Below are 138657 nucleotides of genomic sequence, written 5' to 3' on the forward strand. Positions count from 1 at the left end.
CAGATGACCTTTCTCCAGGACCCTTCTTTACTGTTTTCAGTTTTGTTAGGCTTTGCTGTTGATTTAAAGACAGAGTCTCATGTAACCCAGGCTGGCCTACACTCAAGATATACCAAGAATAGCCTCCATTTCAGTGGTTCTCAAGCTTCTTAATGCTGTGACATTTCCTCATGTTGAGATAACTGCAAACATAAAGGTATTTTGTTCATATTTCATGACTCTAATTTTGCTTCAGTTATGATCATAGTATAAACATCTGATATTCAGAATATTTGAAATGTTACTTCTGTGAAAAAGTCCTTCTAACTTCAAAGAGGTGGTGATCCACAGGTTGAGAACCAGTGCTCCAATTGACAATCTTCCCATCACTACCTGTCAATAGTTGGGTTGACAGGCATGTTATGATGCCCGATTTCTTCTGGCATTTTTTCTTATTGACCAGTTCTGTCTACAGAACACAAATTCCAAACACTAGTTGCCAGGGCAGAAGCCAGTGTCTGCTCTACACTTGGATCATAATGTTCCCTATTAGTAGATCAATGACAGTCTCTTAATTCTGTCCAACCATGTTTAAGCACTTATATGATGTAGAAAGCATAGGCTCTTTGTGAGTTTTTGCTGTGGGCCAAATATGCTTCTCCCCTTTTGAGAAACTGTATTCAGGCCTCTTCTCTTTTTTTATCATTTTTTTTTATTAACTTGAGTATTTCTTATATACATTTCGAGTGTGATTCCCTTTCCCGGTTTCCGGGCAAACATCCCCCTCCCCCCTCCCCTTCCTTATGGGTGTTCCCCTCCCAACCCTCCCCCCATTGCCACCCTCCCCCCATAGACTAGTTCACTGGGGGTTCAGTCTTAGCAGGACCCAGGGCTTCCCTTTCCACTGGTGCTCTTACTAGGATATTCATTGCTACCTATGGGGTCAGAGTCCAGGGTCAGTCCATGTATAGTCTTTAGGTAGTGCCTTAGTCCCTGGAAGCTCTGGTTGCTTGGCATTGTTGTACTTTTGGGGTCTCGAGCCCCTTCAAGTTCTTCCAGTTCTTTCTCTGATTCCTTCAATAGGGGACCTATTCTCAGTTCAGTGGTTTGCTGCTGGCATTCGCCTCTGTATTTGCTGTATTCTGGCTGTGTCTCTCAGGAGCGATCTACATCCGGCTCCTGTCGGTCTGCACTTCTTTGCTTCATCCATCTTGTCTAATTGGGTGGCTGTATATGTATGGGCCACATGTGGGGCAGGCTCTGAATGGGTGTTCCTTCAGTCTCTGTTTTAATCTTTGCCTCTCCCTTCCCTGCCAAGGGTATTCTTTTTCCTCATTTAAAGAAGGAGTGAAGCATTCACATTTTGATCATCCGTCTTGAGTTTCGTTTGTTCTAGGGATCTAGGGTAATTCAAGCTTTTGGGCTAATAGCCACTTATCAATGAGTGCATACCATGTATGTCTTTCTGTGATTGGGTTAGCTCACTCAGGATGATATTTTCCAGTTCCAACCATTTGCCTACGAGTTTCATAAACTCGTTGTTTTTGATAGCTGAGTAATATTCCATTGTGTAGATGTACCACATTTTCTGTATCCATTCCTCTGTTGAAGGGCATCTGGGTTCTTTCCATTTTCTGGCTATTATAAATAAGGCTGCGATGAACATACTGGAGCACGTGTCTCTTTTATATGTTGAGGCATCTTTTGGGTATATGCCCAAGAGAGGTACAGCTGGATCCTCAGGCAGTTCAATGTCCAATTTTCTGAGGAACCTCCAGACTGATTTCCAGAATGGTTTTACCAGTCTGCAATCCCACCAATAATGGAGGCGTGTTCCTCTTTCTCCACATCCTTGCCAGCATCTGCTGTCACCTGAGTTTTTGATCTTAGCCAATCGCACTGGTGTGAGGTGAAATCTCAGGGTTGTTTGGATTTGCATTTCCCTTATGACTAAAGATGTTGAACATTTCTTTAGGTGTTTCTCAGCCATTCGGCATTCCTCAGCTGTGAATTCTCTGTTTAGCTCTGAACCCCATTTTTAATAGGGTTATTTGTTTCCCTGCAGTCTAACTTCTTGAGTTCTTTGTATATTTTGGATATAAGGCCTCTATCTGTTGTAGGATTGGTAAAGATCTTTTCCCAATCTGTTGGTTGCTGTTTTGTCCTAACCACAGTGTCCTTTGCCTTACAGAAGCTTTGCAGTTTTATGAGATCCCATTTGTCGATTCTTGATCTTAGAGCATAAGCCATTGGTGTTTTGTTCAGGAAATTTTTTCCAGTGCCCATGTGTTCCAGATGCTTCCCTAGTTTTTCTTCTATTAGTTTGAGTGTGTCTGGTTTGATGTGGAGGTCCTTGATCCACTTGGACTTAAGCTTTGTACAGGGTGATAAGCATGGATCGATCTGCATTCTTCTACATGTTGCCCTCCAGTTGAACCAGCACCATTTGCTGAAAATGCTATCTTTTTTCCATTGGATGGTTTTGGCTCCTTTGTCAAAAATCAAGTGACCATAGGTGTGTGGGTTCATTTCTGGGTCTTCAATTCTATTCCATTGGTCTATCTGTCTGTCTCTGTACCAATACCATGCAGTTTTTATCACTATTGCTCTGTAATACTGCTTGAGTTCAGGGATAGTGATTCCCCCTGAAGTCCTTTTATTGTTGAGGATAGCTTTAGCTATCCTGGGTTTTTTGTTATTCCAGATGAATTTGCAAATTGTTCTGTCTAACTCTTTGAAGAATTGGATTGGTATTTTGATGGGGATTGCATTGAATCTGTAGATCAGTTTTGGTAAAATGGCCATTTTTACTATATTAATCCTGCCAATCCATGAGCATGGGAGATCTTTCCATCTTCTGAGGTCTTCTTCAATTTCTTTCCTCAGTGTCTTGAAGTTCTTATTGTACAGATCTTTTACTTGCTTGGTTAAAGTCACACCGAGGTACTTTACATTATTTGGGTCTATTATGAAGGGTGTCGTTTCCCTAATTTCTTTCTCGGCTTGTTTCTCTTTTGTATAGAGGAAAGCAACTGATTTATTTGAGTTAATTTTATACCCAGCCACTTTGCTGAAGTTGTTTATCAGCTTTAGTAGTTCTCTGGTGGAACTTTTGGGATCACTTAAATATACTATCATGTCATCTGCAAATAGTGATATTTTGACCTCTTCTTTTCCGATCTGTATCCCTTTGATCTCCTTTTGTTGTCTGATTGCTCTGGCTAGAACTTCAAGAACTATATTGAATAAGTAGGGAGAGAGTGGGCAGCCTTGTCTAGTCCCTGATTTTAGTGGCATTGCTTCAAGTTTCTCTCCATTTAGTTTAATGTTAGCAACTGGTTTGCTGTATATGGCTTTTACTATGTTTAGGTATGGGCCTTGAATTCCTATTCTTTCCAGGACTTTTATCATGAAGGGGTGTTGAATTTTGTCAAATGCTTTCTCAGCATCTAATGAAATGATCATGTGGTTCTGTTCTTTCAGTTTGTTTATATAATGGATCACGTTGATGGTTTTCCGTATATTAAACCATCCCTGCATGCCTGGGATGAAGCCTACTTGATCATGGTGGATGATTGTTTTGATGTGCTCTTGAATTCGGTTTGCCAGAATTTTATTGAGTATTTTTGCGTCGATATTCATAAGGGAAATTGGTCTGAAGTTCTCTTTCTTTGTTCTGTCTTTGTGTGGTTTAGGTATAAGAGTAATTGTGGTTTCATAGAAGGAATTCGGTAGGGCTCCATCTGTTTCAATTTTGTGGAATAGTTTGGATAATATTGGTATGAGGTCTTCTATGAAGGTTTGATAGAATTCTGCACTAAACCCGTCTGGACCTGGACTCTTTTTGGTTGGGAGACCTTTAATGACTGCTTCTATTTCCTTAGGAGTTATGGGGTTGTTTAACTGGTTTATCTGTTCCTGATTTAACTTCGATACCTGGTATCTGTCTAGGAAATTGTCCATTTCCTGAAGATTTTCAAATTTTGTTGAATATAGGTTTTTATAGTAAGATCTGATGATTTTTTGAATTTCCTCTGAATCTGTAGTTATGTCTCCCTTTTCATTTCTGATTTTGTTAATTTAGACGCACTCTCTGTGGCCTCTCGTTAGTCTGGCTAAGGGTTTATCTATCTTGTTGATTTTCTCAAAGAACCAACTTTTGGTTCTGTTGATTCTTTCTATGGTCCTTTTTGTTTCTACTTGGTTGATTTCAGCTCTGAGTTTGATTATTTCCTGCCTTCTGCTCCTCCTGGGTGTATTTGCTTCTTTTTGTTCTAGAGCTTTTAGGTGTGCTGTCAAGCTGCTGACATATGCTCTTTCCTGTTTCTTTCTGCAGGCACTCAGCACTATGAGTTTTCCTCTTAGCACAGCTTTCATTGTGTCCCATAAGTTTGAGTATGTTGTATCTTCATTTTCATTAAATTCTAAAAAGTTTTTAATTTCTTTCTTTATTTCTTCCTTGACCAGGTTATCATTGAGTAGAGCATTGTTCAATTTCCACGTATATGTGGGCATTCTTCCCTTATTGTTATTGAAGACCAGTTTTAGGCCGTGGTGGTCCGATAGCACGCATGGGATTATTTCTGTCTTTCTGTACCTGTTGAGGCCCGTTTTTTGACCAATTATATGGTCAATTTTGGAGCTTGAGGAGCTGAGAAGAAGGTATATCCTTTTACTTTAGGATAGAATGTTCTATAAATATCCGTTAAGTCCATTTTGCTCATGACTTCTCTTAGTCTGTCGACAACACTGTTTAATTTCTGTTTCCATGATCTGTCCATTGATGAGAGTGGGGTGTTGAAATCTCCCACTATTATTGTGTGAGGTGCAATGTGTGTTTTGAGCTTTAGTAAGGTTTCTTTTTACGTATGTAGGTGCCCTTGTATTTGGGGCATAGATATTGAGGATTGAGAGTTCATCTTGGTGGATTTTTCCTTTGATGAATATGAAGTGTCCTTCCTTATCTTTTTTGATGACTTTTAGTTGGAAATTGATTTTATTTGATATTAGAATGGCTACTCCAGCTTGCTTCTTCTGACCATTTGCTTGGAAAGTTGTTTTCCAGCCTTTCACTCTGAGGTAGTGTCTGTCTTTGTCTCTGAGGTGTGTTTCCTGTAGGCAGCAGAATGCAGTGTCCTCGTTGCGTATCCAGTTTGTTAATCTATGTCTTTTTATTGGGGAGTTGAGGCCATTGATATTGAGAGATATTAAGGAATAGTGATTATTGTTTCCCTTTATATTCATATTTGGATGTGAGGTTATGTTTGTGTGCTTTCATTCTCTTTGTTTTGTTGCCAAGACGATTAGTTTCTTGCTTCTTCTAGGGTATAGCTTGCCTCCTTATGTTGGGCTTTACCATTTATTATCCTTTGTAGTGCTGGATTTGTAGAAAGATATTGTGTAAATTTGGTTTTGTCATGGAATATCTTGGTTTCTCCATCAATGTTAATTGAGAGTTTTGCTGGATACAGTAACCTGGGCTGGCATTTGTGTTCTCTTAGGGTCTGTATGACATCAGTCCAGGATCTTCTGGCCTTCATAGTTTCTGGCGAGAAGTCTGGTGTGATTCTGATAGGTCTGCCTTTATATGTTACTTGACCTTTTTCCCTTACTGCGTTTAATATTCTTTCTTTATTTTGTGCGTTTGGTGTTTTGACAATTATGTGACGGGAGGTGTTTCTTTTCTGGTCCAATCTATTTGGAGTTCTGTAGGCTTCTTGTATGTCTATGGGTATCTCTTTTTTTAGGTTAGGGAAGTTTTCTTCTATGATTTTGTTGAAGATATTTACTGGTCCTTTGAGCTGGGAGTCTTCACTCTCTTCTATACCTATTATCCTTAGGTTTGATCTTCTCATTGAGTCCTGGATTTCCTGTATGTTTTGGACCAGTAGCTTTTTCCGCTTTACATTATCTTTGACAGTTGAGTCAATGATTTCTATGGAATCTTCTGCTCCTGAGATTCTCTCTTCCATCTCTTGTATTCTGTTGGTGAAGCTTGTATCTACAGCTCCTTGTCTCTTCTTTTGGTTTTCTATATCCAGGGTTGTTTCCATGTGTTCTTTCTTGATTGCTTCTATTTCCATTTTTAATTCCTTCAACTGTTTGATTGTGTTTTCCTGGAATTCTTTCAGGGATTTTTGCCATTCCTCTCTGTAGGCTTCTACTTGTTTATTAATGTTTTCCTGTGTTTCCCTAAGTGTGTTCATGTCTTTCTTGAAGTCCTCCAGCATCATGATCAAATATGATTTTGAAACTAGATCTTGCTTTTCTGGTGTGTTTGGATATTCCATGTTTGTTTTGGTGGGAGAATTGGGCTCCGATGATGGCATGTAGTCTTGGTTTCTGTTGCTTGGGTTCCTGCACTTGCCTCTCGCCATCAGATTATCTCTAGTGTTACTTTGTTCTGCTATTTCTGACAGTGGCTTGACTGTCCTATAAGCCTGTGTGTCAGGAGTGCTGTAGACCTGTTTTCCTCTCTTTCAGCCAGTTATGGGGACAGAGTGTTCTGCTTTCGGGCGTGTAGTTTTTCCTCTCTACAGGTCTTCAGCTGTTCCTGTGGGCCTGTGTCTTGAGTTCACCAGGCAGCTTTCTTGCAGCAGAAAATTTGTTCTTACCTGTGGTCCTGAGGCTCAAGTTCGCTCGTGGGGTGCTGCCCAGGGGCTCTCTGCAGCGGCAGCAACCAGGAAGACCTGTGCCGCCCCTTCCGGGAGCTTCAGTGCACCAGGGTTCCAGATGGTCTTTGGCTTTTTCCTCTGGCGTCCGAGATGTGTGTGCAGGGAGCAGTCTCTTCTGGTTTCCCAGGCTTGTCTGCCTCTCTGAAGGTTTAGCTCTCCCTCCCACGGGATTTGGGTGCAGAGAACTGTTTATCCGGTCTGTTTCTTTCAGATTCCGGCGGTGTCTCAGGCAGGTGTCCTGCCGCTCCTGGGCCCTCCCCCACGGGAGCCCAGAGGCCTTATACAGTTTCCTCTTGGGCCAGGGATGTGGGCAGGGGTGAGCAGTGTTGGTGGTCTCTTCTGCTCTGCAGCCTCAGGAGTGCCCACCTGACCAGGCAGTTGGGTCTCTCTCTCACCGGGTCTGGGAGCAGAGAGCTGCTGCGGGCCGGGATCCGCGGGTGTGGGACTTCCCCAGGCCTCTTCTTTTTGTGCAGCTGCTTCTGTTGTGGACCTGACAAATGGACTCATTTAGATAACTGGAGAGGCCGCCATTGTGGCATCCTGCTTTGTGATCACTTTAGGGATGCTCAGAGTAAGCAATACCCAAAGTCCCAAGATCATTGTGCTAGGAGGCTTGAATGCAGTCGTCACCACTGCAGACACATCACAGCTGCTCTGGGACAGTTCGCTTTAGTCACAAAAAAGCCTTAGTGACCACTGCACAACAAACATCCCCATTTTGACTCATGGGACTGGAGATAGTTTTCTCAATGCTTCAGTAAAGTCCCATGAATAGTATTCATTTGAGGCTTGTGATTGGTGCACTGGAGCTCTATCTGTGATGCACTGTAATTGGTAGGTCTCTATCAAGCAAGGGCATGAATCTCTTGAGCTATAATAGAAACCTGATTTCACTCTTGCTCGGTCAATCTGCATGGTTTCCTGTCACCCCAGCCCCATCTCTAGGCTTTTTGTTAGAAGCTGACCTGCCGATTATCAAAAGTTAAGACAGACTTGACTTGCAACAATAGTCTCCTGTCCTAAAAGAGAACCCAGAGTTCAGATTGTCAACATGGCAGGAAATGAGAAATTGAGTGCATATAGTTGGGCTTGTGGGGAACAGAAGCCCAAGATGGGATTAAGCAAGCCATGGTCTGTCACTGGATGTGAAGCATGAAGAGAGGGGTCAGGGTTCTGAATGAGAAAGCAGTGTCCAGGGAGTAAGGTCCAGGAAAACCCCAAATCTCATGCTGTGGTTCTCATAGGCCTTGCCCCTCTCCTGCTGACTTGTATCCTGGACATTGTCTGAAACTCTCTTATAGGTCTCATATGGAAGGGTCATGAGGAACTCTGAAATAGATTGCTGGCAGTAATATATTTATTTGCTGGCCTGGGTGTTCTTCTTCTTCAAGGTATGCAGGTAAATTGAGCTCAGGGATGGAAAAATATGGTGAGTTCACAGGATCTCTTCTAGATTGAGTCCGGTGAAGAAGTAGGCTTCTCTGAGATGTTTTCAGCGAAACAGCTGTCTTTCACTGGGAGTTAGGAGGCAGTGTTACAGGGCTGTATGAACCCTCCTGAGTGATTATTAGTTACAGAGGGGAGTATACAGTATTGGCTGGTACTGAGGTTCTGGTAAAACTTCATTTGCGAAAAGAGAAATTCCAGGTGCTTGCTTGGCATGTCCTAAGGGGAAGAAAGGAAGTTAGACCTATAATTTGGCCATTTTGTTGTGACTACTTCAAGGCTAGTGTTGATGGGGTCATACAGTCTCCTTACTCCTGAGCATGCTGACCCAGAGCAAGAAGAAAACACTCCTAACTCTGTTGGTCTCAGAATGTTCTTTTCAGGGTTTGAACACAATTCGATTCTCTCCTTGCCCTGAAATGTCTCCCCGAGTTGCACAACATTCTCTCCCACACTTATTAAAAAGTATCATTAACTCCATGATGAAACAGGGAACAGTAAGTCAGGCTCTCAGGACCAGAGACACATAGGAGGACATGGGTCCCTGAGGACTGGACATCAGAGCCCACATGGCAGAAGTGGGGTTATCTTCCTATCCCTGCCAGAGAACAGGGATGTTTCACAGAACAATGCTGCAGTTATGCATGGATTCTGTGATTCTCAAAATAACAGAAACATTTGTAAATTGAAATACTGATGTGTGGTCACCAATAACTACACTGATATAAACCCTCTTTCCTGGTGAGATAACCAGGCACCTGGTGGTCTGTTAGCTGGGAAGAAACAAAGTCTGTATCTCCAGGAGCTTATGGGTGACCCTGAGAGGCAGAGGACAATTGTCCAGAGTCAGTTTTCCCTGTTATCCATTTGGATACACAGGAATCACACCCAGGGCTAGGTAGCAGGCTGTTTTTACCACTGAGATATCTCACTGACACATACTGTTGTTTTTCCAATAATACATAATTTGAAATAATTTCCTTCAAATAAATTTAGAAAATGTTATGACCATGATTTGTCACCTTGAAAAATCCCCCTTGATTTTTTGTTTGCTTGTTTGTTTGTTTAATTTTATTGGATTCCTTTTATTTACATTTCAAATGTTATCTCCTTTCAGTTTTCCTGTCTATAAACACCCCTAGCCCATGCCCTTACACTTCTTGTGTAAGATTGTTCTCCCCTCTCCAACCACCTCCCATTCCTGCCTCTCTGCCCTGACATTTTCCTACACTGGGGTTCTAGCCTTGGCAGGAACAAGGGCTTCCCCTCCCATTGATGCCCAAAAGGGCCAGCCTCTGCTACTTATGCAGCTGTAGCCACGTGTCGGTTCATGTGTAATCTTTGGGTAGTGGCTGAGTCCCTGGGAACTCTGGTTGGTTGCTATTACAGTTCTTATGGTGTTTCAAGTCTCTTCAGCTCTTTCAATCCTTTCTCTAATTTCTCTATTGTGGACCCCATTCTCAGTTCAATTGTTTGCTGTGAGCATTTGCCTCTATATTTGTCATGTTATTGCCGAGCCTCTCAAGAGACCACTATATCAGCCTCCTGTCAGCATGCACTTCTTGGCTTCATCAATATTGTCTAATTTTGGTACCTGTATATATATATGGGCTGGATCCCCAGGTGTGGCAGCTCTGAATGGCTATTCATTCAGTCTCTGCTCCAAACTTTGTCTCCATATCCCCTCCTCTGACTACTTTTGTTAACACTTTTAAGAAGGAGTAACGCATCTGCAATTTGGTCTTCTGTCTACTTGAGCGTCACCTGGTCTGTGGATTGCAAATTGGGTATTCTGAGCTTTTGGCCTAATATCTACTTATCAGTGAGACCATACCATGTGGTTTTTTTTGTGATTGGATTACCTCACTCAGGATGGTGTTTTCTAGTTCCATCTACTTGCCTATAAATTTTAAGAAGACATTGATTTTATTAACTGAGTAATAGTCCATTGTATAGATGTACCACATTTCCTGTGTCCATTCCTCTGTTGAAGTGTATCTAGGTTCATTCCAGCTTCTGCCTATTATAAATAAGGCTGCTATGAACATAGTGGAGCATGTGTCTTTGTTGTATGTTGGAGCATAACTTAGGTATATTCCCAGGATTGGTATAGGTGGATCCTCAGGTAGTGCTATATCCAAATTTCTGAAGAATCTCCAGACTGATTTCCAGAGTGGTTGTACCAGTTTGAAATACCACCAAAAATGGAGGAGTGTTCCTCTTGATCTTAGAGTATAAGTCATTGGTGTTTTGTTCAAGATAATTTCTCTAGTAGCCTTTTCTTTGAGGTTGTTCCCCACTTTTCTTTCTACAGGTTTAATGTGGAGGTCATTGATCCACTTGGACAGGGTGATAATAATGGGCCAATTGGCATTCTTCTACATGCTGACCTCCAGTTGAACCAGCAACATTTTTAAAAAATGCTACCCAGTTTTCACTGGATGGTTTTAACTCCTTTGTTAAAGATCAGGTGCTGACAGGTGTGTGGGTTCATTCCTCGGTCTTCATTTTATTCCATTGTTCTACCTGCCTGTCCCTATACCAATACCATGCAGTTTTTATAACTTTTGCTATATAATACTGCTTGAGGTAAGGAATGGTGACTCCCCCAGAAGTTCTTTTGTTGTTGAAGATAGTTTTTGCAATCCTGGGGTTTTTTTTGTTATTTGAAATAAATTTGCAAATTTCTCTTTCTAAGTCTACAGAGAACTAAGTTGAAATTTTGATGGGGATTGCACCGACGCTGTAGATTGCTTTTGACAAAATGGTCACTTAACTATTATACTATATCATTTAACATTACACACATAATTTTATTAGTCAGGTAATTCCAAATCTCAAAATAGGAGACTATATGTCACAATGGAAAGTTCATGTCTCCAAGAGTCTGAAGAAGATGGTTAAGTTATATCTAATTTAGAAAAGAGTTTCCTGAATGTTGGTGCTTAAGTTATTTTCTCTTTATAGTCACCACTGAAATCTTGTCCACGGGATGTAGTTCCAAGCATTGAGATGGAGCCTTCCTATTAGGTTAGTATTCTCTATCAATACTATCATACACATTCCAGAAATGTGATTTTATTGTGATGTTACGTTCTAGCAAAATTAACAAAATGATGTAGTCATAACTTCTGATGTTGTAATTCATATGACTGGAATGGAAAATGTACTTAGCATTGCAAAGTTACTGAAGTTGCAAATAATCAAACATGCAAAGAAATTTTACCTCAAATATTGTAAGGAAAATTTTATACTAACAACAAATACCAGTGACCATAGCCTGAGAATACAAGTTACCTCAAATACTGTGTTCAGATATAATGGTACCGTTCTCCTGTCCTTTTATAGTAACAGAATGCATTTATATACAAATAAAAACTGTTTAAAATTATATTGAGTTATAGCTATCTGATTAAATGTCTAAAATAACTCAAGATAATTTAGTACTTGACATAAAACCACAGAATAGCTAGTCACTCACTCAATCTTCTGGCAAGAGTCCAAGATATACAAGTCTTTAAGCTGACAAACTTTATTTAGAGTACTCAAATCTCTAAAACTAATGTGACGTATTCTAAAACCAGCTTATTTCCACTGAACTCTATTTCTTCTGGATTTCGATGAGTTCATGTCAGGTCTTGCAAGAATAATATAACATTTGGGGATAAAGATACAACCTAGAAGACCTGTGCTGGAGGCCAAGATGGAGAAGACTTGCACAGCCACCATGATCTTTCCTTTAGTACTGTGGTAGACAGGGAGAAATGTGATCCAAACACTGAGGAACACCAGCATGCTGAAGGTCAAGAACTTGGCTTCGTTGAAGGTGTCAGGCAGGTTCCTGGCCATAAAAGCTACTGTGAAGCTCACTAGGGACAGAGCTCCAAGGTATCCCAGCACACAGTAGAAGGCTGTTACTGAGCCCTTGTTGCACATAATAATGATATGTCCATGTTCAGAGTGTGCATCTGTGTCCACAAATGGAGGAGATATTCCTAGCCAGAATCCACAGAGGACAGTTTGTATTAGTGTACAGATGGGAATGATGAATTTCGGTGCTCCTGATATAAGCAACCATCTCAACCTTCTTCCTGGTGCTGTGCTCTTGAAGGCCAGGATGACTGTAATGGTTTTTGCCAAGACAGTAGAAACAGCCACTGTGAAAACAACTCCAAATGTGGTCTGCTGCAGGATGCAGGTGCTTGTGTTGGGCTGACCAATGAATATAAATGAGCAAAGAAAGCAGAAAGTGAAGGAGAAGAGCAAGATGTAGCTGAGAGTACTGTTATTTGCCTTCACCACAGGAGTGTTTTGGTGCTTTACAAAAATCCCCAGGACAAATGAGGTGAGGATAGGAAAGCATAGGGCCATGCTGGCCAGTGTCATCCCCAAGGGGTTTTCCAAAGCCAGAAATGTCACAGGTTTTTGGATGCAGACAGTCCGATCTGTGTTGGCATACTGGTCCTCTGTACATTTCACACACTGATCAATATCCGGGAGGAAATGCAATGTGACATGACACTACAACCTCAACATCTTTCGTATTTGTACACTACCATGCCTGAATGTTGCTCAGTCTGAAATGTAAGCCCAGTATTTTTGTGCACAGTTGGAAAGTACTAACATGTTTCTTCTTTCAAGATTATATCCAGTTAATAAAAAATCATGTAAAAAAGCAAATGTGCTTTCTCTTTCCTTTCTAATGTGTATTCATGGCACTTCTTTCTTGTCTCCAAATTAAAGAACTATATTAATTCTTATACTATATACGGAATGCTATGGTAATTTCTACTGACGAATCCATGAAGGGAAATGTTATTTACTGTTACATCTAGAACATTGAACTTATGTTCTCTGCAGCATGAAAAAACCTGGTGGACACTATTACTCTTTTGGTCTCCTGTGAGAGAAACATGCTGAGGTCTTTGGGAATCCCATTTATTAGTATGAATGCATCATCAGCTAGCAACCATGAAGCTTATATTTCCAAGATCTCATCTTTGGTGCTGGTTATAGTTTTCCTAACATAGAACAAAATGAAGGCACGTTTGAAATGGGAATATCAAATGAGAAAATGCCTCCATCTGGTTGGCCATAGGCAAGTCTGTGAGGTACTGTCTTTTTAATTGTAGTTGGTGGTTCTCCCCATTTGTGGCCTTTGCCAACCTTGGAGATTCATCCTCAGTTATTTTAACAAATACATTAAATGGGCTATGGGGAGCAAGGCAGTAAGCAGCTCCATGGTTTCTCTTTTAGTTTCTGCATCCAGATTCCTGCCTTAACTTTATTCCATAACTTCCCTTCATGATAAACTGAGCTGGAAGTGAAGTAAATTCTTTATTTTTGAAGTTAATTTGGTGAAAGACATAACCAAATGTGAATATTGGAACAGTACAAAACACATTTTTCTTGCACTAAGTTAGATTCCTAAAACCTAGACCCTGTTGGTTTAACTGAGGTACTAGGTAGTCATCTAAGTACCCCTAGGAAGATGATTTGCAGACTACCTAGGAAATGAAAGGAAAATACACTATGATAAAATGGGGAGTGTGACATTTCTTTATATTATTTTTAATTCCTACCACATAATGTTAATTTATTTTTAATTCATAGAGATTATTGATGGAGTGTGTTTATTATTTCAGCTTCCCCATTTCCATTTTATAAGTTGGCAAGTTATCAACAGTATTTTGTGTAGTACTGAGACCAATGTGGTGTCTTCTGTCCACTTTAAAATAGCTATTTTACATGTAAAGTGTTTCAGTTTACATTTGGGTACACATATTGATTAGCCTTTATGTACAGATTTTGAAATTTCAGGCAGATATATCTTGTACTAAACTTGTTGGCGCTATGGCTGTTAAAATATTTCTTCCCCCTCTTTATCAATGTTTTAGAAACCTTACATGTATGATTTCATGTGTTTTGTAGATATCTCTACTATTGGGACTGTGTCTACAACTCTAAATTTTGAGTGGTTGTGGTATTCTGTAATGAACTCTATTGGTTGGAAAGTGATCTTCTTGATGATAGGTGGAGACTAAGCTTAGTTGTGGATATTACTATAACTCAGTTTCAAATAAAGATATACTATCTATCTTCACAAGCTCAAGTTATGTCCAGATACGGAAATGATGATCTCTATCAAGGTATGTGTAGTGACACAGAACCGACGGGATCATCTTGGCATGCTACTTGTTACAATGGTTAATAGGTGTCATAAGTGGGTAGGTCTGGTTGTTGCTCCTCTTCTTCAGAAGCTTGCATGATGCCTTCTGTTATGAAAGCTACTACACAGGATAAATCAGTTATGTCAGTCCTAGCTCAGGAGACTCTGGACTCTTCATGAAGTGCTATGTATATTCAGCAATAGGAGCTTACCTTGCACCTCTTGGCCAGAACCCAGGTCAACAGAAGAGGCTATATACATTGGTAGACTTTTGGATACCCTTCAGCAACTAGTCAAAAGAAGGCTTTTGTGACCTAATATTGGGGTATTGATTAGGTGGTCTTTGACTCGATCATGGACCATGGAGCAACATGTAGAATGTGCTACTTACACTACAAGTCATACCATTAAAAATTGACTTTGCTTTTAATAGTTAGTTGAAAATACTAATAGCTTCTCAGATAATGGGGGCTCTATATCTTAACCATACCATTGCCTTCATTTCTGTTCTTGTTGTCTCGCTATGTGTCTCTGTATGCCTCTGTTTCTACCTTCTCCACCTCTCTCTCTCTCTCTCTCTCTCTCTCTCTCTCTCTCTCTCTCTCTCTCTCTTCCTTTTTCTTCATCTTTCCTGTGATGCCTCTGGATCAGAAGTAGTTTTGAGTGACAGGTAGAACATTGTAGTTTACAATATACTTCCTTGCTCACCATGATTTATTGAAGGGAATCTACTATGCTATGAAACCATGAGCCCCTAATTAATTTCTTTTATATGCTGTCTTGGAAATCATTTTTTGTCACACTACTAGACAAGTATTTGAGACATAATTCAAAACCCTCAAATATCACAAGCTCACCTCAAAAGAGGTGATAAAGAAACCTAGAAACTTGGAGTTCATAGCACAGCTTCCCGACAACATCACAGGGTGCATAGTGTCTCCAGGAACCTCACATGTTTCTTGTTTTCTCAGGGATCTGGGCTTATCTCTTTTTCTTCAGTGAGGTTTTATTTCAAAACAATCTAACTTTAACCCTTCCTGCTTCTATAGATGTTGGAAGTGAGTGTTCTAATGTATCTGGACATTTTCACAGAGTCTCTGAAGGCGATAAAAATCTTACATACTGAGATTAAGGATATTCACTGTGACATTTGTTACTTAAGATGCTTTAGAGCTTCCTGTGTCTTAATGAGATTCCCTCCATATTAGGTTATTTCTCTCTGAAATTCTCTCTATACCACAGTAAGATTCTTGATACATATCCAAAGTGTTGTGCTTAGGCACCTTCTAATCCTCTGTCCACTAATCAGCAGGAAGAAAACCTCTAGCTCAGTTTCTGTGTGCTTTCTCCTTGTTTGTGTCTCAGATATGTGATTTCTACAACAGCAATGGGATAATAAGATTAAGTTGTGAAGAATTACCAAGTATTTGGGGTTGTCTCTATTACTTTATTGACTAACCCATTGAAAGATTGCAGCACATATGTGTCATGTGGCTTTTTACTTGATAGCCAGTGGTGAATATGCCATGCACTGTCTCTCCATATAGGATTACTCCAGTGAAATTCTTTGTCTGCAAAGTACAGATTCTGAAGCTTCAGCAGGTGTGGGTTGATTTATGACATTCTGAAAAGATTTTAGTATTAGTTATGTTCCCCCATTCTTCCTCTTCTCTTCTTCTATTCAATTACAGACCACAGTCTCCAAGTCCTTGGTTTTTCATTATTACATTTTTTAAATCATGTGTTCTCAGCACTATGAACCATTTGTAGTTTCCTGACTTCTATACATACTCAATTTAAAACCATGTCCTAAGTTTTAAAGGATATATATACATATATAGATATAGATATGTAGATACATACACACATATATATGATTGTTGGTGGCAGTGATATTTCTTTGTCTGCATTACCTCACTCAATTTTATTTGAATTAATATTCATTTTCCTGGGAGTGTAGTATTTTCATATTCATAGATAAATTATTCTTTTATGTGTATATGTATATAGTTTAATTATTCATTCATTAGTTGATGAATTTTGAGGCTATTTCATTGTCTTGATTCTTGTAAGTAAAAGAGCTATGATCCTGGATGAGCATGTGTACATAGAGCAGGCAATAGATTATTCCTATTGGGTGGCTTTTGGAGATGATACATGTGCTTGTTGGTTTCTGACACCCTGACACAATGTATAAACATCTGGAAAAAATAGTCTTGCAAGAGGAAAAGCAACCATAAGGTTGATCTGTGGACAACGTTTTGGTGTATTTTCTTGATTGATTGATGTGGGATAGGACAGCTCAGTGAGGGTGTGGCTACTACTGGACAACTGATATAACATTTCTACAGAAAGCATCCTGGCCAAACATGCAAAGCAAGCATGTAAGTTCCATTACCCCCTCGGTTCTTTGTAATTTTCTGCCCTCAACTTTCTGCTTTCTATTTTTAGCCTGATTCCTTAAGTTGTTAAATTTATGCTCAGGGTAAAACATGAAACAAAGGATTTCTTCCCTTAACTAAAATTTTAACGTTTTATCAGAGCAATGCAGCCCCAAAAAAGACATTATTCATTTACACAATGTGGAAGGGAGTTATTTTACCTTCCAGGACGTTTTCCAATTACTTTCTTCAGTGTTTAAATCTTTCAGTGTACTGATGTTTCCACTCCATAGTTTTAATTATTATAAGGTATATTTAGTTCCCATTATTTACTTCCTGTGGAGTTTGTTTTTATTTAAGAAGCATTTTTCTCAGTTAATATTGTGTCTTGTTTCTTTGCTGAATGTGTGCATCAGCTGTAGAATATTTCTGGTAAAGTTTTGTGTCTACTAGGCATATATCCTGTCTGTTTAAGTACAGGTACTTTGAGTTTCTCTTTTCTATTCTGCACCTCCTTTGTCTATTTCATTGCCCCACTTCTCAAGATAAGATTTCAAAAAATTTAGATCAAAAGTAGATATTGAATAATATTTTCCTGTGCCTGATTTAGTAGAACTAGTTACAGTCTCTTCTCTGTGAATATTATGTTAGCAGTAGGATTTATTTGCATTTATCATGTTTATAAATACCTACATTTCAAGGATGGAGCCAACATTATATGATTGTCATCACATGTCCATTGCATATAATGCACCATTATATTATGTGCATAATTGCATGCATGCATTGCATGTGTGATTTATAATGTATATATAATAATTATAATGTATATATAATAATATACATGATTGAATTAGACATGGTTTTTATTCCTGCACAAACAGCAGCAAAAAGAATCAAGTTGGGGAGAAAAGGGTTTATTGGGCTTACACTTCCACACTGTTCATCACCGAAGGAAGTCAGGACTAAAACTCAAGAAGGTCATGAAGTAGGAGTTGATGCAAAGGCCATGGAGGGATGTTTCTTACTGGCTTGCTACCCTGGATTCCTCAAATTGCTTTATTGTAGAACCCAAGACTTCCAGTCCTGGGATGCTATCACCCACAAGGGGCCCTCCCTCCTTGATCACTAATTAAGAAAATACCTTACAGCTGGATCTGTGGAGACATTTCTCCAACTGAGGCTCCTTTCTCTGTGTTAACTCCAGCTTGTGTCAAGTTGACCACAAAACCAGCCAGTACAATGATATTCAAGAAGACTGACCTATTAATTTTTGGCGGTAGGTTTTATTCAACTAATTCAATATTTACTGATTATTACATGATGTATTTTTTCATACTCAGTCATACCTGACAATACTAAGAAACATTTATGATGTCCTTTAGTCATCTTATATCCTGGTTCAAACATTTTTAAAAAGTCATGATGAATTCTCACATGTGTGTAGCATCACTTACTTCTTTCTGCAGGAATTTGCACATAACCCTAATTGTGCATCTCCATAGATTTTATTACCTACTTATTTGAACTACCGATATCAGGAAACAGATTTTTACATTGGAAGGATTTTATGCCATGTATTGTTATATATGAGACCTATGAATCTATTAGTACCCATGGTGTTTGGATTATTTTTAATATATGTTGGTCTGTGACAGAAATGAATATGCTATCAAGATTGGTCAAAATGTGGTGTCAGATCATTGGGCCTGGAATTACAAAGAGTTTCATGCCAACATATAACTAGTTGGGTTCACACCCATTTCCACTAAAAGGGAAGATGCTTCTATTAACTACTAAGCCATCTCTCGAATGCCGGAATTAATTAAGACAAATCTATTGTCTATTAATATCATATCTATTTCAGGATTTGTTCTGGGAATTTTAAAGTTGACCTTGTGACAGATTAATGGTTTTTTATGGTTTTAATATGGTGCTAATATAGGTCAAAAAGACTGGACAAAACTAGACATAATTATTTATATTTAAAATCCGCTTGTTAAATTCTATGGAAAAAATTTATTATTAGCATCATTTCACATTCTCAACAAGTATTAACTGAATTAAATATGGCTTGTAATCCTATAAATCCCTAAATGTAGACTATAACAAGGAGCTATATTGTTCAATATAACTATTAATTATGAGGACAATACCTTAAGAATGTAATCTGTGTACATCTCTTGTGCATGATTTCACCTTCAGTATGTGGATTAAAAACAGTGGTGAGAACCTCATCGTTAATGCACACACTTGCCTGTTCCATTGGAAATTTCATTTTCTGGACATGGGACACAATCAAAACAGCAAGCGGCTTTCCCTTCCTGAAGAGATTTTCTGAATCCAGGACCACAACTTTCACTGCATACAGAGACAGGAATCTGAGGATATTAGAGAAATGAGGACCTAAAGAATTCTCCTGGTAATTACAGGATTGGGTATATTACAGGATTGGGTAATAATGAATTTAATATTGTGCATGCTCATTCTAGTTATTTATGTTAATTTATGTTACTAAAATACACATTATTTATATAATACTTATATAATTATCAACAGAATAAAGATATATATATATAATTAGAATTATGCATAACCCTGGTAAGAATGTGCTAATTCTCGTCAAAGGTAAACACATTAAGAAACACTTGAACATGGAAAGTAAGTTTGTAACTTTATCATTAGATTCATCTTTTAATTTATGAGGAGGCATCAGTCTCCCCAAGGCATTTTTCATGATTTTTACCTGTGTTCTCTACAGAATAGTGTAAGATTCCACCCACCTGTTGCTCCACTCCTATGCTCCACTCTATCTTATCCTCAGAAATCGACAATTGTTGACCAGGTGGAAAATATGGAGAAAATGTTCCTACTTTCACTTTATATGTAAGACCTTGTGGAAAATCCCAGAAGTTCAGAATGTCATAATCTATGTGCAAGCTCTCTGAAGGATTTAAAGATATCGGATCTCCACCAGGATTCATGAATTTAATGTTCTTCAGCAGGGAGTTCAGCTGAGGAAGATTTATGATTCATAATGGTAATTTTATAAGAGTCTGAATTATGTCACATTCACATATTCATTGATCCCAATTAAAAATGAAATAACATTAGGCGTATATGATTGGGAAATGTGTATACTTACATTTAGTTGACATCATAAATACCATAATAGTATTTTAACAGGATAGTTAGATAAATCTACTGTTCCTTATGCATCCTAATGATTTTCAGCACTGGTGAGCAAAGTTTGTGATACATGGACATTTTGCATATGAAACTGATAGTCTACAGGCAACTGGTTTTGTGTTATCAGTGTAAAATTGTCTCAGATATTTTGTATTCTGATTATGTCTATGTGAGTTTCTGTCATTTGGGTTAAGTGAGGTGTGAATACCCATCCTTAATTAAAGCAGGTTCATTTCATAATCTGTGGCTGAACTGAATATACTGAAGGAAGCCAGCTGTGCAACAGCATACTCATAGCTTATTGGTCTTGATTATGGAAATTTAGGTGTCAAGCTTCATTAAAATTCTGTCAAATTGAGCCCATCCTGATGCTGGTCTATAATGTCTTAGTTGAAGTTAATGAAATCATTTCTCATATATGGCCTTTGTCCACATATTTTATCAGAGCAAATGTAACAAATTTAAGAAATAATCTATAGTTGATTAGTTGATACAATTTAATGAGAAATTTTAAGAATATTTCACTTGCTGGTACTGTACAATTTTTAGGACCTTAAATATGATGTCACTCCTTTTCACATATAAGAACAAGGTGGGAAAAGATTCAGATTTTACTGTTCAGAACCTTAGAAGGGTATGAGACTGACAGCACTTTTAACAGAAACATTTTTTATCTTGGTTTTTATTTCTATATGATTGGGAAATTGACTCTCAATTTCACCCAGGTATAGATTTTTCTTCCAGTCAGTTAAATAGTCTAGAAAACGTGTCTTCTAGAAAGATCCCCATTGTATTTGTTTAGAGTATGTGTGGGCCAATTTCAAAAAGTTACATTTGTGACAGTCTAGAGAATCAAAAGTAAAACCATTACCTTCAAGGGGGGAAAATCCATGCTTCCTCCGTTTTTCATTCCTTGTAGATCTACTTTTTGAGTAAGCATCTTGTGCATGGTGTGGGCCACAGCATATACAGCATTGTATACATGGTAACTGCCAGTACTTACAGCTATGTCAAAGTGGTACCAAGGTAACAATCCCAAGTTACCTCTAGATGAACAATTTTCTAATGATTTACATTGCATTAGATATTGCACAATCAAAGTAAATCTCCCACAGTCTGGCAAGAAAAATGTCATCTGGGTATTTGGAAGGTCTCACTGTCTTTACAAACTCTTTAAAAGTAGAAATATCACCCTGGCGTTGTGAAAAGATGAGAGTCCCATTAAATGTCTCATAGAAGTGATGACTTCCCACTGTGAAGTGGTCACCCAGATTCTCCATGGAAGTATATATTCCCATCTTCTAAACAGCACACCTAAGGAAGAGTCAGTGTTAGGGTAAACGATAACAACTTTGGCTGGGTATCTCACAATCCGAATAGGGTATTCATAAGCGTTATCCAGGTCCATTATGTGAGTAACTGGGATGAATTCCATGAAGGCTACACAGACTGTGTTTCTTTCCATTTGTGGAATCAAGTCTGTGACAAAGTTAACACCATTCTCATCCTGTGAGATGACCAGCCCCACCCAATTCCATTTGAAATGGACAAACAATGAGACCATGCCTAAGGCCAAAGAAGATTCTTTGGCAGCCATCTGATACAAAAAAGGAAACTTCTCAGAGTTATTCATACTTGGTTCAAAAGGTCCAATGCTCAGCTGTAAAAATGGAAGCAGGGATAGCCATTAACGAAGAGGTTCTGGAAATCACAGAAACATTGCTCATAACACAGTGACTTAAAGTTTAGAAATCCAAATTTTTATTTAAAGTCAAGTCTAGTACTGGGATATGATTCTGGAAAATGAGTTGAAGTACTCCCATTTATTGTAGACACGTGTATATCTTAAGGCCTGTATGTACATTTCAAGCAGAAGAAATGTGAATATAGTCTAGTATCTCAAAGTATGTAGCTTTAAAGCTATGTATTTTAAAGGAATGTTTGGACAGTTGGTTCATTGACTCCCTCTCTCTCTTTCTCTCTCTTTTTCTCTCTCTCTCTTTCTCTCTCTCTCTCTCTCTCTCTCTGTGTGTGCGTGTGTGTATGTGTGTATGTTCACGTGCATAAAATTGTGTGTACACAGGTTTCTACAGTTCACACAGCATATGTGTGAACGCCCACATATACATGGATGTTGAACAATGCTCTACTCAATGATAACCTGGTCAAGGAAGAAATGAAGAAAGAAATTAAAGACTTCTTAGAATTTAATGAAAATGCAGGTACAACGTAACCAAACTTATGGGACACAATAAAAGCTGTGCTAAGAGCTAAACTCATAGATCTGAGTACCTGCAGAAAGAAACAGGAGAGAGCATATATCAGCAGCTTGACAGCACACCTAAAAGCTCTAGAACAAAAAGAAGCAAATACACCCAGGAGGAGTAGAAGGCAGGAAATAATCAAACTCAGAACTGAAGTCAACCAAGTAGAAACAAAAACGAGTATAGAAAGAATCAACAGAAACAAAAGTTGGTACTTTGAAAAAAATCAACAAGACAGATAAACCCTTAGCCAGACTAATGAGAGGACAAAGGGAGTGTGTACAAATTAACAAAATCAGAAATGAAAAGGAAGACAGAACTACAGAATCAGAGAAAATTCAGAAAAATCATCAGATCTTACTACAAAAGCCTATATTCAAGAAAACTTGAAAATCTGCAGGAAATATACAATTTCCTAGACGGATACCAGGGACCAAAGTTAAGTCAGGAATAGATAAACCATTTAAACAACCTCATAACTCCTAAAGAAATAGAAGCAGTCATTAAAGGTCTCCCAACCGGGGCTGGGGATTTAGCTCAGTGGTAGAGCGCTTGCCTAGGAAGCGCAAAGCCCTGGGTTCGTTCCCCAGCTCCGAAAAAAAGAACCAAAAATAAATAAATAAATAAAGGTCTCCCAACCAAATAGAGCCCAGGTCCAGACAGGTTCAGTGCAGAATTCTATCAGACCTTCATAGAAGACCTCATACCAATACTATCCAAACTATTCCACAAAATTGAAACAGACGGAGCGCTACCGAATTCCTTCAATGAGGCCACAATTATTCTTAAACCTAAACCACACAAAGACCTAACAAAGAAAGAAAACTTCAGACCAATTTCCCTTATGAATATCGACGCAAATATACTCAATAAAATTCTTGCAAACCGAATCCAAGAGCACATCAAAACAATCATCCATCATGATCAAGTAGGCTTCATCACAGGCATGCAGGGATGGTTTAATATATGAAAAACCATCAACGTAATCCACTATATAAACAAACTAAAAGATAAAAACCACATGATCATTTCATTAGATGCTGAGAAAGCATTCGACAAAATTCAACACCCCTTCATTATAAAAGTCCTGGAAAGAATAGGAATTCAAGTCCCATACCTAAACATACTAAAAGCCATATACAGCAAACCAGTAGCTAACATTAAACTAAATGGAGAGAAACTTGAAGCAATCCCACTAAAATCAGAGACTACAGAAGACTCCCCACTCTCTCCCTACTTATTCTATATAGTTCTTGAAGTTCTAGCCAGAGCAATCAGACAACAAAAGGAGATCAAATGGATACAGATTGGAAAAGAGGAAGTCAAAATATCACTATTTTCAGATGATATGATAGTATATTTAAGTGATCCCAAAGTTCCACCAGATAACTACTAAACCTGACAAACACCTTCAGCAAAGTGGCTGGGTATAAAATTAACTCAAATAAATCAGTAGCCTTCCTCTACACAAAAGAGAAAGAAGCCGAGAAAGAAATTAGGGAAATGACACCCTTCAAAATAGTCCCAAATAATATAAAATACCTCGGTGTGACTTTAACCCAGCAAGTGAAAGATCTCTATGATAAAAACTTCAAGCCTCTGGAGAAAGAAATTGAAGAAGATCTCAGAAGATGGAAAGATCTCCAATGCTCATGGATTGGCAGGATGAATATAGTAAAAATGGCCATTTTACCAAAAGTGATCTACAGATTCAAAGCAATCCCCATCAAAATACCAATCCAATTCTTCAGAGAGTTAGACAGAATAATTTACAAATTTGTCTGGAATAAAAAAACCGAGGATAGCTAAAACTATCCTCAGCAATAATGTGACTTCCAGGGGAATCACTATCCCACAGAGCAATAGTGATAAAACCTTCATGGTATTGGTACAGAGACAGACAGATAGACCAGAGGAATAGAGTTGAAAACCCAGAAATGAACAAACACATGTCTATGGTCACTTGATTTTGGACAAAGAGCCAAAATCATCTAATGGACAAAAGGTAACATTTTCAGCAAATGGTGTTGGTTCAACTGGAGGTCAGCATGTAGAAGAATTCAGATATATCCATGCTTATCACCCTGTACAAACGTTAAGTCCTAGTGGATCAAGGACCTCACATCAAACCAGATACACTCAAACTAATAGAAGAAAATGTGGGGAAGAATCTCAAACACATGGGCAATGGAGAAAATTCCCTGAACAAAACACCAATGGTTTATGCTCTAAGACCAAGAATCGACAAGTGGGATCTCATAAAACTGTAAAGCTTCTGTAAGGCGAAGGACACTGTTGTTAAGACAGAATGGCAACCAGCAGATTGGGAAAATATCTTTACCAATCCTACAACTGATAGAGGGCTTATATCCAAAATATACAAAGAACTCAAGAAGTTAGACTGCAGGGAGACATATAACCCTATTAAAAGATGGGGCTTAGAGCTAAACAAAGAATTCACAGCTGAGGAATGCTGAATTGCTGAGAAACACCTAAAGAAATGTTCAACATCTTTAGTGATAAGGGAAATGCAAATCAAAACAACCCTGAGATTTCACCTCATACCAGTGAGAATGGTTAAGATCCAAAACTCAGGCATCAGGAAATGTTGGCAAGGATATGCAGAAAGAGGAAACTCCTCCATTGTTGGTGGGACTGCAGACTGGTACAACAATTCTGTAAATTAGTCTGTAGGTTCATCAGAAAATTAGACATTGCATTACCTGAGGACCCAGCTATACTTCTCTTGGACATATACCTAAAAGATGCTCCAATATACAACAAAGACACATGCTCCACTATGTTCATAGCAGCCATATTTATAACAGCCAGAAGCTGAAAAGAACCCAGATGCCCTTCAACAGAGGAATGGATACAGAAAATATGGTACATCTACACAATGGAATATTACACAGCTATCAAAAACAATGACTTTATGAAATTCATAGGCAAAGGATGGAACCGGAAAATATCATCCTGAGTGAGGTAATCCAATCACAGATAAACAGACAAGGTATGCACTCATTGATAAGTGGCTATTAGCCCAAATGCTCAAATTACTCTAGATACACAGAAAACATGAAACTCAAAAAGGATGACCAAAATCGTGTGCTTCATTCCTTCTTTAAGAGGAGAACCAGGATTTGCTTGGGAGGGAATAGGGTGGCAAATTTTAGAACAGAGGCTGAAGGAATGCCCATTCAGAGCCTGCCCCACATGTGGCCCATACATATACAGCCACCAAACTAGATAAGATGGATGAAGCAAAGAAGTGCAAGCTGACAGGAACTGGATGTGGATTTCTCCTGAGAGACACAGCCAGAATATGGCAAATATATAGGCGAATGCCAGCAGCAAACCAGTGAACTGTGAATGGGACCCCCGTTGAAGGAATCAGAGAAGAGACTGAAAGAGCTGAAGGGGCTTGAGACCACATATGAACAACAATGCCAACCAAGCTCTGCTTCCAAGGACTAAGGCACTACTCAAAGACTATACAAGGACTGATCCTGGGCTTCAACTGCATAGGTAGCAATGAATAGCCTAGTAAGGGCACCAGTGGAAGGGGAAGCACTTGGTCCTCTCAAGACTGATCCACCAGTGAACTGGATTGTTGGGGGGAGGGAGGTAATGGGGAGAGGATGGGGAGGGGAACACCAATATAGAAGGGAGGGGGATGGGTTAGGGGGATGTTTCCCTGGAAACCAGGAAAGTTAATAACAATTGAAATGTAAATAAGAAATACCCAATTTAATAAAGATAGGAAATAAAATTGAAAAATTATTTAGAAAAGTGACAAACACATGTTGAAAAAACATAGCTGAGATTCATCTCATGCCCTGGTAGTATTCTGTAGTATTCTTATGCCATCCAAGTCCAAAAATAAAAAAGAAGTCATCACGAGAATAAAATAAGAATGCAATACAAATGGGGAAGATTGTCGGTAAGCTACTGGCATGAACACTATTTGATAAAAGGAAATTAGTATATACCTGAAGATTCAAAGTTAGATGTGTGAAGAAAGGATCCATCTGGGAAGGGTCTCTCTCCATAAATAGGGAACAGTTCCCCACTCTTTGTTCCAGAGAAAGAGGGTCCTGTATAAAATCTTTAGTGGGGATATCCTGCTTTCACCAGGATTTCCAGTATCTTCACAGATTTCACATCGGAAGATCCTCATTGCCTGACGAATATGCATATATACATTATATATATATATATATATATATGCTATATATACATTTACATCTGTGTGTACATCTACATAGTGTCACCATTTTCGATTAAATACTAAGGCAAGCTGAAACCAGTGTAGTTGTTTATTACTTTGTGATACCTGAGAATGTTTTTTAGGTTAGAAATTGTTGTGGAAGGATTTTGTAGTCCAAACATTTGTTTTCCATCTGATATATGCTATTGTCTAAACAGTGAATGACATAGTATGTTACCTAACTTTGATACTAGTATGCTATTTTTAAAAATTCTTCTGTGGATCCTGTATAGCACATAGAAATTTCCTCTGAAGTTGTCCTCTGAGCTAAGAACCATATATTCAATTTTTTCCCACATAACATTTTAATAGATTCTCTTTGAGTTTTCCATGATCAACTCCTATCATCATCCCTTTTCAGTCCTTCCACTTTTTTTCTCTTCCTTGTGACTCACCCTCCCCAAAACCAGCAGGTCCACTGATGTTATCTGTATCTTCACTGGAGCATGATCAAACACTCAGTAACCTGACTGTTTAAATAGGACTGTGTCCTTCCCCTTCCAGAACTCTACCAGAAGCCATCAGTTGATGAGAGCCACTTCTCATTAGTTCCATCACCATCACACTTTTAATAATTATCTTCTGTAGATTCTTGCCTAGTCTCCTATATCTTACAGGTTTTATTTAATGTATTTTACTTTAAAAATTCACTTTACATCATCATCACAGCCCCTTTTCCTTCCTCACTTCTCAGTCCCATACGTACAAAAATGTCCCCAATTGCCCCTTCTCTAGTTCTCAGAGGTGTCACTCCATCTTATGCCATATGGCCTCACCAGAAGTAGCCACATTCACTCCCACTCAGCCCCAATTAAGCAGTTCAAGTTGGGAGAAGGAGATCCAATGGCAGAGAAGAGAGACAGAGACAGCCTATGCACTATTTGTTAGGGGACCCACATGACTACCAAGCTTCACATTTGCTACAAATGTGTAGAGGGTATAGGTTCAAGTACTGTATGCCTCCCAGTGGGTGGCCAAGGCACAGTGGGCACCCATGGCCCCAAGCTAATTGACTAGGTGAACAGTGTTGGCCTCACTGATATATTGACTTCTAGGCCCCAAGCTTAGCAAAGAGTCTCCAGACTCTGTCTGTTCTTTGATTTTGGGTTCCTGTATCTGCCTCCTTGGATATATTGTGGGTGATGGATTGATGTTCTTCTCCCTCCTCTGATCCGTAGTCAGACGCGTTATCCATTGCGCCACTGGCCCAGTGCTATTCTCCCTCCTCTAAATTCCTTCCTAACTACAGGAGGTTCCCAGTTCAGTCTCTATATCTCTTTCTGGTAACAATCTAAGATAAAGTCATCCACAAGATTCCCAATATCCTATTCCATCTGAGGCCTTCATAAAGTCACTAGAGATCACCCCAGTTTCTCTTCTTGGACTGATGCTTTGAGGTGTAGGAATTGTTATTAATGTCTTCCGTATTTCTTCCTTTTAACTCATCTGTGTCTCATCAATATCACTTCAAAAGTATCCTCCTTGTTACTCAAAATCAGCAACAGCTCTAATCATGCATCTCCATAGGGATTCTCATGGGAGTAGAGATCATGACCATGACACCTGCTGCAGCAGGATCCCCAACACAGACAAGACCCAGAACCCTGGAAATCAATATGGTCTTAGATAGCAGTGAAGTCTGCCCACATCAATGTGGCACCATGCAGTAGAACTGATTTCGGTGCAGCTTCAGGCAGAATCATACTTTAGGAACATCTGCACAGCTATTAGTAGTAAGATGGGACATAAGAGAACAACACACAACCTGGTTGAAATAACATCATAGACCAAGAAATGACCTTGGAAACACTGGCTTGAATATAACCAAGACATGGCTTCAGGTGCAGCACTACTACTCTGCTCAGAATGTCCCCTGGTGGCAGCAGGATTTACATACCTTGGAAAACCTTTAAGTGACAACTTAGGCGAGAGGATCCTGAATATCCTCTGGTGAGAATTCACACCTTGGCCATCAACAAAGATCCAGCTACTGTAGGTCCTTTAGCCCAGACATGGTACTTCCTGGCAGTAAGTAATCAGACATCACCATAAACTCTGGTGGCAGCAGAGGGCACTCACATCAATATGGCCCTTGATGTCTGGAGGACAGTATGGCCTATGAATGTGCCTTTGGCTGAAGAGCAGACCACATATGTCTACATGACCTATTGTGGAATCATTTTCCATGCATACATGCCAATTCCCAGCAGAGTTTGACTGATTGAGTTCTTGGCAAGCTCTGGCCTGACTGTTTGGCCCAGGTGTCCCTGCTTATACCAGGGCCTTCAGCGTTTTCTTGGTAGGAGCACAGAGACACAGAAAGGCTAACAGATTCAGTAGGAAAACTGAAGATTTTAATGTATGCTCATGTTACATAGGGTAAAGGAAAGATTTTTCACCCGGAAGGATGACCCAAAACACAAATATAAATTCAATGATACTTACATTGATCAAAACATAGGGCAATGATGAAAAAAAGAAAAGGTGACATTGATTCCATCTGGGCTTATTCTTTGGATACACACCTCTACCTGCAATCTCAGATCTATGCTCTACTCTCCAGGCCATAGCTCAGCCTGCGTCCTGGGAGGCCTGTTGTCAATGAGGTCAACCAGAGAAGATACCCAAGCTCCAATCCCATGCTAGATGGTTCCAAGGCAAGCCCAGCAGGCTGTAAGAATGCTCCCTCTGCTCTGTGCTCCATCTTCTTGTCCACACCTCCACTTGTTATTGAGGATCTCCATTTCTTATCCAAGAATGACCTTGAAGTCCTACATATCCCCTTCAGTTCTTTGAATGCCAGGCAAGTGAGCATTCAAGAACAGGAACCACATCTTTAGCCTCAGTGATGGCCATGAGGATGCTCTCCTCCAGATTTCCTTTACTGTCTGCCATCTCTAGGTAAAGGTCACCTGCTTGTTAACCTACCTAAGAAGGGGCTGAGACTGACAATATTGTAATATGTCAGATGCTGGATCTAAGCATTTTTACACAATAGGCTCTGGTGAATTCACCAGGATCCTACTTGCCCCTTGTGGCCTTCCACACTGCTGCTATCTGCTGGCTCCTTAGTCCCATGTCATGGTCTCTGTCGTAGTGTCTGAACTCAGTAGAATCTTTTTGGGACCCTGCTCTTGGATATGATTCTGCCCAGTGTTGTTTAATCAGTTTCTGTGACTGCCATCCTGTTTTACCAATAGCAGTGACTCTGCCATGTAGCCATGTTGCTTTCTCAGGGGCAGGGCACTTTCTGTGGAAGTACAGCCTGTGGTTTTACATGCACACAGGGAGCTTTTGTGAACCATGTGACCATGGGGTATGTCCAATTGGAATGTGGGAACCCAGACACATGGGTGCCCTGCCTTGCACAGAAGAAATATTAAATGAAATGTAAACAGTTAAACCTATATTGGACTAGGCATGTTCATGCATGCCCTCAATGGTCATATATGGGAGACAGAGACAAAGGATAGTAGATCCTTGTAAGTTTGATGATAGCCTGGTCTGCAAGGGCTATACAGTGAGATCTTTTCCCCAAAAACCAAAATAAAATTGAAAAGCAAAACAAGCAAACAGAAAAACCCAACCAAACAACAAAAGCTACTAACAAAAATCCAAGATGTCTATTCATGTTCGATGGTGTCCTGAGTAGTAATGCCTGAGGTTGCCCTCTGTCCTCCATATACATGAACACACTCTTGCACATACATGCATCTTCATGCTGACAAGAATCATGCAAGGACCCTTTCACAGCTCTTATGCCACCAAATGTCAACCAGTTTCCATCCTGAGTAACTACGGCCCCTCCCAGGCCAGGATCAGTGATTGTTCAGACTCCAGTGTTCACAGCATTCAGACTATCTGATTTTATACCCAACTTGGTTGTACTATGATAGCAGTGGGATAGAAGAGGCTGAACACTTCCTTTTTGTCTGTAAACCCTCCCATTCCAGAGACATCCCTCAAATACCACACACTGCAGTCTCTGTGGGACCTAACTCAGCAGATATCCTCATTAAGCACCCCGACCATTTTCTATTCTTGTCATCACCTCCATACCCACATGATCAATGATCTCATTTGCTTAGGGACAACACATAGACACAAAGTGGGTTTTTAAATTAAGCTCCCCAGATTGGGGCATGGGGAAAGTAGTGGAGATGCTAGAGAAGGTGGTGGAAGGAGGTAGCTGGTGGTGCAGACAGGAGGCTCAGGCTGAAGTTGAAGCTTTACAATTGCATAGTTGCCCTGCTGCCATCTGACTTCATGTTTCTCCCCTAGGATGATATCATCATCTTCATCTTCCTCATAACCTGCCCACCTCAGCATTAGTACCTGTCTGTACCTCTGTCCAGGGTAGTCCCCAAGAAGGGACTCTACACTGTGTGCTAAAACCCCAGTGAGTGCAAATGTTTCCAGCTCTGTCTCCTCTGGAATGAGGTCTCCCAACTTCTGCTGATTGCCAAGGACATTTACATGAATCATTGTGTTTGTGGTCACAGAAATAAAAAACTCCCCCTCCATCCTCATTGTTATGCACGTAGTTTAAAGAGCCAAACTAACACGAAAGAAATGAACAAAAAACAAAGCATATTAATAACCAGGCATGGCTGTCAGGACTTCATCTCATTCTGTCAGATGCAGCAGCAGGGATTCTCTGAATTCCAGGGCCACCTTAGAGACCCCATTCTCACAAACAAAACAAAACAAAACGAATCAAAAAACCAAAAAACAACTAAGAAAAACTAAGATATTGACAGTCACCAACATTCTTTTTGTAAATCTGGAGAGATAAGTGTTAGGATCCTCGGTGTCTCCACCTCCAACCAAAAGGGAAATAACAGATGACCATACTCCATGACCTTTTTGATGATTTAGAGATTTGGTTTACTTTGTTGTTGGTTTCATGATGAGGTTTCATGTAATCCAGGCTGGCCTCAAAGAGGTGCTAAGAATAGCCTTCAATTCAGTAATTCTCTGCCTTCCCAATGTAGTGACAACTTTTCCCCATTTGGCTGACTACAATGATAAAATTAATTCATTGTTATTACATAACTGTCATCCATCTACTGTTGTGATCATAGTAGAAACATCTTGCATGCAGGATATCTGATATGCCACTCCTGTTAAAGGGCAGTTCTACCCTGTAAGAGGTTGTAACACACAAGTTGAGAAGCAGTGCTCAACTGATAATCTTCCCATCACTATCTGTCAATAGTTGGGATGGCGGGCATGTTATGATGCCCAATTTCCGCTGGTACCTTTTTCTACTGACTACCTCAGGCCAGGGAACACACATCGTAAACACTGTTTGCCAGTGCAGAAGCCAATAATTTTTCCCAGTTGGACCATAATGTTCACTTGTGGCAGATCAGAGATGCAGTCTCCTTAAGTGTCTTCAATAGGGGTTTAAGTATCTACGTGATTTAAGAATGTTGACTCTGTGTAAGTCTTCACTGTGAGCATTTCTGTGTTTTTCCATTTGAACAATGGGAAAGAACCTGGGAATCTATAAAACCATTTGAGCAATTTCTTTAAGGCACCTTGTTGGTGTGTGCAGATGCCTGTGGCATGGACCTAAAATATGGACTCCTGTAGATGACTGGACAGACCATGATCATGACATCCTGCCTGTGCATTTCATCTGTGCCTGCTGCATTTCCCACTGAGATATCTCACTAGCACATACTATTGTTTTTACAATAATATGTAATTTGAAATACTTCCCTTCAAATAAATTTAGAAAATATTATGGCCATGATTTATCACCTTGAGTAATCCCCCTTGGTTTTTTTCTTTGCTTTTTGGTTTTTGTTTCATTGGATACTTTTGATTTGCATTTCAAATGTTATCCCCTTTCCTGGTTTCCTGTCCATAAGCCCACTAGCCCATCCCTCTACCCTTCTTCTATAAGATTGTGCTCCCTCCCCAAACACCTCCCATTCCTGCCACTCTGCCCTGACTTTTTTCTACACTGGGGTCTAGCCTTGGCAGGAGCAAGGGCTTCCCTTCCCACTGATGCCCCAAAATGCAAATGCTTCACTCCTTCTTTAAAAGGTGATCAAAAATACAAATGGGAGGGGATGTACAGGCTAAGCGTAGAACAGAAACTGAAGGAACGGCCATTCAGAGCCTGCACCACATGTGGCCCATACATATACAGCCACCAAAACTAAATAAGATGGATGAAGCTAAGAAGTGCAGGCTGAGAGGAAACTGATGCAGATCTCTCCTGAGAGACACAGCCAGAATATGTCAAATTTAGAGGTGAACGCCAGCAGCAAATTACTGACCCAAGAACAGGAGCCCATTGGAGGAATCAGAGAAAGGACTGAAAGAGCTGAAGGGGCTTGAGACCCCATAAGAACAACAATATCAACCAACTAGAGGTTCCTGGGACTAAGCCACTAACCAAAGATTATACATGGACTCACCCTGGGCTCCAAATTCTTATAACAATGAATTGCCTTGTAAGGGAACCAGTTGAAGGGGAAGCCCTTGGTCTAGCAAAGTCTGTACCCCCCATTGTACATGATTGATGTGAGGGGCCAGTAAGTGGGGGTGGGTTGGGAGGGGAAAACCCATATAAAGAGTAAGGGGAGGACTTAGGAGGCTGATGGACTGGAAACCAGGAAATGTAATAATATTTGAAATGTAAATAAGAAATATTCAATTTAATGAAAATGGGAGAAAAAAGAAGGAATTGATTTTATTAAATGATCAGTACTCCATTGTGTAGATGTACTACATTTTCTGTATCTATTCCTCTGTTGAAGGGCATCTAAGTTCTTTCCAGCTTCTGGCTATTAAAAATAAGCCTGCTATGAACATAGTGGAGCATGTGTCTTTGTTGTATGCCAGAGCATCACTTAGGTATATGCCCATGGTTCGTATAGCTGGGTCCTCAAATAGTTCTACATTGAAACTTCTGAAGAATCTCTACACTGATTTCCAGAGTGCTTGTAACAGTTTGAGATCCCACCAAAAAAGGAGGACTGTTCCTCTTTCTTCATATCCTTGCCAGCATCTGCTGTCACCTGAGCTTTTGATCTTAGCAATTTTGACTGGTTTGAGGTAGAATCTCAGGGTTGTTTTGATTTGCATTTCCCTTATGACTAAAGATGTTTAACATTTCTTTAGGTGTTTCTCAGCCATTCGATATTCATCAGTTGAAAATTCTTTGTTTATCTGTGTACCCCATTTTTCTCCATCTTTATTAAATTGGGAATTTCTCATTTACATTTTAATTGTTAATACCTTTCCTGGTTTCCAGGACAACATCCCCCTAAACCCTCCCCCTCTTACCATTACCGTCCTCACCCCAACAATCCTGTTCACTGGGGGTTCAATCTTGGCAGGAACAAGGGCTTTCCCTTTCACTAGTGCCCTTACTAGATTATTAATTGCTACCTATGAGGTTGGAGCCCAGGGTCAGTCCATGTATAGTCTTTGGGTAGTGGCTTACTCCCTGGCAGCTCTGATTGGCTGCTATTGTGGTTCATATGGGGTCTCAAGCCTCTTCAAGCTCTTTCAGTCCTTTCTCTGATTCCTTCAACGGGGTTCCCATCCTCAGTTCACTGGTTTGCTGCTGGCATTCGCCTATGAATTTACCATATTCTAGCTGTGTTTCTCAGGACAGATCTACATCCAGTTCCTATCAGCCTGTACTTCTTTGCTTCATCCATCTTATCTAGTTTGGTGGGTGTATATGTATGGGACACATGAGGGGCAGGCTCTGAATAGGCATTCCGTCAGCCTCTGTTCTAAACTTTGCCTCCCTATTCCCTCCCAAGTGTATTCTTGTTCGCCATTTAAAGAAGGAGTGAAGCATTTGCATTTTGGTCATCTTGAGTTTCATGTGTTCTGTGCATCTACGGTAATTTGAGCATTTGGACTAATATCTACTTATCAATGAGTGCATACCATGTCTGTTTTTTTGTGATTGGGTTACCACACTCAGGATATTTTCCAGTCCCATCCATTTGCCTATGAATTTCATAAAGTCATTGTTTTTGATAGCAGAATAACATTCCATTGTATAGATGTACCACATAACATAATGCATTTATATACAAATAAAAACTGTTTAAAATTATATTGAGTTATAGCTGTCTGATTAAATGTCTAAAACAGCTCAAGATAATGTAGTCCTTGACATAAAACCACTGGATAGCTAATCACTCACTCAATCTTCTGGCATGTGTCCAAGATATGCAAGTCTGTAACCTGACAAACTTTATTTAGAGTACTCAAAACTCTAAAACTAATCTGAGGTATTCTAAAACCAGCTTACTTCCAATGAACTCTATTTCGTTGGCATTTCGATGAGTTCATGTCAGGTCTTGCAAGAATAATATAACATTTGGGGATAAAGATACAACCTAGAAGACCTGTGCTGGAGGCCAACATGGAAAACATTTCCACAGCTACCATGCTCTTTCCTTTAGTACTGTGGTAGACAGGGAGAAATGTGATCCAAACACTGAGGAACACCAGCATGCTGAAGGTCAAGAACTTGGCTTCGTTGAAGGTGTCAGGCAGGTTCCTGGCCATAAAAGCTACTGTGAAGCTCACTAGAGACAGAGCTCCAAGGTATCCCAGCACACAGTAGAAGGCTGTTACTGAGCCCTTGTTGCACATAATAATGATATAACCATGTTCAGAGTGTGCATCTCTGTCCACAAATGGAGGAGATATTCCCAGCCTGATTCCGCAGAGGACAATTTGTATTAGTGTACAGATGGGAATGATGAATTTCGATGCTCCTGATATAAGCAACCCCCTCAACCTTCTTCCTGGTGCTGTGCTCTTGAAGGCCAGGATGACTGTAGTGGTTTTTCCCAAGACAGTAGAAACAGCCACTGTGAAAACAACTCCAAATGTGGTCTGCTGCAGGATGCAGGTGACTGCGTTGGGCTGACCAATGAATAGAAATGAGCAAAGAAAGCAGAAGATGAGGGAGATGAGCAAGATGTAGCTGAGAGTACTGTTATTTGCCTTCACCACAGGAGTGTTTTGATGCTTTACAAAAATCCCCAGGACAAATGAGGTGAGGATAGAAAAGCATAGGGCCATGCTGGCGAGTGTCATCCCCAAGGGGTTTTCATAAGCAAGAAATGTTACAGGTTTTTGGATGCAGAGAGTCCGAACTGTGTTGGCATACTGGTCCTCTGTACATTTCACACACTGTTCAATATCTGGCAAGAAATGTATTGTGACATGATACTACAACCTCGACATCTTTCCTCTTTGTACACTACCACGCCTGAATGTTTCTCATTCTGAAATGTAAGCCAAGTACGTTTTTGTGCATAGAAGGAAAGTAGTAACATGTTTCTTCTTTCAAGACTATATCCAATTAATTAAAATCATGTAAAAAAAAAGCAAATGTGCTTTCTTTTTCATTTCTAATGTGTATTCATGGCACTTTTTTCTTATCTCCTAATTAAAGCACTATATTTATTCTTATATATGGTATGATATAGTAATTTGTGCTGAGGAATCCATGAAGGGAAATATTATTTACTGTTGCATCTAGAGCATTGAATCTTATGTTCTCTGCAGCATGAAGACACCTGTTGGACAGTATTACTATATTTGTCTCATGTGGGAGAAAGTTAAAGACACAAAAACATGCTGAGGTCTTTGGGAATCCCATTAATTGGTATGAAGCCATAATGAACTAGCAACCATCCAAATTTGTATTTCCAAAATATCATCTCTGGTGCTGGTTATTGTTTTCTTAACTTAGAACAAAACGAAGGCACATTTGAAATGGGAATATCAAATGAGAAAATGCCTCCATCTGGTTGGCCATAGGCAAGTCTGTGAGGTATTTTCTTAATGATTGTAGTTGGTGGTTCTCCCCACTTGTGGCCTTTGCCAACCTTGGAGATTCATCCTCAGTTATTTTAACAAATACATTAAATGGGCTATGGGGAGAAAGGTAGTAAGCAGGTCCATGGGCTCTCCTTTAGTTTCTACATCCAGATTCCTGCCTTGATTTTATTCTATACCTTCCCTTTATGATAAATTGTGAGCTGGAAGGTGAAGTAAATTCTTTTTTTTAAGTTGATTTGGTGAAAGACATAATCAAATGTGAATATTGGAACAGTACAAAACACATTTTTTCTTGCACTAAGTTAGATTCCTAAAACCTAGACCCTGTTGGTTTAACTGAGGTACTAGGTAGTCATCTAAGTACCCCTCAGAAAACGATTTTCAGACTACCCGGAAATGAAAGGAAAATACACTATGATAAAATGGGGAGCGTGACTTTCCTTTACATGATTTTTAATTTCTACCACATAATGTTAATTTATTTTTAATTCATAGAAATTATTAATGGAGTGTGTTCATTATTCGAGCTTCCCCATTCCCATTTTCTAATTTGGCAAGTTATCAACAGTATTTTGTGTAGTACTGAGACCAATGTGGTGTCTTCTGTCCACTTTAAAATAGCTATTTTACATGTAAAGTGTTTCAGCTTACCTTTGGGTACACATATTGATTAGCCCTTATGTACAGTTTTTGATATTACAGACAGATATATGTTGTACTAAACTTTTTGGTACTATGGCTGTTAAAATATTCCTTCCTCCTCTTTCACAATGTTTTAGAAACCTTAGGTGTATGATTTCATGTGTGTTTTGTAGATATCTCTACTATTGGGATTGTCTACAGCTCTATATTCTGAGTGGTTGTGGTATTCTGTAATTCTATGGGTTGGAAAGTGATCTTCTTGATGATAAAGGGAGACTAAACTTAGGTGCGGGTATGACAATAATTCAATTTCAAATAAAGATATACTATCTATCTTCACAAGCCTATGTTATGTCCAGATATGGAAATTATGGACTCTATCAAGGTATGTGTAGTGACACAGAACCGACGGGGTCATCCTGGCATGCCAGTTGTTACAATGGTTCATAGGTATCATAGGTAGGTGCGGTTGTTGCTTCTCTTCTTCAGAAGCTTGCATGATGCCTTCTGTTATGAAAGCTGCTACTCAGGAGAAGACATTTATGTCAGTCCTAGCTCAGGAGACTCTGGACTGTTCATGAAGTACTATGTATATTCAGCAATAGGAGCTTACCTTGCACCTCTTGGCCAGAACCCAGGTCAACAGAAGAGGCTATATACATTGGTAGACTTTTGGATACCCTTCAGCAAATAGTCAAAAGAAGGCTTTTGTGACCTAATATTGGAGTATTGATTAGGTGGTCTTTGACTTGATCATGGACCATGGAGCAATATGTAGAATGTGCTACTTACACTACAAGTCATTCCATTAAAAATTGACTTTACTTTTAATAGTTAATTGAAAATACTAATAGCTTCTCAGATAATGGGGGCTCTATATCTTAACCGTACCATTGACTTCATTTCTGTTCTTGGTGTCTTGCTATTTGTCTCTGTATGCCTCTGTTTCTACCTTCTCCACCTCTCTCTCTCTCTCTCTCTCTCTCTCTCTCTTCCTTTTTCTTCATCTTTCCTGTGTTGCCTCTGGATCAGAAGTAGTTTTGAGTGACAGCTAGAACATTGTAGTTTACAATATACTTCCTAGCTCAGCATGATTTTTTGAAGGGAATCTACTATGCTATGAAACTATGAGATGCTAAATAATTTCTTTTATATGCTGTCTTGGAAATCATTTTTTGTCACACTACTAGACAAGTATTTGAGACATAATTCATAAACATCCAAAATCACAAGCTCATCTCAAAAGAGGTGATTAAAAAAAAACCTAGAAACTTGGAGATCATAGCACAGCTTCCTGACAACATCACAGGGTGCATAGTGTCTCCAGAAACCTCACATGTTTCTTGTTGTCTCATGGATCTGGGCTTATCTCTTTTTGCTTCACTGAGCTTTTATTTTAAAACTTTCTAACTTTAACCCTTCCTGCTTCTATTCATGTTGGGAGTGAGTGTTTTAATGGATCTGGACATTTTCACAGAGTCTCTGAAGGCATTAAAAGTGTTACATACTGAGATTAAGGATATTCACTGTGACATTTGTTACTTAAGCTGCTTTAGAGCTTCCTGTATCTTAATGACCTTCCCTCCATATTAGAGTTTTCTCTCTGAAATTCCCTCTATACCACAATAAGCTTCTTCATATATATTATCCAAAATGTTGTGCTTCGACACCTTCTAATCTTCTGTCCACTAATCAGCAGGAAGAAAACCTTTAACTCAGTTTCTGCATGCTTTCTCGTTCTTTATGTCTCAGATATGTGATTTCTACAACAGCAATAGGAACTTAAGATTAAGTTGTGAGGAATTACCAAATATTTGGGGTTGTCTCTATTACTTCATTGACTAACCCATTGAAAGATTATAGCATATATGTGGCTTGTGGCTTTTTAGTTGAAAGCTAGTGGTGAATCGGCCATGCATTGTCTCTCCATATAGGATTACTCCAGTGAAATTCTGTGTCTGCAAAGTACAGGTTCTGAAGCTTCAGCAGGTGGGTTTATTTAGGACATTGTGAAAAGATATTCGTATTAGTTATGTTCTCCCATTCTTCCTCCTCTACTCTTCTAATCAATTACAGACACGCACTCTCCAAGTCCTTGTTTTTTCATTATTATATTTTTAATCATCTTTTCTCAGCATTATGAACCATTTGTAGTTTCATGATTTCTATACATACTCAATTTAAAACCATATCTTAAGTTTTAAAGGGTACATATACATATATAGATATAGATATATAGATAGATATACACACATATATATGATTGTTTATGGCACTGTTATGTCTTTGTCTGCATTACCTCACGCAATTTTATTTGCATTAACATTCATTTTCCTGGGAGTGTAGTATTTTCATATTCATAGATAAAATATTCTTTTATGTGGATATGTATATAGTTTAATTATCCATTCATTAGTTGATGAATTTGGAAGATATTTCATTTTCTTGGCTCTTGTAAGTAAAAGAGCTATGATCCTGGATGAGCAGGTGTACATAGAATAGGTTATAGATTATGTGTATTGGGTTGCTTTTGGAGAAGATGCATGTGCTTGTTGATTTCTGACAACCTGACACAAATGTATAAACATCTGGAAAAAATAGTCTTACAAAAGGAAAAGCAATCATAAGGTTGACCTGTGGACAACGTTTTGGTGTATTTTCTTGATTGATGATTGATGTGGGATGGGACAGCTCAGTGTGGGTGTGGCTACTACTGGACAATTGATATAACACTGTTTCAGAAAGCATTCTGGCCAAACATGTGAAGCAAGCATGTAAGTTCCATTATCCCATGGGTTCTTTGTAATTTTCTGCCCCCAACTTTCTGCTCTCTATTTTTAGCCTGATTTCCTTAAGTGGTGGAGATTAAGCTCAGAGCTAAAACATGAAACAAAGAATTTCTTCCCTTAACTACAATTTTAATGTTTTATCAGAGCAATACAGCCCCAACCAAGACACTATTTATTTGGAAGGGAGTTATTTTTACCTTCCAACAGGTTTTTCAATTACTTACTTCAGTGTTGAAATCTTTCCGTGTACTCCAGTTCCACTCCATAGTTTTAATTATTATAAGGTGTATTCAGTTCCCATTATTTACTTCCTGAGGAGTTTGTTTTTATTTAAGAAGCATTTTTCTCAGTTAATATTGTGTCTTGTTACTTTCCTGGATGTGTGCATCAGCTGTAGGATATTTCTGGTAAAGACTTTAAGGTCTATTAGGCATATATCCTGTCTGTTTAATTACAGATACTTTGAGTTTGTCTTTCTATTCTGCACCTCTTTTGTCTATTTCATTGCCCTACTTCTCAAGATAAAATTTCAAAAAATTTAGATCAAAAGTAGATATTGAATAATATTTTCTTGTGCCTGATTTAGTAGAACTAGTTATAGTCTCTTTTCTGTGAATATTATGTTAGCAGTAGGATTTATTTGCCTTTATCATGTCTATAAATACCTACATCTCAAGGATAGAGCCAACATTACATGATTGTAATCACATGTCTATTGAATATAATGCACCATTATATTATGTGCACCATTGCATGCATGCATTGTATGTGTGATATATAATGTATATATAATAATAATTGTATATACATGATTGAATTAGACATGGTTTCTATTACTGCACAAACATCAGCAAAAAGTTGGGGAGGAAAGGGTTTATTCAGCTTACACTTCCACGCTGTTCATCACCAAAGGAAGTCAGGACTAAAACTCTAGAAGGTCAGGAAGTAGGAGTTGATGCAGAGGCCAAGGAGGGATGTTTCTTACTGGCTTGCTTACTCTGGATTCCTCAGTTTGCTCTCTTGTAGAACCCAAGACTTCCAGCCTAGGAATGCTATCACGCACAAGGGACCCTCCCTCCTTGATCACTAATTAAGGAAATATGTTACAGCTGGATCTATGGAGGCATTTCTCCAACTGAGGCTCCTTTCTCTGTGTTAACTCCAGCTTGTGTCAAGTTGACACACAAAACCAGTCAGTACAATGATATTCAAAAATTGATCTATTAAATTTTGGGGTGTGTGTTTTATTCAAGTAATACAATATTTACTGATTTAATAATTATACTCAGTCATATCTGACAATACTAAGAAACATTTATGATGTCATTTAGTCATCTTATATCCTGGTTCAAACGTTTTTAAAGAGCCATGATGAACTCTTACATGTGTGTAGCATCACTTACTTCTTTCTGCCGGAATTTGCACATAACCTTAATTGTGCATCTCCACAGATTTTATTACCTACTTATTTAAACTACAGATATCAGGAAACAGGATTTTACATTGGAAGGATTTTATGCCATATATTGTTATATATGAGACATATGAATCTATTAGTACCCATGCTGTTTGGATTGAATATTTTTAATATATGTTGGTCTGTGCCAGAAATGAGTATGCTATCAAGATTGGTCAAAATGTGGTATCAGATCCTTGGGTATGGAATTACAAAGGGTTTCAAGCCATCATAGAATTAGTGGAGTTCACACCCATTTGCACTAAAAGGGAAGATCGTTCTATTAACTACTAAGCCATCTCTCGAATGCCTGAATTAATTAAGACAAATCTACTGTCTATTAATATCATATCTATTTCAGGATTTGTTCTGGGAATTTTAAAGTTGAACTTGTGACAGATTAATGGTTTTAATATATTGTAAATATAGGTCAAAAAGACTGGACAAAGCTAGATATAATTATTTATATCTTGAATCCATTTTTTTAAATTCTCTGGAAAAATTTATTCTTAGCATCCTTTCACATTCTTAACAAGTATTAACTGAATTAAATATGGCTTGTAATCCTATAAATCCCTAAATGTAGACTATAACAAGGAGCTATATTGTTCAATATAACTATTAATTATGAGGACAACATCTTAAGAATGTAATCTGTGTACATCTATTGTGCATGATTTCACCTTCAGTTGTGGATTAAAAACGGTGGTGAGTATCTTTAATGCATCCATTTGCCTGTTCCATTGGAATTTTTATTTTCTGGACATGGGACACAATCAAAACAACAAGCGGCTTTCCCTTCCTGAAGAGATTTTCTGAATCCAGGACCACAACTTTCACTGCACACAGAGACAGTAATCTGAGGATATTACAGAAATGAGGACATAAAGAATTAGCCTGGTAACTATAGTACAGGATTGGGTAATAATGAATTTAATATTGTGCATGCTCATTCTATTTATTTATGTTAATTTATGTTACTAAAATACACATTATCTATATATTATATATACTTATATATTATATATACTTATATATATATATATATATATATATATATATATATTTAGAATCATGCATAACCCTGGTAAGAATGTGCTAATTCTTGGCAAAGGTAAACACATTAAGAAACACTTGAACATGGAAAGTAAGTTTGTAACTTTATCATTAGAGTCATCTTTTAATTTATGAGGAGGCATCAGTCTCACCAAGGCATTTTACATGGTTTTTACCTGTGTTCTCTACAGAATAGTGTAAGATTCCACCCACCTGTTGCTCCACTCCTATGCTCCACTCTATCCTATCTTCAGAAATCGACAATTGTTGACCAGGTGGAAAATATGGAGAAAATGTTCCTACTTTCTCTTTATATGTAAGACCTTGTGGAAAATCCCAGAAGTTCAGAATGTCATAATCTATGTGCAATTTCTCTGAAGGATTCAAAGATATTGGATCTCCACCAGGATTCATGAATTTAATGTTCTTCAGCAGGGAGTTCAGCTAAGGAAGATTTATGATTCATAATGGTAATTTTATAAGAGTCTGAATTATGTCACATTCACATATTCATTGATCCCAATTAACAATGAAATAACATTAGGCATATATGATTGGGAAATATGTATACTTACATTGACATCATAAATACCGTAATAGTATTTTAACAGGATAGTGAGAAAAATCTACTGTTGTTAATGCATCCTAATGATTTTCAGCACTGGTGAGCACTAGTGAGCATGGACATTTTGCATATATGACTGATAGTCTACAGGCATCTGGTTTTGTGTTATCAGTGTAAAATTTTCTCAGATATTTTGTACTCTGATCATGTCTATGTGAGTTTTTGTCATGGGGTTAAGTGAGGTGTGAATACCCATCCTTAATTAAAACAGGTTCATTTCATAATCTGTGCCTGAACTGAATATACTGAAGGGAGCCAGCTGTGCAACAGCATACTCATAGCTTATTGGTCTTGATTATGGAAATTTATGTGGCAAGCTTCATTAAAATTCTGTCAAATTGAGCCCATCCTGATGCTGGTCTATAATGTCTTAGTTGAAGTAAATGAAACCATTTCTCATATATGGCCTTTGGCCACATATTTTATGAGAGCAAATCTAACAAATTTAAGAAATAATCTATAGTTGATTAGTTGATACAGTTTCATGAGATATTTTAAGAATATTTCACTTGCTGGTACAATTTTTAGGACCTTAAATATGATGTCACTCCTTTTCACATATAAGAACAAGGTGGGAAAAGATTCGGCTTTTACTGTTCAGAACCTTAGAAGTGTATGAGACTGAGAGCACCTTTAACAGAAACATTTTTATCTTGGTTTTTATTTCTATATGATTGGGAAGTTGATTCTCAATTTCACCCGGGTATAGATTTTTCTTCCAGTCAGTTAAATAGTCTAGAAAACTTGTCTTCTATAAAGATCCCCATTGTATTTGTTTAGAGTATGTGTGGTCCAATTTCAAAAAGTTACATTGGTGACAGTCTAGAGAATCAAAAGTAAAACCATTACCTTCAAGGGTGGAAAATCCATGCTTCCTCCATTTTTCATTCCTTGTAGATCTACTTCTTGAGTAAGCATCTTGAGTATGGTGTGGGCCACAGCATATACAGCATTGTATACATGGTAACTGCCAGTACTTACAGCTATGTCAAAGTGGTACCAAGGTAACAATCCCAAGTTACCTCTAGATGAACAATTTTCTAATGATTTACATTGCATTAGATATTGCACAATCAAAGTAAATCTCCCACAGTCTGGCAAGAAAAATGTCATCTGGGTATTTGAAAGGTCTCACTGTCTTTACAAACTCTTTAAAAGTAGAAATATCACCCTGGCGTTGTGAAAAGATGAGAGTCCCATGGAATGAGTCAAGAATTAAATGTCTCATAGAAGTGATGACTTCCCACTGTGAAGTGGTAACCCAGATTCTCCATGGAAGTATATATTCCCATCTTCTAAACAGCACACCTAAGGAAGAGTCAGTGTTAGCGTAAACGATAACAACTTTGGCTGGGTATCTCATAATCCGAATAGGGTATTCATAGGCGTTGTCCAGGTCCATCATGTGAGTAACTGGGGTAAATTCCATGAAGGCTACACAGACTGTGTTTCTTTCCATTTGTGGAATCAAGTCTGAGACAAAGTTAACACCATTCTCATCCTCTGAGATGACCAGTCCCACCTAATTCCATTTGAAATGGACAAACAATGAGACCATGCCTAAGGCCAAAGAAGATTCTTTGGCAGCCATCTGATACAAAAAAGGAAACGTCTCAGAGTTATTTATACTTGGTTCAAAAGGTCCAATGCTCAGCTGTAAAAATGAAAGCAGGTATAGAAATTAATGAGGAGGTTCTGGATATCATTGCATATGTAACAGTGAGTTAAAGTTTAGAAATCCAAATTTTTATTTAAAGTCAAGTCTAGTACTGGGATATGATTCTGGAAAATAAGTTGAAATACTCACTTTTATTGTAGACACATGTGTATATCTTAAGGCCTGTATGTACATTTCAAACAGAAGAAATGTGAATACAGTAATATCTCAAAGTATGTAGCTTTAAAGCTATGTATTTTGAAGGAATGTTTGCTCACTTGGTTCATTGACTCTGTGTGTGTGTGTGTGTGTGTGTGTGTGTGTGTGTGTGCATAAAAGTGTGTGTGCCCAGCTTTCTACAGTGCATATAGCATACGTATACATGTGAAGGCTAAAAGAGGGCAGCAGGTGTTCTCTACTTTTCTCCACATATTCTTCTGAGGTAGGGTCTCTCTTCATCCCTGGGCTTCATTTCTTTTGCCCTGGAGAGAAGATAATGTGGACACAGGTATTATCTTTTATCTGGTTTGCTGCCATGAGGGTAAGTATGAAGCTGGCATCTGAACTTTTATCCTCCTGGTTGCACTGTAATCATTCTTGAATTTTTTGCTGTATTCCAGACCAATACTATTATTTTGAATCATACAAAAATGATTCTTTCCCTTATGATTTTTCATGGTATACAAATTATGGAATCTAATGAGGATATTTTCCTTTCTTCTCATGCATCTAATCTCACCTGTGGATATTCATAAAGACCCAAAAATATTCCAATTAAGGAAGAAATTTCCCATGTTGTTCCTGTGATTGCAGCCACAGATTTTTCATTGGTTTTGCATGTATAGTTTGGAATGAGTCTGTTCTGCCCTGTGAGCGAGCCACTTGAGGAAACTTACTACTGTCTCACTTTCAATGGACCCAGCACTGCGTATATTATATCCAAGCGTCATGTTATGTAAAAGAATGGGGTTTCTGTTGATCTCCTCTATGGCAAAAATTAAGGCCATCACATATTGGTAGTTTTGTGGGTTAATCCTGTGTAGAAAACATAGGGATCATTAGAGCATAATCTCAAATCACCATTGTGTCGTTCAACTGAATACATTCACTTTTATGTACTGAATGAACACACCCTCTCAGAGCTTCAATGTTTGACCTGCATCTTCTTTCCCAAGATTGCTCATGTGTCATTGGCACAGGTTCCTGTCTTGTTGAGCAGCTCCTATGGGGACTAATGCCTTTGTAAATATTTGAGCATAGATGAATATGTCTATATTCCTTTCAGGAAACAACCAGCAACTGTGCGTTCATCTTTAACATGGGATGTCTACCTGTTATAAGACTAAAAAATATATTTTATGTGTTTTGAGGGATTGGCAGTGTGTAGTTTGTAGAAGGCCAGACTGAACCAATACATACTAACAGTTCCTGATGAAAGCTGAAATGAAAAAAGAAAAGTTCTATGCCCTTGTCCAAGGTTGTACTTGTCAAAGCCTGTCTAGGGCTAGAGAGAGTAATTATGAATTAGTGAAATTTGAGGTGTTTGGTGATATTTTCTATCCCTTATACTTCTTGTCTACATCAATGTTTCTGTTTTCAGATTATATAATTTTATAACTTATAAGATCTAAATAGTTTTGTATTTTGTTTTTTTAAGTAAGTTGGTCATTTGGTTCATAATTATGAAATTTTATGTATAAAAATTCTACGTATTCTTTCGTCTACATGCATTTATTTGGTAGTTACTATGTATTCTCATTTATCTTTTTCTATATTTGTATATACAACTAGATGCATAAATGTAAAAAATTTAATCTGCACTCTTGTATAATGTTACTTGCATGCAATATTCAGAACATGATAAGAAATAGACATGCTAACATCTACAGGTAAAAAGCTGTGATACCTTAGCAAGATAAAATACAGCACATGTGAATGAGAAATACTGAGTGCAGGAGACGTAGTCTTCCCCAGGAAGTGGATATTGGTTGGGCTTCCAATATCAAATGCTCAGATCTGAAAATGTTAATATGTAAGAGCCTATACAGTTTTTAATCTTTTTCTGCCTCAATAGTCCTGATATAGTTTTGTAACTCCATGAGAAAACATTCTGTTTGCTCATTCTGTATATTGTGTATTGTCCATTACTCAAGTGGGGGCTTAGAAGTTAATTCTGTCCTTTCATATAAAGTGTGTTTTCCTTTATTTCAGTTAACAGAACTGTATTTCCTTGTGAGACTGATTTCTTATTTCAAAGTTTTCCTTATTTACAGAGTATGATACCTAAAGAGTTGGTTTGTCAGAACTGATCTTAGAAAGCAAGTATTTTACAATTTTACATAAATTTATAAATTTGAATAAAGAGAATTCTGCAAGACAAAAACAAATGAATGAAATTAAGTGAAAACCAGGATACTAAGCAGTATAAAGGACCAAAAGAGTTCCAAGAACTAGTTATTTGTAACTTGATTATGAAGAAATTTGAACACTTTGGGGTTCATGTATTTACAGAGAAAGAAAGAAATAAAAACATTGAACCTAGCATCATCAAATTGGAAAGGGATTCACAAGGCAATGCAGTTAGTCTGTAGAGGAAATGATGATAAACCAAAGCTTTAAGTTTCATATTGAATAATGTAATATGGAAAACATTGAAGTAAAAATAATCAAACATACATTGTTCACTGCAAAGAAGGAAAGCACACTACATAGGATAATAAACAGAAAAGTCCAAAACAAGGAGGGTAACTACACTCAGAAAGTTATCTTACTGCAACAAACCAAGAAGAAGATAGCCACACAAATATAAATCCTCTTCTAACAAGAAATATAACAGGTAACACAATTCCTTGGACTCAACTTGCCAATAAAAACACAGACACTTTGGCTGCATACTTGTAAAACAAAAATAATCTACAAAGATGGAGTCTCAATTCTGAACATCAATGTTCCAAAACCAAGGGCACCAACATTTATAAAAGAAAATTTACTACAGCACAAATACAGTGCACCAAAGAAAGGGAGATTTCAACACATCACTCTCATCAATGGACAAATCATGGAAACAGAAATTAAATGGAGAGAAAATGAAGCTAACAGAAATTATGAAACAAATGGATTTAACAGACATCTACAGAACACTTCATCCTAAAACAAAAGAATATACCATCTTCTCAGCACAGCATGGTACTTTATCAAAAATTGACCGAATAATGGGTCACAAAACAGGCCTCAATAGATACAAGGAGATTGAAATATTCCTATGCATTCTGTCAGAACACTATGGACTAATATTTTTCTTCAATAACAACAAAAACATCAAAAATCCCACATACACATGGAAACTGAGCAATCCTTAACTCAATGACAACTTGGTCAGAGAAGAAAGAAAGAAATTAATGACTTTTTGAATTTAATGACAATGAAGGCACAATATACCCAAACTTATGGGATACAATGAAAGCAGTGTTAATAACAGTTTCAGTGCCTCAAAAAATGGAGAGAGCAGAGACTTACAGTTTGTCAGCATACTGAAAGCTCTAGAAGAAAAAGAGGCTAATTCACCCAAGAGAGTAGACAGCAGGAAATAATCAAACTCAAAGCTGAAATCAACCAAGTAGCAACAAAAAGAACTATTCACTGGGTCAACAAATCCAGGAGATGGTCCTTTGAGATAAACCCTTAGCAAACCAAACCAGAAAGCAGAGAGACAGTATCCAAATCAACAATATCATAAATGAAAAGGGAGACATAATATAAGAAACTGAGAGAATTCAGAAAATTAAGATCCTACTGCAAAAGACTATACTCAACAAAACTGGTAAATCTGGAAGAAATAGACAACTTTCTGGACAGATACCAAATAACAAAGTAATAAGAGGCACAGATAAACCAACTAAACAGTCCCAAAACCCTTAAAGAAATAAAAGCAGTCATTAAAATCTACCAACAAAAAAAGTCCAGGACCAGATGGGCTTAGTGTATAATTTTATCAGACCTTCATAAAAGACCTAATATCAATAGTGTCCAAACAGTCCCACAAAATAGAAACAGAAAAAAACATTACCCAATTCATGCTTTGAAGCCGTAATTTTGCTTATACCTAATCCGCACAAAATCCCAACAAAGAGAAAACTTCAGACAAAGTTTCCTTATGAATACTGATGCAAAATTACACAATAATATACGTGGAAACCTAATCCAAGAACACATCAAATCATTCCTCCATCATGATCAAGTCTGCTTCATCCCAGGGAGGCAGAGATATTTCAATATACAGAAATTCATCAACATACTCCACTACTTAAAAAACTCAAAGAACAAAACCACATAATCATCTCATTGGAAGCTGAGAAAGCATTTGACAAAATTCAACACCCCTTCATGTTAGAAGTCTTGGAAAGATCACGAATTCAAGGTTTACATCTAAACAGTAAAAACAATATACAGCAAACTGGAAGCCAACATCAAACGAAATAGAGAGAAACTTGAAGCAATTCACTAAAAACAGGGGTGGACAAGGCTGCCTTCTTTCCCTTTACCTATTCAATATAATACTTGAAGTTCTATTGAGAGCAAGTAGACAACAAAATCAGGTCAAAGGGATAAATTTGAAAGAAAGAAGTCAAAATATCACTATTTGCAGATGATATGATAGTACACTTAAGGGACCCCAAAAATTCTGTGAGAGAACTACTACAGCTGATAAACAACTCTAACAAAGTGGCTGGTTATAAAATTAAGTCAAACAAATTGGTAGCCATCTTCTACTCAAAGGATAAACAAGCTAAGAAAGAAATTAGGGAAATGACACATTTCACAATAGCCACGAATAGTATAACTATTTGACTCTAACCAAACAAGTGAAAGATCTGTATGAAAAGAACTTCAAGTTTCTGAAAAGAAATCAAAGATCTCAGAAGATGGAACGATCTCCCATGCTCATGGATTGGCTGGTTAATATAGTAGAAATGCCCATTTTGCAAAAAGCAATCTACAAATTCAATGCAATCACCATCAAAATTCCAATGCAATTCTTCATAGAATTAAAAAGAGCAATTTGCAGATTCATTTGGAAAAGGAAAGACACCAGGATAAGGAGAACTCTTCTCAACAGTAAAAGCAGTTATGGGGGAATCACAATCCCTGACCTCAAGTAGTATTACACATCAATTGTGATAAAAACTGCATTGTATGGGTACAGAGACAGGCAGATAGATCAATGGAATTGAACTGAAGATCCAGAAATGAACCCACACAACTATAGTCACTTGATCTTGGACAAAGGAGCTAAAAATATCCATGCAAAAAGACAACCTTTTCAACAAATAGTGCTCGTTGAATTGAAGGTCAGCATGTAGAAGAATGCAAATTGACCCATTCTTATCACCTTGTACAAAGCTCAAGTCCAAGTGGAGCAAAGACCCGATATCAAACCAGATACACTGAAACTAATAGAAGAGAAAATGAGGATGAGCCTCAAACACAAAAGCACAGGGGCAAATTTCCTGAACAGAACACCAACGATGCATGTTCTAATATCAAAAATTGACAAATGGGACCTCATAAAATTGAAAAGCTTCTGTAAGTCAAAGGATTCTTTCAATAGGACAAAATGGCAAACAACAGATTTGGAAAATTCTTTACCAATTCTATATCTGATAGAGGGCTAATATCTAATTTATACAAACAAATCAAGACAGACTCCAAAGACTCAAATAATCCTATTAAAAATGAGGTAAAGACCTACACAAAGAGTTCTCAGCTGAGGAATATCGAATGGCTGAGAACTGTCTAAATAAATGTTCAACATCCTTAGTCATCAGGGAAATGCAAATCAAAACAACCCTGAGATTCCACTTCACACCTGTCAGAACAGCTAAGATCAATAATGCAGGTGACAACAGATGCTGGTGAGGATGTGGAGAAAGAGGAACCCTCCTCCATTGTTGGTGAGATGTCAAGCTGGTACAGCCACTCTGGAAATCAGTCTGGAGGTTCCTCAGAAATATCACCATAGTACTAACTGAGGACCCAAATATACCAGTCAAGGGCATTCACCCAAAACATGCTCCAACATATAACAAGGACACCTGTTCCACTATGTTCACAGCAGCCTTATTTAAAATATCTAGAAAATAGAAAGAACCTAAATGCCCTTCAACAGAGGAATGGATACAGAAAGTGTGGTACATCTACACAATGGAGTACTACTCAGCAATCAAAAACAATGAGTCCATGAAATTCATAGGCCAGTGGATGAAACTAGAAAATATCATCCTGAGTGAGGTAACTCATTCACAAAAGAACATGCATGATATACACTCACTGCTTGGTGGTTATTAGACCAAAAGCCTGGAATACCTGAGAAAAAATTCACAGATCATATGAAGTTCAAGAAGGAAGGCCAAAATGCAGGTGATTCATTCCTTTTTATAAAGGAGCACAAAATACTTTCAGGAAGAAATACAGGGACAAAGAGTGGATCAGGGGCTGAAGAAAGGGCAATCCAGAGACTCCACACCTTGGGATTTATCCTATATGATGCCACCAAATCCAGTCACTCTTGCTGATGCCAAGAACTGCTTTCAGACAGGAGGCAGATATACCTGTCTACTGAGAGGCTCTGGCAGAGCCCTACTGGTACAGATGAGGATGGTTGCTGCTAACCATTGAACTTTACATGGGGAACCCAATGAAGGAGTTAGAGAAAATGATTAAGGAGTTGAAGGGGTTTGCAACACCACAGGAAACAACCATATCAACCAACCAAACCCTACCAGACCTACCAGGGATTAAACCACCAAACAATGAGTAAAAAGGGAGTGAGCCATGACACCAGCCACGTATGTGACAGAGGATGGCATTGTCCAATATCATTAGGAGGAAAAGCCCTTGGTCGTGTGAAGGCTTGTTTCCCCAATGTATGGTAATGCCAGTGTGCTGAGGATGGAGTGGGTAGGTGGAAATGGGAGCATCCTCCTAGAGGCAGGGGAAGGGTTAAGGAGATATGGGAGAGGGCAGAAAGGGGATAACATTTGAAATGTTAATACATAAAATATCCATGAATAATAAAATTAATAAAAAGTTATATGATCTTGAGGAAAGCTGTATAATAAATGTAAGAAAAACCTTAGAAGAAAAATTAAAAATATATCTAAATAATAATCAACACTGAAGCCATTGAAGATTTCACATCATGCAGTATTAAGTATTCAAGTTACATTTCACATTTTGTATATGAAACTAAGCACTCCAGCTTCAGAAGGATTTATAACTTATTTCTTTTCTTCTCTTTTTTCATTCTTTTTTTCTTCATCTTTATTAAAGTGGGTATTTCTTATTTACATTTCAATTGTTATGCACTCTCCCGGTTTCCAGGCCAAAATCCCCTTAACCCTTCATCCTCCTCTTATATATGGCTGTTCCTCTCCCCATCCTCCACCCATTACTGCCCTCCCCCCCCAACAATCCTGTTCACTGTGGGTTCAGTCTTGGCAGGACAAGGACTTCCCCTTCCACTGGTGCCCTTACTAGGCTATTCATTGCTACCTAGGCAGTTGGAGCCCAGGGTCAGTCCATGTACAGTCCATGTACGGGCTTAGGCCCTGGAAGCTCTAGTCTGTTGGCATTGTTCATATGGGGTCTCAAACCCCCTCAAGATCTTTCACTCATGTTCTGAATCCTTGAACTGGGATCGGATTACAGTTCCGAGGTTTGGTGCTTGCATTCACCTATGTCTTTGCCATATTCTGGTTGTGTCTCTCAGGAGAGATCTACATCCAGTTCCTGTCAGCCTGCACTTCTTACCCACATCCATCTTATTTAGTTTGGTGGGTGTATATGTATGGACCATATGTGGGGCAGGCTGTGAATGGGTGTTACTTCTGCCTCTGTTTTAAATATTGCTTTCCTATTCCTTGCGAAGGGTATCTTGGTCCCCTATTAAAGAAGGAGTGAAACATTCGCATTTTGATCATCCTTGTTGATTTTCATGTGTTCTGTGCATCTAGGGTAATTCAAGCATTTGGGCTAATAGCCACTTATCAATGAATGCATACCGTGTGTATTTTTCTGTGATTGGGTTACCTCACTCAGCATGATATTTTCCAGTTCCATCCATTGGCCTATGAATTTCATAAAGTCATTGTTTTTGATAGCTGAGTAATATTTCATTTTGTAGATGTACCACATTTTCTGTATCCATTCTTCTGTTGAAGGGCATCTGGCTATTATAAATTAGGCTGCTATGAACACAGTGGAGCACATGTCTTTTTTATATGTTGGGGCATCTTTTAGAGAGGTATACCTGGGTCCTCAGGTAGTTCAATGTCCAATTTTCTGAGGAACCTCCAGACTGATTTCCAGAATGGTTCTACCCAATCTGCAATCTGCAATCCCAGCAACAATGGAGGAGTGTTCCTCTTTCTCCACATCCTAGCCAGCATTTTCTGTCCCCTGAGTTTTTGATCTTAGCCATTCTCACTGGTGTGAGGTGAAATCTCAGGGGTGTTTTGATTTGCATTTCCCTTATGACTAAAGATGTTGAACATTTCTTTACGTGTTTCTCTGCCATTCGGCATTCCTCAGCTGTGAATTATTTGTTTAGCTCCTAACCACAATTTTTAATAGGGTTATATGTCTCCCTACAGTCTAACTTCTTGAGTTCTTTGTATTTTGGATATAAGCCCTCCATCAGTTGTAGGATTGGTAAAGATCTTTTTGATGCCGTTTTGTCCTAACCACAGTGTCCTTTGCCTTACAGAAGCTTTGCAGTTTTATGAGAGCCCATTTGTCGATTCTTGATCTTAGAGCATAAGCCATTAGTGTTCTGTTGAGGAAATTTTCTCCAGTGCCCATGTGTTCGAGATGCTTCCGCACTTTTTCTTCTATTAGTTTGAGTGTATCTGGTTTGATGTGTAGGTCCTTGATACACTTGGACTTAAGCTTTCAACAGGGTGATAAGAATGGATCGATATCCATTCTTCTACATATTGGCCTCCAGTTGAACCAGCACCATTTGCTCAAAATGCTATCTTTTTTCCACTGGATGATTTTGGCCCCTTTGTGAAAAATCAAGTGACCATAGGTGCATGGGTTTATTACTGGGTCTTCAATTCTATTCCACTGGTCTATCTGCCTGTCTCTGTACCAATACTATGCAGTTTTTATCACTATTGCTCTGTAATACTGCTTGAGTTCAGGGATAGTGATTCCCCCAGAAGTCTTTTTATTGTTGAGGATACTTTTAGCTATCCTGGGTTTTTGTTATTACAGATGAATTTGAAAATTGTTCTGTCTAACTCTCTGAAGATTTCATTGGTATTTTGATGGGGATTGCATTGAATCTGTAGATCGTTTTTGGTAAAATGGCCATTTATACTATATTAATCCTGCCAATCCATGAGCATGGGAGATCTTTCCAACTTCTAAGGTCTTCAATTTCTTTCTTCAGAGGCTTGAAGTTCTTATCATACAGATCTTTCACTTGCTTGGATAAAGTCACACTGACGTATTTTATATTATTTGGAACTATTATGAAAGGTGTCGTTTCCCTAATTTCTTTCTTGGCTTGTTTCTCTTTTTTGTACAGGAAGGCTACTGAATTATTTGACTTACTTTTATACCCAGCCACTTTGATGAAGGTGTTTATCAGGTTTAGTAGTTCTTTGGTGGAACTCTTGGGATCACTTATATGTACTATCATGTCATCTGCAAATAGTGATATTTTGACTTCTTCTTTTCCAAACTGTATCCCTTTGATCTCCTTTTGTTGTCTGATTGCTTTGGCTAGAACTTCAAGAACTATATTGAATAAGTAGGGAGAGAATGAGCAGCCTGGTCTAGTCTCTGATTTGAGTGGGATTGCTTCAAGTTTCTCCCTATTTAGTTTAATATTAGCTACTGGTTTCCTGTATATGGCTTTTACTATGTTTAAGTATGGGTCTTGAATTCCTATTCTTTCCAGGACTTTTATCATGAACTTGTGTTAAATTTTGTCAAATGCTTTCTCAGCATCTAATTAAATGATCATGTGGTTTTTATCGTTTAGTTTGTTTATATAATGTATTACGTTGATGGTTTTTCATATATTAAACCATCCCTCCATGCCTGGGATGAAGCCTACTTGATCATGGTGGATGATTGTTTTGATGTGCTGTTGGATTCAGTTTTCCAGAATTTTAATGAGTATTTTTGCATCGATATTCATAAGGGAAATTGGTCTGAAGTTCTCTTGTTTTGTTGGGTCTATGTGTGGTTTAGGTATAAGAGTAATTGTGGCTTCATAGAAGGAATTCGGGAGTGATCCATCTGTTTCAATTTTGTGGAATAATTTGGATAGTATTGGTATGAGGTCTTCTATGAAGGTCTGATAGAATTCTGCAGTGAACCCGTGAACCTGGGCACTTTTTGATTGGGAGACCTTTAATGAGTGCTTCTATTTCTTTAGGAGTTATGGGTTTGTTTAAATGGTTTATATGTTCCTGATTTAACTTTGGAACCTGGTATCTGTCTAGGAAACAGAACATTTCCTGCAGATTTTCAAGTTTTGTTGAATATAGGCTTTTGTAGTAGGATCTGATGATTTTTTTATGAATTTCCTCTGATTCTGCTGTTATGTCTCCCTTTTCATTTCTGATTTTGTTAATTTGGGCAGACTCTCTGTGTCCTCTCATCAGTCTGGCTAAGAGTTTATCTATCTTGTAGACTTTCTCAAAGAACCAACTTATGGTTCTGTTGATTCTTTTCATGGTCCTCTTTGTTTCTACTTGGTTGATTTCAGCTCTGAGTTTGATTATTTCCTGCCTTCTACACCTCTTGGTGTGATTTTGCTTCTTTTTGTTCTAAAGCATTTAGGTGTGCTGTCAAGCTGCTGATATATGCTATCTCCTGTTTCTTTCTGCAGGCACTCAGAGGTCTTAGCACAGCTTTCACTGTGTCCCTTAAGTTTGGGTATGTTGTACCTTCATTTTCATTAAATTCTAAGAAGTCTTTAATTTCTTTCTTTATTTCTTCCTTGACTAGGTTATCATTGAGTAGAGCATTGTTCAATTTCCATGTATATGTGGGTGTTCTTCCCTTATTATTTTTGAAGTCCAGCTTTAGCCCGTGGTGGAGTGATAGGACGCATGGGATTATTTCTACCTTTCCATTTCTATTGAGGCCTGATTTATGACCAACTATATGGTCAATTTTGGAGAAAGTACCATGAGGTGGTGAGAAGAAGGTATACCCTTTTGTTTTAGGATAGAATGTTCTACAAATATCTGTAAGTCCTTTTGGTTCATGACTTCTCTTAGTCTGTCTATGTCTCTGTTTAATTTCTGTTTCCATGATCTGTCCATTGATGAGAGTGGGGTGTTGAAATCTCCTACTATTATTGTGTGAGGTGCAATGTGTGCTTTGAGCTTTAGTAAGGTTTCTTTTATGTATGTAGGTACCCTTGTATTTAGAGCATAAATATTTAGGCTTGAGAGTTCATATTGGTTGATTTTTCCTTTGATGAATATGAAGTGTCCTTGCTCATCTTTTTTGATGACTTTTAGATGAAAATAGATTTTATTTGATATTAGAATGGCTACTCCATCTTACTTCTTCAGACCATTTGCTTGGAAAGTTGATTTCTAGCCTTTCACTCTGAGGTAGTGTCTGTCTTTGTCTCTGAGGTGTGTTTCCTGTAGGCAGAAGAATGCAGGGTCCTCATTGAGGATACAGTTTGTTAGTCTATGTCTTTTTATTGGGGACTTGAGTACATTGATGTTGGGAAATTTAAGGAATAGTGATTGTTGGTTTTGTTATATTCGTGTTTGGATGTGAGTTTATGTTTGTGTACTTTTCTTTGTTTTGTTGCAAAATAATTAGTTTCTTGCTTTTCTAGGCTGTAGCTTGCCTCCTTTTGTTGGGCTTTACCATTTATTATCCTTTGTAGGGAAGGATTTGTAGAAAGATATTGGGTAAATTTGGTTTTGTCATGGAATATCTTGGTTTTTCCAACTATGTTAATTGAAAGTTTTGCTGGATACAGTAACCTGGGCTGGCATTTGTGTTCTATTAGGGTCTGTATGACATCTGTGCAGGATCTTCTGGCTTTCATAGTCTCTGGTGAGAAGTCTGGTGTGATTCTGATAGGTCTGCCTTTATATGTTACTTGACCTTTTACCCTTACTGCTTTGAATATTCTTTCTTTGTTTTGTGCATTTGGTGCTTTGACTATTTTGTGACAGGAGGAGTTTCTTTTCTGATCTAATCTATTTGGAGTTCGGTATGCTTCTTGTATGTTTATGGGCATCTCTTTCTTTAGATTAGGGAAGTTTTCTTCTATGATTTTTTTGAAGATATTTACTGGTCCTTCGATTTGGGAGTCTTTTTTTTTTAATTAACTTGAGTATTTCTTCTATACATCTCGAGTGTTATTCCCTTTCCCGGTTTCCGGGCAAACATCCCCCTCCCCGCTCCCCTTCTTTATGGGCGTTCCCCTCCCCATCCTCCCCCCCTTGCAGCCCTACCCCCAACAATCTAGTTCCCTGGGGGTTCAGTCTTAGCAGGACCCAGGGCTTCCCCTTCCACTACTGCTCTTACTGGGATATTCATTGCTACCTATGAGGTCAGAGTCCAGGGTCAGTCCATGTTTAGTCTTTAGGTAGTGGCTTAGTCCCTGCAAGCTCTGGTTGCTTGGCATTGTTGTACCTATGGGGTCTCGAGCCCCTTCAAGCTCTTCCAGTTCTTTCTCTGATTCCTTCAACAGGGGTCCTATTCTCAATTCAGTGGTTTGCTGCTGGCATACGCCAGTGTGTTTCTTGTATTCTGGCTGTGTCTCTCAGGAGAGATCTACATCCGGCTCCTGTCGGCCTGCACTTCTTTGCTTCATCCATCTTAACTAATTGGACGACTGTATATGCATGGGCCACATGTGGGGCAGGCTCTGAATGGGTGTTCCTTCTGTGTCTGTTTTAATCTTTGCCTCTCTATTCCCTGCCAAGGGTATTCTTGTTCCCCTTTTAAAGAAGGAGTGAAGCTTTCACATTTTGATCATCCGTCTTGAGTTTCATTTGTTCTAGGCATCTAGGGTAATTCAAGCATTTGGGCTAATAGCCACTTATCAATGAGTGCATACAATGTGTGTTTTTCGTGATTGGGTTACCTCACTCAGGATGATATTTTCCAGTTCCGACCATTTGCTTACGAATTTCATAAAGTCATTGTTTTTGATAGCTGAGTAATATTCCATTGTGTAGATGTACCACATTTTCTGTATCCATTCCTCTGTTGAAGGGCATCTGGGTTCTTTCCAGGTTCTGGCTATTATAAAGAAGGCTGCGATGACGGGCTGGAGAGATGGCTCAGCCGTTAAAGGCTAGGCTCACAACCAAAAATATAAGAAGGCTGCGATGAACATAGTGGAGCACGTGTCTTTTTTATATGTTGGGGCATCTTTGGGTATATGCCCAAGAGAGGTATAGCTGGATCCTCAGGCAGTTCAATGTCCAATTTTCTGAGGAACCTCCAGACTGATTTCCAGAATGGTTGTACCAGTCTGCAATCCCACCAACAATGGGGGAGTGTTCCTCTTTCTCCGCATCCTTGCCAGCATCTGCTGTCACCTGAGTTTTTGATCTTAGCCATTCTCACTGGTGTGAGGTGAAATCTCAGGGTTGTTTTGATTTGCATTTCCCTTATGACTAAAGATGTTGAACATTTCTTTACGTGTTTCTCTGCCATTCGGCATTCCTCAGCTGTGAATTCTTTGTTTAGCTCTGAACCCCATTTTTTAATAGGGTTATTTGTTTCCCTGCGGTCTAACTTCTTGAGTTCTTTGTATATTTTGGATATAAGCCCTCTAACTGTTGTAGCATTGGTAAAGACCTTTTCCCAATCTGTTGGTTGCCATTTTGTCCTAACCACAGTGTCCTTTGCCTTACAGAAGCTTTGCAGTTTTATGAGATCCCATTTGTTGATTCTTGATCTTAGAGCATAAGCCATTGTTGTTTTGTTCAGGAAATTTTTTCCAGTGCCCATGTGTTCCAGATGCTTCCCTAGTTTTTCTTCTATTAGTTTGAGTGTATCTGGTTTGATGTGGAGGTCCTTGATCCACTTGGACTTAAGCTTTGTACTGGGTGATAAGCATGGATCGATCTGCATTCTTCTACATGTTGACCTCCAGTTGAACCAGCACCATTTGCTGAAAATGCTCTTTTTTCCATTGGATGGTTTTGGCTCCTTTGTCAAAAATCAAGGGCCCATAGGTGTGTGGGTTCATTTCTGTGTCTTCAATTCTGTTCTATTGGTCTTTCTGTCTGTCTCTGTACAATACCATGCAGTTTTTATCACTATTGCTCTGTAATACTGCTTGAGTTCAGGGATAGTGATTTCCCCTGAAGTCCTTTTATTGTTGAGGATAGTTTTAGCTATCCTCGGTTTTTTGTTATTCCAGATGAGTTTGCAAATTGTTTTATTTAACTCTTTGAAGAATTGGATTGGTATTTTGATGGGGATTGCATTGAACCTGTAGATCGCTTTTGGTAAAATGGCCATTTTTACTATATTAATCCTGCCAATCCATGAGCATGGGAGATCTTTCCATCTTCTGAGGACTTCTTCAGTTTCTTTCTTCAGAGACTTGAAGTACCTCGGTATGAATTTAACCAAGCAAGTAAAAGATTTGTACAATAAGAACTTCAAGACTCTGATTTGGGAGTCTTCACTCTCTTCTATAACTATTATCCTTAGGTTTGATCTTCTCATTATGTCCTGGATTTCCTGTGTGTTTTGGGCCAGTAGCTTTTTCCATATTGCATTATCTTTGACAATTGTGTTGATGATTTCTGTGGAATCTTCTGCTCCTGAGATTCTCTCTTCTATCTCTTGTATTCTGTTGGTGATGCTTGTATCTACAGCTCCTTGTCTCTTCCTTTCATTTTCTATATCCTGGGTTTTCTTCCTTTGTGCTTTCTTTATTGCTTCTATTTCCATTTTCAATTCCTTCACCTGTTTGATTGTGTTTTCCTGTAATTCTTTCCGTGATTTTTGTGATTCCTCTATGGGCTTCTACTTGTTTATTTGCGTTTTCCTGCGTTCTCTAAAGGAGTTCTTTATGTCTTTCTTGAAGCCCTCCATCATCATGATCAAATGTGATTTTAAATCTAGATCTTGCTTTTCTGGTGTGTTTTGATATTCAGTGTTTGCTTTGGTGGGAGAATTGGGCTGCAATGATGTCATGTAGTCTTGGTTTCTTTTGCTTGGCTTCCTGTGCTTGCCTCTTGCCATCATGTTGTCTCTGGTGTTACTTTGTTCTGCTATTTCTGACAGTGGTTAGATCGTCTTGCTTTTCTGGTGTGCTTGGATATTCTGTATTTGCTTTGGTGGTAGAATTGGGCTCCGATGATGCCATGCAATCTTGGTTTCTGTTGCTTGGGTTCCTGTGCTTGCTTCTCAACATCAGGTTGTCTCTGGTGTTACCTTGTTCTGCTATTTCTGACAGTGGCTAGACTGTCATATACGCCTGTGTGTCAGGAGTTCCGTAGACCTGTTTGCCTGTTCTCTTTCAGCCAGTTATGGGAACAGAGTGTTCTGCTTTCAGGTGTGTAGTCGTTCCTGTCTACTGGTCTTCAGCTGTTCCTGTGGGCATGTGTCCTGAGTCCACCAGGCAGGTCACTTGGAGCAGAAAAGTTGGTCTTACCTCTGGTCTCAGGCATGAAGTCTCTCCTTAGAGCTGGGTTTCAACTCTCCATGAAGGAAGCAACCAAAAGGGCCTGCCCGGCCTTTTCATGGGTCCCAGAAAACGTCCTAGGCGTTTTCCTCTAGAGTCAGAATTGTGGGCAGAGAGTAGTCTCTTCTGGCTTCCCAGGCATGTCTGCCACTCTGAAATTCTAGCTCTCCCTCCCACGGGATTTGGGTACACGGAGCTGTTTGACTGGGACTCTTCATATCTGGGTGCAGTCTGCACCACAACCTGGACCCCAGCATTCCTGCAGCTTGAGTGCCCCTATCTTCCTATTCCCAGAGGCCCTATACACCTTCGTCTTGGGTCAGGGATGTGGGCAAGGGTGGGCGGTACTGGAAGTCTCTCCTGCCCTGCAGTCTCAGGAGTGTCCACCTGTCTGGGCGATGAGCTGTCTGCCCCATGGGGTTTGGGAGCCTATAACGTATTTTTAATACATGGTCAAATTTTATGTATACTAAAAATTTTGTTAAAATATATTCAGGATTTGTTACTAGTACCTGTTTGTTTTACATTATTAATATTTGTATGATTATACATTCAAGGTTATATAAAAATTTCTTACTAAGAATGAGAAGCCATAAAAGGAAAATGTTGAATATATATCCATCCATCCATCCATTGGATGTAGGAATAAATTGCAACAGTGACTTTCATGATAAGGCCAACTTTTCAAGTATAATTAAGATAATAACTCTGATTCTCTGTGTTATGTATTATCCAAAGCTTTGGAACGGAATGATGTCCTCATTGTACTTAAAGAATGAATTCCTCAGCTGGACTATATTCAATAATTAGGAGAAAAGATTTAGTTTATCATTTCCTCCACAGACAAACTGCATTGTCTTATGAATCCCTTTACAATTTGATGATGCCAGATTCAATATTTTCATTTCTTTCTTTCTCAGTAAATATATGAACCCCCAAGTGTTTGAGACTCTTGATAATCAAGTTAAAAATCACTAGTTGTTAGAACACTGTAGGATCTTTATATTGATTGATGTTCTGGTTTTCACTTGAATTCATTCATTTATTTATGTCTTGAGGAATTTTCTTTATTAAATTTATCAATTAATTTAAAAATAAAAAATACAAGCTTTCTAAGGATTTATGAGCACTTATTGTAACAAGTGAGAGATGTAAAATTTCTGGAATATGGCTGTGGTTATGGGCTCACTCAATCCTTTGAAATTGAAGTTCATCAAGTGTACTATGTGTATATTATCAGGGTTAAACAGATTTCTCTGGACAATTAATTACCACTGTCAATAAAATGTGTGAGAAAAGAAATCATCCTTTTCTTTTAATGATTAACTTGATTAATTTCTTTAATTTGACAAATAGATAGATACCAGTGATGGTAGGAGACAGGCTCTACTGAATCAGGTATTGGGAATGTGAGATTCCCAATGATCCTGGCCTTTCCCAACAGGTCTGTGTCTATAGCACACTTCACAGTTCCTGAGGTCCACATATTGGAGCAATGAGATAAATATGAATATTGTAAACCTCTAGCGATGGAATGCATACTCTTTTCCTCTATCATATCTTACAGGAGAAACAAATGTTTGAAATGTTAGAAAATAAAAAGTTCATATTGTGGTTGTAGAAATGGTGTGGCAGCAGACCACACGAAACTCAAGAATAAGGATGACCAAAGAGTGGATGCTTCAGTCCTTCTTAAAAGGAGAGACAAAAATATTCATAGGAGGGGATATGGAGAGAAAGTTTGGGTCAGAGACAGAAGGAATGTCCATTCAAAGCCTGCCCCACCTGGGGATGCAGCCCATATATATACACCCAACAATACTGGACAATATTGACGAAGCCAAGAAGTGCCTGCTGATAGGAGCCTGAAATAGCTGTCTCCTGAGGGGCCCAGCCAGAGCCTGACAAAGAGACAAATGCTAGCAGCAAACCATTGTACTAAGAACTGGGTTCCCATTGGAGGAGTTAGAGAAAATATTGAAGAAATTGAATGTGCTTGCAACCCCATAAGAACAACAATACCAACCAACCAGAACTTCTAGGGACTAAGCCACAACCCCAAGACTAAACATGGACATACCCATGGCTCCAGCTGCATATGTAACAGAAGACAGCCTTCTTTGGCATCAACAGGAGAAGAAGCCCTTGGTCATGCCAAGACTTGATCATCCAGTGTAGGGGAATGTCAGAGGAGGGAGCAGGGAAGGGGGTCTGGTTGGGGAAGGAGAACACCCTTATAGTAGCAGGGGAGGTGAATGGGTTAGGGGGTTTAAGAATGGGAATCCTGGAAAGAGCATAACATTTGAAATGTAAATTAAAAATGTCCACCACAAAAAAAAGAAAGGAAGGAAGGGGGAGAGAGAGAGAGAGAGAGAGAGAGAGAGAGAGAGAGAGAGAGAGAGAGAGAAATTATGTGACAATTAAGAGAACTGGCTACCTTTTGGATGACCTGTGTGAAAATTTCTATACAGTAATCCCAACATCACGAATACAAAAAAATTTTCTGAACTCCTCAAATAGCCTGATATCACACCGTCCATGGATAGACACATGCGTGCACACACACACACACACACACACACACACACACACACACACACATGCTCACATTTTTATACATTCTTAAACATAAACTGGTTAACAACTAACACTCATGAAATTCTCAGATTTATATTGACACCCACTCCCATACAACTTCTCACACAATAACACACCACAAGCACAGGTAATCACACTATAAATTCACACATATACACACCTTCTCCTAAATATGTTCCCAAATACACGTATTTACATACACACATTCATACATGCACTCAGACATCCATAAAGATTTTTAAAGGAATGATAATAAATTACTGAAATTGATAAAATACTTTTTTAAAAAAAAAGAAAAGTAATGAATCAAATTCTTTAATAAACATTAAAATAAATGAAATGGGAGACATAACAACAGAATCAGAGGAAATTTAAAAAATCATGAGATCCTACTACAAAAGCTTATATTCAACAAAACTTGAAAATCTGGAGGAAATGAACAATTGCATAGACAGACACCATGTACCAAAGTTAAATCAGGAACAGATAAACCATTTAAACAACCCCATAACTCCTAAAGAAACAGAAGCAGTCATTAAAAGTCTACCAACCAAAAACAGCTCAGGTCCAGATGGGATCAGTGCAGAATTCTATCAGATCTTCATAGAAGACCTCATATCAATACTATCCAAAATATTCCACAAAATTGAAACAGATGGAGCGCTACCGAATTCCTTCTATGAAGCTACAATTACTCTTATACCTAAACCACACAAAGACCAAACAAAGGAAGAGAACTCCAGACCAATTTCCCTTATGAATATCGATGTAAAAATACACAATAAAATTCTTGCAAACCGAATTCAAGAGCACATCAAAACGATCATCCATCATGATCAAGTAGGCTTCATTCTAGGGACACAGAGATAATTTAATATACAGAAAACCATCAACATAATCCACTATATAAACAAACAAAGATAAAAACCACATGATCATTTCATTAGATGCTGAGAAAAGATTTTACAAAAGTCAACACCCCTTCATTATAAAAGTCTTGGAGAGGACAGGAATTCAAGGACCATACCTAAAAAGAGTAAAAGCCATATACAGCAAAGCAGTAGCTAATATTAAACTAAATTGAGAGAAACTTGAAACAATCCCACTAAAATCAGACTAGACAAGACTGCCCACTCTCTCCCTACTTATTCAATATACTAATTGAAGTCCTAGCCAGAGCAATAATACAACAAAAGGAGATCAAAGGGATACAGATTGGAAAAGAAGAAGTCAAAATATCACTATTTGCAGGTGATATGATAGTATATTTAAGTGATCCCAAAAGTTCCACCAGAGAATTACAAAACCTGATAAACACCTTCAGCAAAGTGACTGGGTATAAAATTAACTCAAATAATTCAGTAGCCTTCCCCTACACAAAAGAGAAACAAGCCAAGAAAGAAATTAGGGAAATGGCACCATTAATAATAGTCCCAAATAATATGGAATATCTCAGTGTGACTTTAACCAAGCAAGTGAAAGATCTGTATGATAAGAACTTCAACTCTTTGAAGAAAGAAATTGAAGAAGATCTCAGAAGATGGAAAGATATCCCATGCTCATGGATTGGCAGGATTAATATAGTAAAAAGGGCCATTTTACCAAAAGCGATCTGCAGATTCAATGCAATCCCCATCAAAATTAGAATCCAATTCTTAATAGAACAGAACAACTTGCAAATTCATCTGGAATAAGAAAAAAACCCAGGATAGCTAAAACTATCCTAAACAATATAAGGACATCTGGGAAAATCACTCTCCCTGATCTCAAGCAGTATGACAGAGCAATAGTTATAAAAACTGCATGGTATTGGTATAGAGATGGGCAGATAGACCAGTGGAATAGAATTGAAGACCCAGAAATGAACCCACACACCTATGGTCACTTGATTTTTGACAAAGGAGCCCAAACCATCCAATGGAAAAATGATAGCACTTTCAGCAAATGGTGCTGGTTTAATTGGAGGTCAGCATGGATAAGAATGCAGATCAATCCATGCTTATCACCCTGTACAAAGCTTAAGTCCAAGTGGATCAAGAACCTCCACATCAAACCAGATACACTCAAACTAATAGAAGAAAAAGTGGGGAAGAATTGCGAACACATAGGACTGGAGAAAATTTCCTGAACAAAACACCAATGGCTTATGTTCTAAGATCAAGAATTGACAAATGGGATCTCATAAAACTACAAAGCTTCTGTAAGGCAAAGGACACTGTTGTTAGGACAAAACAGCAACCAACAGATGGGAAAAATCTTTACCAATCCTACAACTAATAGAGGGCTTATATACAAAATATACAAAGAACACATGAAGTTAGACTGCAGGGAGACAAATAACCCTATTAAAAATGGGGTTAAGAGATAAACAAAGAATTCACAGCTGAGGAATGTCAAATCGCTGAGAAACACCCACAGATATGTTCAACATCTTTAGTCATAAGGGAAATGCAAATCAAAACAACACTGGGATTCCACCTCACACCATTCAGTATGGCTAAGATTAAAAACTCTGGCGAGAGTACATGCTGGCGAGGATGTTGAGAAAGAACAGCACTCCTCCATTGTTGGTGGGATTGCACAGTGGTACAACCATTCTGGAAATTAGTCTCGAGTTTCCTCAGAAAATTGGACATTGAACTACCTGAGGACCCAGGTATACCTCTCTTGGGAATATACCCAAAAGATGCCCCAACATATAACAAAGACACATGCTCCACTATGTTCATAGCAGCCTTCTTTATAATAGCCAGAAGCTGGAAAGAACCCAGATGCCCTTCAACAGAGGAATGGATACAGAAAATGTGGTACATCTACACCATGGAATTCTACTCAGCTATCAAAAACAATGACTTTATGAAATTCATAGGCAAATGGATGGAACTGGAAAATATCATCCTGAGTGAAGTAACCCAATCACAGAAAAACACACATGGTATGCACTCATTGATAAGTAGATATTATCCCAAATCCTCGAATTACCCTAAATGCACAGAACACATGAAACTCAAGAAGGATGAACAAAATGCAGATGCTTCACTCCTTCTTTAAAAGGGGAACAAGAATACCCTTGGGAGAGGATAGGGAGGCAAAATTTAGAACAGAGACTGAAGGAACGCCCACTTAGAACATGCCCCACATGTGGCCCATACATATACAGCCACTGAACTAGATAAGATGGATGAAGCAAAGAAGTGCAGGGTGACAGGAACTGGATGTAGATCTCTCCTGAGAAATACAGCCAGAATAAGGCAAAGACATACGCGAATGCCATCATTAAACCACTGAACTGAGAATGGGAATCCCGTTAAAGGAATCAGAGAAAAGACTGAAAGAGCTTGAAGGGGGATTGAGACCCTATATGAACAACAATGTCAACCAACCAGAGCTTCCAGGGACTAAACCTCTACCCACAGAGTATACATGGACTCCAACTGCATTGGTAGCAATGAATAGCCTAGTAAGGGCACCAGTGGAAGGGAAAGCCCTTGTCCTGCCAAGACTGAATCCCCAGTGAACGGGATTGTTGGGGGGAGGGCGGTAATGGGGGAAGGTTGGGGAAGAGAGCACCCATAAAGAAGGGTAGGAGGAAGGGTTAGGGGGATTGTTGGCCTGGAAACTCGGGATTGGAATAACAAATGTAATGTAAATAGAAATATCCAATTTAAAAAACATGGACAAAAAAAAATCACCAACGGAAAAAAAATTTAAATCCAACAAATCAGTAGCCTGCCTCTACTCAAAGGATAAATAGGCTGAGGAAGAAATTAGGGAAAAGATGTCTTTCAAAGTAGTTACAAATAATACAAAATACCTTGGGGTAATTCTAACCAAGCAAGTGAAAGCTCTGTATGACAACTTTGAAGTTTCTGAAGAAAGAAATTGAAGAAGTTCTTAGAAGATGGAAAGATCTCCCATGTTCATGGATTGGCAGGATTAATATTGTAAAAGTTGCCATCTTGCCAAAAGCAATCTATGGATTCATTGCAATCCCAATCAAAATTCCAACACAATTCTTCATAGAGTTAGAAAGAGAAATTTTCAAATTCATTTGGAATAACAAAAACCTAGGATAGCGAAAACTATACAATAAAAGAACTTCTTCTGGGATGAATCACCATCCCTGACTTTAAGCAGTATTCCAGAACATTACTAATAAAAACTGTATTGTATTGATACAGAGACAGGCCAGTAGATCAACGGAATAGAACTGAAGACCCAGAAATAAACCCACATATCTATGGTCACTTGGTCTTTGACAAAGGAGTTAAAATAAACCCATGGATAAAAGACAGCATTTTAAACAAATGGTGCTGGTTTAACTGGAAGTCAGCATGTAGAAGAATGCAAATCAACCAATTCTTATAGCACTTTACAAAGCTCAAGTCCAAGGGGACCAAGGACCTCCACATAAAAACAGATACACTCAAACTAATAGAAGAAAAAGTAGGGAAGAGTCTCAAACACATTTCCTGAACAAAACACCAATGGCTTATGCTCTAATAACAAGAATCCACAAATAGGACCTCATAAAACTGCAAAGCTTCTGTAAGGCAAAGGACACTGTCATTAGGACAAAAATATTAACCAACAGATTCAAATGTTTACCAATCCTATATCTGATAGAGGGTTAATATCCAAAATATACAAAGAACTCACAAAGTTAGACTCCAGAGAGCCAAATAACCCTATTAAAAATGGGATACAGAGCTAAACAAAGAATTTTGAACTGAGGAATATTGAATGGCCAAGACACACCTAAAGAAATGTTCAACATCCTTAGTCATCAGAAAAATCAAAACCATCCTGAGATTCCACCTCACACCGGACAGAATGGCTAAAATCAAAAACTCAGATGACAGCAAATGTTGGCAAAGGTAGGGAGAATGAGGAAATTTCCTCTATTGTTGGTGAGATTTCAAGCTGGTACAACCACTCTGGAAATCAGTCTCTAGGTTCCTCAGAAAATTGGACATAATATTATCTGAAGACCCTGCTATACCGCTCCTGGGCATATACCCAAAAGATATTCCAACATACAACAAAGACAGATGATCTACTATGTTAATAGCATCCTTATTTATAATAGCCAGGAACTAGAAAGAACCCAGATGCCCTTCAACAGAGGAATGGATACAGAAAATGTGGTACATTTACACAATGGAATATTACTCAGGTATTAAAAACAATGACTTCATGAAGTCTTTAGGCAAATGTATGGAAGTAGAAAATATTCTAAGTGAAGTAACCCAGTCACAAAAGAACACCATTGTATGCAGTCACTGATATGTGGATATTAGCCCAAAAGCTTGGAATACCTAACATACAGTTCACAAACCACATGAAGCTCAAGAAGGAAGACCAAAATATGGATCATTCAGACCTTCTTAGAAGGGTGAACCAAAATACTCACAAGTGGAAATATGGAGACAAAGTGTGAAGACTGAAGGAAAGGCCATCCAAAGCCTGCCCCACCTGAGGATCCAGCCCATATACAGACATCCAACCCAGACAATATTGTGGATGCCAAGAAGTGCATGCTGTCAGAAGCCTGTTATAGGTGTCTCCTGAGAGGCTCTGCAACAGCCTGACAAATAGAGAGGGTGATTCTGGCAGCCAATCATTGGATTGAGAATGGCATCCCCAGTGTAGGAGTCAGAGAAAGGACTGAAGGAAGTGAAGGGGTTTGCAACCCCATAAAAAGAGCAACAATATCAACCAACCTGACCCCCCCAGAGCATCCAGGAACAAAACCACCATCCCAATAGCACACAGGGATGGACCCATGGCTCCAGCCACATATGGAGCAGTGGATGGCCTTGTTGGGCATTAATGGGAGTAAAGGCCCTTAGTCCTGTCAAGGCTCAAAGCCCCAGTGTAGGGGAATGCCAGGGCGGGAGGTGGGAGGGATTGGGTGGATAGGTGAGGGAGCATCCTCAGAGAAGCAGGGGGAGGAGGGATGGAATAGCTGGTTTCTGGAGTGGAAACTGTGAAATGGAATGACATTTAAAATTTGAATTAAAAAAAATCCACTAAAAGAAAAAAAATCTCCCAATGTAGTTTTGCAAGATGCTTGCTGTCTTCCACTTGTTTAGTTCTATTACATTAGCATACTCGCTGGCTTCTAGTTTCTGTCTAAAGTACTACTCAGAATCAGTAAATATCCATTCCCCCATCTTTCAATATTTATTCAGTGCTTTTTATCTATTTTTATCGATGTTTTTAATATTTTCATTGTGAAAACGTTATTTTATACAATGTCTTAGTGTATGTGTATGGGGCGGGGAAGTCTGTATTGCAAATACATGAATCTGTAACTGACTTGTCTTACAAGTAACATATCTTCTTACAAAAAAGTTAGTAAGATAAAAAATATTAAAATAAATTCCTAAGAAAATAATGAAGAAATTTTTTATGAAACCAGTATTAAAAGATAGTATGTACAAAAAAAGACACATTTAAGATTTTGTCAAGAAAATTGAAATTTTCTGCCTTCATTTTAAGGGTAAATTTCATTTACAATAAAAACACAATAGTCTAATGCAAATGAAATGGAAAATTATAAAAAATATTGCAATGGATTTTTCAGAGCTCTTAAGGGAAAAACTCAAATCTCAAACAGAACTGAATATTTTGAAATAGCTGAAATATGAAGATTAAGAAAATGTATTCAGGTTAATCAAACTGTCATGAGCACATGCAGGAAAGCATTCTAGAAGACAAAAAAGGTGGGAGTAATACAGGGCATGAAAGGGAATGAACCTGGCTGAACAAGGGTGTGGCAGTGTGAAGAGGGGGAACTATGTGGGAAGATGCAGTGGTGGGGCTGGAAGGAGGATGAGAGTTTACAGGGGATGAATGTGATCACAGTGCATTGTAAAAATTATAGTGCTCCACAAATTAAATATAAAGAAGTATTATAAATGTTTTGTGGAGCTAAAATATGTTTGTGAGCAATATGATAAAGAAATTTTGGACTGGAAAATGGCTCCATTTGTATAGTGCTAGCCTCAGAACAAAACACAAGCCTCCTGTCTATCTAAATATGACCTAAGATATGATGAAACCAATAGACATGCTAATGGTGACAGGGGAAAGTTCATGAGCTCTGAACACAAGACTAATAACTACAGTCAAACAAAGAATGTTGAGAGTGAGAGAAATATTGTTCTGCAGGAGGCAGCATACAAATTGATTAGGTAATTAATAGCACATGGTCAGCATTGGAAATAAAAATATAATCACATAAAAAGTAATGGGTTGCATTAAAATATATTTCAATGTATATGAAGTATTGGGTAAATGTGAAAGTTTGGACATGGATAAGAATAAAAATTAATATAGGGTTCACTGAGCTTGACACAGGTCAATAGGTAAATGGTTGCAGTGAAAGTGTAAGGACAGAAATTTTAATTCCGGTAACCAACAAAATGGTCCTCATTTAAACATGCTTTTATAATGTACCATTTCTACAGACAGATGTGATGGGGATACAGCCAAATTTCCTTTGTCAGTTTTCTAGCAAACACTGCATAGAGAAATAAACAATGTTTCAAATATTGTGGAAATCAGGGAATCATATAAGTCTGTCCTCGTGTGACATGTGGCATACATGTGTCCTCACTGACACACAGATACTCAGATTCTCTAACTCCTTCTCTATACCTCACTTTCTCAATGTCTCTGTCTGTCTCTCTGTCTATCTTTCTCTCTCACACACACACACAAAGAGAGAGAAGGAGAGAGACAGAGAGACAGAGACACAGACAGAGAAAGGAAAGATATTAAGCAAGCTTACTTAAGGATAAAATGAATGACTTAATCACTCTCTTAGTCAGAGAAGAGAATAGCACAATGACAATGGCAAGCATATGCCACCGGCAGAATTACAGATAGTAAAATGGAAATAGACATGACAGTAAGTAAAAGAGAAGGCAAATATATCAGCAAAAAGTTAGGAGTTGTGGGGGAAGATGAGAGAACCTAAGTAGATAAGTTGTATTTCTTTCTAGATATCTAGAAAGGCAACACCTGACACATCTGTATCTGACAAGAGGAACAATTACTGCTCTCTGTAGCACCTTCTCTGCTCACAGCACCAGAGGTCACCTGTTCAAATTCTGTCCAAGTCTGTTTCATTCTTTTAGCAAACAATTCTCTGATTGCTGTAGTGACATTGCTAAGTGTCAAATGAATGTTCTTGTACAGGTATACTTCAGATCCTAGAGAAAATTCAAAGATCTCTGCTGTCTGCCCATAGATCCTAAAGTACCTATCTTGTAATACCAAAGTGTTTGAAGACAGCAGGAAGGAAATATTTATCTACATAGAGTTTGAAAAAACTAAATAGAATAGGTAGTCTCCTGAGAAATAGGGCACAGTCAGCACAGTCCCACCCAACTGTACCAACATTAGGAAGTGCAGAGAAGAAATATTCAGTGGAAAGTCTTTGTAGAATGGCTATTGTTTTGCCACCCTAAGTGCTGAACAAGACAGGATTCTAAGTTACATCATTCGTCCTCCTGTGTGACAGAAGTGTTGGACCTGGCTCGAGATTGATTTTCTTCTCAGACTAAACCCATAAAAATAGAAGATAATGGATGGAAAGAAAAATTTATTTGATGGAAGAAGTGCTGGTGGGAATAAAAAATGAGATGGGTTAAGGATGCACACTGGAGAATGTAGTTAGGTAGATCAGGCAGGAGACACTTACCGTGGACTGACATCTATGCTCTCTGCCCCTTCAGTGTGTTGGGAGGTTTGATAGGTATAAAGGGGTAAGAATGCACTGATCACCAAATCCCCATCCTGGTATACATTGTCTGTGGAAGAAACAAAACACTCATCAGTGAACAATCTGCACAGGAGCATAGAAAGCTTCAGGGTAAAAAGGAAAAAAATCAAAGTGGGCATTGTCAGGGTGTCTTTGAGCACAAACGTAATCTGCCGTGAAGCCAGATGCTCACTTTCAGCACCTGAATGTGTGGGCCCTTCTGTGGGTTTATAAGAGTTACAGACACAGAAGTCCCTTGAACTACCTAGTCATTGCAAGACAGCTTTTTCCAGTCCTCTGGAGAAAATTTCAATACTTTGTACCTTCACGCTTCACAGCTGAGGTCTTCTGTAAAAGTGACAAACACTTGTTGAAAAAACATGGCTGAGAATCATCTCATGCCCTCGTAGTATTCTGTAGTATACTTATGTCATCCAAGTCCAAGAATAAAAAAGAAGTCACCACAAGAATAAAATAAGAATCCAACACAAATGAGGAAGATTGACTCTTCTACAGGTGTCTGTAAGCTATTGGCACAAACACCATTTGATAAGATGAAATTAGTATATACCTGAAGATTCAAAGTTAGATGTGTGAAGAAAGGATCCATCCTGGAAGGGTCTCTCTACATAAATAGGGAACAGTGCCCCACTCTCTGTTCCAGATAATAAGGGTCTTATGTAAAATGTTTAGTGGAGGTCCTCTGCATTCCCCAGGATTCCCAGAATCTACAGAGATTTCACAGCAGAAGATCCTCATTGCCTGATTAATATGCATATATACATCATATACATATATGCTATATATACATTTCCATCTGCATGTACATCTACATAGTGTCACCATTTTCCATTAAATACTATGGCAAGCTGGAACCAGTGTAGTTGGTTATTACTTTGAGGTACCTGAGAATGTTGTTTTGATTAGGATTCATTGTTGTGCGAGGACTTTTGAAGTTTGGCCTAGAAATGCCATTGAGGTTTGAAAACACATTAATTTTTTCTGGAGGAGGTTAAAAGATAAAAATTGAAAGGAGTGCACAGAGCAGAGGCTTGACTTGTGGATTTTAGAAGGAAACAAAGACTGAATGTTTTTATGTGAAAAATGTAATGTTCTTGTTAGTTGGGGCCAGAGTCAGCTTTGATTAACAAGCTACTAGAAAGACTAAAGTAAATCATATGCTTTGCTCGGAGACTGATGAGTTTCTGCTGAGAGGTGACCTACATTTTTGAGGGAAAATCTAATGCGAAGTATTTTCTGAGTGTAAGTGCACAGTAACTATGTTTTAGACATGACCAATGTTGGACCTTATACTGGAAGCCAAACTTGAAAATTTAAGATACTTCAAGTGTTTGTTTTGAATTTATGAAGGATCAAGGAGAGAGGCTGAGGATTGATATTGTGTAGCAGGGATAGAGTCCTTAAAAAGCACCCTGGAGAGACTATTGTATAAATTATAGTCCAGTTGCAGTAAGGGAGTCCATCAGTTTTAGAGACTCTGTTACCATGGCATGAACAACAAGAACAGCAACAGCAGTAGAACACAGTCAGGCAGAGCAGAAGACAATTAGTGTGTTCTGCAGAGAGTAGAGCTGGAGCATTGGACAATGGTTGTTGGAGGAACCTAGAAAATATGACTGACTCCCAGACAAAAGTTTATTGATTTATTTACACTTTTCAAATTAGGATTTGTTCTTCCTTTGTTCTACTCTCAAAGTGATAAAGTAATTTACCCTTAAGTTTTCTATGAGGCCCCAGTTTAGAGAAAAAATGTTAAAATATGTTAGATGTTAAAGAATAATTGCTATTTTAAAGAGACTAATAAATCCATGTGGTTGAATGTAAAAAAATGTGAATTTTAAGTTAGTTACAATTTAATGTGAGATACTAGATATGAATGATAAGGAAAAGGTTGTAGCTTAACAGGAATGTGTTTGTGTGTCAAGAGGATACAGGTCAATTATGCTGGATTTTTATGTCATCCCAACACAAGAGAGAAATAATCCGGGAGAAGGAAACGTCAGTATATGCCTGCCTACAGGCATATACTGAAAATACTAATGTATTTTCATAGTTAGAGGTTTATGGTAAAACAGAGACTAGTATTTGGACAAAGTGATATTAATAATAGAATATCAAAAGCTTATTTTAAAAAGATGTTAAAATAGTAACTCTCATCTAACAGAAATGACAAGGAAAAAGTCTGGGGAGAAGTAGAATAGTATTTCATCTGCTGAATGTGACATGGCTATTGCAGTCACAACCTCTTAGCACATGAGATCACCTGAACATGAAGGAAACAGAAAGAGAGACATGCAAAAACCACACACACACACACACACACACACACACACACACAATATTGAACTACTCTTCAATATGTTAAATAGTCTTCTACATAGTATAGATTTTGAATTATATTTTGTTTCTGAGTATAGTAATCACATGTGGATGGCAGTGTGCATTAGAATGAGTATTTGGAGTCTTAGAATGGGAATGGTTCTGCAAACATCTGGGTAGGCATGTGTGTAAATGTGTCTGTGTGTGTAATGATGGAATGACATGTGCTGTTGTATGCAGATATGTAAAGCCTGACATTCCGTTGTGAGCAAATGTGGTTATGAATTTCAGTAAAATGTTTGTGTCCTGTTTGTGCAAGTGTGGATGTGCACATATATGATGTATATGTGGAAGTTCAAGATTCATGCATATAGGGAAAGCATTTATTTACTGAGCCACAGGAACAACAACAGCAGTAGAACATAGTCAGCCAGAGCAGAAGAAAATTAGTGTGTTCTGCAGCGAGCAGAGCTGGAGCATTAGTCCATGGTCCTTGGAGGAACCAAAAAACATGACTGACTCCCAGACAAATGTATATTGATTTATACTCGATAATTTATTTTTTATTGTCTCCTCTCTTTCCATCACATTACATTCCCACAATTTTTCTAGTCTCTAGTTATCCCTGTTCTTCACACTATTTCTTTAGAAATAGGGGGAATAGAGTAGACCACCCAGAAGTGCAGATATCCTGAGGCCGCAGGACAGACTTCTACCTCTGCAAAACCTAGGCCCACATCCCTTGTCCAAGGGGAAACTGCACAGTGACGCTGGACACAGGGATATAGGAACAGACAGCTGCCAGCACCCACGGTTCTGGTCTGCACCCAGGACCGAACTGAACCAGCCAGCCAGATCCCTGCACCCAAATCCCATGGAGAAGAGAGCTGGAACCTGAGAAGGGTGGATACTCCTGAGAAGTCAGAGGAGACTACCCTCTACCCACAGTCCAGACTCAAAAGGGAATCACATAGTGCCAACTGAGCCCGCGGTGTGCAGGAACCTACACAAGCAATCAGGGACAGAACCCTTTGATTCCTGCCCATGAATAGAGCTTGAAGACAAGTTTCCAGGAGCATGGACACACCAGAAATCAGAGAACCTGTTCTCAGGAAAGGTTGAAACAAAACAGAAAACAGTTCTACAGGAGTGCTGACAAAGAAGCCTACAGCAGGGTCAAGTCACTCTCAGAAACAGTAAACCAAGCAAACACCAGAGACGACCCAATGGCAAGAAGCAGGTGCATGGACTATCTATGCTCCACATGCAAGGGCACCTACATTCATAAAAGAAACCTTACTAAAGCTCAAAGCACACACTGCACCTCACACTATGATAGTAGGAGATTGCAACACCCCACTCTCATCAATGGACAGATAATGGAAAAAGAAATTAAACAGAAGCAAAGACAGACTAAGAGAACTCATGAACAAAATGGTTTTAACAGATATTTATAGAACATTCTATCCTAAAACAAAGAGATATAAATTCTTCTCACCACCTCATAGTACTTTCTCCAAAATTGACCATATTGGTCATAAAACAGGCCTCAACAGATACAGAAAGATAGAAATAATCCCATGCGTCCTATCAGACTTCCAAGGGCTAAAGCTGGACTTCAATAACAATAAGGAAATAAAGCCCACATATACATGGAAATTGAACAATGCTCTAATCAATGATAACCTAGTCAAGAAAGAAATAAAGAAATTAAAGACTTCTTAGAATTTAATGAAAATGAAGGTACAACATACCCAAACTTAAGGAACACAATGAAAGCTGTGCTAAGAGGAAAACTCATAGCTCTGAGTGCCTGCAGAAAGAAACAGGAGAGAACATATAACAGAAGCTTGACAGCACACTTAAAAGCTCTAGAACAGAAAGAAGCAAATACACCCAGGAGGAGTCGGAGGCAGGAAATAATCAAACTCAGAGCTGAAATCAACCATGTAGAAACAAAAAGGACTATACAAACAATCAACAGAACCAAAAACTGGTTCTTTCAGAAAATCAACAAGATAGATAAACCCTTAGCCAGACTAACAAGAGGACACAGAGAGTGCATCCAAATTAACAAAATCAGAAATGAAAAGGGGGAGATAAAAACAGAATCAGAGGAAAACCAAAAAATCATCAGATCGTACTACAAAAGTCTATAGTCAACAAAACTTGAAAATCTGGAGGAAATGGAAAATTTCCTAGACAGATACCAGGTACCAAAGTTAAATCAGGAATAGACAAACCATTTAAACAACCCCATAACTCCTAAAGAAATAGAAGCGGTCATTAAAGGTCTCTCAACAAAAGAGAGCCCAGGTCCAGATGGGTTCAGTATAGAATTCTATCAGACCTCCATAGAAGACCTCACACCAAATTATCCAAATTATTCCACAAAATTGGGAATATGCCCACACATGGGGCACTAACAAATTCCTTCTATGAAGCCACAATTACTCTTATACCTAAACAACACAAAGACACAACAGGACAGAGAACTTCACATCAATTACCTTACGAATATCAACACAAAAATACTCAATAAAATTCTTGAAAACCAAATCCAAAAGCACATCAAAACAATCATCCGTCATGATCAAGTAGGCATCATCCCAGGGATGCAGGAATGGTTTAATATATGGAAAACCATCAAGGAAATCCACTATATAAACAAACTGAAAGATAAAAACCACATGATCATTTCATTAGATGCTGAGAAAGCATTTAACGAAATTCAATACCCCTTCATGACAAAAGTCCTGGAAAGAATAGGAATTCAAGGCCCATACGTAACATAGTAAAAGCCATATACAGCAAACCAGTAGCGAATATTAAACTAAATGGAGAGAAACTTGAAGCAATCCCACTAAAATCAGGGACTAGACAAGGCTGCCCACTCTCTCCCTACTTATTCAATGTAGATCTCAAAGTCCTAGCCAGAGCAATCAGACAACAAAAGGAGATCAAATGGATATGGATAGGAAAGGAAGAAGTCAAAATACCACTAATGCAGATGATATGAGAGTATATTTAAGTGATCCCAAAAGTTCCACTATAGAACTACTAAACCTGATAAACACTTTCAGCAAAGTGGCAGGGTATAAAATTAACTCAAATAAATCAAAAGCCTTCATCTACAAAAAAAGAAACAAGCTGAGAACGAAGTTAGGGAAACAACACCCTTCAAAATAGTCTCAAATAATATAAAATACCTCGGGGTGACTTTAATCAAGCAAGTGAAAGATCTGTGTGATAAGAACTTCAAGCCTCTGAAGAAAGAAATTGAAGATCTCAGAAGATGGAAATCTCCCACACTCATGGACTGGCAGGATTAATATAGTAATAATGGCCATTTTACCAAAAGCGATCTACAGATTCAATGCAATCCCCATCAAAATACCAATCCAATTCTTCAGAGAGTTAGACAGAACATTGTGCAAATTCATCTGGCATAACAAAAAACCCAGGATAGCTAAAACTATTCTCAACAATAAAAGGACGTCTTGGGGAATCACTATTCGTGAACTCAAGCAGTATTATAGAGCAATAGTGATAAAAACTGTATGGCATTGGTACAGAGACAGACAGATAGACCAGTGGAATAGAATTGAAGACCCAGAAATGAACCCACACACCTATGGTCACTTGATTTTTGCCAGAGGAGCCAAAACCATCCAATGGAAAAAAGACAGCATTTTCAGCCAATGGTGCTGGTTCAACTGGAGGTCAGCATGTAGAAGAATGCAGATGGATCCATTCTTATCACTCTGTACAAAGTTTAAGTCCAAGTGGATCAAGGACCCCCACATCAAAACAGATACACTCAAACTAATAGTAGAAAAGGTGGCAAAGAGTCTCAAACACATAGATACTGGAGATAGTATCCTGAACAAAACACCAATGGCTTATGCTCTAAGATCAAGAATCTACAAATAGGATCTCATAAAACTACAAAGCTACTGTACGGCAAAGGACACTGTTGGTAGAACAAAACAGCAGCCAACAGATTAGGAAAAGATCTTTACCAATCCTACAACTGATAGAGGGCTCATATCCAAAATATTCAAAGAACTCATCAAGTTACACTGCAGGGAGACAAATAACCCTATTAAAATGGGGTTCAGAGCTAAACAAAGAATTCACAGCTGAGGAATGCCATATGGCTGAGAAGCACCTGAAGAAATGTTCAACATCCTTAGTCATAAGAGAAATGGAAATCACAACAGCCCTGAGATTCCAACTCACACCAGTCAGAATGGCTAAGATCAAAAACTCCGGCGACAGCAGATGGTGGCAAGGATGTGGAGAAAGAGGAACAATCCTCTATTGTTGGGATTGCACACTGGTACAACCATTCTGGAAATCAGTCTGGAAGTTCCTCAGAAAATTGGACATTACACTACCTGAGGACCCACCTATACCTCTCTTGGGCATATACCCAAAAGATGTCCCAACATATAAAAAAGACACATGTTCCACTATGTTCATAGCAGCCTTCTTTATAATAGCCAGAAGCTAGAAAGTACCCAGATGCCCTTCGAGAGAGGAATGGATACAGAAAATATGGTACATCTACACAATGGAATACTACTAAACTATCAATAACAATGACTTTATGAAATTCATAGGCAAATGAATGGAACTGGAAAATATCATCCTGAGTGAGGTAACCCAATCACAGAAAAAGACAAATGGTATGCACTCATTGTTAATTGAATATTAGCCCAAATGCTCGAATTACCCTAGATGCACAGAACATGTGAAACTCAGGAAGGATGACCAAAATGTGAATGCTTCACTTCTTTAAAAGGGGAACAAGACTACCCTTGGAAGGGAATTCGGAGGCAAAGTTTAGAACAGAGGCTTAAGGATCGCCCATTCAGAGCCTGCCCCACATGTGGCCCATACATATACAGCCACCAAACTAGATAAGATGGATGAAGCAAAGAAGTGCAGGGCGACAGGAACTGGATGCAGAACTCTTCTGAGAGACACAGCCAGAATATGGCAAATACATAGGTGAATGCCAGCAGCAAACCACTGAACTGAGAATGGGACCTCTGTTGAAGGAATCAGAGAAAAGACTGAAAGAGCTTGAAGGGGCTCAAGACCCCATATGAAAAACAATGCCAACCAACCAGAGCTTGCAGGGACTAAGCCACTACCAAAAGACTATAATGGACTGACCCTGGGCTCCACCCTCATGGGTAGCCATGAATAGACTAGTAAGAGTACCAGGGGAAGAGAAAGCCCTTGATCCTGCCAAGACTGAACCCCTAGTGATCGTGATTCTTAGGGGGAGGGATGTAATGGTGGGAGGATGGGAAAGGGAACACCCATATAGAAGGGGGGCGCTGAGGGGGAAATTGGCCTGGAAATCGGGAAAGGGAATAACAATTGAAATGTAAATAAGAAATACCCAATGTAATAAAGATGGAGGGGGAAAAAAACTAAGATTTTTCAATATTCTTTCTCTAAACAAGGGCTTCATAGAAAACGTAATTGATACATTAAGTAGTGTCTTACTCAGAGAATAGAACCAATGAAATCTGAGATGAACAAACCCAAATTTGAAAAGGGTAAATAACTCAGTATACTATTGACTGGGCATCAGTCACGACTTCTGGGCTCCTCCAAGGGCCATGGACCTATTCTCCAGATCTGTACTCTGAAGCACAAAGAAATTGTCTTCTGCTCTTGCTGACTGTGTTTTACTGCTGTTGCTCTTCTCGTTGTTCATGCCATGGTAACAGAATCTCTAAAACTGCTGGATCTCTTGCTGCAACTGGATTATAATTTCGCGAATAGTCATTCCAGGGTGCTTTTTAAGAACTCTAGTCCTGACACACAATTCTAAGCCTCACCCTCTCTCCCTGACCCCTTCATAAATTCAAACCAACACTTGAAGACTCTTAAATTTTCAAGTTTGGCTTCCAGTATAAGGTACAACATTGGTCATGTCTAAAATATAACTTCTGTGTACTCACACTCAGAAAATGTGTTCCATTAGATTTTCCCTCAAAATGCAGGTCTCTTCTTAATCAACACTAGTTTCTCAGCTCAAACTAATCAGTCTCCCACCAAAACGAATGATTTACATCAGTATTTCGAGTAGCTTTTTAATCAGAGCTGACTCTTTGGCCCCAAATAACCAGAACATCAGATTTTTCACAGAAAAATCATCTTTGTTTCCCTAAAATTCCACAAGTCAAACCTCTGCTCTTTGCAATCCTTTCCTTTTTTATATATATTCTTTTATTTTCCTCTGTCGTTATTAACTTGGGTATTTCTTATTTACATTTCTATTTTTATTCCCTTTCCCGGTTTCAGGGCCAACATCCCACTAACCCCTCTCCCTCCCCTTTTATATGGGTGTTCCCCCTCCCCACCCTCCCCCCCCATTATCGTCCTCCCCCCAACAATCACATTCGCTGGGGGTTCAGTCTCGGCAGGACCAAGGGCTTCCCTTCCACTAGTGCTTTGACTAGGCTATTCATTGCTACCTATGCAGATGGAGGCCAGTGTCTCTCAAAGTAATAACCAACTACACTGGTTCCAGCTTGCCTTAGTATGTAATGGAAAATGGTGACACTATGTCAATGTACATGCAGATGTAAATGTATATGTAGCATATATATATATACATATATATATATGATGTATATTTGCACATTAATCAGGCAATGAGGATCGTCTGCTGTGAAATCTCTGTAGATTCTGGGAATCCTGGTGAGAGCAGAGTATCTTCAATAAATATTTTATACAAGACCCTCTTTCTCTGGAACAGAGGGGGGACACTGTTCCCTATTTATGTAGAGAGACCCTTCCAGGATGGATCCTTTCTTCACACATCTAAATTTGAATCTTCAGGTATATACTAATTTCATTTTATCAAATGGGGTTTGTGCCAATAGCTTTTGGACACTTGTTGAAGAGCCGATCTTCCCCATTTGTGTTGGATTCCTATTTTATTCTTGTGGTGACTTCTTTTTTATTCTTGGACTTGGATGACATAAGAATACTACAGAATACTACGAGGGCATGAGATGAATCTCAGCCATGGATTTTCAACATGCGTTTGTCACTTTTACCGAAGACCTCAGCTGTGAAGCCTGAAGGTACGAAGTGTTGGAATTTTCTCCAGGGGACTGGAAAAAGCTGTCTTGCAATGACTAGTTCAAGGGACTTCTGTGTCTGTAACTCTTAAAAACCCACAGAAGGGCCCACACATTCAGCTGCTGAAAGTGAGCACCTGGCTTCACAGCCGATTACGTTTGTGCTCTAAGAAACCCTGACAATGCCCACTTGGATTTTTTTTTCTTTTTTACCCACAAGCTTCCTATGTTCTTGTGCAAATTGCTCACCCATGAGTGTTTTGTTTCTTCCACAGACAATGTATACCAGGATGGGGATTTGGTGATCAGTGCATTCTTACCCCTTTATACCTATCAAACCTCCCAACACACTGAAGGGGCAGAGAGCATAGATGTCAGTCCACGGTAAGTGTCTCCTGCCTGATCTACCTAACTACATTCTCCAGTGTGCATCCTTAACCCATCTCATTTTTTGTTCCCACCAGCACTTCTTCCATCAAATAAATTTTTCTTTCCATCCATTATCTTCTATTTTTATGGATTTAGTCTGAGAAGAAAATCAATCTCGAGCCAGGTCCAACACTTCTGTCACACAGGACGAATGATGTAACTTAGAATCCTGTCTTGTGGGACAGGTACAGTTCAGCACTTGGGTTGTCAAAACAATGTCCATTTTACAAATATTTCCACTGAATATTTCTTCTCTGCACTTGCTAATGTTGGTACAGTTGGGTGGGACTTTGCTGACTGTGCCATATTTCTCAGGAGACTACCTACTCTATTTCATTATTTCAAACTCTTTGAAGATAATTATTTCCTTTCAGCTCTCTTCCCACACTTTGGTATTACAGGATAGATAGTCTAGGCACTGTGAGCAGACACCAGTGAACTCTGAATTTTCTCTAGTCTCTGAAGTATACCTGTACAGAAACATTCATTTGATACTTAGAAATGTCACCACAGCAATCAGAGAACTGTTTATTAAAAGAATGAAACAGTCTTGCACAGAATTTGAACAGGTGACTTCTGGTGCTGTGAGCAGAGAAGGTGCCACAGAGAGCAGTAATTGCTCCTCTTGTCAGACACAGATGTGTCAGGTGTTGCCTTTCTAGATATCTAGAAAGAAATACAACTTATCTACTTAGGTTCTCTGATCTTCCCCCACAACTCCTAACTTTCTGCTGATATATTTGCCTTCTCTTTTACTTTCTGTCATGCCTGTTTCCATTTTACTATCTGTAATTCTGCCGGTGGCATATGCTTGCTATTGTCATTGTGCTATTCTCTTCTTGACTATGATAGTGATTAAGTCATTTATTTTAGCCTTAAGTTAGATTGTTTAATATCTTTCTCTCTCTCTCTCTCTCTCTCTCTCTCTCTCTCTCTCTCTCTCTCTCTCTCTCTCTCTGAGAGTCAGAGAGGCAGACAGAGACATTGAGACAGTGAGGTATAGAGAAAGTGTTAGAGATTCTGTGTATCTGTGTGTCAGTGAGGACACATGTATGCCACATGTCACATCAGGACCAATTTATATGATTCCCTGATTTCCACAATATTTGAAACATCGTTTATTTCTCTATTCAGTGTTTGCTGGAAAACTAACAAAGGAAATTTGGCTATATTCCCATCACATCTGTCTTCAGAAATGCTACGTTACAAAAGCATGTTTAAATGACGCCAATTTTGTTGGTTACTGGAATTAAAATTCCTGTCCTTACACTTTCACTGCAACCATTTACCTATTGAGCTGTGTCATGCTCAGTGACCCCTGTATTAATTTTAATTCATATCCATGTCCAATCTTTCACATTTACTCACTACTACATATGCATTGAAATATATTTATATATTTGTAAGGATATAAATTCAACCCATTATTTCTTTATGTGATTATATTCATATTTCCAATGCTGACCATGTGGTATTTATTATCTAATCAATTGGTGTGCTGCCTCCTGCAGAAGAATATTTCTCTCACTCTCAACATTCTTTGTTTGACTGTAGTTATTAGTCTTGTGTTCAGAGCTCATGAACTTTCCCCTGTCACCATTATCATGTCAATTGGTGTCATCATACCTTAGGTCATGTTTAGGCAGCAGGAGGCTTGTGTTTTGTTCTGGATGTAACACTATAGAAACTGAGCCATTTTTCAGTCCAAAATTTCTTTATCATATTGCTCACAAACATATTTTAACTCCACAAAACATATATAATACTTCTTTATATTTAATTTGTGGAACACTATAATTTTTACAATGCACTGTGATCACATTCATCCCCTGTGAAATCTCATCCTCCTTCCAGCCCCACCACTGCATCTTCCAATATCGTTCCCCTCTCATCACATTGCCACACACTTGTTCAGCCAGGTTCATTCCCTTTCATCCCCTATATTACTCCTACCTTTTTCATCTTCTAGAATGCATTCCTGCATGCACTCATGACAGTTTAATTAACCTGAATAAATATTCTGAACCTTCATATTTCAAAATTCATTCAGTTCTGCTTGAGATTTGAATTTTTTCCCTTAAGAACTCTGTGAAAAATCCATTGCAATATTTTTATAATTTTCCATTTCATTTGCATTAGATAATTCTGTTTTTATTATAAATGAAATTTACCCATAAAATGAAGGGAGAAATTTTCTATTTTCTTGAAAAAGCATTAAATGTGTCTGGTTTTTTTTGTACATACTATCTTTTAATACTGGTTTCGTAAAATAAATTTATTCATTCTTTTCTTAGGAATTTATTTTAATGTTTTTTATCTTATTAACTTTTTGTAAGGAGATATGTTTATTGTAAGACAAGTCAGTTACAGATTCGTGTATTTGCAATACAGAGTTCCCTCCATACAATACACTAAGACATTGTATAAAATAATGTTTTCACAATGAAAATATTAAAAACATATATAAAATAGATAAAAGCACAGAATAAATATTGAAAGATGGGAGAATGGATATTTACTGATTCTGAGTAGAATTTTAGACAGAAACTAGAAGCCAGCAAGTGTGCTAATGTAATAGAACTAAACAAGTGGAAGACAGCAAGCATCCAGCAAAACTACGTTGGGAGGTGTTTTTTTCCTTTTAGTGGATATTTTTTAATTCAAATTTTAAATGTCATCCCATTTCACAGTTTCCACTCCATAAACCAGCTATCCCATCCTTCCTCCCCCTGCTTCTATGAGGATGCTCCCTCACCTATCCACCCAATCCCTCCCACCTCCCACCCTGGCATTCCCCTACACTGGGGCTCTGAGCCTTGACAGGACCAAGGGCCTTTCCTCCCATTAATGCCCAACAAGGCCATCCACTGCTCCATATGTGGTTGGAGCCATGGGTCCATCCCTGTGTACTATTGGGATGGTGGTTTTGTTCCTGGATGCTCTGGGGGGGTCAGGTTGGTTGATATTGTTGCTCTTTTTATGGGGTTGCAAACCCCTTCACTTCCTTCAGTCCTTTCTCTGACTCCTACACTGGGAACCCCGTTCTCAGTCCAATGATTGGCTGCCAGAATCACCCTCTGTATTTGTCAGGCTGTTGCAGAGCCTCTCAGGAGACAGCTATATCAGGCTCCTGAAAGCACGCACTTCTTGGTACCCACAATATTGTCTGGGTTGGATGTCTGTATATGGGCTGGATCCTCAGGTGGGGCAGGCTCTGGATGGCCTTTCCTTCAGTCTTCACACTTTGTCTGCATATTTCCACTTGTATTTTTGTTCACCCTTCTAAGAAGGTCTGAATGATCCATACTTTGGTCTTCCTTCTTGAGCTTCATGTGGTTTGTGAATTGTATGTTAGGTATTCCAAGCTTTTGGGAAAATATCCACATATCAGTGACTGCATACAATGGTGTTCTTTTGTGACTGGGTTACTTCACTTAGAATGATATTTTCTAGGTTTTTGTTATTCCAAATGAATTTGTAAATTTCTCTTTCTCACTCTATGAAGAATTGTGTTGGAATTTTGATGGGGATTGCATTGAATCTGTAGATTGCTTTTGGTAAGATGGCAAGTTTTACAATATTAATCCTGCCCATTCATGAACATAGGAGATCTATCCATCTTCTGAGATCTTCTTCATTTTCTTTATTCAGAAACTTGAAGTTATCATACAGATCTTTCACTTGCTTGATTAGAATTACCCAAGGTATTTTATATTATTTGTAACTACTTTGAAAGATGTCTTTTCTGTAATTTCTTTCTCAGCCTGTTTATCCTTTGAGTAGAGGCAGGCTACTGATTTGTTTGACTTAATGTTTTTTTCCGTTGGTGATTTTTTTTTCTTCATCTTTTTTAAATTGGGTATTTCTTATTTACATTACAATTGTTATTCCCTGTCTGGGATTCTGGGCCAAAATTCCCCTAACCCCTCCCCCTCCCCTTCTATATGGGTGTTCCCCTACCGATCCTCCCCCAATTACCACCCTCCCCCCCAATAATCCTGGTCACTGGGAGTTCAGTCTTTGCAGGAAAAGGGCTTCCCCTTCCATGGGTGTCCTTACTAGCCTATTCATTGCTATCTATGAAGTTAGAGCCTAGGGTCAGTCCATGTATATAGTCTTTGGGTAGTGGCTTAGTCACTGGAAGCTCTTGTTGGTTAGCATTGTTGTACATATGGGGTCTCAAGACCCTTCAAGCTCCTTCACTCCTTTCTCTGAATTCTTCAACGGGGGTCCCGTTCTCAGAAAATGGTTTGGTGCTGGCATTCGCCTATGTACTTGCCATATTCTGGCTGTGTCTCTCAGGAGAAATCTACAGCTGGTTCCTATCAGTCAGTACGTCTTTGCATCATCCATCTTATCTAGTTTGGTGGCTGTATATGTATGGGCCACATGTGGGGCAGGCTCTAAATGGGCGATCCTTCAGCCTCGGCTCTAAACTTTGTCTCCATATTCCCTCCCAAGGGTATTCTTGTTCCCCTTTAAAGAAGGAGTGAAGCATCCGCAGTTTGGTCATCCTTTCTCAGTTTCATATGTTTGGTGCATTTAGGGTAATTCGAGATTTTGGGCTAATATCCACTTATCAATGAGTGCATATCGTGTGTGTTTTTCTGTGATTGGGTTACCTCACTCAGGATGATATTTTCCAGTTCCATCCATTTGTCTATGAATTTCATAAAGTCATTGATTTGAAAGCTGAGTAGTATTCCATTCTGTAGATGTACCACATTTTCTGTATCCATTCCTTTCTTCAAGGGCATCTGGGATCTTTCCAGCTTCTGCTGTTATAAATAAACCTGATATGAACATAGTGGAGCAGGTGTCTTTGTTATATGTTGGGGCATCTTTTATGTATATGCCCAAAAAAAGAGGAATAGCTGGGTCCTCAGGTAGTTCACTGTCCAATTTTCTGAGGACCCTCCAGACTGATTTCCAGAATGGTTGTACCAGTCTGCAATCCCACCAACAATGGAGGAGTGTTCCTCTTTCTCCGCATCCTTGCCAGCATCTGCTGTCACCTGAGTTTTTGATCTTAGCCATTCTCACTGGTGTGAGGTGAAATCTCAGTGTTGTTTTGATTTGCATTTCCCTTATGACTAAAGATGTTGAACATTTCTTTACATGTTTCTCTGCCATTCGGCATTCCTCAGCTGTGAATTGTTTGTTTAGCTCTGTACCCCATTTTTTAATAGGGTTATTTGTCTCCCTGCGGTCTAACTTCTTGAGTTCTTTGTATATTTTGGATATAAGCCCTCTAACTGTTGTAGGATTGGTAAAGATCTCCTCGGAATCTGTTGGTTGCTGTTTTGTCCTAACAACAGTGTCCTTTGCCTTACAGAAGCTTTGCAGTTTTATGAGATCCCATTTGTCAATTCTTGATCTTAGAGCATAAGCCATGGTTTTGTATAGGAAATTTTCTCCAGTGCCCATGTTTCGAGATTCTTTCCCACTGTTTCTTCTATTAGTTGAGTGTATCTGTTTTGATATGGAGGTCCTTGATCCACTTGGACTTACGCTTTGTACAGGGTGATAAGAATGGATCGATCTCCATTCTTCTAGAGGCTGACCTCCAGCTGAACCAGCACCATTTGTTGAAAATGTTATCTTTTATCCATTTGATGGTTTTGACTCCTTAGTCAAAAATCAATTGAGCATAGGAGTGTGGGTTCATTTCTGGGTCATCAATTCTATTCCAATGGTCTATCTGCCTGTCGCTGTACCAATACTATTCAGATTTTTTTTAAAGATTTGTTTATTTATTATATATGAGTACACTGTAGCTGTCTTCAGACACACCAGAAGAGGGCATCAGATCCCATTACAGATGGTTGTGAGCCACCATGCGGTTGCTGGGATTTGAACTCAGGACCTCTGGAAGAGCAGTCTGTGCTCTTAACCACTGAGCCATCTCTCCAGCCCCCTACTATACAGTTTTTATCACTATTGCTCTGTAATACTGCTTGAGTTCAGGGATAGTGATTCTCCCAGAAGTCCTTTTATTGTTGAGGATAGTTCTAGCTATCCTGGGTTTTTGTTATTCCAAATGAATTTGCAAATTGTTCTGTCTAAGTCTCTGAAGAATTAGATTAGAATTTTGATGGGGATTGCGTTGAATCTGTAGATGGCTTTTGGTAAAATGGCCATTTTTACTGTATAAATCCTGCAAATCCATGAGCATGGGAGATCTTTCCATCTTCTGAGATCGTCTTCAATTTCTTTCTTCAGAGGCTTGAAGTTCTTATCATACAGATCTTTCACTTGCTTAGTGAAAGTCACACTGAGGTATTTTATATTATTTGAGACTATTATGAAAGGTGTTGTTTCCCTAATTTCTTTCTCAGCTCATTTCTCTTTTGTGTAGATTAAGGCTACTGATTTATTTGAGTTAATTTTATACCCAGCCACTATGCTGTAGGTTTATCAGGTTTGCTATTTCTCTGCTGGAATTTTGGGATCACTTAAATATACTCTCATATTATCTAGAAATAGTGATATTTTGACTTCTTCTTTTCCAATCTCTATCCCTTTGATCTCCTTTTGTTGTCTGATTGCTCTGACTAGGACTTCGAGAACTACATTGAATAAGTAGGTAGAGAGTAGGCAGCTTTGTCTAGTCCCTGATTTGAGTGGGATTGCTTCAAGTTTCTCTCCATTTAGTTTAATATTAGCTACTGGTTTGCTGTATATACCTTTAACTATGTTTAAGTATGTGCCTTGAATTCCCGTTCTTTCCAGGACTTTTATCATGAAGGGGTGTTGAATTTTGTCAAATGCTTTCTCAGAATCTAATGAAATGATCATGTGGTTTTTATATTTCACTTTGTTTATATAGTGGATTATGTTGATGGTTTTCTGTATATTAAACTATCCCTGCATTCTTATGATGAAGCCTACTTGTTCATGATGGATGATTGTTTTGATGTGCTCTTGGGTTCAGTTTGCAAGAATTTTATTGACTTTTTGCGTTGATATTCATAAGGGAAATTGGTCTGAAGTTCTCTTTCTTTGATGGGTCTTTTTGTGATTTAGGTATAAGAGTAATTGTGACCTCATAGAACGAATTCGGTAGTTCTGCATCTGTTTCAATTTTGTGGCATAGTTTGGATAGTATTGGTATGAGGTCTTCTATGAAGGTCTGATAGAATTTTGCACTGAACCCATCTAAACATGGGTTCTTCTTTGTTGGGAGACTTTTAATGACTGCTTCTGTTTCTTTAGGAGTTATGGGGTTGTTTAAATGGTTTGTCTGTTCCTGATTTAACTTCGGTACCTGGTATCTGTCTAGGAAATTGTCCATTACCTCCAGATTTTCACCTTTTGTTGAATATAGGCTTTTGTAGTAGGATCTGATGTTTTTATGAATTTCCTCTGATTCTGTTGTTATGTCTCCCTTTTAATTTGTTTTAATGTATTTTTAAAGAACTTGATTCATTATCTTTCTTTTTTAAAAAAGTATTTCATCATTTTCAGTAATTTATTATTATTCCTTTAAAAACCTTTATGGGTATCTGAGTGCATGTATGAATGTATGTATGCAAATAAGTGTGTTTAGGAAAGTATTTAGGAGAAGGTGTGTATATGTGTAAATGTATAATGTGATTACCTGTGTTTGTCGTGTGTTACTGTGTGTGAAGGTGTATGGGAGTGGGTGTGAACCTGAATATGAGAGTTTCATGAGTGTTAGTTTTTAACCAGTGTATGTTTAAGAATGTATAAAATGTGAGTGTTTGTGTGTGTGTGTGTGTGTGTGTGTGTGTGTGTGTGTGTGCGCACGCGCACGCGCCTATCTGTGGGTAGTGTAATATCAGGCTATTTGTTGAATTCAGGAAATGTTTTGTATTTATGATTCTGGGATTACTGTATAGAAGATTTCACCCAGGTCATCTGAAAAAGTAGCCAGTTCTCTTAATTGTCTCATAATTTCTCTCTCTCTCTCACTCTCTCTCTCTCTCTTCCTCATTCTCTCTCTCTCTCTTTCTCTCTCTCTCTCTCTCTCTCTCTCCCTACCTCCCCCTTCCCTCCCTCCCTCCCTTCCTTCCTTCTGTTCCTTTTTTGGGGGTGGATATTTTTAATTTACATTTCAAATGTAGTTCCCTTTCCAGGATTCCCTTCCATAAACCCCCTATCCCAGCCCCCTTCCCTGCTACTATAAGGGTATTCTCCCTCCCCAACCAGGCCCCCTTCCTGTCTCCCTCCTCTTACATTCCCCTACACTGGATGATCAAGTCTTGGCATGACCAAGGCTTCTCCTCCCGTTGATGCCAAAGAAGGCTATCTTCTACTACATATGAGGTTGGAGCCGTGGGTATGTCCATGTTTAGTCTTGGGGTTGTGGTTTAGTCCCTAGAAGCTCTGGTTGGTTGGTATTGTTGTTCTTATGGGGTTACAAGCAACTTCAATTCCTACAATACTTCCTCTTAATCTTCCAACGGGAGCCCAGTTCTCAGTACAATGGTTTGCTGCTAGCATTCGCCTCTGTGCTTGTCATGCTCTGGCTAAGCCTCTCAGGAGACAGCTATTTCAGGCTCCTATCAGCATGCACTTCTTGACTTGGTCAATATTGTCTAGTATTGTTGGGTGTATATATGTGGGCTGCATCCCCAGGTGGGGCAGGCTTTGAATGACCATTCTTTCGGTCTCTGCTCCAAACTTTCTCTGCATATCCCCTCTTATGAATATTTTGTCCTCCCTTTGGAGAAGGACTGAAGCAACCACACTTTGGTCATCCTTCTTCTTGAGTTTTGTGTGGTCTGCTGCCACACCATTTCTGCAACCACAATATGAACTTTTTATTTTCTAGCATTTTGAATGCATTTTCCCCTGTAAAATATGATAGAGGAAAAGAGTATGCATTCCATTGCTAGAGGTTTACAATATTCATATTTATTTCATTGCTCCAATATGTGGACCTCAGGAAATGTGAAGGGTGCTATAGACACAGACCTGTTGGAAAAGGCCAGGATCATTGGGAATCCCGCACTCAGAATATCTGATTCAGTAGAGCCTGTCTCCTACCATCACTGGTATTTATCTATTTGTCAAATTAAAGAAATTAATCAAGCTAATCATTAAAAGAAAAGGATGATTTCTTTTCTCACACACTTTATTGGCAGTGGTAATTAATTGTCCAGAGAAATCTGTTTAATCCTAATAATCTACACACAGTGTACTTGATGAACTTCAATTTCAAAGGATTGAATGAGCCCATAGGCCATAGCCATATTCCAGAAATTTTACGTCTCTCACTTGTTAAAAATAAGTGCTCATAAATCCTCAGAAACCTTGTATTTTATAATATTAAAATAATTGATAAATTTAATAAAGAAAATTCCTCAAGACATAAACAAATGAATGAGTGAAAACCAGGACATTGTATAAATGAGTATGAATAGCCAGAAGCTGGAAAGAACCCAGGTCCCCTTCAACAGAGGAATGGATACAGAAAATGTGGTACATCTACACAATGGAATATTACTCCGTTATCAAAAACAATGACTTTATGAAATTCATAGGCAAATGGATGGAACTAGAAAATATCATCCTGAGTGAGGTAACCCAATCACAGAAAAACATATATAGTATGCAGTCATTGATAAGTGAATATTAGCCCAAATGTTTGAATTACCCTAGAAGCACAGAACACATGAAACTCAAGAAGGATGACCAAAATGTGAATGCTTCACTCCTTCTTTAAAATGGGAACAAGAATACCCTTGGGAGGGGATAGGGAGGCAAAGTTTAGAACAGAGGCAGAAGGAACACCCATTCAGAGCCTGCCCCACATGTGGCCCATACATATACAGCCACCAAACTAGATAAGATGGATGAAGCAAAGAACTGCAGGCCAACAAGAACCAGATGTAGATCTCTCCTGAGAGACACACCCAAAATACAGCAAATACATAGGCAAATGCCTGAAGCAAACCACTGAACTGAAAATGGGACCCCATTGAAGGAATCAGAGAAAGGACTGGAAGAGCTTGAAGGGGCTCGAGACCCCATATGAACAACAATGCCAACCAACCAGAGCTTCCAGGGACTAAGCCACTACCCAAAGACTATACATGGACTGACCCTGGGCTCCAACCTCATAGATAGCAATGAAAAGCCTAGTAAGAGCACCAGTAGAAGAAGAAGCCCTTGGCCCTGACAAGACTGAACCCCCAGTGAACGTGATTGTTGGAGGGAGGGTGGTAATGCATGGAGGATGGGGAGGGGAAGCCTATATAGAAGGGGAGGTGGAAGGGCTTAGGGGATGTTGGCCCGGAAACCGGGAAGGGGAATAATAATCGAAATGTAAATAAGAAATACTCAAGTTACTAAAGATTTAAAAAAAAAGTCCAACAGTTTTCTAACAACTAGTGATTTGTAACTTGATTATCAAGAGTTTTAAACACTTGTGGGTTCATCTATTTACTGACAAAGAAAGAAATGAAAATATTGAACCTGGTATCATCAAATTGGAAAGGGATTCACAAGGCAATGCAGTTTGTCTGTGGAGGAATGACTCTTTTTTCCTAATTATGGAATTTAGTCCAGCTGAGGATTTCATTGATCAAATACAATGAGGACATCATTCCGTTCCAAATCTTTGGATAATACATAACACAGAAAATCACATTTATTATCTTACTTATACTTGAAAAGTTGACCTTATCATGAAAGTCACTGTTGCTTTTATTCCTACATCCAATGGATGGATGGATATATATGTATACAGGTGATTTATAATATACCAGGAATTCAATATTTTCTTTTTATGGCTCCTCATTTTTAGTAAGAAATTTTTATATAACCTTGAATGTATACTCATACAAAATATTGATGATGTAAAACAAGCAGGTACTAGTAACAAATCATAAATATATTTTAAAGAAATTTTAGCATACATAAAATTTGAACCTCTATTAAAAATAAGTTATAAATGCTACTGAAGCTGGAGTGCTTAGTTTCACATACAAACTATGAAATGTAACTTGAATACTCAATACTGCATGATGTAAAATCTTCAATGACTTCAGTGTTGATTATTATTTAGATATATTTTTCATTTTTCTTCTTCTAAGGATATTCTTACCTTTATTATACAGCTTTCCCCAAAATCATATTTTATTAATTTTATTTTTCTTGGATATTTTATGTATTTACATTTCAAATGTTATCCTCTGTCTGCCCTCTCCCATATCCCCTTCCCTCTCCTCCTGCTTCTATGAGGATGCTCCCATTTCCACCCACTCACTCCATCCTCAGCTCACTGGAATTAGCATACATTGGGGAAACAAGCCTTCACAGGATCAAGGGCTTTTCCTCGCACTGATATTGGACAATGCCATCCTCTGCCACATATGTGACTGGAGTCATGGGTCCCTCCATGTATACTCATTGGCTGGTGTTTTAATCCCTGGGAGGTCTGGTAAGGTTTGGTTGGTTGATATTGTTGTTTCCTGTGGTGTTGCAAACCCCAACTCCTAAAGCATTATCTCTAACTCCTCCATTGGGTTCCCCATGTAAAGTTCAACGGTTAGCTGCAACCATCCTCATCTGTACCAGTAGGGCTCTGGCAGAGCATTTTTGTAAACAGGCATATCTGCCTCCTATCAGAAAGCAGTTTTTGGCATCAGCAATAGTGACTTGGTTTGGTGTCAGCATGTGGGATAAATCCCAAGGTGTGGAGTTTCTCGATGACCTTTCCTTCAGTCCCTAATCCACTCTTTGTCCCTATATTTCTTCTTGAAAGTATTTTGTGCTCCTTTTTAAGAAGGAATGAATCATCTGCATTTTGGCCTTCCTTCTTCTTGAACTTCATATGATCTGTGAATTTTTTCTCAGGTATTCCAGGATTTTGGGCTAATATCCACCTAGCATTGAGTGTATACCATGCATGTTCTTTTGTGAATGAGTTACCTCACTCAGGATGATATTTTGTAGTTTCATCCACTGGCCTATGAATTTCATGGAGTCATTGTTTTTAATAGCCGAGTAGTACTCCATTGTGTAGATGTACCACATTTTCTGTATCCATTCCTCTGTTGAAGGGAATTTAGGTTCTTTCCATTTTCTCGATATTTTAAATAAGGCTGCTGTGAACATAGTGGAATATGTGTCCTTGTTATACATTGGAGCATGTTTTGGTCTGTACCTCATATTTAATAGGATTATTTGATTCTTTGGAGTCTGTCTTGAGTTGTTTGTATATATTAGATAGTAGTCCTTGATCAGATATAGAATTGGTAAAGAACTTTCCAAATCTGTTGGTTGCCATGTTGTCCTATTGAAAGTGTCCTTCGATTTACAGAAGCTTTGCAATTTTATGTGATCCCATTTGTCAATTTTTGATATTAGAACATGCATCGTTGGTGTTCTGTTCAGGAAATTTTCCCCTTTGCCTATGTGTTTGAAGCTCTTCCTCACTTTCTCTTCTATTAGTTTCAGTGTATCTGGTTTGATATCGGGTCTTTGATCCACTTGGACTTGAGCTATGTACCAGGTGATAAGAATGGGTGAATTTGCATTCTTCTACATGCTGACCTTCAATTCAACCAGCACTATTCATTGAAAAGGTTGTCTTTCTATGGACATTTTTAGCTCCTTTGTCCAAGATCAAGTGACCATAGTTGTGTGGGTTCATTTCTGGATCTTCAATTCAATTCCATTGATCTATCTGCCTGTCTCTGTACCCATGGCATGCAATTTTTATGACTATTGCTCTGTAATAGAGCCTGAGGTCAAGGATGGTGATTCCCCAATAACTTCTTTTATTGTTGAGAAGAGTTCTCATTATCCTGGTGTCTTTCCTTTTCCAAATGAATCTACAAATTGCTCTTCTTAATTCTATGAAGAATTGCATTAGAATTTTGATGGTGATTGCATTGAATTTGTAGATTGCTTTTGGCAAAATGGGCATTTTTACTTTATTAACCTGCCAATCCACGAGCATGGGAGATCGTTCCATCTTCTGAGATCTTTGATTTCTTTTCAGAAACTTGAAGTTCTTTTCATACAGATCTTTCACTTGTTTGGTTAGAGTCAAATAGTTATACCATGTGTGGCTATTGTGAAATGTGTCATTTCCCTAATTTCCCTCTTAACTTGTTTATCCTTTGAGTAGAAGATGGCTACCGATTTGTTTGAGTTAATTTTATAACCAGCCACTTTGTTAAAGTTGTTTATCAGCTGTAGTAGTTCTCTCATGGAATTTTTGGGGTCCCTTAAGTGTACTATCATACCATCTGCAAATAGTGATATTTTGACTTCTTCCTTTCAAATTTATCCGTTTGACCTGCTTTTGTTCTCTACTTGCTCTCGATAGACCTTCAAGTACTATATTGAATAGGTAAAGGGACAGTAGGCAACCTATGTTTGATTATTTTTACTTCAATGTTTTTCATATTACATTTACTCAATATGAAACTTAAAGCTTTGGTTTATCATCATTTCCTCTACAGACTAACTGCATTGACTTGTGAGTGCCTTTCCAATTTGATGATGCTAGGTTCAATGTTTTTATTTCTTTCTTTCTCTGTAATACATGAACCCCAAAGTATTCAAAATTCTTGATAATCAAGTTACAAATAACTAGTTCTTGGAACTCTTTTGGCACTTTACACTGATTAGCATCCTGGGTTTCACTTAATTTCACTCATTTGCTTTTGTCTTACAGAATTTTCTTTATTCCAATTTATGAATTTATGTAAAATTGTAAAATACTAGCTTTCTAACATCAGCTCTGGGTGCCAAACCAGCTCTTTAGGTATCATACTGTGCCAATAAGGAAAACCTTGAAATAAAAAAAAATCAGACTCACAAGGAAATACAATACTGTTCACTGAAACAAAGGAAAACAGATGTTATATGAAAGGACAGAATTAACTTCTAAGCCCCCACTTGTGTAATGGACAATACACAAGATACAGAATGAGCAAAAGGAACATTTTCTCAGGGAGTCACAAAACTGTATCAGGAATGTTGAGGTAGAAAAAGATTAAAAACTGTATAGGCTCTTACATATTAACACTTTCAGATCCGAGCATTTAATATTGGAAGCCCAACCAATATTTCAATTCCTGGGGAAGACTATGCCTCCTGGACTAGCATTTCTCATTCACCTGTGCTGTATTTTGTCTTACTAAGGTGTCATAGCTTTTTACCTGTACATGTTAGCATGTCTATTTATTATCATGTTCTGAATCATGCAAGAAACATTATACAACTGTGCAGATTAAATTTTTTACACACACACACACACACACACACAAACACACAAACATAAAGAGAGAGACAGAGAAAGATAAATGATAATATGTAGTAGCTACCAAAGAAATCCATGTAGATGAAAGAATATGTAGAATTTGGAACATATAAAATTTCATAATTATGAACCAAATGACCAACTTACTTAAAAAACAAAGCACAAAACAATTTAGATCTTAAAGGTTTTAAAGCAATATAATCTGAAAACAGAAACATTGATGTAGACAAGATGTATAAGGGGTAGAAAATATCCTCAAACAACTCAAACTTCACTAATTCATTTTTTTATCTTTATTAACTTGAGTATTTCTTATTTACGTTTTGTTTGTTATTCCCTTTCCCGGTTTCCGGGCCAACATCCCCATAACCCCTCCTCCTCCCCTTCTATATGGGCTTCCCCTCACCATCCTCCACCCATTACCACCCTCCCCACAACAATCACGTTCACTGGGATTCAGTACGGAAGGGTCATGGGCTTCCCCTTCCACTGGTGCTCTTACTAGGCTATTCATTGCTACCTTTGAGGTTGGAGCCCAGGGTCAGTCCATGTATAGTCATTGGGTAGTAATTAGTCCCTGGAAGCTCTGGTTGGTTGGCATTGTTGTTCATATGGAGTCTCGAGCCCCTTCAAGCTCTTCCAGTCCTTTCTCTGATTCCTTCAACAGGGGTTCCGTTTTCAGTTCAGTGGTTTGCTTCAGGCATTTGCCTATGTATTTGCAGTATTCTGGGTGTGTCTCTCAGGAGAGGTCTACATCTGATTCCTGTCGGCCTGCAGTTCTTTGCTTCATCCATCTTATCTAGTTTGGTGGCTGTATATGTATGGGCCACATGTGGGGCAGGCTCTGAATGGGTGTTCCTTCTGCCTCTGTTCTAAACTTTGCCTCCCTATTCCCTCCCAAGGGTATTCTTCTTCCCGTTTAAAGAAGGAGTGAAGCTTTCACATTTTGGTCATCCTTCTTGAGTTTCATGTGTTCTGTGCTTCTAGGGTAATTCAAACATTTGGGCTAATATTCACTTATCAATGAGTCCATACCATGTGTGTTTTTCTGTAATTGCGTTACCTCATGCAGGATGATATTTTCCAGTTCCATCCATTTGCCTATGAATTTCATAAAGTTGTTGTTTTTGATAGCTGAATAATATTCCATTGTGTAGATGTACCACATTTTCTGTATCCATTCCTCTGTTGAAGGGCATCTGGGTTCTTTCCACCTTCTGGCTATTATAAAGAAGGCTGCTATGAACATAGGGGAGCACGTGTCTTTCTTATATGTTGGGGCATCTTTGGGTATATGCCCAAGAGAGGTATAGCTGGGTCCTCAGGTAGTTCAATGTCCAATTTTCTGAGGAACCTCCAGACTGATTTCCAGAATGGTTGTACCAGTCTGCAATCCCACCAACAATGGAGGAGTGTTCCTCTTTCTCCACATCCTCGCCAGCATTTGCTGTCACCTGAGTTTTTGATCTTAGCCATTCTGACTGGTGTGAGGTGAAATCTCGGTGTTGTTTTGTTTTGAATTTCCCTTATGACTAAAGATGTTGAACATTTCTTTAAGTGTTTCTCAGCCATTCGGCATTCCTCAGGTGTGCATTCTTTATTTAGCTCTGAACCCCATATTTTAATAGGGTTATTTGTCTCCCTTCGGTCTAACTTCTTGAGTTCATAATACTGTCTCTAGCCCTAGACAAGCTTTGACAAGTGTAACCTTGGACAAGGGCATAGAATTCTTTTTTTCATTTCAGCTTTCATCAGGAACTCTTAGTATGTATTAGTTCAGTCTGGCCTTTCACAACCTACACATGGCCAATCCCTCAAACCACATTAAATATGTTTTTCAGTTTAATAACAGGTAGACATCCCATGTTAAAAAAAAACATGTAGTTTCTGGTGGTTTCCTGAATGAAATATAGGCTTCTTCATCTATGCTCAAATATTTGCAAAGGTATTACTCCCCACAGTTGCTGCTAACCATGACAACAACCTGTGCCAATTACACATGAACAAACTTGGGAAAGAAGATGCAGTTCGAACACTGAAGCTCTGAGGGGGTATGTTCATTGAATACATAAGAGCAAATATACTCAGTTGAACGACCCAATGATGATTTTAGACTATGCTCTAATGATTCCTATGTTTTCTACACTGGATTACCTCACAAAACTACCAATTTGTGATGGCCTTAATTTTTGCCATAGATGAGATCAACAGAAACCCCATTCTTTTACCTAACATGACACTTGGATATAATATTCACAGTGCTGTGTTCATTGAAAGTGAGACAGTAGTCAGTTTCCTCAAGTGGCTCACAGGGCAGAACAGACTCGTTCCAAACTATTAATGCAAAACCAAGGAAAAATCTGTGGCTGCAATCACAGGAACAACATGGGAAATTTCTTCCTTAATTGGCATATTTTTGAGTCTTTATACATATCCACAGGTGATATTAGATGCATGAGAAGAAAGGAAAATATTCTCATTTGGTTCCATAATTTGTGTATCATGAAAAATCATAAGGGAATGATTCATTTTTGTATGATTCAAAATGACAATGTTAGGCTGGAATACAGCAAAAAATTCAAGAATGGTTCCAGTGCAACCAGGAAGATAAAAGTTCAGATGCTAGCTTCACACTTACCCTCATTACAGCAACCCAGATACAAGATAATCCCTGTGTCCACCTTATCTTCTCTCCAGGGCAAAAGACATGAAGCTCAGGGATGAAAAGAGACCCTATCTCAGAAGAATATGTGGAGAAAAGTAGAGAACACCTGCTGCCCTCTTTTAGCCTTCACATGAATACATACTCTGTATGCACTGTAGTAGGCTGGGCACACACACTTTTATGCACGCACGCGCACGCGCACACACACACACACACACACACACACACACACAGACACACACAAAGAGAGTCAATGAACTAACTATCCAAGCATTCCTTTAAAATAAATACCTTTAAAGCTACATACTTTGAGATATTACTGTCTTCACATTTCTTCTGCTTGAAATGTACATACAGGCCTTAAGAAATACACACATGTCTACAATAAAAGTCAGTATTCCAACTCATTTTCCAGAATCATAACCCAGCACTAAACTTGACTTTAAATATTAAAAATTTGGATTTCTAAACTTTAAGTGACTGTTTCATATGCAATGTTTCTGTGATTTCCAGAACTTCCTCATTAATGTCTATCCCTGCTTGCATTTTTACAGCTAAGCATTGGACCCTTTGAACCAAGTATGAATAACTCTGAGACGTTTCCTTTTTTGTATCAGATGGCTGCCAAAGAATCTTCTTGGGCCTTAGGCATGGTCTCATTGTTTGTCCATTTCAAATGGAATTGGGTGGGGCTGGTCATCTCAGAGGATGCGAATGGTGTTAACTTTGTCACAGACTTGATTCCACAAATGGAAAGAAACACAATCTGTGTAAACTTCATGGAATTTATCCCAGTTACTCACATGATGGACCTGGAAAACGCTTATGAATACCCTATTCGGATTATGAGAAACCCAGCCAAAGTTGTTATCATTTATACTAACACTGACACTTCCTTACGTGTGCTGTTTAGAAGATGGGAATATATACTTCTATGGAGAATCTGGGTGACCACTTCACAATGGGAAGTCATCACTTCTATGAGACATTTAATTCTTGACTCATTCCATGGGACTCTCATCTTTTCACAACACCGGGGTGATATTTCTACTTTTAAAGAGTTTGTAAAGACAGTGAGACCTTCCAAATACCCAGATGACATTTTTCTTGCAAGACTGTGGGAGATTTACTTTGATTGTGCAATATCCAACGCTACCTGTAAATCATTAGAAAATTGTTCATCTAGAGGTAACTTGGGATTGTTACCTTGGTACCACTTTGACATAGCTGTAAGTACTGGCAGTTACCATGTATACATGCTGTATATGCTGTGGCCCACACCATGCACAAGATGCTTATTCACGAAATAGACATACAAGGAGTGAAAAATGGAGGCAGCATGGATTTTCCACACATGAAGGTAATGGTTTCTCTTTTGATTCTGTAGGCTGTCACCAATGTAACTTTTTGAAATTGGCCCACACGTACTCTAAACAAATACCATGGGGAACTTTTTAGAAGAAATTTTTCTTGAGTATTTTACTGACTGGAAAAAAATATATGCCTGGGTGAAATTGACTGTGAACTTCCCAATCATATAGAAATAAGAACCAAAATGTTTCTGTTAAACGCTCTGTCAATCTCATTACATTCTAAGATTCTCAACAGTAGAAAAAAAATCAATCTTTTCCCACCTTGTTCATATATATGAAAATGAGTGACTTCATATTTAAGATCTTAAAAATTGTCCAGTACCAGCAAGTTAAATATTCTTAAAATATCTCATGAAACTGTATCAACTATAGATACTTTCTTAAATTAGTCGCATTGGCTCTCATAAAATAGGTGGACAGGGGTTGGGGATTTAGCTCAGTAGTAAAGTGCTTGCCTAGCAAGCACAAGGCCCTTAGTTCAGTCCCCAGCTCCGAAAAAAAAAAAGAAAAAAGAAAAAATAGGTGGACAAAGTCCATATATTAGAAATGGATTCTTTTACTCCAATTAAGACATTATAGACCAGCATCAGGGTGGACTAAATTTGACAGACTTTTAATGAAGTGTGTCACATAAATTTCCATAATCAAGAGCAGTAAGATATGAGTATGCTATTGCACAGCTGGCTCCCTTCAGTATATTCAGTTCAGGCACAGATTATGAAATAAACCTGCTTCAATTAACGATGGGTATTCACACCCCACTTAACCCAAATGACAGAACTCACATAGACATAATCATAGTACAACATATCCTAGACAATTTTACACTGATAACTCAAAACCAGATGCCTGTAGACTATCAGTCTCATATGCAAAGTGTCCATGTATCACAAACTTTGCTCACCAGTGCTGAAAATCATTAGGATGCAAAAGAAACATTAGATTTATCTCACTATCCTGTTAAAATACTATTATGGTACTTATGATGTCAAATCAATGAAAGTATACATATTTCCCAATCATATATGCCTAATGTTATTTCATTTTTTGTTGGGATCAATGAAAATGTGAATGTGACATAATTCAGACACAACAATAAAAATTACCATTATGAATCATAAATCTTCCTTAGCTCAACTCCCTGCTGAAGAACATCAAATTCATGAATCCTGGTGGAGATCCAATATCTTTGAATCCTTCAGAGAAATTGCACATAGATTATGACATTCTGAACTTCTGGGATTTTCCACAAGGTCTTACATATAAAGTGAAAGTAGGAACATTTTCTCCATATTTTCCATCTGGTCAACAATTGTCGATTTCTGAGGATAGGATAGAGTGGAGCATAGGAGTGGAGCAACAGGTGGGTGGAATCTTACACCATTATGTAGAGAACACAGGTAAAAACCATGTAAAATGCTTTGGTGAGACTGATGCCTTCTCATAAATTAAAGGATGAATCTAATGATAAAGTGCCAAACTTACTTTCCATGTTCAAGTGTTTCTTAATGTGTTTACCTTTGACGAGAATTAGCACATTCTTACCAGTGTTATGCATGATTCTAAATATATATCTATATTAACCTATTTGATAATGTGTAATTTTTTGTGTGTACACAATTTGAATGTCTTTAATCTGTTGATAAGTATATATATATATATATATAGATATATATATATATAAAATATAGATAATGTGTATTTTAATATCATAAATTAACATAAATAAATAGAATGAGCACACATAATATTAAATTCTTTATTACCCAATCCTGTAATATTCTATAGTTACCAGGTTAATTCTTTATGTCCTCATTTCTGTAATATCCTCAGATTCCTGTCTCTGTATGCAGTGAAAGTTGTGGTCCTGGATTCAGACAATCTCTTCAGGAAGAGAAAGTCGCTTGCTGTTTTGATTGTGTCCCATGTCCAGAAAATGAAATTTCCAATGGAACAGGCAAGTGCGTGCATTAAAGATGAGGTTCTCACCACTATTTTTAATCCACATACTGAAGTTAAAATCAGGCACAAAAAAATGTACACAGATTACATTGTTAAGATATTGTCCTCATAATTAATAGTTATAGTCAACAACATAGCTTCTTCTTATAGTGTATATTTAGGGATTTATATGATTACAAGCTGTATTTAATTTGGTTAATACTTGTTGAGAATGTGAAAGAAAGTTAAGAATAATTTTTCTAAAAAATATAACAAGTGGATTCTAGATACAAATAATTATGTCTAGTTTTGTCAAGTCTTTTTGACCTATATTTGCACCATATTAATACCATTAATCTGTCACAAGGTCAACCTTAAAATTCTCAGAACAAAACCTGAAATAGATATGATATTAATAGAGAGTAGATTTGTCTTAATTAATTCAGGCATTCGAGAGATGGCTTAGTAGTTAATAGAAGCAGCTTCCCTTTTAGTGGAAATGGGTGTGACCTCCACTACTACTATGATGGCTTGAAACCCTTTGTAATTCCAGGTCCAAGGATCTGACAGCACATTTTGACCAACCTTGATAGCATACTCATTTCTGGCACAGACCAACATATATTAAAAATACTCAATACAAACAGCATGGATACTAATAGATTCATATGTCTCAAATATAACAATATATGGCATAAAATTCTTCCAATGTAAAGTCCTGTTTCCTGATATCTATAGCTCAAATAAGTAGGTAATAAAATCTGTGGAGATGCACACTTAGGGTTATGTGCAAATTCCTGCAGAATGAAGTAAGTGATGAACTCTCACATGTGTGAGAGTTCATCATGGCTTTTTAAAAGTGTTTGAACCAGGACATAAGATGACTAAAGGACGCCATAAATGTTTCTTAGTATTGTTAGGTATGGCTGAGTATGGAAAAAATACATCATGTAATAATCAGTAAATATTGAATTAGTTGAATAAAACCCACACCGCAAAAATTAATAGGTCAATCTTCTTCAATATCATTGTAGTGACTGGTTTTGTGTGTCAACTTGACACAAGCTGGAGTTATCACAGAGAAAGGAGCCTCAGTTGGAGAAATGCCTCCACAGTTCCAGCTGTAACGTATTTTCTTAATTAGTGATCAAGTAGGGAGGGCCCCTTGTGGGTGATAGCATCCCTGGGCTGGAAATCTTGGATTCTACAAGAAAGCAACCTGAGGAATCCAGGTTAAGCAAGTCAGTAAGAAACATCCCTCCATGGCCTCTGCATCAACTCCTACTTCCTGACGTTCTTGAGTTTTACTCCTGACTTCCTTTGGTGATGAACAACGTGGAAGTGTAAGCCGAATAAACCCTTTCCTCCCCAACTTGATTCTTTTTGCTGATGTTTGTGCAGGAATAGAAACCATGTCTAATTCAATCATGTATATATAATTATTACATATACATTATAAATCACACACGCAATACATGCATGCAAGGATGCACATAATAAAATGGTGCATTATGTGCAATGGACATGTAATGACAATAATGTAATGTTGGCTCCATTCTTAATATGTAGCTATTTATAGACATGATAAAGGAAAATGTATTCTAGCGCTAATATAATATTCACAGAAAAGAGACTAACTAGTTCTATTAAATCAGGCACAGGAAAATTTTATCCAATATCTACTTTTGATCTAATTTTTTTGAAATCTTATCTTGACAAGTAGGGCAATGAAATATGCAAAGGACGTGCAGAATAGAAAAGAGAAACTCAAAGTATCTGTACTTAAACAGACAGGATATATGCCTAATAGACCCCAAAGACTTTACCAGAAATATCCTACAGCTGATGCACACATTCAGCAAAGTAACAAGACATAATATTAACTCAGAAAAAATGCTTCTTAAATAAAAACAAACCCCTCAAGAAGTAAATAATGGGAACTAAATACACCTTACAATAATTAAAACTATGGAGTGGAAACATCAGTACACTGCAAGATTTCAACACTGAAGTAAGTAATTGAAAAACCTACTTGAAGGTAAAAATAACTCCTTTCCACTTTGTGTAAATGAATAGTGTCTTGGTTGGGGCTGTATTGCTCTGATAAAAGGTTAAAATTGTAGTTAAGGGAAGAAATCCTTTCTTTCATGTTTTAGCCCTGAGCTTAAATTCCACTACGTAAGAAAATCAGGCTAAAAATAGAAAGCAGAAAGTTGGGGGCAGAAAATTACAAAGAACCCATGGGATAATGGAACTTACAAGCTTGCTTCACATGTTCAGCCAGGATGCTTTCTGAAGCAATGTAGTATCAATTGTCGAGTAGTAGCCACACCCACACTGAGCTGTCCCATCCCACATCAATCATCAATCAAGAAAATACACCAAAACCTTGTCCACAGGTCAACCTTATGGATGCCTTTACTTTTGTAAGACTATTTTTTCCAGATGCTTATACATTTGTGTCAGGTTGTCAGAAACCAACAAGCACATGCATCATCTCCAAAAGCAACTCAATACACATAATCTATAACCTATTCTACGTACACATGCTCATCCTTGATAATAGCTCTTTTACTTACAAGAGTTAAGACAATGAAATATCCTCCATATTCATCAACTAATGAATGGATAATTAAACTATATACAAATACACATAAGAGAATAATTTCTTTATGAATATGAGATTATCACACTCCCAGGAAAATGAATGTTAATGCAAATAAAATTCAGTGAGGTAACGCAGACAAAGACGTAATACTGCCATCAACAATCATATATGTGTGTGTATATATATATATATATATCTACAAATGTATATATCTTTTAAAATTTTAGATATGGTTTTAAAATGAGTATTATGGAAGTCAAAAACTAGAAATGGATCATAATGCTGAGAACATATGATTTAAAACAATATAATAATGAAATAACTTGGGGAGTGTGGTCCGTAATTGATTAGAAGAGTAGAAGAGGAAGAATGGGGGAACATAACTAATATTAAAACCTTTTCACAATGTCATAAATAAACCCACACCAGCTGAAGCTTCAGAACATGTACTTTATAGACACAGAATTTCACTGGAGCAATCCTATATGGAGAGACAATGCATTGCAGAATCACCACTGGCTATCAAGTAAAGAGTCACATGCCACATATGTGCTACAATCTGTCAATGGGTTAGTCAATGGAGTAATAGAGACAACCCCAAATACTTGGTAATTCTTCACAACTTAATCTTAAGTTCCTATTGCTGTTATAGATACCACATATCTGAGACATAAACAAGGAGAAAGCATGGAAAACTGACCTATAGACTTTCTAACTGCTGATTAATGGACAGAGGATTAGACAGTCTCTAAGCACAAGACTTTGGATAAAACATATCAAAAATCTTACTGTGATATAGAGAGCATTTCAGAGAGAAAATATCTAATATGGAGGGAATCTCATTAAGACACAGGAAGCTCTAAGCAGCTTAAGTAACAAATGTCACAGAGAATATCCTTAATCTCAGTATGTAACATTTTTAACGCCTTCAGAGACTCTGTGAAAATGTCCAGAAACATTAGAACACTCGCTCCCAATATGTATAGAAGCAGGATTGATTAAAGTTAGAACATTTTTAAAATAAAAACTCACTGAAGCAAAAAGAAATAAGCCCAGATCCCTGAGATATCAAGAAACATTTGAGGTTTCTGGAGACACTATGCACCCTGTGACGTTGTCGGGAAGCTGTGCTATGAACTCCAAGTTTCTAGTTTTTTTCTATCACCTCTTTTGAGGTGAACTTGTGATATTGGAGGGTTTTGAATCATGTCTCAATCACTTGTGTAGCAATGTGACAAAAAGATGGTTTCTAAGGCAACATACAAAAGAAAAAATCAATTTGGGGCTCATGGTTTCATAGCATAGTAGATTCCCTTCAAAAAATCATGGTGAGCAAGGAAGTCAATTGGAAAGTACAATATTCTGGCTATCATTCAAAACTTACTTCTGATCCAGAGGCATCACAGGAAAGATGAAGAAAAAGGAAGAGCGAGAGAGGAGAACGGTAGAAACAGAGGCACACAGAGACAAATAGCAGGACACCAAGAGCAGAAATGAAGTCAATGCTATGGTTAACATATACAGCCCCCATTATCTGAGAAGCTATTAATCTTTCCAAGCAACTAATAAAGCAAAGTCAATTTTTAATGGAATGACCTGTAGTGTATGTAGCATTTCACATATTGCTCCATGGTCCATGATTGAGTCAAAGACCACCTAATCAATACCCCAATGATAGGTCACAAAAGCCTTCTTTAGACTTGTTGCTCAGGGATATCCAAGAATCTACCAAAGTTTATAGCCTCTTCTGTTGACCCGGGTTCTGGCCAAGAGGTGTAAGTGCCTATTGCCAAATATACTCAGCACTTCATAAACTGATCCAGAGACTCCTGAGCTAGGACTGACATAAATTACCTCTCCTAACTAGTAGCTTTCATGGAAACAGAAGGCATCATGCAAGCTTCTGAAGAAGAGAAGCAACAACCACACCTACCCACCCATGATACCTCTGAACCATTGTAACAACTAGCATGTGATGATGATGACTATCAGTTCTGTGTCACTACACATACCTTGATAGAGCTCATCATTTCCATATCTGGACATAACATGGGCTTGTGAAGATAGATAGTATAGTATATCTTTATTTGAAATTGAGTTATAGTCATACCCACAGTTAAGTTTAGTCTCCACCTATTATCAAGAACATCACTTTCCAACCCATAGAGTTCACTACAGAATACCCCAACCGCTCAGAATATAGAGCTGTAGACACAGTCCCAATAGTAGAGACATCTACAAAACACACAGGAAATCATACACCTAAGGTTTCTAAAATGTTGTGAAAGAGGAGGAAGAAATATTTTAACAGCCATTGTACCAACAAGTTTAGTACAGCATATATCAAAATCTGTACATAAAGGCTAATCAATATGTGTAACCAAAGGTAAAGTGAAACAGTTTTCATGTAAAATAGGTATTTAAAGTGGACAAAAGACACCATATGGGCCTCAGTACTATACAAAATACTGTTGATAACTTGCCAACTTATAAAATGGGAACAGGGAAGCTGGAATAATGAACACACTCCATCAACAATTTCTATGTAATTAAAAATAAATTAACATTATGTTAATTTATAAGTTATAATTTATAAGTTAAAACTTTCCTAGGTAGTTTGCGAATCGTCTTCCTTGGCATACTTAGATGACTACCTAGTACCTCAGTTAAACCAACAGGGTTTAGGTTTTAGAAACCTAACTTAGTGCAACAAAAATGTGTTTTGTACTGTTCCAATAGTTATGTCTGGTTATGTCTTTCACCAAATTAACGTCAAAGTAAAGAATTTACTTCACCTTCCAGCTCACAGTTTATCATGAAGGGAAGTTATAGAATAAAGTCAAGGCAGGAATCTGTATGCAGAAACTAAAGCAGAGACCATGGAGCTGCTTACTACCTTGCTCCCCATAGTCCATTTAATGTATTTGTTAAAATAACTGAGGATGAATCTCCAAGGTTGGCAAAGGCCACAAATTGGAAGAACCACCAACTACAATTGAAATGACAATACCTCACAGACTTGCCTATGGCCAACCAGATGGAGACATTTTCTCATTTGATATTCCCATTTCAAATGTGCCTTCATTTTGTTCTACGTTAAGAAAACTATAACCAGCACCAGAGATGATGATTTGGAAACATAATCTTGAATGGTTGCTAGCTGATGATGCATTCATACTAATTAATGGGATACCCAAAGACCTCAGCATGTTTTTGGGACTTTAACTTTTCTCTGACATGAGACCAAGAGTAATAGTGTCGAACAGGTGTCTTCATGCTGCAGAGAACATAAGGTTTAATGTTCTAGATGTAATAATAAAAAACGTTTCCCTTCATGGATTCCTTAGCACAAATTACCATAGCATACCATATATATTATAAGAATAAATATAGTGCTTTAATTTGGAGACAAGAGAAAAGTGCCAGGAATACACATTAGAAAGGAAAAAGAAAACACATTCACTTATTTACATGATTTTTATTAATTGGATATAATCTTGAAAGAGAAACCCATTACCACTTTCCATCTGTGCGCAAAAAAGTACTGGGCTTACATTTCAGAATCAGCAAGATTCAGGCATGGTACTGTACAAAGAGGAAAGATGTCAAGGTAGTATCATGTCACATTGCATTTCTTGTCAGATATTGATCAGTGTGTTAAATGTACAGAGGGCCAGTATGCCAATACAGATCGGACTGTCTGCATCTGAAAAGCTGTAACATTTCTTGCTTTTGAACACCCCTTGGGGATGACACTCGCCAGCATGGCCCTATGCTTTTCTATCCTCACCTCATTTGTCCTGGGGATTTTTGTAAAGCATCAAAACACTCCTGTGGTGAAGGCAAATAACAGTACATTCAGCTACATCTTGCTCATCTCCCTCACCTTCTGCTTTCTTTGCTCATTTCTATTCATTGGTCAGCCCAACGCAGTCACCTGCATCCTGCAGCAGACCACATTTGGAGTTGTTTTCACAGTGGCTGTTTCTACTGTCTTGGCAAAAACCACTACAGTCATCCTGGCCTTCAAGAGCACAGCTCCAGGAAGAAGGTTGAGGGGGTTGCTTATATCAGGAGCATCGAAATTCATCATTCCCATCTGTACACTAATACAAATTGTCCTCTGCGGAATCAGGCTGGGAATATCTCCTCCATTTGTGGACAGAGATGCACACTCTGAACACGGTCATATCATTATTATGTGCTACCAGGACTCAGTAACAGCCTTCTACTGTGTGCTGGGATACCTTGGAGCTCTGTCCCTAGTGAGCTTCACAGTAGCTTTTATGGCCAGGAACCTACCTGACATCTTCAATGAAGCCAAATTCTTGACCTTCAGCATGCTGGTATTCCTCAGTGTTTGGATTACATTTCTCCCTGTCTACAACAGTACTAAAGGAAAGACCATGGTGGCTGTGGAAGTCTTCTCCATCTTGGCCTCCAGCACAGGTCTTCTAGGTTGTATCTTTATCCCCAAATGTTATATTATTCTTGCAAGACCTGACATGAACTCATTGAAATGCAGATGAAATAGACTCAGTGGAAATAAGCTGGTTTTAGAATACCTCAGTATACTTCTAGAGTTTTGAGTACTCTAAACAAAGTTTGTCAGGTTAAAGGCTTGTACATCTTTGACACATACCAGAAGATGAATGAGTGGTTAGCTCTTCTGTGGTTTGTAACATTAGAGTGTTTTATGTCAAGGACTACATTATCTTGAACTGTTTTAGCCATTTATTCAGACAGTTCTAACTCATCTCTTTTTGTTACGTTGTGGTAAAATTAACAATATGGTGCAATTATGACTCCAGATGAATACATTCACAATGTCCAAATGTTATTGCAGCATCTATCAAACCAAAGTCAAGATAATACAGAAAAATTTCCTACAATTGACCAGAGATTTATGTACAAGGTTAATTGTAACTGGACCTCATTCTTGTTCTTGTCATATAATTTTAAACTATCTTTATTTGTTTATTAATGCATTCTGTTACTATAACAGGACAGGAGAACAGTACCATTATATCTGAGGAGAGTATTTGAGGTAACATATTCTCAGGCTATGTCACTGGTATTTGTTGCTAGTATAAAGTTTTCTTTACAATATTTGAGGTAAAATATCTTTCTATGTTTGATTATTTGTAACTTCAGCAAATTTGGAATGCTAAGTACATTTTCCATTCCAGTCATATAAATTACAACATCAGTAGTCATGACTATATCACATTGTTAAATTTACTAGAACATAACATCACAATAAAATCACATTTCTGGTATGTGTATGATAGTATTGAGAGAGAATACTAACCTAATAGGAAGGCTCCACTCAATGCTTGGAACTACATCCCAAGGACAAGATTTCAGTGGTGACTATAAAGAGAAAGTAACTTAAGAACCAATATTCAGGAATCTCTTTTCATTTTTTAATTTTTTATTAGATGTATTTTTTTACTTACATTTCAAATGTTATTACCCTTCCTGGTTTCCTGTCCATAAGCCCCCAGCCCCTCCCCTCCCACTTCCCCATCTGGGTGTTCCCCGCGTACCTCCCCCTTACTTCCCACCCATATTTCCCTGCACTTGGGGTACAAACTTTGCAGAACGAAGGGCTTCCCGTTTCACTTGTGCCCCAACAAGGCTATTCTCTGCTATATATGCAGTCGGAGCCCTGGGTCAGACCATTTATAGTCTTTCAGTAGTGGTTTAGTCCCTGGAAGCTCTGGTTAGTTGGCATTCTTGTTTTTATGGGGTTGCAAGCTCCTTCAACTCCTTTAATAGTTCTCTAATTCCCCCCAAGGGGGTCCTGTTCAAAGTCCAGTGGTTGCTGCTAGCATTGACCTCTGTATTGGACATGCTCTGGATGTGTCTCTCAGGAGAGATCTAAAGCCAGTCACTTTCAGCATGCATTTTTTAACTTCATCAATTTTATCTAGTTTTGGTGGAGATACATACTATATATATATATATATATATATATATATATATATATATATATATATATATATATATATATGCGCTACATGTTGGGCAGGCTCTGAATGGTCGTTCCTTGAGTTGCTGCTCTAAACTTTGCTTCCATATCCCCTCCTATGGATATTTTTCCCTTTTAAGAAGGAGTGGGAGCATATGCATTTTGGCCATCCTTCGTCTTGACCTTCCTGTGGTCTGTGGATTTCATCTTGGTAATTCGATCTGTTTTCTAAATTATATGTAACTTAACCATCTTCTTCAGTCTCTTGGAGTCATGAATTTTCCATTGTGACATACTGTGCCCTATATTGAGATTTGGAATAAACAGAATAATAAAATTATGTGTGTAATGTTAAACAGTATACTACAATAGTTTTATAGTATAAATGGCCATTTTGTCAAAAGCAATCTACAGATTCATTGCAATCCCTATCAAATATTTCAACGCTCTTCTTCATAGTGTTAGAAAGAACAATTTGCAAATTCATTTCAATTAACAAAAAAAAAACAGTATAACAAAAACTATCTTCAATAACAAAAGAACTTCTGGGGGAATCACCATTCCTGACCTGAAGCAGTATTACATAGCAAAGTGATAAAATCTGCATGGTACTGGTACAGAGACAGGCAGGTAGATCACAGGAATAAAACTGAAGACCCAGAAATGAACCCACACACTTGTCATCACTTCATCTTTAACAAAGGAGTTAAAACCATCCAGTGAAAACTAGGTAGGATTTTTTTTTAAAAAAATGGTGCTGCTTCAACTGGAGGTCAGCATGTAGAAGAATGCAAATTTGCACATTATTGTCGCGCTCCAAGGGGATCAAGGACCTCCACATAAAACCAGATACACTCATACTACTAGGAAAAAAAGTGGGGAACAGCCTCAAACACAAGGGCACTGGAGAAATTTTCTTGAACAAAACACCAATGGCGTATACTCCAAGATCAAGAATTGACAAATGGGCTTTATAACACTGCCAAGCTTCTGTAACGCAAAGAACACTTTAATTAGGACAAAATGGCAACTAACACATTGGGAAAAGATCTTAATCAATCCTATATCAGAAGAAGGTTAATATCAAATATGTACAAAGAACTCAAGAACTTAGATTCCAGAGAGTGAAATAACCCTATTAAAAATGGAGTTGAGAGCGAAACAATGAATACAGAGCTGAAGAATGCCAAATGACTGAGAAGCACCTAAAGAAATGTTCAACATCTGTAGTCATAAGGGAAATGCAAATCAAAACAACCCTGAGATTCCACCTCACACCAGTCAGAATGGTTAAGGTCAAAAACTCCAGTGACAGCAGATGCTGGCAAGGATGTGGAGAAAGAGGAACACTCCTCCATTGTTGGTGGGCTTGCTGACTGATACAACCATTCTGGAAATCAGTCTGGGGGTTCCTCAGAAAATTAGACATTGCACTACTTGAGAACCCAGCAATACCTCTCTTGGGCATGTACCCAAAAGATGCTCCAACAAAAAAAAAAAGACACATGTTCCACTATGTTCATAACTGCCTTATTTATTTTTTATCAATTTTTTTATTAACTTGAGTATTTCTAATTTACATTTCGAGTGTTATTCCCTTTCCCGATTTCTGGGCCAACATCCCTTTAACCCCTCCCCCTCCCCTTCTTTATGGGTGTTCCCCCACATCATCCCCCCATTGCCGCCCTCCCCCCAACAGTCACGTTCACTTGGGGTTCAGTCTTAGTAGGACCAAGGGATTCCCCCTCCGCTGGTGATCTTTCTAGGATATTCATTGCTACCTATGAGGTCAGAGTCTAGGGTCAGTCCATGTATAGTCTTTAGGTAGTGGCTTAGTCCCTGGAAGCTCTGGTTGGTTGGCATTGTTGTTCATATGGGGTCTCGAGCCCCTTCAAGCTCTTCAAGTTCTTTCTCTGATTCCTTCAACGGGGGTCCTGTTCTCAGTTCAGGGGTTTGCTGCTGGCATTCACCTCTGTGTTTGCTGTATTCTGGCTGTGTCTCTCAGGAGAGATCTACATCCGGCTCCTGTCGGCCTGCACTTTTTTGCTTCATCCATCTTGTCTAAATGGGTGGCTGTATATGTATGGGCCACATGTGGGGCAGGCTTTGAATGGGTGTCCCTTCTGTCTCTGTTTTAATCTTTGCCTCTCTATTCCCTCAAAAGGGTATTCTTGTTCCCCTTTTAAAGAAGGAGTGAAGCATTCACATTTTGATCATCCGTCTTGAGTTTCATGTGTTCTATGCGTCTAGGGTAATTCAAGCATTTGGGCTAATAGCCACTTATCAATGAGTGCATACCATGTGTCTTTTTCTGTGATTGGGTTACCTCACTCAGGATGATATTTTTTAGTTCCAACCATTTGCCTATGAATTTCATAAAGTCGTTGTTTTTGATAGCTGAGTAATATTCCATTGTGTAGATGTACCACATTTTCTGTATCCATTCCTCTGTTGAAGGGCATCTGGGTAGTTCTCAGTTTCTGGCTATTATAAATAAGGCTGCTATGAACATAGTGGAGCACATGTCTTTTTTATATGATGAGGCATCTTTTGGGCATATGCCCAAGAGAAGTATAGCTGGGTCCTCAGGTAGTACAATGCCCAATTTTCTGAGGAACCTCCAGACTGATTTCCAGGATGGTTGTACCAGTCTGCAATCCCACCAGCAATGGAGGAGTGTTCCTCTTTCTCCACATCCTTGCCAGCATCTGCTGTCACCTGAGTTTTTGATCTTAGCTATTCTGACTGGTGTGAGGTGAAATCTCAGGGTTGTTTTGATTTGCATTTCCCTTATGACTAAAGAGTTTGAACATTTCTTCAGGTGTTTCTCAGCCATTCGGCATTCCTCAGCTGCGAATTCTTTGTTTAGCTCTGAACCCCATATTTTAATAGGGTTACTTATCTCCCTGTGGTCTAATTTCTTGAGTTCTTTGAATATTTTGGATATAAGCCCTGTTTCTGTTGCAGGATTGGTAAAGATCTTTTCCCAATCTGTTGATTGCCATTTTGTCCTAACAACAGTGTCCTTTGTCTTACCGAAACTTTGCAGTTTTATGAGATCCCATTTGTCGATTCTTGATCTTAGAGCATAAGCCGTTGGTGTTTTGTTCAGGAAATTTTTTTCCAGTGCCCATGTGTTCGAGATGCTTCCCCACTTTTTCTTCTATTAGTTTGAGTGTATCTGGTTTGATGTGGAGGTCCTTGATCCACTTGCACTTAATCTTTGTACAGGGTGATAAGCATGGATCGATCTGCATTCTTCTACATGTTGTCCTCCAGTTGAACCAGTACCATTTGCTGAAAATGCTGTCTTTTTTCCAATGGATGGTTTTGGCTCCTTTGTCAGAAATCAAGTGACCATAGGTGTGTGGGTTCATTTCTCACTTCTATTCCATTGGTCTATCTCTGTACCAATACCATGCAGTTTTTATCACTATTGCTCTGTAATACTGCTTGAGTTCAGGAATAGTGATTCCCCCTGAAGTCCTTTTATTGTTGAGGATAGTTTTAGCTATCCTGGGTTTTTTGTTATTCCAGATGAATTTGCAAATTGTTCTGCCTAACTCTTTGAAGGATTGGATTGGTATTTTGATGGGGATTGCATTGAATCTGTAGATCGCTTTTGGTAAAAGGGCCATTTTTACTATATTAATCCTGCCGATCCATGAGCATGGGAGATCTTTCCATCTTCTGAGGTCTTCCTCAATTTCTTTCTTCAGAGTCTTGAAGTTCTTATTGTACAGATCTTTTACTTGCTTGGTTAAAGTCACACCAAGGTACTTTATGGGACTATTATGAAGGGTGTCGTTTCCCTAATTTCTTTCTCGGCTTGTTTTTCTTTTTGGGTAGAAGAAGGCTACTGATTTATTTGAGTTAATTTTATACCCAGCCACTTTGCTGAAGTTGTTTATCAGATTTAGTAGTTCTCTGGTGGAACTTTTGGGATCACTTAAATATACTATCATATCATCTGCAAATAGTGATATCTTGACTTCTTCTTTTCCAATCTGTATCCCCTTGATCTCCTTTTGTTGTGTGATTGCTCTGGCTACAACTTCAAGAACTATATTGAATAAGTAATGAGAGAATATTCATAAGCTGAAAAGAACCCAGATGCCCTTCAACAGAGGAATGGATACAGAAAATGTGGTACGTCTATACAATGGAATATTACTCTGCTATCGAAAACAATGAAATTCATAGGCAAATGGATGGAACTGGAAAATATCATCCTGAGGGAGGTAACCCAATCACAGAAAAACACACATGGTATGCATTCATTGATAAGTGAATATTAGCCCAAATGCTCGAATTACTCTACATGCACTCAACACATGAAACTCAAGAAAGATGACCAAAATGTGAATTCTTCACTCCTTTTTTAAAAGGGGAACAATAATACACTTGTATGGGAATAGGGAGGCAAGTTTACAACAAAGGCTGAAAGAACACCCATTCAGAGCCTGCCCCACATGTGGCCCATACATATACAGCCACCAAACTAGATAAGATGGATGAAGCAATGAAGTGCAAGCCGACCAGAACTGGATGTAGATCTCTCGTGAGAGACACAGCCAGAATATGGTAAATATGTAGGCTAATGCCTGCAGCAAACCACTGAACTGAGAACAGGATCCCTGTTGAAGGAATCAGAGAAATGACTAAAGGAGCTTGAAGGGGCTTGAGACCACATATGAACAACGCCAACCAACCAGAGCTTCCAGGGACCAAGCCACTACCCAAAGACTGTACATGGATTGACCTTGGGCTCCAACTGCATAGGTAGCAATGAATAACCTAGTAAGGGCACCAGTGGAAGTGGAAGCTCTTGGTCCTGCCAATACTGAACCCTCAGTGAACAGGCTTGTTGGGGGGGAGGGGAGTAATGGGGGTAGAGGGAAGGATTAAGGGGATGTTGGCCTGGAAACCGGGAAAGGTAATAATAATTGAACTGTAAATAAGAAATACCCAATATAATAAAGATGAAGAAAAAATGGGTTACAGAGCTAAAGAAAGAATTTTCAACTGATGGATATCAAATGGCTGAGAAGTCCCTAAAGAAATGTTCAAAATCATTAGTCATCTTGGAAATGCAAATCAAACCAACCCTGAGATTCCACCTCACACCACTCAGAATGGCTAAGATAAAAACTCAGGTGACAGCAGATGTTGGCAAGGATATGGAGAAAGAGGAAAATTCCTCCATGGTTGGTGGGATTGCAAGTTGGTACAACCACTCTGGAAATCAGTCTAGAGATTCTTCAGATGTTTGAATATAGAACTACCTGAGGACACAGCTATACCAATCCTGGGCATATACCTAAGTGATGCTCCAACATACAACAAAGACACATGCTCCACTATGTTCATAGTGGAAAGAACCTAAATGCCCTTCAACAAAGGAATGGATACAGAAAATGTAGTACATCTACACAATGGAGTGCTGCTCATCTAATAAAATCAATGACTTCTTTTTTCTTCCATTTTCATTAAATTAGATATTTCTTATTTACATTTCAAATGTTATTACCTTTCCAAGTTTCCAGGCCATCAGCTCCCTAAGCCCTCCTCCTCCTCTTCTATATGGGTGTTCCCTCCCAATCCACCCCCCATTACTGGTCTCTCCCAACAATCACATACACTGGGGGTCCAGCCTTTGAGAGACCAAGGGCTTCCCCTTCCACTGGTGCCCCTACAAGGCTATTCATTGATATTAGAATTTGGAGCCCAGGGTGAGTCCATGTATAGTCTTGGGTAGTGGCTTAGTCCCTGGAAGCTCTAGTTGGTTGGCATTGTTGTTCTTATGGGAGCTCAAGCCCCTTCAGCTCTTTCAGTCCTTTCTCTGATTCGTCCAACGGGCTCCTGTTCTTGGCTCAGTAGTTTGCTGCTAGCATTCACCTCTGAATTTGACATATTCTGGCTGTGTCTCTCAGGAGAGATCTGAATCAGTTTCCTGTCAGCCTGCACTTCTTAGCTTCATCCATTTTATTTAGCTTTGGTGGCTGTATATGTATGGGCCACATGTGACTCAGGCTCTGAATGGCCATTCCTTTGGTCTCTGTTCTAAACTTTGCCTGCATATCTGAAGCACACACCCTGACCAGCAAGGAAGACGCAACACCGTCAGACTCTTCTTAACAGCCTTTATTGCAGGAACACCTTATTGTCAATACGGGGACCCCAAGGAACAAAGGCACTTGCCTTATATACAAAACAGACTGTGGCTGTAAATTTGTCCACTGGGGATTGGTGGAGTATGAAATACCTATTTAGCATGAATATCACCCTGGCCTTGTAGGTGCTGGGGGTATGCCAACACATGCGCTGTAGGTGTTTACCACAAAGGACCACCGGATGTCGGCGCCATCTTTAGCCGCTCCCTACATCTCCCTCTTTTTTGTTTTATTAAAAATGAACCCATTAGGTGGAGGTAGTGGTCTGAGAGAGGTCAGACATGCCTCACAGAGTGCCCAGCTCAGCCATGGCGAGCCACTCTTGCAGTTAGGACTGCACCCTAATGGCAATAAATGAACTTATGCTGTAACACACCGTTCTGGGCTATATGTGTTGATTGCACAGAAGAGCATTTGACCAGCCTGTATGTTCAAACGGGGTGTAGCCACCTCTGTCTATGACTGGTCTAGATCAGGGTTTCACGTCAATATTGTCATTGCTCCTTTCTTAGGTCGTTCCTCTCGATAGCTCGGCCTTACCCATCCTTGGATTAACCCTATCGCCACTGGGCTCCTGCCTTAGGTTGGTCCGAGCCCGAGGAAAGTTGCCCGTCTCTGGATACAATGGCTTCACATGACAGTGACAAAATATGATCTAGGGCGAACTCTTAATTTTTCAAAGAGTCCAGCCCTATGTTGGGAGACGTACCACTTTCAATGGCGACCATAGCTTGATAAACAATCACTTTGTGTATGGCATGCTCTCATTGTAAACGGCAAAAAAGCCATAGACATACTCCACATCCCAAGAGGACAATGGCCCTCCAGGCAAACATGCCACCCCATTCTTTAAAAAAGGAGAAAGCATTGGTAAGCCATGAAGTGAAATCTCCAAAGATGATAGGTTCCAATCTAGTGTTGTTAAGGACAGCAATCTGCATCAGCAATTGTCTTGATAATTGCTCTGCTTTCATGGACCAGTTTCCTTTCAGATAATTCGAGATTTCTTTGCTCTGTTGAGAATACTGAGAGAAGTTAGCTTGCAAAGGAGTAATACTAAAGCCTCTAAGGGAGGAAACACAGGACAACTGTGTCATATAATATAATGCTTCAATTTGTTCATGGATCAAATCTATCCATTGATTAGCTAATAGAAGACCAGATGCCAAGTGGGTATTAAATTCTTCTTGTATCTCTAGTGCCACTGCGATTTTTTCCACAATCTGGTTGATAGTCTCAGCCGTCTGTACTTGACTAGTCATAGCAATCTCGGCTGTTGTTGCTGTAGCGGCTGACAGTACAATGGCTGAAATTATAGCTGCCGTAATACCAAAATCCCTTTTAGTTCTTAGTAAATGAAGTATGGGAAAATTATCTGGGTTGGCTTCTATTGGGACTGGCACAAAAGAAGGAATCTTGACCATCACTGCGGTATCATTGGTGCCATCCCAGCATTCAGCGAAATAACAAACTACATCAGAGCTATTACAATTTAAAGCATTATTGCTTACATTAGTGCTTATCAGAAAGAAGAAAGGTGGTCTAACACATACTGAAGCTCCAATGGCAGTATCATTTGCCAAAAGGCCATTAATCTTTACATTTACTAAACTGGTTTTGTTATTCGTTCTAGTGGCTGAAATATTATACAATGTAAAGTCTTCACCTAATAATTGGGCAAAAGGAATTAGAGATGTGTATGCTCCCTGTTCATTTGATAATACCCATTGATACCAAGGTCAAAAATTTTGCTTGCCAGTCTTATTTTCCCCCCGATCATATTGTACCTGGTCAAGAGGAGGGGAAAACTCAAATCCTGGTAGGAATTGTTTTTCTCTATGGAATGGACTCTGACATGGGGTAAAATCAGGTGGAAATTCTTGATATGGGGGGCAAGTAGGTAAGACTCTACGACAGGTAGAGTTATGCAGTGTGTGAATGCCTTGCCCCGGATGTGATGGAAAACTACAATTATGCATAAAAATCAAAGTTGTAATGTTCAAATCAGCAGAATTATTGACTGATGTGTCTCCACTGCCTGAAGAGGCTCCTTGGGTAATTTGACTCAAAGCAGCCAGGATGGTCCCAGTGCCCATATCACATTGCTAACAGGATCTAACCAATTAGCCAATGTGGTCCGTTGCAGCCATATACAAGGCTGGGAGGAATTTTTAAGAGTGAAACATAATGTATGTAAAAAAAGAAAGATTAGTGGCAGTATACTGTTGGGGCGATTCTCCATTTGGCACTATACAAGGAACACCACGCAAACAGGAGGTGGAGAAAAAAGTTGGCAAGACAGTAGAATTGCTATGAACTGGCATAGGTTCTGGCCAGGATCTGGCAATAGCCCACAGCGTGAGTGAATTAACCTGGATCACCATTCCCAGTAGTAATAGTAGAGTTCTTAGTCTCATCTTTAGAAATAGCAGGAGGCAGTTTGCGAGTCAAACGTTCAGGCACCCAGGTTGAATTGTCTTGATTCTGTGGAAGAACACAAACAGCTCCCCTAGATCTCGAAATTATGGGATCTGGGCCACGCCATTCATCAGTTAAGATATCCTTCCACTTTACGTCTGCATTAGTCATAGGTTTAGTAGCAGCATGGCGATCCACAGAAGAGCAGCCATGCGCATCCAAAATTAAGAAATTTAGAGCAAACAAAGCTAAAGAATGTTGTTCTTTTGGCGTTCGGCCGCTGGCAATTCCCTCTTTTTGTTTTTGTAGAAGCTCTTTTAAGGTACGATGTGCTCTTTCCACAATTCCTTGACCCTGGGGATTGTATGGTAATCCAGTAGTATGACTGACCTGCATTGTCTGGCAAAAATGCCTGAAAGGACTTTGCAGTGTAGGCAGGCCCGTTGTCTGTCTTGAGACTATCAGGCTTTCCCCAGGCTGCCCACGCCTCTAAGCAATGACTAATGACATTACGAGCCTTTTCACCAGTCACCAGAGTGGCATATATAATACCGGAACAGGTATCAACAGAAACATGAGCATATTTCAAATTTCCAAATTGAGACATGTGTGTGACATCCATCTGCCAAAGTTTTAGTGGAATCAGACCACGAGGGTTAATCCCCACCTGAGGAGGGTGGTGAAACTGAACACAATTCTGGCAACGTAACACCACATCAGGAGCCGCAGCTCTAGAGATTTTAAATTTTTGTTGAAGTGTGAAAGCAGGAACATGAAACTTTTGATGAAATTCTCTAGCGAGATCAATTGGAGTACTAGCATCCACCAGGGCGTTATTACTGGCCATGGGACCAGGCAAATTAGTATGAGCTCGAATATGTTGTATGAAAAATTTATTCTTTCTGGCCCAAATCAATTTTGTAATTCTAAAAGAATTTGACATACAGTACTACTCGACCTAATTGGCCCTGCAATTTCAAGTGAGCACACAGCGTTAACTACATAAGCAGAATCAGAAATTAAATTAAAAGAATCATGAAATCTTTTAAAAACTTCCAATACAATTTTGAATTCTATAACTTGGGGGGTGCCTGGACTGTATTGAATTAATACTGGTTCTTGAGAATCAACCATATAGGCACCTACACCTGTTTTGGAGCCATCTGTATAAATATCTAACGCTCCAGACAAAGGCTCTGAGGCAGTGACCTTAGGAAAGATCACTGGATGTTCAGTAAAAAAATTGTAGCAAAGGATCCTTAGAATAATGATTGTCAAACTCTCCATCAAAACTACAGCGTAATATGGCTCAATCATCTATCAAGGCACACAATGTTTCCATATGAGTTGCAGTATATGGTATAATAATTTTCTTGGGTAAAATACCAAAATGCTGAATACAAGATTTAACAACTAAGATAACAAGCTGTGCAACAGCAGAAGGATAATATTCAAGGGTTTTATTTGGAGAAATATGAGGATAAATCCACAGAAGCGGTCCTTGTTGCCATAGCACTCCTGTAGGCTGACGAAAGGTTCTCAGTATACACTAAAAGAGATCCTCCTTTTCCTTGTACCTTCTTAGCATTGCCTTTTCCTGTCTTTCTTCTACTTTCCTTACAGATAATCGTGCTTCCTTGGTTAAAGCACGGGGTGAAGTAAGCTGAGAATCCCCTTTCAGGATCTCATAGAGTGGCTGTAAATCTATATTTGGCATTTTAATATAGGGTCGAATCCAATTTATGCTTCCTAGTAATTTCTGAAAATCATTTAATGTTTTTAAATGATCTTTTCCATCAAGTAGCTGACAAAAGAATTGTAACCAGTTCACCTGGGACTTTCAGGACCTCAGTAGCGGCCCTTTATCAAACTTTCTCAGTGGGCTAAAGGCCCATGGAAAAGAAAACATTAATCTTGACCTTGCCCACAGACAAATCCTGAATTCTAAATTTTGACTGGCAAAACAAAGTTTTTCACAGTTTGTTGTAGATTCTTTTTTTTAAACTATTTTAGGGGCTTCTCTGTCCCCAAACCTGGGGCATTTTTACCATAGGGGCAGGAGCTGGCTGCTGAGGGGATAGGATCAAAGGCACTCTCCATGTTAATGATGACTAACGGGAAATGTTAACTTAATGCTGGAGACTGACTCCTCTCTTGGAATAAGGCCAGCAGATAAGGTAGGCTCCCTTAAAGAACTTCTCTTAATGAGCACTCTCTTTCTGTGAGCAAAAGTTGAAGGTCAGGCCACTAAAGGCAGAAATTCTTTTCTTGTTCTTGTTTCTTTAGAGTCTTTCCCCACCTCACTCTCAGCCTTTTCAGATTGTTCCTCCTGTAGCATTTCTAACGAAGCCTGTCCCTTTTTTATAGCCTGCTGACAGCACTTCTGATCTTCTAGGCAGCTACACATTAAGTGCCATACCGGCTGAAACTCCGCCTTTAAGATTCCTTGCTCCCAAGCGAAATTTAAATCTTTCCCAGCTTATCTCAGCTGTCCACCCTCAGATACCCAGAGACAGCGAGCCAAGGTGCAATGGCTTCGCATTCACTAAGAAATCTCTCTATAGTGCTTCTTTTTATCCTAAGCCTTTTTCTTTTAAACAGCTCTTGAAGAGCCAGAAAAATTGGGTGAGACTGAGAAGTCTCCATGCTCACTGCAGCAGATCTGCAGCTAGTTTCACCCCCCACTACTGTGTGGGCTGGGAGCACAAGCACAGATAAAACACTGTGCTTCAAAAATTAACGTTGGCTATCAACCAACACACCGCCACTAGAGCGGGGTCCATAAAATTAAATCTCCTTTTCTTTTCTTTTCTCCCTTCGAGACCTTTTCTCCCTCCGACATGCTTTCTTGTTGCTCTGTAAGGATTCTCTGACCTATTCTTTTTTTTTTCTCTGACCTATTCTAATAGCTTCCTCACATCGTTTATCTTCTAAGCAGGCACGGACCATTCGCCAGAGCGACTTTGTCCCTGGTTTAAGTGTGCCCTCTGTTATTTCCCTATCCAGATCTCTTCCTAACTTGTCCCATGCCCGTAAAGTAAGAGTCCCTGACACTATAAACCACAGAGCACAACGATCACACTCATCAAGAAAACTCAGCAGGATTTTCCTTTTGATTTTAAGCTTACGCTGACCAAGAAGCTCCTGAAGAGCTGACAGGAATGGGGTGGAGTGTGAGTTTCCCATGCTTAACGAGTTTTTACGATCGATTTACGAGCAGGGTGGGCTGGCGTGTTTATTTACACACGATCCTGTGGCCCATCACTAGTTGGCTCTTCCCAGCAAATGCATTCGTGCCCCAGACGGTGGAAATTCAAACAGTAGCAACACCACAACACAAAAAGAGTAAACGGCAAAAGTGCTAGTCCAACCCACAGAGGATCAAATGAGAAAGACAACATTGCTGTGCTCCACAAACCCCTTTTTCCTCTAATCCAAGGCTCTCACCATCTCTGTTTACTCCAGAGAACTTTATAGTCCCTTTTACCCGGGAGCCTTACAGTCCTGTGTCCAGGACTATTACAGTCTCTGCTTACCTCCAGAGAACTGGCTGGTCCCTTACCTGGGAGCTTTCTGATGTCACCGTCCTGAGGCTGAAAAGTTCTGAGTTCCACAAGAGATAAGACTCGGGGTCCCCGTATGGGCCACCAATTGAAGCGCCCACCCTGACCAGCATGGAAGACGCAACACCGTCGGACTCTTCTTAACAGCCTTTATTGCAGGAACACCTAATTGTTAATACGGGGACCCCAAGGAACAAAGGCACTTGCCTTATATATAAAACAGACTGTGGCTGTAAATTTGTCCACTGGGGATTGGTGGAGTATGAAATACCTATTTAGCATGAATATCACCCTGGCCTTGTAGGTGCTGGGGGTATGCCAACACATGCGCTGTAGGTGTTTACCACAAAGGACCACCGGATGTCGGCGCCATCTTTAGCCACTCCCTACACATATCCCCTCCTATTTGTATTTTTGCTCCCCTTTTAAAGAAGGCTTGGTGCATCCACATTTTGGTCATCCTTCTTGAGTTTCATGTGTTCTGTGCATCTTGGGTTATTTGAGCATTGGGGCTAATATCCACTTATCAATGAGTGCATACCTTGTGTGTGTGTGGTTTTTTTTTGTGTGGTTGGGTTACCTCACTAAGAATGATATTTTCTAGTTCCATCCATTTACCTATGACTTTCATGAAGTCATTGTTTTTGATAGCTGAGTAGTATTCCGTTGTATACATGTCCCATATTTTGTGTATCCATTCCTCTGTTGAAGGGTATCTGGGTTTTTCCCAGCTTCTGGCTATTATAAATAAGGCTGCCATGAACATAGTGGTGCATGTGTTTTTGTTGTATGTTGAAGCATCTTTTCGATGAATGCCAAGGAGTGGTATAGCTGGGTTCTCAGGCCGTACAACATCCAATTTTCTAGGGAACATCCAGACTGGGAAGAAAAATATTGATATGAGAGGATATGGAGACAAAATTTGGAGCAGAGACTGAATGAATGGCCATTCACAGCCGGCCACCATGGGGATCCAGCCTACATATATATGTGTGTGTGTGTGTGTGTGTGTGTGTGTGTGTGTGTGTGTGTGTAGCTACTAAAATTATACAATATTGATGAAGCCATGAGGTACATGCTGACAGGAGCCAGATATTCCTGTCTCTTGAGCTGCTCAGCTAGAACATGATAAATACAAAGGCAAATGCTAGGAGCAAATCATTGAACTGAGAATGGGGTCCCCATTGGAGAAATTAGAGAAAGGATTAAAAAAGTTGAAAGAACTTGCAAACCCATAAGTACTGTAATGCCACCCAACAGGAGCTCCCAGGGATTCAACCACTACCCAAAGCTTACACATGATCAGACACATGGCTTCAGCTTCATTTGTTGCAGAGGATGGCCCTTTGGGGCACCAATGGGAAGGGAAGCCCTTGTTCCTGCCAAGGTTAGACCACAGTGTAGAAAAATGTCATGTCAGAGAGGCAAGAATGGGAGGTTTTGGGGAGGGGGAACAATCTTATAGAAGGGTAGGGGGATGGGCTAGGGGGCACATGGACAAGAAACGAGGAAAGGGGATAACATTTGAAATGCAAATCAAAAGTATCCAATAAAACAAAAACCAAAAACCAAAGAAAAAAAACCAAGGGGGATTACTCAAGGTAATAAATCATGGTCATAATATTTTTTAAATTTATTTGAAGGGAAGTATTTCCAATTATATATTATTGGAAAAACAATAGTATGTGCCAGTGAGATATCTCAGTGGGAAATGCAGCCTGCTGCCTAGCCCAATGACCTGGGTGTAACTCCTGTGGACCCAAATGGATTACAGGGAAAACTAACTCTGGACAATTGTCCTCTGCCTCTCAGGGTCGCTCAAAGGTTCCTGGTGAGACAGGTTTTATTTGTTTCCAGCTAACAGACCAACAAATGCCTGGTTCTTTCACCAGGAAAGAGAGTTAACATCAGTGTAGTGATTGCTGACCACACATCAGGATCTCAATTTACAAATTCTTCTTCTGTTATTCTGGGAATCACAACATGAATGGCTGCAGGATTGTTTTGTGAAACATCCCTGTTCTCTGGCACGGATAGGAAGATAACCCCTCTTCTGCCATGTGGGCTCTGATGTCCAGTTTCATAACCCATGTCTTCCTGTGTGTCTCTGGTTCTGAGAGCCTGACTTTGCTGTTCCCTGTTTGCTCTTGGAGGTAATGATACTTTTTAATAAATGTGGGAGAGAATGTTGTGCAACTCGGGGAGACATTTCAGGGAAAGGAGAGAATCGAATTGTGTTCAAACCCTGAAAATAACATTCTGAGACCAGCAGACTTAGGAATGTTTTTTTCTTTGCTCTGGTCAGCATGCTCAGGAGCAAGGAGACTGTACGACCCCACCACCACTTTCCTTGAAGTAGTCACAACAAAATGGCCAAATTATAGGTCTAACTTCCTTTCTTCCCAATAGGACATGACAAGCAAGCACCTGGAATTTCTCTTTATGCAAATGAAGTTTTACCAGAAACCCAGCACCAGCCAATACTGTATAGTCCCCTCTGCAACGAATAATCACTCGGGAGGGTTCATACAGCCCTGTAACACTGCCTCCTAACCTCCAGTGAAAGGCAGCTGTTTCACTGAAAACATCTCAGAGAAGCCTATTTCTTCACAGGACTCAATCTAGAAGAGATCCTGTGAACTCACATTTTTCCTTCCCTGAGCCATGGGCCCTGGAGCTGTGTCTCCTCTGAACATTCTTTAAGTGTTCACATGCAAGATGTTATGATTGTGGTCTGTCCAGTCATCTACAGGAGTCTACTTTTTAGGTCCATGCCACAGGCATCTGCACACACCAAAAAGGTGCCTTAAAGAAGTTGTTCAAATGGTCTTATTGATTCCCAGGTTCTTTCCCATTGTTCAAATGGAAAAACACAGAAATGCTCACAGTGAAGACTTACACAGAGTCAACATTCTTAAATCACATAGATACTTAATCCCCTCTTGAAGACACTTAAGGAGACTGGATCTCTGATCTGCCACGAGTGAACATTATGGTCCAACTGCACTGGTAACGCTGTTTTTAATGTGTGTTCCCTGACCTGAGTTAGTCAATAGAAAAAGATACCAGAGGAAATTGGGCATCATAACATGCCCGTCATCCCAACTATTGACAGATAGTGATGGGAAGATTATCAGTTGAGCAATGCTTCTCAACTTGTGTGTCACAACCTCTTACATGGTAGAACTATCCTTTAACAGGAGTGGCATATCCGATATCCTGCATGCAAGATGTTTCTACTATGATCACAATAATAGATGGATAACAGTTATGTAATAAAAATGAATTAATTTTGTGATTGGAGTTAGTCAAAAGGGGAAAAGCTGTCACTACATTGGGAAAGCTGAGAATCACTGAATGGAAGGCTATTCTTAGCACCTGAGGCCAGCCTGCATTACATGAAACTTCATCATGAAACCAACAGCAAAGTGAACCAAATCTCTAAATCATCAAAAAAGGTCATGGAGTATGGTCATCTGTTAGTTCCCTTTTGGTTTGAGGTGGAGACCCTGAGGATCCTACAAGTTATCTCTCCAGATCTACATAAAGAATGTTGGTGACTGTCAATACCTTAGTTTTTCTTTGTTTGGTTGGTTTTTTGTTGTTGTTGTTTTGTTTTGTTTTTGAGAATGAGGTCTCTAAGGTGGCCCTGAAATTCAGAGAATCCCCTGCTGCTGCATCTGACAGAATGGGATGAAGTCCTGACAGCCATGCCTGGTTATTAATACTCTCTTGTTTTTGTTCATTTCTTTGGTGTTAGTTTGGCTCTTTAAAATACATACATAACACTGAGGAGGGAGGGGGAATTTCTTTGTTTCTGTGAACACAAACTCAGTGATTCATGTAAATGTCCTTGGCAATCAGCAGAAGTTGGGAGACCTCATTCCAGAGGAGCTGAGCTGGAACCAGTTGCACTCACTGGGATTTTAGGACACAGTATAGAGTTCCTTCCTGGGCATACTCTGGGGAGAGGTACAGACAGGTACTAATGCTGAGGTGGGCAGCAGATAAGGAAGATGAAGATGATGATGTCATCCTAGGGGAGAAACATGAAGTCAGATGGCAGCAGAGCAACTATGCAATTGTAAATCTTTAGTTTCAGCCAGAGCCTCCTGTCTACACCACCAGCCACCTCCTTCTACCACCCTCTCTAGCATCTCCACTATTTTCCCCATGCCCCAGTCTGGGTGGCTTAATTTGGAGACCCATTTGTGTCTGTGTGTTGTCACTAAACAAGGAAGATCATTGATCATGTGAGTAAGGAGTTAATGACAAGAATAGAGAATAGTTGGTGTGCTTAATGAGGTTATCTGGTGGGTCAGGGCCCACAGAGACTGCAGTATGTGGCATTTGAGGGATGTCTCTGGAATGGAAGTGTCACAGACAAAAAGGAAATGTACAGCCTCTTCTATCCCACTGCTACCATTGTACAACCAAATTGGGTATAAAATCAGAAAATCTGAATGCTGTGGACACTGAAGTCTGAACAATCACTGATCATGGGCTGGGTGGGGCCGTAGTTACTCAGGATGGAAACTGGTAGACATTTGGTGGCATAAGAGCTGTGAAACGGTCCTTGCATGATTCTTGTCAGCATGAAGATGCATGTATGTGCAAGAGTGTGCTCATGTATATGGAGGCCAGAAGGCAACCTCAGGCATTACTACTCATGACACCATCCAACATGAAGAGACATCTTGTGTTTTTTGTTTGTAGGTTTTGTTGTTTGGTTGGGTTTTTCTGTCTCCTTGTTTTGGTCTTTGATTTTGTTTTGGCTTTTGAGAAAAAGATCTCACTGTATAGCCCTTGCAGACCAGGCTATCATCAAACTTATAAGGATCTACTATCCTTTGTGTCTCTCTCCCATATATGACCATTGAGGACATGCGTGAACATGGCTAGACCAATATGGGTTTAATTGTTTTCATTATTTAATATTTATTCTGTGCATGGCAGGGCACACATGTGCCACTGGACTCTGGGTTCCCACTGTCCAGTTGAACGTACCCCATGGTAACATGGTTCACAAAAGCTCCCTCTGTGCATGCAAAACCACAGTCTGTGCTTCCACAGAAAGTGTCCTGCCCCTGAGAAAGCAGCATGGCTACATGGCAGAGTCACTGCTATTGGTAAAACAGGATGGCAGTCCATGAGACTGATTAAACCACACTGGACAGAATCATACCCAAGAGCAGGGTCCCAAGCAGATTCTACTGAGTCTAGACTCTAGGACAGAGACCATGACTTGGGATTAAGGATCCAGCAGTTAGCAGCAGTGTGGAAGGCCACAGGGGCAGGTAGGATCCTGGAGAATTCACCAGAGCCTCAGATCCAGCTTCTGATAATGACAATATTGTCAGTCCCAGCTCCTTCTTGGGTAGGTTAACAAGCAAATTACCTTTACCTAGAGATGGCAGAGAGTAAAGAAAATCTGGAAGAGCATCCTTGTGGATATCACTGACGCTAAAGATTTGGCTCCTGTTCTTGAATGCGCACTTGCCTGGCATGCAAAGAACTGAAGGGGATATGTAGGACTTCAAGGTCATTCTTGGATAGGAAATGGAGAACCCCAATAGCAAGTAGAGGTGTGGACAAGAAGATGGAGCACAGAGCAGAGGGAGCATTCTTACAGCCTGCTGGGCTTGCCTTGGTACCATGTAGCATGGGATTGCAGCTGGTATCTCCTCTGGTTGAACTCGTTGATAGCAGGTCTCCCAGGATGCAGGCTGAGCTATGGACTGGAGAGTAGAACATAAATCCGAGATTGCAGGCAGAGATGTATATCCGAAGATCAAGCCCAGATAGAATCAATGTTACTGTTTCTTTTTTCATCATTGCCCTATGCTTTGGTCAATGTAAGTAACCTTGAATTTATGTTTCTGTTTTGGGTCATCCTTCCAGGAGAAAAATCATTCTTTGACATTATGTAACATGGGCATGCATTAAAATCTGCAGTTTTCCCACTGAATCTGTTAGCCTTTCTGTGTCTCTTTGCTCCTACCAAGAAAACGCTGAGAGACCTGGTAAAAGCAAAGAAAGTTGGGCCAAACAGCCAGGCCAGACCCTGCCTAGAACTCAATCAGTCAAACTCTGCTGGGAATTGGCATGTATGTGTGGAAAATGATACCTGAAGCTGCACCAAAATCAGTTCTGCTACATTGTGCCATATTGATGTGGGCAGACTTCACTGCTTTCTAAGAACTTATTGATTTCTAGGGTCTGGGTCTTGTCTGTGTCTGGGATCCTGCTGCAGCAGGTCTCATGTTCATGAACTCTACTCCCACGAGAATCCCTATGGAGATGCATGATTAGAGCTGTTGCTGATTTTGAGTAACAAGGAGGATACTTTTGAAGTGATATTGATGAGACACAGATGAGTTAAAAGGAAGAAATATGGAAGACATCTGTCACGATACCTATACCTCAAACCCTCAGTCCAAGAAGAGAAACTGGGGTGATATCTAGTGACTTTATGAAGGCCTCAGTTGGGACAGGATATTGGGAATCTATTTGGATGACTTTATCTTAGATTCTTACCAGAAAGAGATATAGAGACTGAACTGGGCACCTCCTGTAGTTAGGAAGGATTTTTAGAGGAGGGAGGAGAACATCAATCCATCACCCACAATATATCCAAGGAGGCAGATACAGGAACCCAAAATCAAAGGACAGACAGAGTCCAGAGTCTCTTTGGTAAGATTGGAGGCTAGAAGTCAATATGTCAGAGAGACAACAATGTTCACCTAGTCAACTAGCCTGGGGCCATGGGGAGCCACAGTGCCTTGGCCACCCACTGGGGGGCATACAGTACTTAGACCTATACCCTCTACACATTTGTAGCAAATGTGAAGCTTGGTAGTCATGTGGGTCCCATAACAAATAGTGCATGGGCTGTCTCTGTCTCTCTTCTCTGCCATTGGATCTCCTTCCCCTAAGTTGAACAAATTAATCGGGGCTCATTGGGAGTGAGTGTGGCTACTTCTGGTGAGACCATATGGCATAAAATGGGGTGGTACTCTGAGAACTAGAGAAGGGGCAATGGGGGACATTTTTGTAAGGGTGGGACTGAGAAGAGAGGAAGGAGAGGAATTGTGATGATGATGATGTAAAATGAATTTTTAAAGTAAAATAAATTAAATAAAACCTGTAAGATATAGTAGACTAGGCAAAAATCTACAGAAGATAATTGTTAAAAGTGTGACAGTGATGGAACTAATGAGAAGTGGCTCTGTTCAATTGATGGCTTCTGGTAGAGGTCTGGAAGGGGAAGGACACAGTCATATTTAGACAGTCAGGTCACTGAGTATTTGATCATGCTCCAGTGACGATATGGATAGCATCAGTGGACCTGCTTGTTTTGGGGAGGGAGAATCACAAGGAAGAGAAAAAATGGAAGGACTGAAAAGGGATTATGATAGGAGTTGATCACGGAAAACTCCAAGAGAATCTATTAAAATGTTATGTGAGAAAAGATTGAACATTTGGTTCCTAGCTCAGAGGACACTTTCAGAGGAAGTTGCTATGTGCTATACAGGATCCATAGAAGAATTTTTAAAAATAATTTATTAGTATCAAAGTTAGGTAACATACTATGTCAGTCACTGTTTAGACAATACCATACATCAGATGGGAAACAAATGTTTGTTCTTTAAGTGTTCCATATGTCCCCAAAATGTGAGGTGCCAATGTGCAGGAATCTGTGAAGGAAAGGAATGCTCATATGGACACAAGCAAACAACAGTGTTTTCCCTCACACTAATCTGAGTGAGTTGATTGGAAACGTTGCTGTTCTACTTCTGGATGCTTTTCATGTTCATCATGTAACCAAACGTCCTGTGTTAGTACTGAATATCTGAAATATATCTGTTCTAAAATGAAAGTTTCTGAGTAGAAGTTATAGTTGATATATGAAATGTTTTATGACAATGAATGCTTAACCAATCATGACTTTTACTTGTTCCACATTATGAATCTATGCCTGATTATTATATTATTATATGTAATAAGGGTCTTTGTGTGTGTGTGTGTGTGTGTGTGTGTGTGTGTGTGTGTGTGTGTGTGGTGTAAGGGGAGATTAAATGAATGTACATATATTCAGAGGCCAGAGGTATTTCATCCCTGGCCCTGGAGTTTGATGTGGCTCCTGCGTGTCTGATACTTGTGCTAGGACCTGAGCTCAAGTTCACTGTGAGAAAGGCCTGCCTAGACAACTGTCTGTCTGTCTCCATATCTAAGGCTTTATTTCCCTTTGTTGAAATTATGTATGAAATTTCAACAATATGGCTGCCTAAAAGAATACATTCACAACGACAACATTAATTGGTAGCACAAAGCGAAAAGGACAAATCTCACAATCCCCAGCCTTACATGAATAGATACAGGCAAATAAGTACTACTGGGAGGGGGAATACATCGTCCACAGATGTAAGATTCCCAAGTTATTATCCAAGGCCTACTTCTCAGAACTGAAAGTTATGCATGATATTAATACTAAACACAGACAGCAAGTTTTATAGCTATTTCTTGAACCAACTAAAGACAAATGAAACCATAAACTTTACAGGTGAGTGGACAGAACTAGTGAAGACCATATTTATTGATGTATCTTAAACACCCACAAAGACAAACAAATCACATTTCCTGGAAGACTCCTAGCTCCCAATCCTTGACACATGGTATTTTCCTCATATATCAACAAGAACATTTCTCTTTGCAACAGATAGAGATGATTCCAGAAAACAGAGAAACAATCAAAACACAATGTTGTGGCACTAAGTCACAATGCATATGTGTGTAAAACATTCTGGCACCTAAACCTGAGGAAACATTGACTATGAAATAGGATAAATCTGTAAATGCCCGAGGATCAGGGAGGTGCTGTGTTATTATGTCTTCTATTAATGTCAGAATTAAAATACATTAATTTTTACCAACATGGCTTCCAAACATGAGCTTCAAAAGGACAGTGCCAGTAGATATGCAAAATGGCTGGGGAATTCATGTTGTGCAATGACTTCAATGTGCTTTGAAGAATGATTTTTTTGTGCTATTCCTAGAACATGTGTAGTTTGTGGCTATGAAGTAATTTTTTTTCTAATAGAAAAACTTTGTCTTATGTAGTATTAAGTGTTTATGAGAAAACATAAATTGTTGGAGCTTGACTTTTGCTTCAACCAAACTCTCTCAGTGTCTGTGTCTCCCATGTTTACTGAATTTTATCATTGTATTAGAGCATGTGCTCCTGAGAATTATTAACATTTTCCCATGATTCAGGAATTATTTCCCTATAATAGTTACATTTTTATTTCTGCAGCTTTAACATTTAATTTAAGAAAATTACTAAAGATAAAAGGGGTAACTTTAGTCTTTGTTTTTCAAATTTGCAGCTTTTTAGTCTACACTTCAAATTTAAGATACATTTTTAACAATTCTTCTGGAGACTATGGAAACCTGAACTAGAAAAGAAACCTAGATGCAGAATATTACATTGTAAACATCTTGGATTTTCCATAAGGTCTTGGATATAAAGTTAAATCAAGACAATTTTCTTCAAACATTTTACAAAAATCAAGAATGGATAAATTACTGGGGAAAAGAGGGAAAGAGGTATAGGAAACTTGTTGGCATACTTCTTAGAAACATTTTAACCAACATTTGATTCCAGTATTTTTACATTGTCATACTCATAGAACATAATATGTGGGCATTTGAGGATTGTTTCCACCATCAAAAGTATTTTAAATGAATTTCAGAGAAGGAACTGAAAATTTATTCTCCACCATGGTTCTCCATATGCTCATGTAGCACATTATAGATATAGAGATCAAAGTCTTATTTACATATAGTTTGGAAGAAATATATGTATTAAGTGTTTTATGGTGCCAGATATACACATAGTACTCTTATCTTAAGATTATATGTGTGGCCCAGACCCGGTGAGAGAGAGACCCAACCGCCTGGTCAGGTGGGCACTCCTGAGGCTGCAGAGCAGAAGAGACCACCAACACTGCTCACCCCTGCCCACATCCCTGGCCCAAGAGGAAACTGTATAAGGCCTCTGGGCTCCCGTGGGGGAGCGGCAGGACCCCTGCCAGAGACACCACCGGACCCTGAAGGAATCAGACCGGATAAACAGTTCTCTGCACCCAAATCCCATGGGAGGGAGAGCTAAACCTTCAGAGAGGCAGACAAGCCTGGGAAACCAGAAGAGACTGCTCCCTGCACACACATCTCGGACGCCAGAGGAAAAAGCCAAAGACCATCTGGAACCCTGGTGCACTGAAGCTCCTGGAAGGGGCGGCACAGGTCTTCCTGGTTGCTGCCACTGCAGAGAGCCCCGGGGCAGCACCCCACGAGCAAACCTGAGCCTCGGGACCACAGGTAAGACCAAATTTTCTGCTGCAAGAAAGCTGCCTGGTGAACTCAAGACACAAACCCACAGGAACAGCTGAAGACCTGTACAGAGGAAAAACTACACGCCCGAAAGCAGAACACTCTGTCCCCATAACTGACTGAAAGAGAGGAAAACAGGTCTACAGCACTCCTGACACACAGGCTTATAGGACAGTCTAGCCACTGTCAGAAATAGCAGAACAAAGTAACACTAGAGATAATCTGATGGCGAGAGGCAAGCGCAGGAACCCAAGCAACAGAAACCAAGACTACATGCCATCATCGGAGCCCAATTCTCCCACCAAAACAAACATGGAATATCCAAACACACCAGAAAAGCAAGATCTAGTTTCAAAATCATATTTGATCATGATGCTGGAGGACTTCAAGAAAGACATGAACACACTTAGGGAAGCACAGGAAAACATTAATAAACAAGTAAAAGCCTACAGAGAGGAATCGCAAAAATCCCTGAAAGAATTCCAGGAAAACACAATCAAACAGTTGAAGGAATTAAAAATGGAAATAGAAGCAAACAAGAAAGAACACATGGAAACAACCCTGGATATAGAAAACCAAAAGAAGAGACAAGGAGCTGTAGATACAAGCTTCACCAACAGAATACAAGAGATGGAAGAGAGAATCTCAGGAGCAGAAGATTCCATAGAAATCATTGACTCAACTGTCAAAGATAATGTAAAGCGGAAAAAGCTACTGGTCCAAAACATACAGGAAATCCAGGACTCAATGAGAAGATCAAACCTAAGGATAATAGGTATAGAAGAGAGTGAAGACTCCCAGCTCAAAGGACCAGTAAATATCTTCAACAAAATCATAGAAGAAAACTTCCCTAACATAAAAAAAGAGATACCCATAGACATACAAGAAGCCTACAGAACTCCAAATAGATTGGACCAGAAAAGAAACACCTCCCGTCACATAATAGTCAAAACACCAAACGCACAAAATAAAGAAAGAATATTAAAAGCAGTAAGGGAAAAAGGTCAAGTAACATATAAAGGGAGACCTATCAGAATCACACCAGACTTCTCGCCAGAAACTATGAAGGCCAGAAGATCCTGGACTGATGTTATACAGACCCTAAGAGAACACAAATGCCAGCCCAGGTTACTGTATCCAGCAAAACTCTCAATTAACATTGATGGAGAAACCAAGATATTCCATGACAAAACCAAATTTACACAATATCTTTCTACAAATCCAGCACTACAAAGGATAATAAATGGTAAAGCCCAACATAAGGAGGCAAGCTATACCCTAGAAGAAGCAAGAAACTAATCGTCTTGGCAACAGAACAAAGAGAATGAAAGCACACAAACATAACCTCACATCCAAATATGAATATAACGGGAAGCAATAATCACTATTCCTTAATATCTCTCAATATCAATGGCCTCAACTCCCCAATAAAAAGACATAGATTAACAAACTGGATACGCAACGAGGACCCTGCATTCTGCTGCCTACAGGAAACACACCTCAGAGACAAAGACAGACACTACCTCAGAGTGAAAGGCTGGAAAACAACTTTCCAAGCAAATGGTCAGAAGAAGCAAGCAGGAGTAGCCATTCTAATATCAAATAAAATCAATTTTCAACTAAAAGTCATCAAAAAAGATAAGGAAGGACACTTCATATTCATCAAAGGAAAAATCAACCAAGATGAACTCTCAATCCTAAATATCTATGCCCCAAATACAAGGGCACCTACATACGTAAAAGAAACCTTACTAAAGCTCAAAACACACATTGCACCTCACACAATAATAGTGGGAGATTTCAACACCCCACTCTCATCAATGGACAGATCATGGAAACAGAAATTAAACAGTGATGTAGACAGACTAAGAGAAGTCATGAGCCAAATGGACTTAACAGATATTTATAGAACATTCTATCCTAAAGCAAAACGATATACCTTCTTCTCAGTTCCTCATGGTACTTTCTCCAAAATTGACCATATAATTGGTCAAAAAACGGGCCTCAACAGGTACAGAAAGATAGAAATAATCCCATGCGTGCTATCGGACCACCACGGCCTAAGACTGGTCTTCAATAACAATAAGGGAAGAATGCCCACATATACGTGGAAATTGAACAATGCTCTACTCAATGATAACCTGGTCAAGGAAGAAATAAAGAAAGAAATTAAAAACTTTTTAGAATTTAATAAAAATGAAGATACAACATACTCAAACTTATGGGACACAATGAAAGCTGTGCTAAGAGGAAAACTCATAGCGCTGAGTGCCTGCAGAAAGAAACAGGAAAGAGCATATGTCAGCAGCTTGACAGCACACCTAAAAGCTCTAGAACAAAAAGAAGCAAATACACCCAGGAGGAGTAGAAGGCAGGAAATAATCAAACTCAGAGCTGAAATCAACCAAGTAGAAACAAAAAGGACCATAGAAAGAATCAACAGAACCAAAAGTTGGTTCTTTGAGAAAATCAACAAGATAGATAAACCCTTAGCCAGACTACCGAGAGGACACAGAGAGTGTGTCCAAATTAACAAAATCAGAAATGAAAAGGGAGACATAACTACAGATTCGGAGGAAATTCAAAAAATCATCAGATCTTACTATAAAAACCTATATTCAACAAAATTTGAAAATCTTCAGGAAATGGACAATTTCCTAGACAGATACCAGGTATCGAGGTTAAATCAGGAACAGATAAACCAGTTAAACAACCCCATAACTCCTAAGGAAATAGAAGCAGTCATTAAAGGTCTCCCAACCAAAAAGAGCCCAGGTCCGGACGGGTTTAGTGCAGAATTCTATCAAACCTTCATAGAAGACCTCATACCAATATTATCCAAACTATTCCACAAAATTGAAACAGATGGAGCCCTACCGAATTCCTTCTACGAAGCCACAATTACTCTTATACCTAAACCACACAAAGACACAACAAAGAAAGAGAACTTCAGACCAATTTCCCTTATGAATATCGACGCAAAAATACTCAATAAAATTCTGGCAAACCGAATTCAAGAGCACATCAAAACAATCATCCACCATGATCAAGTAGGCTTCATCCCAGGCATGCAGGGATGGTTTAATATACGGAAAATCATCAACGTGATCCATTATATAAACAAACTGAAAGAACAGAACCACATGATCATTTCATTAGATGCTGAGAAAGCATTTGACAAAATTCAACACCCCTTCATGATAAAAGTCCTGGAAAGAATAGGAATTCAAGGCCCATACCTAAACATAGTAAAAGCCATATACAGCAAACCAGTTGCTAACATTAAACTAAATGGAGAGAAACTTGAAGCAATCCCACTAAAATCAGGGACTAGACAAGGCTGCCCACACTCTCCCTACTTATTCAATATAGTTCTTGAAGTTCTAGCCAGAGCAATCAGACAACAAAAGGAGATCAAAGGGATACAGATCAGAAAAGAAGAGGTCAAAATATCACTATTTGCAGATGACATGATAGTATATTTAAGTGATCCCAAAAGTTCCACCAGAGAACTACTAAAGCTGATAAACAACTTCACCAAAGTGGCTGGGTATAAAATTAACTCAAATAAATCAGTTGCCTTCCTCTATACAAAAGAGAAACAAGCCGAGAAAGAAATTAGGGAAACGACACCCTTCATAATAGACCCAAATGATATAAAGTACCTCGGTGTGACTTTAACCAAGCAAGTAAAAGATCTGTACAATAAGAACTTCAAGACACTGAGGAAAGAAATTGAAGAAGTCCTCAGAAGATGGAAAGATCTCCCATGCTCATGGATTGGCAGGATTAATATAGTAAAAATGGCCATTTTACCAAAAGCAATCTACAGATTCAATGCAATCCCCATCAAAATACCAATCCAATTCTTCAAAGAGTTAGACAGAACAATTTGCAAATTCATCTGGAATAACAAAAAACCCAGGATAGCTAAAGCTATCCTCAACAATAAAAGGACTTCAGGGGGAATCACTATCCCTGAACTCAAGCAGTATTACAGAGCAATAGTGATAAAAACTGCATGGTATTGGTACAGAGACAGACAGATAGACCAATGGAATAGAATTGAAGACCCAGAAATGAACCCACACACCTATGGTCACTTGATTTTTGACAAAGGAGCCAAAACCATCCAATGGAAAAAAGATAGCATTTTCAGCAAATGGTGCTGGTTCAACTGGAGGGCAACATGTAGAAGAATGCAGATTGATCCATGCTTATCACCCTGTACAAAGCTTAAGTCCAAGTGGATCAAGGACCTCCACATCAAACCAGACACACTCAAACTAATAGAAGAAAAACTAGGGAAGCATCTGGAACACATGGGCACTGGAAAAAATTTCCTGAACAAAACACCAATGGCTTATGCTCTAAGATCAAGAATCGACAAATGAGATCTCATAAAACTGCAAAGCTTCTGTAAGGCAAAGGACACTGTGGTTAGGACAAAACGGCAACCAACAGATTGGGAAAAGATCTTTACCAATCCTAAAACAGACAGAGGCCTTATATCCAAAATATACAAAGAACTCAAGAAGTTAGACCGCAGGGAAACAAATAACCCTATTAAAAAATGGGGTTCAGAGCTAAACAAAGAATTCACAGCTGAGGAATGCCGAATGGCTGAGAAACACCTAAAGAAATGTTCAACATCTTTAGTCATAAGGGAAATGCAAATCAAAACAACCCTGAGATTTCACCTCACACCAGTGCGATTGGCTAAGATCAAAAACTCAGGTGACAGCAGATGCTGGCGAGGATGTGGAGAAAGAGGAACACTCCTCCATTGTTGGTGGGATTGCAGACTGGTAAAACCATTCTGGAAATCAGTCTGGAGGTTCCTCAGAAAATTGGACATTGAACTGCCTGAGGATCCAGCTATACCTCTCTTGGGCATATACCCAAAAGATGACTCAACATATAAAAGAGACACGTGCTCCACTATGTTCATCGCAGCCTTATTTATAATAGCCAGAAAATGGAAAGAACCCAGATGCCCTTCAACAGAGGAATGGATACAGAAAATGTGGTACATCTACACAATGGAATATTACTCAGCTATCAAAAACAACGAGTTTATGAAATTCGTAGGCAAATGGTTGGAACTGGAAAATATCATCCTGAGTGAGCTAACCCAATCACAGAAAGACATACATGGTATGTACTCATTGATAAGTGGCTATTAGCCCAAATGCTTGAATTACCCTAGATCCCTAGAACAAACGAAACTCAAGACGGATGATCAAAATGTGAATGCTTCACTCCTTCTTTAAATGAGGAAAAAGAATACCCTTGGCAGGGAAGGGAGAGGCAAAGATTAAAACAGAGACTGAAGGAACACCCATTCAGAGCCTGCCCCACATGTGGCCCATACATATACAGCCACCCAATTAGACAAGATGGATGAAGCAAAGAAGTGCAGACCGACAGGAGCCGGATGTAGATCGCTCCTGAGAGACACAGCCAGAATACAGCAAATATAGAGGCGAATGCCAGCAGCAAACCACTGAACTGAGAATAGGTCCCCTATTGAAGGAATCAGAGAAAGAACTGGAAGAGCTTGAAGGGGCTCGAGACCCCAAAAGTACAACAATGCCAAGCAACCAGAGCTTCCAGGGACTAAGCCACTACCTAAAGACTATACATGGACTGACCCTGGACTCTGACCCCATAGGTAGCAATGAATATCCTAGTAAGAGCACCAGTGGAAGGGGAAGCCCTGGGTCCTGCCTGCTAAGACTGAACCCCCAGTGAACTAGTCTATGGGGGGAGGACGGCAATGGGGGGAGGGTTGGGAGGGGAACACCCATAAGGAAGGGGAGGGGGGAGGGGGATGTTTGCCCGGAAACCGGGAAAGGGAATAACACTCGAAATGTATATAAGAAATACTCAAGTTAATAAAAAAAAAAG

The 138657-nt window shown here is 38.9% G+C and overlaps 3 pseudogenes; 1 reads left to right on the forward strand and 2 right to left on the reverse strand.

Annotated features, from left to right (window-relative positions):
* On the reverse strand, positions 11594-21607 carry Vom2r-ps103 (vomeronasal 2 receptor, pseudogene 103; annotated as a pseudogene).
* On the reverse strand, positions 34581-71654 carry Vmn2r116l-ps8 (vomeronasal 2, receptor 116 like, pseudogene 8; annotated as a pseudogene).
* Positions 97796-108747, forward strand: Vom2r-ps101 (vomeronasal 2 receptor, pseudogene 101; annotated as a pseudogene).

The sequence above is a fragment of the Rattus norvegicus genome, chromosome 12 (genome assembly GCF_036323735.1).
Source record: "Rattus norvegicus strain BN/NHsdMcwi chromosome 12, GRCr8, whole genome shotgun sequence".
In the NCBI taxonomy this organism is placed as follows: domain Eukaryota; kingdom Metazoa; phylum Chordata; class Mammalia; order Rodentia; family Muridae; genus Rattus; species Rattus norvegicus.